Source organism: Patiria miniata, unplaced genomic scaffold, assembly GCF_015706575.1.
Source record: "Patiria miniata isolate m_02_andy unplaced genomic scaffold, ASM1570657v1 HiC_scaffold_6, whole genome shotgun sequence".
Classification (NCBI taxonomy): domain Eukaryota; kingdom Metazoa; phylum Echinodermata; class Asteroidea; order Valvatida; family Asterinidae; genus Patiria; species Patiria miniata.
In genome coordinates, this window is record NW_024037073.1 from 16,941,009 (window position 1) to 17,067,956 (window position 126,948).

Sequence of the window (126,948 nt, forward strand, 5' to 3'; positions counted from 1 at the left end):
TCCACCACAAGTCCACCACAAATCCATCACAAGTCCACCACAAGTCCACCACAAGTCCACCACAAGTCCACCACAAGTCTACCACAAATCCATCACAAGTCCACCACAGTTGAATGTACAATGAACAGTTGTTTTCAAAACCAGCAACTCTGTTATAACAAGGTTAAAGCAAAGCCTGTACTTTACCAGTTTCTTTTCTTGGGGAGTGGAATTTTCAAAATTACAAGATGATTTGAAAACATTCACTTCACGAATTAAAAAAAAAATCCCCAGGTTCAATCTAATATTGGATGATGTGATGAAATTGTGAATATATTTTAAGTTTAATGCACTACAATTTGTACAATCATGTGATTGCCAGAATAAATTGTAACTCACAAATTGCATTACCGTGGTCATTGCTCCCAAATGCATTCCAATTTGTGTCCCCAGCTCTCAATGATGATTTGATTCGCGCACATTTACATCATAACTTAGGAAGATATGATTGTATGCCTGCTTCCATCCCTAGCCGAAGTAAAAGGAAGTTAGATACCGGTAACAGTCACTGGAAAATTAGTTTGTGTTGCAATTATACATGACGCATAATGTGGTATTTGCATGTTGGATGATGTATGTTGATCTGAATTGCAACAGGGGTCAGAATTTGAAGGTGTTATTGTGCATGTGATGTAGACGAATATACGAATGAGAAAACACGCGGTGTTCCAATCTTTCTCGGATGATTTTAGGAGTGGTGTGGGGGAGGTCTTGTTGGACATCCTCTTTGATTTTGTGAAATGGAGATTTCAAACATCTTGAAGATGAATCAAATTAGGTTTTGCACTTCACCGACGTATAAACACTGTATACCCAGTGTGTTACCTCCCGAGTGAAAGTTGGAAAAAATCACTCGATTGGGACTCGAACCCACGACCTCCTGCTTTCTAGTGCAGACGTCTTACCACTCGACCGATCGGTTGGCTGGTTTGAATCTTGAAAATGTAAATTGTTCAAACTTTTAGCTCTAGCCATTATTTGCATGAAATGAACAGAGTCAGATCTAGCATTAAGTAATGCATGGAGATGTAAGGGGGGTTGATTGATATTTTAGTGAAAGTGTGGCCCTGCTGTAGTGGGTCTGGGCATCCACCTTCCCCCATTCGAAGGCAATTTGAGAAAAAAATAGGATCTTTGAGTCAAATTGATTATTTTTGGCCCCATTTTCCTAGTACACATTTTTTAAAGCGCTAAACAGGGTTGGGGGTTGCAGCCCCCCCCCCCCTCCCAATCTGCTTCTGATGAGAAACTCATTTTTGTACTTAAAATATTTTGGTTTACTTTAAAACAACCGTGGCAAGGTAGCCAACTATGCATGCGTCCATAGAATACACATTTGTTTAGGCTCATTTTCTTTTTCCTATTTTTAGTGGTTTGGCTATTTAATTAAGGGAAAACAACTCTCATGTTTTCAACCCCCTGATTTTCCCCTGTCATTACATAAACTTACATGTATTCTGATATTCAGCTTAGCAAGTTGTACATGTGTTTGGATATGCAAAGTGCAAATCAAGTGCAGCAAATAGAAATGGTTGGCACATAGGATCCAAGGCTTATCTCTGATCGTATTACGTGCCTTATAATTGAATCATCCCAGACGAATATTTGGACACGATGCTTTGCAGTCGACCCAAAAATCCGGTAGCGGGGCGAGTTTGTCAAGGAGGTCTGATTGATTTTTCTGCAAACATCAGCCAGGCAATATAATAGAGACGCCAGAATAAATGTGATTGACTTTTTTTTTCCAGCAGCTAGTTTAAAGGTAGAGGGCAGACCATTTGCAGCTATCCGAAAAGTAACCGACTAAATTATTGCGGAAAAAAGTTTACTTGGTCTGAAGATTGTAGTGACACTAAGCTTCCTGTGAAATTTTTCTTTCTGACATGCTGTCATTTTGAAGAAAACAACAAAAGAAGGTCAATTCTAAAGATGTGTCAAGTGACACATTTTTGGAAATTTCCGTCAAAAAAGTTTACTTGGTTTAAAGATGGTAATGACACGAAACTCCCTGTGATATTATTCCTTCTGACATGCTGTCATTTTGAAAAAAAAAAACCATTTCCAATAGAAATCATTTCCAAAGATGTGTCAAGTGACACATTTTGGATATTTCCGTGAATCCGTCCCAATGCGTTCTAAATTGTTGTTGGTTTGCAATTGGGCGATTCCGTGAATGGGTGACAATCAGCTGAATGAGAATCATGTCCCGAATGCTGATTTGGGGATTGTTATGTGTCAGGAGAGGGCGCACTTCAAAATATGACTCGGCAACTTTGGAATTGAAATCCAGATCCAGAATATTGTGTTTATGTTTGTTCTGTTTTCTCGAAATATACAGCGTTCACAGAACGAAAACTTTTAGTTACATGTATTAAGCATCCGTCTTTTATAATTTTGAGCACTTTTGTTGTCTCAAACGAAAAAAAATGAACAAATCACAAGTGGCCTAGCTACTCTACCTTTAAAGCATGTCTGTGTTTGAGAAATAGCAAATGTTGTAAGGGGAATTAGATGGGGAGTATAAGTAAGTGAAATATTGATTACCAAAGTTCAGGGCACTGATCAACAAACATGTATATTCAACCATAAGAAGAATACAATACTGGAAACAAACAAACATTAATACACAGATATTTGTTAAGCAAAACAAATATGAATATGAATGAGGAATTAAACTTAACAAAATGAGTTTCCAGATGACAAATCAAATGTTTTACATAACAATTTCTCTAAAAAGCTGGTGCTAAAAGTTCATATCAAAAAAGGAAACGTGATTCCACTTTCTCAAATATACAGGTCCTTTTGGCTCTACTAAAGAGCCTGTAACTGCAGATTCTTCCTCTCTTTTTTTAGAAGAAGATTTTTTTAGGAAGAGGAAGAAGAAGAAATTGAAGGAATCATCCTTTAAAAGTTATTGATGTGGGAAAGCAGAATACATTCCGTAGTGTTTACTGTACACCTTATTACAGTGAAGAAGATGTCATTGACTCTGTTGTGATCCACCAGGACTAGTTGCGTGCATGCACCGGAGGCGCATCACTCAAAGTTAAAAGCAATTTGGCAATAAACAGAAAGAAAATTGGCTCCTCTTGTTTCAGCAAAGTGGAAAGATTGTCTCAACTTCTCCTTCAGGCCCTAAAGGCTTAGAGAAAGTATAAGTGAAGGGCTCACACGAGGAGAACTTAAAAAGTCTCGTGTCTTGACAGGTGTGATCAAAACGGACTCTTGGAAAGGCGAGGGTGTGGAGGGAGAGGGCAAAGGGAAAGCGGAGACGAGCACCTAAAATCATGGGCGTCACTAGTAATTTTTTGAGAGGGGGCAAAGCCCCCACAGGCTGTGGAAAAATTGAATGAGTTGGTGGTTGGGGGGGGGGGGAGGAATTTGACATCATTTAAGCTCGGGGGCAGTGTTAACAAAAAAGTGCACACATAGGCCTACTGAAATTTGTTTTTTTGTGGAGACATTTCTTTGTTCTCGTGTAATAAAGTTTTCGAGTTTGAAAGCGAAGTTTCAAAATGCTCTTATTTTAACCAGAATTAATTTCCTTGGCTGAAATTCGGACTTAATAATAATATCCCTTCTCTAAAACTCTTCCATTTGCTGCAGATCAACCCACCTTGGAAATTCCTAGTTTTTTGAGTAAAATCCATATATCTATTTCGTGAAAATCTTGTGAAGACATATTCATCTATAGAAATTGCCCTTTGGAGACGTATACAATCTATTGTTCCCTATTGTGTGCACGTCTCCATAGGGCACGGTGTATCCGATCACACACATGTATGTGTTTGTACTATATAGCAGCAGTACACATATGAAAATACAAAAAAAATTCGGGGTTTTGTTTTTCCTTATTTCCTTTTGTTGTTTCCCTTTCTCTCTCTCTTTTTTTTTTTCGAGGGGGGGGGGGGGAGTGGGCAGTGCCTCTTTCATTTGTTCCATATAGCTATTCTCTACAAAAGAGAAAATGTACATCCATCTATGGGCCTTGGTTGAAAGGGAAGGCTACTTGCAAGCTTCAGTTGCAGACTTGACATGTTTCTTGAATTCGCATTTTCATTTGAATGAAGGGAATATTCTCAGTTCTATAAAACTGTGTTCAAATGTACCTCCTTCAACATGACAGTCATGTGTTAAGAGCAACTACTACATTGTGTTACTGGTGGACTTGCATAATATACATCACTAGCCTACAACAAAACCAGCACCATTTAGAAATTCTGGGTATTCCTTTGTCACATTGTCTCTTTTACCACAAAAGTGGTGGATAGCTGCTGCACCACTTCAATTCAATTCAGTATCATCCCAAAAAGCCGGAGCTTGTGGTGGATGTGCCCAACAATACAAAACAAGACAAACAACACTTATTATAGAATTTACAAATAATAACAATAGTTAAATATGTAACAGTTAAACAAAGCAGACACAACAATAAACAACATTTCAATAACGGCTGAATCAAGTTAACGTAGTAATGAATCAGGCACTCTGAGAATTAAGTAGGAAAGTTTTTAGTTTATATTTGAATGTATTACTTGAAGGGCAATTAGTTATAGACGGTGAAAGACAGTTCCAGTTTTTTGGTCCAGAGAAAGAAATGGTATGTCGAGAAAGAGTTGTTCTGACTAAGGGTATATGCAATTTGGATAAGGAACTTTAGTATTATAATCATGTATGGATCTATTAAATTGGTTGTGTAACGGTTCAAGCAGTGATGATCCATCACTTCGTGGTGCAGCAAAAGTATCATTTTTAGGGCACTTCATTGGTGCATCCAGTTGTCATAAGTATTTCATCACACCATCCGTTTCGTGTATTACCTGTTTAAATTGATATCACATCATCCCTATATCATTGTTTATGGTCTGCATGAAGCCCTGTTGCCAATTGCTTAAACTCTGACATTTTTAAACTGCCTATTATCAAGGGTTTGCATTTTTAGCTGTGGGATAGCAGCTCATCAAACCATCATGTCTCTCCGTTAGTTCGTTAGTTAGTTAGTAACAAACGTTGACATTGTTATTGCTCCTAAATATTTTGACCGATTTCAACCAAACTTTGTCAAAAGTATCAGTAGCCCAGCCCCAACATGTCACACGACCAAACTGGGGTCAAAGGTCATCTTGGGGTCACTGGGTCAAAAAGTTGATTTTGTTTTACTCAAAACACTATACTCCTTCCAGAAATTACATGGCACAATCACGTGACTCAAGCATGAACACGAATTCGTTGGCCTGCAGCTTCCAAGATATTTCCGATTGAGCTTGTTTTTATAGTAATTTGCAGCAATTATCACTTGTGTCTATTTGCCTTGTTGGGCAAAAAGGCACATTAGGAATTGAGCCTAAAAAAAAACCTATGAGGGTGTGGTCTTAGCACAGCGTGTATGCTTTTTGATTGCGGGTAAAGAAATCTGAGTACTTGGCCAAAATGGTATGCTGAAAGTATCGAAGTATTTGCATAAAAAAAATTGGATCACAGGAAATATTGGTTCTTATCCAAATCATTCTGTCAACATTTCCATGGTAGGCTTATTCCTACAAAATATAAAAACACAGAAACGGAAAAGAGCTCGGCTACATTAGAATAGCCAACCGATCCCGTTAGCTCGGTGGTCGAGTGGTAAGACATCTGCACTAGAAAGCAGGAGGTCGTGGGTTCGAGTCCACCCGAGTGATTTTTCCAACTTTCACTCGGGAGGTAACACACTGAGTATACAGTGTTTAAAAAACGTCGGTGAAGGGCAAAACCTAATTTTATTTAGAATATTTTACGACAGAAATAACAAGCGTGAGTAGCCTGCGTATAGGAGACATCAAATTTGACTTTAACCCTAAATCCCCAGGCACTTTTGCCAGGATGCAACCTCAATCCTGTAAACTCCTCCAACTGCCTCCATGTGAAAAATTGCATACAGCCTGGTCACTCCTCCAACACCATCCGTTATTTCTTGAATGTGGTCTTTGCAGTGGAGGGGCGACCACTGCCTCGATCCTGCAAAATCCTCCATTTTGCAAAGAGGATTTTGGAGGATTTGGGAAGGCAAGTGTAAAAATAACTTTTGATAAAAGGACTCCATTACGACTCTGAGCAACACAATGGCCAAGCGAAATGTAAAGTCTCTGGGATGTCCCAGACGGATGCAGACACAATCTTTTCTGAATGCCCCCAAGGGGATGAAGGGAGATAGAAGAGGAGGTACATAGTATGTAAAATGCATGTGCACAAAAGCTATTAACCATTGATAAGCAGTCAGTGAAAAAAAAAACTCTTTTCTCGGTGCTCGTGCGCTCGGCGGGAATCGCTTCAGCCACATCGTCCCTCCTGACAGCTGATCGGTCCTTTTGATGTATTTTTTTTTTCAGGAAGCCTTCTATGTGAGAGGCGAAAATCCCCCTGAGTAAACCGGGACTATTTAGAGGATGTTTGACTCTCGTCCTGCGGTTCACTAACCGATGGTGAGCCAAGCGCATCGTCGGTGAGGGTGAGGGGAACGCTTTCAAGAAAGTCTAAGAGAGGTACGGATACGAATTTTTTTTTTGCCATTTGAGGTGTTTGAATGATTGATTAGTCGAAGTCCGTGGATAATGTCTTTATAAGCTCCCTGATATGTTCCAAGGGGGCCGTTGAGATGACTTGGGGAAATGTCATGAGTTTAGCAAGAGGGGGGAAACCCCTGGAGAGCCCTCGGTGTAAATCAGCTGAGCTCTGAGTGGAAATAGCCTATGAATTTGGATTTAAATGGCTGAAAATGATATTGGTGAACAGTCAGTTTTAGATTGAAAAAGCTTGTAAAGTAATAACTTGTTTTTGTAAAGATTGTGTTATTTCTCAAGTGCATGCCAAACAAGAGAATGATGCGTTGAGGTTTTTTTAATAATTTTTTTTAGTTTTTAATATTGTTTGTTTGGGTTGATCTGAGGGAAGCCCCCGTCGTCTTCCCCCACTCCCGAATAAAAAACATCCTAAGAAAATGTATTTGCACTAGGAACTTTTCATACATTTTCAACTTCCATGTTCTATTCTAACCCCCAAAATTCTTCCGGAACAATTCCATACATGGACATCACTAATTTTTCCCTGCAGTGGCCTATCAGCCATCCGAATTGATAATATCAAATTTAGTCAAAAGGGAAAATATTGAAGCAATTACTGAGAAAACACTTGGAATTTTTCAGACCAGTCTCATAGGGTTTGTGGCTTTGTGCACAGGGTGTCAAGTGATGTCCAGGTATGGATCTCTTTCCAATTCTTCGTTTTTGGGCACTGAAACCCTCTGCAAAAAAAGATGATTTTTTGGTACATGTACAAGCACCTTATGGAGGGGGGGGGGGGGCTCATGTATGTTTGTTTTTTCAAAACTTTTAGAAGTTTAATATTTTTCAAAAAATGTTGCCCAAAAGTTTCGGCCGCATATCTTTTTTTGGGGGGGTGGGGTGGACTATTTTGACGTTGGTGGCACCACTTACACTCCTTTTATACTACTCGAAAATAGGCCATTTACATATGGTCAAATCCATGGTCAAATCGTGGGAGTAAAAAAAAAAAAGGAACAACCTCGGGGGGGGGGGGGGGGGGAACAAGCCCCCCGAGGCACTCTCAGGGCCCCCCCCCCCCTTTGGTGCGCCACTGTCAGGCCGTGAGACCAGTTATTGCAGCAGTTCGAGATTCTCTACCTTCTGGTCTCTACCTGCACAAGTACTCATTTATACCCCTGGGTGGGGAGAGGCAATTGTAGTAAAGTGTCTTGCCCAAGAACACAAGCATCATAGATGAAAACACTGACTTGCCTGGACTGGCCCCTGATTAGACACTGTCATGGTCTGATTAACGGCACTGTTATGCTGTTTAACACTAACTTGTAACTTGTAGAGCATTCATTTATGGGACACAGTAGGTAAACATTAGTCATGCATTCATGGGAATTGATGACACTGGCAGCAAACCGTACCGGACCGCAGCCCCTTGGGCTTCGAAGATGCAAATGTTGCAGCTGTGACAAGAGGCTCAGGATACATCATTCATGCAAAGTTATCCATTTTCCAATGTATAGTTATTCATTAAAATATTGAATTTGAAATAAGTAGGCCTACTTAACTTCCAAAATGTATCGCCAATTAAGCTTTTGGAGTTATTGTTTCTAAGTTCATCTTTTCGTGACTCCCAGGACTCCGCGGTACTATACAGCATCAACAATCTTTGGCCGAGTAAACATCTAAACTAGTTTCTCGTCTCGGCTTTTTGTAACAATGAAGGAGGCGCTTTTTCCCTCCTTTGTTCCCTCCTCCCCCAAATGGCAGATTTTCCAAGATTTTCCATTTTCTCAACTCTTTTGCTGATACCAAATTGAGTCCAAAGGAACCATAGGCCTAACCCTTTCTACATAGCTACAATTTGTTAGAAACAAATAATATGAACAAAATAAAGCAAATGTACCTGTATGAAATAAACTTTTTTTTAATAAATATAAAAAAGGAGGCGGGCAGGAAAAAAGGAAGTGGGTGGGACAAGAAACTGGATTATTTTTGTACTTGGCCTTACTGGAAGATGTTAACACTGGTGTCTCCAGGGTCTAGGTTGGAACAGCATTTTTTTTTCAATGTTATACATTTGTATTACATTATTCATTAGATAGCAGAAACTGGGTTATACGATGCTTGCATATATTTTCAGTCATGCGTAGAATCAGGTCTTGTCATTAGATAGGGTTTGTAGAGAACGCCCGAGTGCTCACTGTGCTGCAGAGCTATCTTGATGATGATGAGGCATATGCAACTTATTATAGGCTGATGGCCGAATGGACAGAAGTTTCTGCGTACAAAAGCTATAAATATATTTATCAATGGGGTAGATTTGGGGTAGATGGTTGGGGCGGCTACCCTCCCCCCCTTCTGCAGAAATGATCCTGATGATGATGAGGCATATGCAACTTGTATCTTAGAAATGTCAGTGATTATAGGCTAATGAGAGAAGCCGAATGGACAGAAGTTTCTGCGTATAAAAAGCTATAGGCCTAAATATATCTATCAATGGGGTAGATGGTTGGGGTCATGGGCGTCGCCACGATTTTTTCCAGGGGGGGGGGGCAAAGCAAACTTTGAAAGTTATCATTTTTCCGAGTGTGAGCAGGGGAGCATTTGCCCTCCCCCCCTCCCCCCCCCCCCCCCCCCCCCCCCCCCCCCCCCCCCCCCATCAAAGAAACAGCAATATGGCTTCGCACCATTTTTTTCTTTTCGTTTTTCCTTTTTTTTTGGTTTTCCGGGGGGGGGGGGGGGGGTGCCTCCCCCCCTCGCGACGCCCATGGTTGGGGTGGCTAACCCCCCCCCCCACCCCTTCTCCCTCTAGTCTTTAGTAACCAGCATCTTGGAACCTGGAAGTAAGAAATGTATCAAACGATAGTACAGTATTTCATTGCTGATGGTAACCGTGTTGATTGGTCTCAGTCTTTCCAACCCACCCAACCCTATAACCCTGACCAACCTCCCCCCCCCCCCCCCCCCCCACTTGAAAAATATCCTGCACTTCTACTCCTAAAAAATCTTGACCTCCTTTGAAAACAATCCTGCATCTACCACTGAAGTGAGTATGAATATTTTCCCAACAGTTCTGTCCACATTGTACATAATGTTGGTGATAGCCACATCCCCTCCCCTCAAAAAAGAACCCCTCCAAAAAAAAACACATACGAACCAATACGTTTGTTTAAATGTGTAAATCGAGGATTTTCTTTTGTTCCTCTTCCCTTTTCCTTTGTTTGTACTTAAACTTTTTTTGCAACAGCTCTCATTGGTTTTGTACATGTTTTCCAACCGAGGAGTCCTCGATTCGGTTTCTGTCCTCGATTTATCGATGCGTTCCACGTGTGTGTGTCCTCGATTACACCATAAACACGCACAAATGAACAAACAAACAAACATCCCCAACCGCCGAGCTCTTTAATTTGAGGACATAGACATTTGGAAGCTAGGCCATTATAGAACAGCTTCTCCAATATCCAATCTGTTTATGCTAACAAACCATACAATGTAGCTTATGGCAATCATAATAGAAAAACAATCATTCTTGCGTTTAAAACAAACAAAAAACCCACATACAAACACCCCAACATCCCAGCTCTTTAATTTGAGGACAGAGACATTTGGAAGGCCAAGATAGAACAGCTTTTCCAATATCCAATCTGTCTATGCTATAAACAAAACCATACACTGTAGCTTTATGGCAATCATAATAGAAAAACAATCATTCTTGCATTCAAGACCAAAACATATAATATTTCACAGTGTGATTGGAAGCGTATATTCAGGGCTTCTGTTTGTTTGAAAACAATCATTTGAGGATTTCTTTTTTCTCTCCAGAAAAGTGGATTTAGTATACAAAAATTGAGTGGCTCAGAGTGAAATGGGAGGAATATTATCGCAAGGTAAAATCTGGACTTTTCTATTTCATGAGGCGAAGCCGAGTGAACTGGAAAAGTCCAGATTTTACCGAGCGATAACATTCTTCCCATTTCACAATTTAAAGCCACTCAATATTTGTTTTATATAACTGACATACAGATCCTTGTCGTTTGATATATATTTGAACTTTTATTTCACTACAAAATTGATGGGAAGTGTATTTCTCTCTTCCAAACCACCCCTTCACGAAAATGTTTGAACCCCACTCTGTATAGCACTGGCTCTTTGGAACAATACGCGCAACGCTGAACGCGCACACCAGCATGCCTTTGCACGCAAGTACCGCGTCTTGGAACAAGAATGATCCTAACTGTTCAATAGTATTTCCAATTCCCCATGGGCGGATAGTACTTTTTGAGACCCGGCGTGAATGGGAGTAATAACGAATGTCACGTGATGTGAGTTCCACCAATCAAATGACAAGGATCTGTATGTCGGTTATAAAATCCTTTTACACTCTCCCTGCCTGACAGCCCTACGTGTAATAGATTATGATGTATTGAAAGCTAGATGTAATTATGACAAAAACATGATTATAAGCTCAAAGACACAACTCCAGCCTTTGCTTGTTCTGTTTGCCAGACAGTACAGTATAAGTGGCTTTTTTTTTTCCTAATGCTGCCGCGCCCCATGTCAGTTCGACTGCGCCACACTTTCGATCAATACATGTTTTTATTAGCCCCGGGGCGTGAGATATTGTGACAAAAGAACCGTGTTAAACATTTATGCGTGTGTCGCGTTGCCAATTGCTTTTCTTTTGTGCCAGCAATATCACATCATGAAATTATTGATGAGTTTTTTTATTTGGTGATTTAAAGGGAAGATACAACATTTGCAAACATAAAAAAAACCGAAATGATCAAATTGTTACGAAATACTTAACTGGATTGTTAGGGAATGACTGTCTAAAGCATCCTGTAAAATTGTGGCTCCTAGTGTGCTGACATTTTAAGAAATATTGTATTTTTCCAAGTCTGGTCGGCTGACCAGTGTTGGAGAAAACTGGCTTTATTTCTAAAAGTGCCCCAAATTCTTCATATTTAGTAATTCCGCAGTTTCTTTGCAACTGATGTACACCCTGTGAAGGGTACTATAGACTGATTCTCTGACCGTACAATTCCCAAAGTCCGTTTCATCTTAAGTGGGGTCAAGGAACCAGCCTAGTACAAGAACATGATTGGTTTTCTTGGATTGTCCAGCATCTATAAGCCCAAAACATGGAACAAGTCAGTTTTACAATAATTTGCTATAACATACTAATCCTCCAAATCCATTTATTTCTGAAAATTGTAATATAAGCAAATGTGGTACATTCCCTTTAAACAGTCTGCCGGTGACTGTCAAAGCAGTCCCAGTAGACAGTTTTGAATGTGAGACCAAATTAGTTTGATTGATAACACCGATGAGGTGTACCATCAAAGTGTGTTATGACAAACATTTGATAATAAATGTAAGTCGTCCACTAATAGAAATGCTAAATATCCTCCCACCCCCCCCCCCAAGAAAAAAATAATAATAATAAATACTGAAAATGGTTTTAACTTTCAACTGAGGCTGACATTTTAAGTGATATTAACCCTCCTTTGCAAACATACGTTATATGTCATGTAGTCCTTCAGTCAAAATCAATTAAGTGACTGTTTTCATTCCCAGCCTACATAAAGCAAGATTGACTGGCCCTGACCAGGCTCGTCCCCAAGGGGGGAGGGGGGCCTGGCACCAGGCCCCCCTTGGCTAGCAATTCCCCCCCCCCCCCCATGGCAGAAGCCATACATGTGTATTTTTGTATTTTTATGGTAGTGGCCCCCCTAGTTGGTACATGCCCCCCCCCCCCACCCCACCCCCTAACGCTCAGGGCTGGCGACAGGCCCGGCCCTGACTATTTATGTAACTCGATGCACCTTTGCTTTGACAGTGGGTAATTGATAAGCCAGCCATGGGCACAGCTTGCCCGCTTTTTCTGTTCATGGTCTGTTGACTGAGTTTGACTAGTCACAGTGCTTGCTTGACATATGATCTGACTGCTGGTGACTAGCCTGTGTTAAGGTATAGGGACACATAAGCCCATTTACATTTTCAGATGACCCTCCTTTAATTGGGACAAAAATATACTTAAACTTCAAACAAAGTCAAACTTAAAATCTGAACTCTGAAACCAAAAAACCTGTAGCTGCAATAAAAGTAGATTTTTTTAATAAATTGGTGATATTGTTTTCTGCCTTGACCGTACAGGTTCAATACCCAATCCCATTTCAGGTTTGCAAAAGTTAATTGATAATTTAGCATGCGAGTAGAGTAATTACTGTAGGAAGTGGGCACGCACTGGAAAGCCCAAAGTGCAGTGAGTCAATTAAATGTACAATTAATTGCCAATTAAGGACATGGTGCATTATTAATGAGCCACTTTAGTGCATGGCGCTGGTGGAGTCGCAAGCACTATTGGCGGAAGTTCGGTCACAAACTATAGTTAACCTAGCCCATAAATGTGGCCAATTTACTGAACTTTGTCAAATTTTGATTTTCACATTTAGGCTTAGTTTGTAGTTATTTTTGATTTAGAGGCATACTCACCTCTTTATAGGCTAATCAGAAAGTGCTGCCTTTTTCAGATGTCTAATTTTTTGTGAAATTTCATGTTGAAATTTTGATACGCAAACGTGTGCAAACGAATCTGGAAATTTCATGAAAAATAGACATCTGAAAAATTGGCCACATTTATGGGGCTATAGTTAACCATATAGTTTGACTAACTTTGCTCAACAAAGGATGGTAGAACTTTCGACTATTTTGAACCCAGACCATCAAACTTGTTAGTCTGAGTATCACCCCTTTTCCACGGAGCCCAGTCTTCGGTCTAACGTCTGATATATCTAAGCATGCAGATTTATGAGATCCCGCGCCTCAGCCAATCGGAGTTGACTTTACTAAATTGTGGCATCATTTCATTCCCAAATCAGGACTAAATGTTTGCTTGGTCATGTCGAAAGCAGTGTTTTGTAATGCAGCAACGGCCGGGCATAGATCTATAAAACCTAGGCAAGCTTGGTGCGTATCGCGTAACATAATACATAGCGCGTGACCACAGCCTTTGTTTACTGTGTCTAGGTTTTTTTTTATTAAAATGAATGTCTATGATGCGATAATGGGTGGATGACCGAAGACCCGATATAAAAAGCGCCCGCTGATTGGTCAAAATCTGGAGGTCAATAGGCGCTTGTCTTGCATCAATCAGCCAATGTGCTAACACATCATTCTATTACATAGACTACAAACTTAAAACATCCAATCACCATTTTGTTTGTGGTCAAAGACCTTTCTTTTTGTATTGATCCCAATCTAATTGACCTATCGCTGTTTGCGAGTTCACCACGCCCCTTAGACAACCCTACAGAGTTTTTGTACACTAAGTTTTGTTTGTCTCAGATTACATGTATGCACGTTCCGCGTCCATTTGTATATCATGTAATTGGACAATATTTCACAAGCTGTGTTGACGCGATTCTAACATGATTCTACCCCGATAGGTCAATAGCTGAAGGGAGCTTTCGACATTCATCATGTACATTTGAAAGCAGCTGTTTTCTTTGTCCTTCATGGTTGTGGAGGACTCCTCTAGGCACATACATATCCCAATCAAATGTTGATTCACATGTTCAGGTGTTGAATGAATGGAATGTAGACTGAATGACACCAGCTATTCAAAGGGTATTGAAAGCCTTACTGATGTGTAAGTGAGATTGCCATATGTTTCATACCATATGGGCTTTTGAAGGTACTCCCAGTCCTACTAGTATCTTTGATTGCGACCCATTGTGCAGGAATAACTAATCCTATATTAAGCGATCCTACGCTGTCTGTCTGATGTCTGTCTGATGTCTGTCTGTCTGTCTGATGTGTACATGTTCATCTTTTCAAACCGTGGACAAAAAATACCAGAGAACAAAAGAGAACAATATCGTCCACGATTCCCAGCAAACGTCCGCGAAAGGGGTCGTGTACAAAACCTATGGGAGTCTTCCTAAAAAGTTAAGGGGGACAATAGGACGTCCACGATCGACGTGAACACACGTTTATGTGTGTGTTTCTGATGTCTGTGTGTCATTTTTTTTGGTAAAATGCAAGGGTTAATGTAGAGGCTTAGCTACATCTCATTGCTCCATGGTTGTATATGCTCCGATTTCACTGTCCTCTGAAGTCACAGTTGGGACGTGAAAAAAACACCAATTATTTGTTTTGTTTTTTGGGCAAATCTGTTTCTGTCAGATTTTGAATAGCTCAATATTACAATATTATCTCTATGAAAACACTCCAAAAAGATATCGCTATTACGCAAAACGTTATGTTGAAGATGAAAAATGTGGCAAAATTGGTTCACCAGGGTTTACCATGCCAACTTGGGGTCAACATGCAACTTGAGGGCAAAGTAAACATTAGTGTATGACTTCTCCTTCGTGCGGCATCCCGCTAGTTATTAAAATATAACATTTATTCAATAGTTTTCTCCTGCCACCTGCTTATAAGCTGCTGCCTACATGACATGTGAACAGTAGTTCGCTTATTCTCTGATTTAATTATGAAAAAGAGTTAAAGAATAATGATAGTTCAGAAATAGCCAGTGCAAATTGCACTTATAAAATAACGTGGTACATACACCAATGTGGCGCTTTATGCAAAAATCTTAATGGGCTTTGCAATTATTACCCCTTTTCATCAGGCAATGAGAGCAGTTTTCTGCAGCGGCTGAAATCAGTGCAATCTGGCCTCTAACCTTACAGGAATCTGTTTAGACTCCTGGGCCCAATTTCATAGCACTGCTTAACAGTAAGCAGAAAAGTTGTGCTCACTATAGCATTCTATTGTTACGTCACTGATTTAAGCAACTTTTTCTTCTGGGGTTAAGCGTGCTTTTGCTGTGCTTACTGCTTAACAGTCTCTATGAAATGATGGAGGCTCGATAAGCACAAAGTCGGCTGTTGAGCAGCGCTATGAAATTGGGCCCTGGGTGGAGAGAGACAATTATGGTAAAGTGTCTTGCCTGAAAACACAAGCACTTAATGCATGTTTACTCATCCGAGTTGGAAGCCGCATACCATCGCATATCGCATTATAATTGAAGGAGTACCTTAACAACTCATTAAGTATTCCTCTGCCCTCTTTAGTCTTATCTAAGCTCTTGATGAGTGATGCAGGATGCGGCTTAAGTGGAAGTTGATGAAGGAATTAAATTTGTCTTGCAAATCCAGAGTCAAGCTTCTTTAATGGCAGTTGAACAAGCAGATCTCCATATTACACCAGAGAGAAATACAAATCTTGAGTTTATGGAATGTTTTACCTTTCTTCCGTTTAAAGTACTGTACGCATGTTCATTTGTTGCACTCTTGCAAAGAAATTTAGGATTATTTCCTCACAAGCATTGCTTCTTTGTGGGCCCCTCTGCAGTATTACCCATGTGGCCTAGTGGTTAGGGTTCGTGAACCATGATAAGAGGGTCCGGGGTTCGAATGCAGCTGCTGGCCATATGTTGTGTCCTTGGGCAAGCCACTTCACCCCCACTTGGCTCTCTCCACCGAGGAGTATAAATGGGTACCAGCATTAGCTGGGGAGTAACCTGCGATGGACTAGCATTCCATCCAGGGGGAATAGAAATATTCTCAGTTGTTTCATGCCACAGAAACCGGAGTTAAATGCCGGCCAGATGGGCCAGATTGGCTCGTGATAGACTTTATGTTACTTAATTAAAGCCACTCCTGACTCTTGGCCAGTGAACATGTACATGTACATAACTCCTTTCAGTATTCATTAGCAGCAAAGATTAAAAAAACACCCCCCCCCCCTCAAAAAGGGAGGGGGGGGTAGGTGTAGATACCAAAATACCTTCCCTAATCCAGACTGCAATTTCGTATTTGTAACAATTAAATACACACACTTAGCCTTAAGTGCTTCGTTTAGCTGTATTCTAAAGGCAAGAGAGGTTTCCTCAGTACCTCTATTCATATTTCATATTCCAAGCTCCTATAAAAGAGGATTAGACACAGTTTGGACACAGACTTTATTCTTCTAAGAATAACAAACAGTGTTCCAGCATGCAGTACCCCACTAAAAACCACATATGCAGGGCAGATGTTTTATGTATGACCTCTTCACACATTTTGCGACCCAGTCACTGAATTATTTTACCTACGGGAGCTTTTATGGATTATGAGACACCTGGTTTAAAAAACAAAGCCTTGTGAAGTTGTAAGTTCCCTTGGTAAAAGACTAACTTATTGCTGTTGGTGTTAACCTCGATGCTTGCAGACCCACTAAAGTATTAATTAAGGAAGGCTTTGCTTTGTGTAAAGGCTAAGCAGGTGCATAACACCCTGTGGAATTTTTATAACTGACCTACCAACCTTGTCCCGGGTGTCCAGCAGTACCCGTCCATCACTACCTGCTCTCTCACCCTGGTATTGGATCATTTGCATGTGCAAGATTTTTGAACACGTATGCAAATGAGGAATAGTCTGGTGCCTGCATGTGCGTTACATTAGCGCTTGTTTTTGTATGCGGTGTCTGGGGTAAAAACAGAGTCAATTCGTCACAGCGCGAGCATGGCGTGAGTTGCAAAAACACGATTTATTTAATTAAACTGTTACGATCTTATCGAAACAACATGCAGTATCACATTTAATATTAATATGAACAAATTGGGAAAGGAAATGAGTATTTTCAAGAAGGCGTGGACGAATGATCGCGAAAACACGTACTGCACGTTCTGAATAACAACACCAAGTACACGATAAAAATCCATTTCTAGCCAATTGCGGTATCGAATCAGGATACAGGAAGAAAGTTTGCTATCCAGGGCTTACTATTGGAAATGCGGTTGGAAATAAAGTAAGCACTGGGGACGAGGTTGCTGACCTACTGGCATTTGAATAGAAGAAGGCTTGAATTTAATTATGAAGTTGGTGGGGTACCATACTTTTTTATTTTTATAGGGGTCACCTCTCTCCCAGGATAACACTTTTGAGTTATTAATAAAAAACCACAAGAGAAAAGAAATTTGATGAAATGCTCAGTCTTCCCATCTTTGACTTTTAAATAAGGAGCGTAGTGTGCACATCCCTCTTACTCTGCATCACCTCGTGGGAAATGGTCACTCTTCAAGTATGAGGACCTGATGTTTACCCTCAGCCCTTGGGGAGCTGAGTCCTGGCATCCAATAACACTTGATGGATTGGCGATCGGACAGGTGAATTAAGTTGAAACAGTGTCTGGGTTCTGGGAAGGGGAAAGGTTTGGGGGGGGGGGGAAGTGGATGTGTTTTGAGAGGACACACGGGGAGGTCGTATTAGCAACTTGACCGTGAGAATTAGGTCTTGCCGAAGGGAATGCTTGATGGGCGTGAGGTCTGTACAGCACATTTAAGGCAAAGGTGTGGGAATTAAATTATGTACTGGTATGTCCTTTTGTCGGTTGTAACACTTTGACCATGAGCTCACGCCATCTTTGACAGATTTCTATCCCTTTCCAGGAGTTTACCAATTAATTTGTTTTAAATAACTATATTTTCAAAAGAGAGATGACTAACCATTCTTCATTTGTTGAGATTGTTGTCTCATATCATAGAGCAACACAAAAGATTTTCAAGAATTTAATTTCTCCTTGATAGGTGTTTTGATCTATCATTTGTCTACATATATGTATCTAGCATTTTTGGTCAGACCCTGCTGTTAGGTTTTTCCCTGAAAACAGCACATATTCTGATGAGTTGGTTAGTTTAGATATTTGTTTCCCACGGTCACTGTTTGACTAATTACCGCTGGAGATTACCGGACCAATATTGCCTAATTGCTTAATCACAAAAAAATGCCCATCACATGCAGAGATATGGGCCTGGCTTGGTGTATATTTAAAGAGCACTGCATATTTTACTTATGCATGTAATTATCATAACAATGATAATGAATGCATTAAGTATTCTAACCACAAAGAAATTGTAACAGTTTCATGGGGTAACTTTCCATAAATTGACATACATTTTCAAAAAAGGTACAACTTCCAACCATAATTTTTAGAATTAGATATTAAGCTGTTTACTTGTGGTTTTCTCCTATGAAATTGCTTAATTACAAAGTAAAAAATAATAGTTCTCTTCGACTCTTCCCCCTCCAAATCATTGGATGCAATTTAGGGAGTTGCAACTTTTCACCAAAATTAATCGTTGAGTTTATAAAAGGGAGAGTTTGGCCTAGTGGTTAGGGTTTGTGGCTCAAGATACAAATCCAGCTGCTGGCCATATGTTGTGTCCTTGGGCAGGCCTCTTTACCCCCACTTGCCTCTCTCCAACCAGGAGTATAAATGGGTACTGGCATTAGCTGGGGAGTAACCTGCGATGGGCTGGCATCCCATCCAGCAGGGATAGGAAATATCCTAGGTCGGTTCATGGTAAAAGGAAACCGGAGATAAACGCTGGCCTGATGAGCTGTATTGGCTCGTGACAGACTTTACTTTTATAAAAAAAAAAATTAAAAAATAAAAGTATGCTTAAAAAAGGCTTTTTTGTTTCGATTTTTTCCTTTTGTCTTTGTTATAAATTAATTATTCAGTGCCAGGTGGGGGGGGGGGTATTAGTTAAGATTGAAACAAATCCTTGTCTCTTTCAACCACTTTATTCTGTCCCACATCCGACCTATAACTTGCAGGGTTTTCTCCCTAACTGCGCATGCATGGATTCTGAACCCATGCACCAATGCTTAAAACTATAACAGAGCCCTAAGTTGTTATGTGTACACAAACTCCAAGTAAGATTTACACACGGAAATTGGTACTGAAGAATCTAACAATATTAGATTAATTTAGAGATCTAAACAGCTAATGATGTTTCGATCAGTCTACAGAGCCCAAACCTGTTCCATCAGATCTGAGGTCTAAAAGTCAACTCCAATTTCATCAAATCTCGATGTATAACAATCCTGCGGTCCTGGGTTTAATTTCGGAGCTTGTATCGCCCAACCCATCTGATCATGGATGCTGATTGCAGCAAGAACGTTAATATAGACCGCATCCTGTCTGAAGTGCCTTCGTTAAAAAAAAAAATAGATAACATCAACGACCTTGGTCGTATCCCCCCCCCCCCCCTCTCCTCTTTTCTCTCAGACTGTGGGGTTAATGATGCGTGTCATAATGGTCTCCTTGAACCTGGGGGTAGGTAATTTACTGGCTCCTGCCTGGCTGTCGATGATGCCGCAGCAAAATGTAATGCCGTCCGTCGAAACGTGGAGACTTGGAAACCAAAACGTTTCTTATTTGATGTACCCAAAACTTCTACTCATGGCCTGATGTGCCTTGAACAGTACTGAAGCACACTGCTTGAAGATTTTTTTTTGGGGGGGGGGTGGTTTTTTTGGGGGGGGGAGGGGAGTTGTTGGCCAGAATGAAATTTGTTGAAATTGTAAGATCATGTTTGTCAAGTCAGCCAAAAAAATATATCACCTTGACGGAAGCGAGAAAATGCAACATTTATATGTATGTAGTGTAAAGAATGCATACCGGTAGGCATTCAACGTAGAAACATGCCAATTGCGGAGGCTCAACACAACAGAGCCCAATTTCTTGGCTCTGCTTACAGTTAAGCATAAAATCCCTGCTTACTGTCGCAGAAAATTCTGTGGTTATGCTAAGTGTATTTCACCTGTTAGCAAGGAATTTTGGCTATGGATTCTGTGCTTACATGGTTAGCACAAAAGTTTTCTGCTAGCGCGGTTAAAAAATGCAACATTCATATAGTGTAAAGAATGCATACCAGTAGGCATTCAACATAGGAACATGTCAATTGGGAAGGCTCAACACAACAGGGCCCAATTTCTTGGCTCTGCTTACAGTTATCGAAAATTCCCTGCTTACTATAGCAGTAAATTCTGTGGTTATGCTAAGTGTATTTCACCTGTTAGCAAGGAATTTTGGCTATGGATTCTGTGCTTACATGGTTAGCACAAAAGTTTTCTGCTAGCGCGGTTAGCACAAAATGGTGATCGTAAGTGCGGAATTCTGTGGTTAGCAGAGCCATAAAATGGGCCTTATTCACGAGTTGGCCATTTTTGTCGAGTTCCCTGAATGTATTTCATTAATTGTTAACTGTTGAATGGGATGGCGCCAGACTAATAATGCAGGCACAATGTGGCCTTATTTTACTGTAATTTTTTTTTAAATATGGCTTTAAACATTAGGGAATGTCCAATTACAAATGTTAAATTATTCATCGAAGCAGACTGGAATTTATTCCAAATTAACTTTCATTCATTTCTCTTTGCAAGTTCCAAAAATTAAGATTTTACCTTAGAACTTTCAATTTAATATGGCCGACTCGTGAATAAAGCCCATTGGGCTGTGTTTGAGAGCTCCTCTGTATGGAAAATAGTCTACGGTGTCATCCAAGCACAAGTATTTTCTTTGTGAATCAAGATGCGTTACGGGTGGGGGGGGGGGGGAAGAGCGAAAGGTTCCCAGCCGGGTGAACCTATTGAATATTTTATACATATGTACATAAATAATATTGTGAATCATCCCTCCAATTGACCCTCAAAGCATAGGCCTTAGTTCAATGACTAGACGTGGAATAAAATTGGGTAGAAGAGACACAATGTTTTATTCAGCATATTGGGTGTCAAAACTAATGAATCTTAATGGAGAATAACTGCATCTGGAGCCTTGACTTCTCTGAATTAGCTATGCTGTGCTTTTGACATTTGAATTAATACAGAAATAGACTCATCCGTTGTCAATGGAGCCCGTTCCGTAGCAACATCTGATTGATGTGAGCGTGCAAGTTTTATGTGACCACGCGCGCCAGCCAGCCAATCGGAGTCAACTTTAGAAATGTGACTTCATTTCAGTCAGAAATGTGACTTCATTTCAGTCAGAAATGTGATTTCATTTCAGTCAGAAATGTGACTTCATTTCAGTCAGAAATGTGACTTCATTTCAGTCTGAAATGTGACTTCATTTCAGTCAGAAATGTGACTTCATTTCAGTCAGAAATGTGACTTCATTTCAGTCAGAAATGTGACTTCATTTCAGTCAGAAATGTGACTTCATTTCAGTCAGAAATGTGACTTCATTTCAGTCAGAAATGTGACTTCATTTCAGTCAGAAATGTGACTTCATTTCAGTCAGAAATGTGACTTCATTTCAGTCAGAAATGTGACTTCATTTCAGTCAGAAATGTGACTTCATTTCAGTCAGAAATGTGACTTCATTTCAGTCAGAAATGTGACTTCATTTCAGTCAAAAATGTGGATTAATAAGCTGTTGATTGGTCAGTTTGGCTGCCAATTTTTTGTTATACAATGGATTGCTAAAGACCCGATAGAAGGCGCCCGCTGAGTGGTCAGAATCTGGAGATCAAGATGCAGTCCTGTTTTGCATAATTTATTGTCCAATCTGCTTGCATATCATAGACCAATGGCTGTGCAAGGGGATATTCCATCGACTAGAAATATAGACATGGTCAACTGCGAATCGTGAGGATTTGTCTAATCTTGGATTGTTTTTTCTGTCTTACTTCTTGGTCACTTTTTTTTTCCTGGGGGAAAAAAATGTTCTTGCATGCACAGTTGGTTTACGTAGTTTCAGTTAACCAGTTCACGTCGGATGATGAAAGGTTTTTGGAATTCGGAATTGTGGTATTCGGAATGGATAACGGATAAACACACAACGAGCAAGGCCGGATTATCTGTCTGCGACCCACTCGCAGCAAGCGAGGACGGAAATATCATCAGGGTGTGCTACCCACAGATGACGGCTTGAACCCGTCGAGGTTCGTGAAATAATCCGGCACCTGGGTCCAGTCAATGTCAAAATAATCCCAGCGTGCACTGGTTAAAGTTAGATTACTTCCGGCATTTTGATTGATCATTCAAGTTTTGACTTGCTGCAAAATTAATGGTAGATTACATCAGTTCTCAATTTCTGACTGGATGCTTATTCTAACAACCTCATATATTATGTAGAATTGAAGAACTCTTTTTTTAACCTCGCGGCTCCCGCAATCAATTTTCTCCAAACTTCAAGATTCTGAGAGGGCTGTTATGCGAGGAGTTGTGGAAGATTTGGGATGGCTGGAGCTTCGAATTCAAGCTCCTAATTCAAACAACGTTGCATCTGCAAGATGTTGCCAACACGTACACCCCCATGAGCCTGCGAAAATCGGCAGACTCTATGGGTGCGTTTGAGCGTGCTACTCGTGTGAGCGCGAGTATACTCCTGAGCGCACGAACGGCAGGAGTACGACCCGTGGGTAAGCAAGAGTATGCCCTCCCTCATACCGGGAGTATACTCCTGCACCGAGAGTAATGCGCACGTAACATTTTCCTGCACTCGGGAGTAGCAAGAGTAACACGCTCGAATGCACCCTGTCATTCCTTTTCGTTCTCATTCCAGATCCTGAGACCATGGAGCCTGCTTCCTTGACCCGGCAGATCCGCTTGGATTCCTCAGACTCTTCCTGCTCCAACTACACCCGCTCCATCGCCTCCCTGGGTGGGTCAGAAGACTCCATCTTGGAGGAGCGGACTGCCAGCTACCGCTCCGGCCGGCAAGGATCGAACCCTCGACAGCTCTCCGACGGCTTTTCCCCGGACGAGCAGGACAGTGGCTTCAACTCCAACCCCCAGCTGGAGTCCTGCCCAAACAATGGCAACCTGCGCTGCCGGACGCCGGACATCAAGTCCCCTCGCAGAGGCGGTTCCGAAGACTCCGACGACGTCTGGCTTCCCCGGTTTCCACGACCCAGGAAGCTGGGTATGGACAGGACGCTTGGTACCAGTGGTTCCCTTGGAAGCACGGATAGCTGGATTGAGAACAGTGTTAGCGAAGAAGATGAGGACATGGATGATGGAGATATCGCAAGTGAGTGCCTTTTATTTACCACATGTACCATTGTTTTGTCCTAACTTTATTTTCACTGCAAAAGTTAAGGCAATCACATCTTGGCAGATGTCACAAAAATACCTGTATATTTGTGACACTACATTCATCTTTTCATGAAACAGTGACTTCATACCAGTAGATGCAGGCCTTTGAACATGTACATTAAGCACGACTGTTAATGTAGAGATACATCTACATGTAAGTGAGAAAACCTGATTTAATGATATATTACGTTCAAAAGGTATTTTGTCTAGAGTGTTCCTTTCCAGTACTGTTCCTTTATTTCAATCCTGCGATGGTTAAAACCACTGCGACCATCCAGTGACCTTGCAAATGTATGCACAAGGTGGATCTGCAAATATTAGGTCTGTTCCACTTTTACAGCTCGCACAAGGTCTGTTCCACTTTTACAGCTCGCGCACGTGCACGCTTGTCAACACAGCACATGGTTGACCTCACAAGTTATTTCAGCGCGCCCTTTGGAGGTTGTGGCGTCAAAACGGCCAGGGGCAGTGCGACAGATTTGACACATTTTCTAGGTCCTTCCTCATTTGGTCTCCCACTCATGGGAGATTCTGACCAGTGGACAGTGAAATAAACAGGCCGGGCCGTAATCATTGGATGTTCTGCTGTCCTTTGCTTGGACACCTGTTTATGAGAGCTCAGAGGGGGGGGGGGGGGGGGGGGGTCTGTGAGCTGAGTGCCAATGATGGTCTGTGTGCAATGCCTCTCTTGAAAAAGGTGCAAAACTGTCACCATGGAGCTATGCTGTCACTAAAGAAACATCCTTTTTAAAATAAACTTTTTAACACTGTCTTGTTTCTATAAACGTTATTTAAACATGTACCGGTATGTTAGTCCGGTATTGAAAGACAATTCTAGAAAAGAATCTGCCTTCACTTTGTTCTATCATACAAATCGCTAACAGTCCTTAATCCTCCAATTTTAATACGATTTTGCACACCCCCTAGGGAGTTAGGGTTAATCCTGCACGCGACCATGTGCTTCACACCATGTAGCATCTTCAATGACACCCATATAATTCACGCACAAAACCTTTTTTTACATTTTCATTTTCATCCCCCCCCCCCACCTTAGCTCCACTTTATTTCAGTGCCACACTGACAATAGTCTAGGGTACCATCCGTCAGAAGTTTGTAAACGTGCAAACTTTAACTGACCCTGTGACCCAGAATCTCTTCGCTTGTGAACATTTTGATTTCGTTTGAAGAAATAAAAGTTGGCAGACACAAAGATGTTTAGACTCTGAAGTATTAACTTGATCTTTCATTATTTTAAACAAAGTTAATTCAGCGGTTAAATAAGCAGATCTCCCCTCCCCTTTCACAAGAAAATGTAATTTCTGAACATATCAAATTAGGCCTTTGAATTTAGCTATTATGACAAATTCACATATAGTAACCAAATTCCTGTGAGAAACAGACATGACCAGTTTCGGCATAACATATTGTGCATGTCTTTATGTTAAAATAATGTACTGTTTTCAGTGGTCCACAGTCAGTCACTTAACTAGTGACTCAGGTTTGTCCTTGGCGTCCAGCAAAAACAATCTGTCACATTACCATACACATGGATAGGCCTATACATGTATGTGCCAAGCTATGTACATGTAATGTCAAAATGACTGAACAGATCTTAATTCCACACACTGTGAGATAATTTGTAAATTACCCCCACTAAACTAGTATTCCTACTGTTTTGGTCTGGTTGGTGTAGCGTGATAAAGGGTAACTTTATATTTTATTGAACAGTTGCATGGTCTCTAACAAAATCTGATGACCAAATGGGACGTCTGGACAAAATGGTGATTAGGTCGTTGTACAGTATTAAAACTGGTTTTCAAGTCAAGGTGACGATTCCCTGACATAAAAATGGATGACATTCTTGTGGTTGGTGTCATTGCATCTGATCACATGCACTTTCCATCACTCAGTTCTGAGAAGTGGATTCTCTGCATATTTTGTCATCGATCCGAAAGACAGGCTTTAGTACATCAGGTAATCACGGTAATTCTCTGAATATTTGGTTTTGGAATTATAGCCCCATTTACATGCCAGTACCAGTACTTATTAAGGAATAAATATGTGCTTGGCTGGTTTTAAACAGGGCCATTGTCTGTGACCTAGCCAGTTTTTTTTAATGTACTTGTTTGATACTTGCCAGGCACATAGGTTGTATTTATTTCCATTGGTATGCCTTTCGGTCAAATACTCAAAAATTACAACTTTCCAAAGATTTTGTTCTACAATTTTACTGTACATGTATGCTTTTCTGAGACACCCCTCTAGCTATGTTTATAGTATATGCCTCCTGCGAGTAGTTTTAAAAACTCTCCCTATGTTGGAGAATTGCGCGCGCATGGCGCGTACTGCGCAGAACTCAGTGGTGCCAGGATTGAAGTGTTTAAAACCAGTGTTTTATCAACCGTTTAATTACCAGCCACATGATGGGCTCTCAACAAATTGGAATGGGTTAACTGTCTCAGGTATTTATGAATGGTGTTTCAGTCATATCCCTTGTCAGAATCTATATGTCTGGAATAACGTGAGAGATCATGTGAAAAAAAATGCGCTGAATGCTACATCCAATTAAAATCATTGTACTGAGCTGCATGTTTACCAAACAAAATTGCACCAAACTCAGGAATCAAACAGTTTGTGACACAGTGGTGTAACCAGGGGAAGGGCAGGGTGGCTTGCTGTCAACCCCCCCCCCCTCCCTCCCCCACCTCTAGGCCTGCCCTGTGCCCCCCTTGTGCCCTAGTCTACCTCAGATTTTACCCCCTGCAGAAAATAAAGCTCCTCCCCCAGTGCCTTCTGCAAATTGGTTTGCAGTTCATAGTCTATGCCATTGGTCTAATGGCTTTGCGAAACAGACTTTTCCAGTTTGCAAAAGCTAATTTTGTCCATGTAGGCCAATTTGTGAGTTCAGACTGCAGAGAGAAGTTCATGGGCACTCCCGCAGCCCAGACAGAGCTGCATGTCCCCTTGCCTAATAGAACCGTTTGCAGTTGGCAAATTGGTCTTGGCAGTGAGGTCAGCATTAGGCTTAATTCGTCCCAGAGATCATGTCCTGAGTTGTCACATCAAGTTAGATGCCTCGTTGCTCAGTGTCGGACATTGGGGAATAGTTTCTTGGGAGCTTTTTTCATACTTTGAAGGGATTTCTTTGCCTTATTTTTATAAAGCAAACTGAAAGGATCGTCAAGGTTATATTTGAAGAATTTCCTTGCAATTTGCAATTTCTGGGATCTGAGGGAGAGATGAGAACCTGATGAGGCCGTGGGGAAGGAGAGAGGCATGAAAGAGACAGATCGGGGAAGCCACGCAAGGCCTGAGGTCTGGACCAGATGCCTTGGTGCACTGAGGAAAATGCTGATGTCATCAGGTGACCTGGCCTGGTTAGGAGAGTCCTGATTCTGTTGCCTTGACCTTTTTTTATGGAAACAGAGAGGTGAAGAATTTCGACAAGTGGCCTTGGAAGGTCAGAAAAGCAGGACTAAGATTTGTACACGTCTCATGTCTTACTTCATCGTCACTTTTATGTCCTTGTTATGGAGACCTGTCATGTAGCAGGGGTGTGAAATCTCAGCTTTAAAGCTGATTTTAGCTTCTTTTTTTTTTGTGGATTTGAGCTTTTTTTCAGCTTTTTTCCTCACTTGCTGTGTACAAAAGTATAGGAGATTTCCAAAGTTCAGCTTTTTTATACCTTTTTCCAGCTGTTTTCAGCTATTTTTAACAGTGGTCACTCACACCCCTGATGTAGCTATCAATAGTGAAGCGAACATATTAACCTGTACAAATCATAGTGAACAGGGTCAGAACGGAGTGTAACGGCGGAATAATGTAGTGTGTCTGAGTCTAGTATACCACGATGCCAAATATGTGGGACACAGACACACTACATTTTCCATGTGCTACAAGCGATAACGCATTTTTCTTCAAGCAAACTTGATCGATGCACATTTGGAACTAGCACACTTTACTTGAACCTATTAGCGGTTTAGCGCATGCAGCTGGAATGTCGCTCGCATCTTGGGATATCTTGCGATATATGGTATAACAATAATATCACACTGTAGTTGCCATGGATCAACCAATCAGAATTGAAGATTCAAGTATGCTTGAAGATAAAACTGTTTATCAGGGTTTTATTCGGAAGTTGAAAAGCCGCAGAACAGTTTCAAATGTTTGGGGGGGGGGCCAAAGCACTGTCAGGCCGTAGCAAATTTGAAAAGTTGAGGGGGCAGGACCTCATTTGTCGATAGCGGGTGCACTTTTTCTATATTCTTCCTTTCGCCCCCAATACCACCACTCAGCCAAAGCAAGTGCAGTGTATGTAAGCCTTTCCAATGATCAGATCATAAGTGATCATGGTATCCTGTTATTTCCAGAGACGGTAGACTACCTAGAGAACTTATTATTTATGATTAGGCTAACCAGATATGAGCTCCATGCGCCGACGAAAGAGGGCGCCCTTTACCTAGCAACGACGTCCCATGGGTGGGACATTTCACTGGTTGACGCACACCGTTCCTTGTGTGTGACGCACGTAGACCAGGGGATTTGTACTATGTACACGCAGTGGCCGCGCTTCGCGGCAAAATATTGCAGTCAGGCAAGATGGCATCGGTCGGTCACCCCCAACTGTACTCTCTTTGCCGGTGAGGGGGTACTTGTGAACGGAGTGGATAGAGCCCAGAGTACACTACTTTGGGACCTGACAATAGTGGGGGGATGCGCCCCCCCCCCCTCCCCAAAAAAATTGTCCAAGTTTTCCTTAAACTGTAAAACAGGCCCGCAGGTTTTATGCCTGTAAAAACAAAAAAGAAGTTACACTAGCTACACCTTTTTCCTGCTAAAAAAAAGCTCCACTTAACCCCGATTGCCCCACTTTTTGTATAGTCCTACTTCTCAGCCAGAGAATTGTACAGTGTATCCGATATGTACAGACATACATTTGTTTGCCTTGGAGTCATGATGCCTCTTACTGTTGAATTTTGATTCAGAAGCTCTTTGCCAATTCACGATTTAGGCTTCAGGAATTATTCTGATACCTCTGTCTTCGTCGTCGCTATCTTTGAGAGATTTCCTCTCTTGATGAGGGTGGGCTGGGGAGCACTTAACGTTAGAGCTTTAGGGCCTCATGGGATTGAAGTTGATCAAAGAAAGCTCCCCGAGCCATGTATAATTGCAATCTTACATTACACTGCATTATGTTTTCAGAAATAGACAAGTTGAATAGGGACAATTTGAGTTGATGCATTTATACAGACTCATAAAGGGCGGTAAATTTCAGTACTGAAGAGACATTAATCTGGTTGTTGATGTACAATGTACCATGTATTCTAGTTTTTTGTTGGGGAGGGGGGGGGGCTTTACATGTAAGGAGGTCAAATATTAAAATTATCTCCACCAATAGGCCTTAGGAAAAAGTAAACTTGTTAACAAAGCATCAGAATTTTGTTTTTAAAAGGTAAGTTTGGGGTAAACAAATACATGTACGATCACGAGTCACGAGTCATAGAAGTTAAAAGTTACCTTACAGAGTCTGTTGATTAACCAGGACGTAGCTTGCGAGGTCGTCACGACCTCTTCATTCAGTGTTGTTACTACATCCCTCTGCTCACATGACCACCTTTGGGGTGGTCACGTGAGTTACGAGTCATCAGCATCAAGTCTTAGCCATGATGGTTGAGTTCGAGTCCGAGTCTTTTGCCAATGTGACTCGAATCTGAGTCACAGATTTTTGTCGACTCGAGACGGACTCGGGTCCGAGTGCTGGACTCGAGTCCTACAGCAATGACAGGGATTTTTTAAACATTACATGTATTAGAGCCTACCGGTATTGGGGCTCTGAAAATCATTTTTGCAAACAAAAGCATGAATACCTTAGATAAGTCAGAAAAAGGTTGCAGGGATAACTTTGAAATCTGTCAATCACAGATGTCCTAAATCCTAATTAAATTTGCTACACGGTTTAAGTCCTGGTACATGTACTGCTATATTGATTACAACAATAATGCCCTAAAAATGATGCACGTAGATATATGCAATCATTAATACTTTTTTCTTTTATGAAGAAGTGTGTAATTTACGTTTTTAAATGTCAGAAGTGCCTGGATCATTGATTCAAGTTGATCTGTATTGATTATGTCTGCACTATTGATTGATATCCCTGCACATACTGATGGACAACAGTCACAGTAATAATTAGCAGCTGGTGCCATTAACAGTGATCATCATCCATAAGTTTCATGTACTAGTATAAGTGGCGAGACATATTAGTTATGGAACAAACAGGTATGTTAAAGGTAACATTTACTGTTGCTGTAATTTTCAGAAATGGACGGATTTGGGGATTAGTATTTTATAGCAAATATTGTTATACTGATCTGTTTTAAAGTTTTGTGTCCATAGATGTTGGAAAAACCAAGAAAAAAAATGCTGTTCTTGTAGTCTGGTTCCGTGACCCTATACTTCGGATGAAATGGAGCAATTTATAAACGTTGGGGATTTGTCAGGTCAGGGAACCAGACTAGCTAACTTGCACCCATTCACAGATGTGTAACCAACTGCAAACAAAATGTGGATTTGAAACTAAATTTGGTTAATTGGGGGCAGTATTTGAAAAAAAAGTCAGGTTTTTTTTCTCCAATGATGGTTGGCCGACCATCGTGGGAAATTGATACAAAGTTGTTGGGCACACTTGTTGATCCATTGTGCACACATGTCAATCACTAATCAGCACTGCGATTGGTCGAAACATGTGGGGCTGAACGTTTCGGTCTATTACGTGTTGTTTCATGTGTAATTCTAATTTGCATACGATTCTTTCCCAGGGGGTTTATTTGATAGATCTGAACAGTTGGTTTTTTTTTTTGGTTTTCTACCAGGATGTTTGACCTCCATGTCCTTGGGTTCAGGGGTCGTCAAGGTCACGGGGTCAGGTCGCTGCACAGTGAAGACCCTTTATCTGGACGGAAACAAGAGCTGTGTGCGATGGAGACCATCCAAGAAAGGAAACAAAGCAAAAAGTAGGTACCAGTCACTCATTCATCAAAACAATTAACTGCGAAGCGCAGGGGCAAATTTCATAGAGCTGCTTAAGCACAAAATTTGCTTAAGCACAAAAACGTCTTGCTTAATAAAATCAGGTTACCGGCCAAAACTCCATGCGATTGTTATGCTAAATAAACAACAGCTAAATACCAGTCACAAGCAATGTACATCACATGGAGTTTTGGCCGGTAACCTAATATTACTAAGCAATGTTTTTTCGTGCTTAAGCAAATTTTCTGCTTAAGCAGCTCTATGAAATTGGGCCCAGGTGTTTGTCTCTACCGAGTTTCAATGTTTTGAAAAGCCAAGCATTGTTTTTGGGAGGTACACTTTTGAAAATTGAAAGAACACATTTGAAGTTAACCAAATTGATTTTAAGAGAATCAAGTCAAGTCGGTGTAAAAACCAAATTGACCCAGATAATGAGCAAGTCCACTCTGAAGAAAACTGAAGGGAAAAAAAATCAACTTTACAAAGTAACTATTTCTTGGGAGTGAACCATTCTGAAGCAGACCTTTATTGGAAAGAGTTGCGCTGATACTTTTTACTACATTTTGTAATGGAGGAATCCCTTCTATATTTAAACAAAGACTAGGTGCCAGACTGTTGAATAGAGCCTTTAAAAAAAAATCTAGCCTCGGCTTTTTACCTTGGGATGTACATAAAACAAATCTGTTTACACAACTTGCATGGATGGCTAAATTAGAAAGTTATGAATAGCCTTCCTTCTTTGTACTGAACAATATTCTTCAGATGTCGAACTCCTACATGTACATGATGTAGGGACATTTCGAGGGTGGGGAAAATTTTGGCCCCTGATAGGCCAGTTTGCCTCCAGACACGAATTAACGCCCACATGGTTTGAACATAACTGCATTATGTGTTGGAAGTCCTCAGGTGTATATTGAGCATCTCACGTTTTCATGGCCAATTTCAGCATTTTTTTAGCTTTGGCCCTTTGGGGCTCCCAGAGTTTACATGCGTGATTACAGTTTTTGTTGTGGCCAGAGCTACAAATGTAGGTTTCACTTTTGCAGAAGGCAAAAATTGACAAGTGCTCTGAAATGGCTTACAGCATGTTTTTTGTTTTTTTGTCCTCGTCAAAGAGAGAGTTGAAGTGTTTGCTTCACGTTTCTGGTTCCAGTTGGGCAAAATCAGTTCTCAACGGCAAATCACGTGTTGTTGAAAGCACCACTGTAAAACTTGGGCCCATTGTCCCTTTAGGCTCCTGAAATCTTTGTAATATCGTAAGATCGAGTGCACAGCCAAAGAGATCATAATAATAATAATAATAACTGTATTTATATAGCGCCTTTTGCCAGAGAATACAAAGCGCTGGGGAAGAATGCAACCAAAGACAGGTAAATGAAGTATATGAACATATGAGACCCACTATGTAGCACCTTTTTGCTAGGTGCTACGGCGCATAATTGCTGCCACTGCCAGAAACACCAGGGCAAACCCCTTCTCTTAGCGATAAGTGTTAATGGATTCACAAGAAACCATTAAATGAGCAATAATGAGAAGTTAATTGACTGTAGGTTCACTGTTGATCAGTTTAAATAGAGAAATTTACTGGAGTGGATATTGAACTTGCAATTCACATACATGTGGGGAGTGTGGCCTAGTGGTTCCTGACTCATTATCAGAATGTCGGGGTTCTAATCCAGTTGCTGGTCATACATTTATGTTGTGTCCTTGGGCAAGCCACTTCACCCCACTTTCCTCTCTCCACCCAGGAGTATAGAAATGGGTACCGGCATTAGCTGGGATTAACCTGCTATACTAGCATCCCATCCAGAGTGGAAATGGAATGTTCTGAGTCGTTTTATGCCAGAGTTGTAATGACTCGAGTCCGACTCGAGTCACAATTTTTGGTGACTCGATTCAACTCGAGCCCCTAAGGGCAAATGACTCGACTCAACTCGAGTCCCTCATCAGAATGACATACAGAATGTATACATATACATACATGGTTTGATCAGTGTCCCCATTAGTTGAATGGCGATCAGCTGATGGCACCCCCTTTTTATTTTCATTAAGAGGCAAATGTGGTGTCACCATGCACATGTAGTAGCCCGAATGTAACATTTAAAAAGCCAAACATGACTTTCTCTCTTGTATTTATTTATTTATTGTATAGTGCTCAAATATTTGTGACTCGAATTGACTCGAGCTAAATACTTGACTCGACTCGACTCGACTACACACTGTGACTCGACTCGACTCGACTCGACCGTCTTGACCTAATGACTCGACTCGAGTCACTTCTTTAAAATGACTTGACTCGAGTCGAGTCACAACTCTGACTTGTTACAACTCTGTTTCATGCTTCTGAAACTGGGTGGGCCGCATGGCTTGTGACAGATTTACTACCACATAATTCACATACATGTACATGTACATACTATGTCAGGCTTGTAATTGTGCACTGTAGAGGGTTATGGGTGGGACGGGGGTTTCGAACCCCCACCCTTGACTTTTCCCATGTATTAAATTTTATTGAACTTGTCTACATTTGCCCAATGCACACTAGGCTTCATTTTAATAGAAGGAAAGCATGCAACATGCGTGACTTTCGGAGACTTTGAAAGAGTTTCCCCAACCTCGTCCTTTCAGGTCAGGGTACTGCCTGCTTGTAGTTGAACATGACAGCAGCACTCACCAACTGAGCTATATCGATCTATCCCTGGAGTTGGTGTAATGGCAAAAAATGGCTCACTAAAGAAAATCCTGGTTCAAATGATTAGGTCGCGATTTAGTTTTTAAACTGGGACAAAGAAGGAAAGGAATCAAGGAAACAAAATAATGTACTTCTTAGAAAATTAATTTAGTCTCATAAAAAAGATCTTCAAACAAACGAAACAACCATTTCTATCCTTAAATAAAAAAAATACTTAAAAAAAAAAACAGTCTAAATCTGAGTCAAACAACGAATAAAAAACTCAAAAGAATTTGCCAAGGATAACAAATGAACAATTTGATAAAATTTTGGGAGAATTACAGAACAAAAGTATTAAAGGTAAAAGAATAAAAACCAAGGCAAAAAAGGGTAAACCCACACAGCACTAGTGGAAATGACTTTAAAAGATACAGAAATGAACTAACAACCAATGACTCCAACGTACAGCAGACAAACCCAAGCAGGAAAACACTCTTCAGGTAGGACTAGGAGGAATTAACATACATGTATAGAACTTGTCTCTGCTGGTCTGCTGGCTAAAGAGGCTAGAACATGTTGCAACTTATATAGAGGGAACATTTGGGTCAAAGTAAACAAACAGGGCCCTGCAGGAAGACACAAGGAAGAGGGGGGGGGGGGGACATCTAAACTAAAACTAAAATGATTTCTTTTTCTAAGGGGAGCTACTCCTATTCAGTACACTATAAATACTAGAAAACAAGAAAAACTTGGCCCTGCTACATTGGCACTAGTTTTTCCTGCTGAAACCATTTTAGTTTCCTACATTTAATTGTAGTTTCTTCTAGCCATGCTGTGTGTCTGTAGTGTGTGTGTGTCCCCAAGGTTCAGCTGACCATGGACCTATAGCTCCATGAGCTGACAGATCACATAACACCAAGACTGCTGGCATTCCACCGCCCTAATCAGATTAGTGCCAACTGCAGGCTCCCAGACCAAAACACAAACCCAGCTCAATAAATTGGCCCTGTAAATGTGGCAGGAAAAACAGACCTCCCAGCCAGATCCAACAACACGCATACTCACTAACGTCTGACCTCATCAGGTCACCTCAAGAGATCTACCTGTACATACATGTACCAAAGCCTGGTTGCTAAGAGGGAGGTTAGGTTGCCATGGTTATGGGGGACTGGGAATTCTTGTACTCTGTAGGGATGTACTGATTTGTTTTGCTAATTAGCACCTGCTTATAAAGTAGGCATTTGGTTTGGAAGGATGAAATTGTAAATGAAAGTTGTTTGATTCTGATTTTTTTTTTTGATTTTTTTAGTTTTTACCTTTTTACTCTAAAGTCATTCATTTAAATAGTATGACCAAAATATCATCCAAAAGTCTTGCTAGTAAAAGATAGAAATATATGTATCACCATATTCAGTGCAAAAGTGAATGGGAATAAGAGCTTATCGGAACTGGGTACCCAAGTATCCGACTGCTATTGTTAAGAATCGGCTGCAGATTATGGAATCAAGTACCAAGAGCAGATGGGGGGGGGGCAACAATAAAGGCAGGCACTGTGAACACTACATCTTTTTTTCCAAAAGATTTGGTTAAAGTGGTCAGAAATAGCCTCTGATCCCACCCCAGAGCATCTAGAATCGAAATCCCACGCCGTCATTTCTAAGACCCAATTTTTTGGGAACCAAATTTTTTGTTTTGCTCCCCCAAAAAAATTGGACAGAACTATAAAACGGTGGTTGTGTTTAAAATTCTGTAACTTCAAAAGTCCACAAGTGATTTGAATGATTCTTGTACTAAACGAAAGAGTATGAATTGGGCTTTCATATCCTAGATTTTGGAAGTGCTACATGCAGAACTTCACTAAAACAATGGTCTCGACATTTGGGTTTCCTTTTTTTTACTCGCCCTGTGTAAGCCAATAGACACAATATCCTTCAGCTAGTTTTAACTGTTGACACAGTCTTTAACCAACTAGCAATCAACCCTGAGTTTGCATCTTTTCATGGTCCGTGACTGTCAGAGCCTTTATTAGCCTACGTGACAAGGTTGGCATGGTTGACTGCTTTAGTGTGACTGACCAGTCAACTGTCCAATGAGGAAGCAAGGTGTTGGACCTTGGAGAATGCCAATCTGTGGTTACGTGGTATCGAAAATCCAATATCTGATAACCATGAAGTGGTAAATGGTCACAGGTGAGGCCTTTTCAAGTAATATGAAACAAATCATCCATTGCGACCAAACCTCCCTTTTCCAACCCACAAATTTATCTGCATACTTGCAATTGAGTACCGAAGTGAATACATCACGCGCACAGTTAGTCTATGCGTGCAGAAGACAGTAGCGCGCGATTCAGCCCGTGAACCAACACTCGCACGTGCTCTATTTGTTTGCACTACACTTACTGGTTCTAAATGACGTCACACTTCGGTACTCTATTGAGTCTGGGGGGACAAATCCGGCACCCGATTTCATGCAATTCATCGTAACTTCCAATGCATCGCAGCGGTGCGACATGCGATTCCCTTCACAAAACACGTCATAAGTGTGGCGCTTCGTAGGTGTAATTATAGCACAATTAGGTGATTTATTCAACACATGGCAAATAGTCCTTAACTATTCAGCAAAGAGTCGTTGGATCTGCTCTCGAAAAGTTTTTAAAACATAAAACAAAATAGCGGATTTATGATGCAGTTTTAAAGGAAAACAAGCTTGCGGTGGACCGTTAGGCCAAAAAAAAAAAGTCTCCGGTTTCTGGTATGCGCGCGCGTCGCCGTAGCCATGCGCGTCGGCAAAATGAAAAAGTTTTTTTTTCAATACAAGATGATGTTTCAAAACCGCCAAACTCACTGGTTTGACTGGAATTCTGCTGCTGCACAATTTTAACGTGTTTTTAGATGGGGTTATGATCGAGAATAAGATTTATGTGGCCTCTCTGGACTCCCATATATTTGCACTAAGTTTAGTCGGGCACCATTTGCAGTCATCAGCCGACATTTGAAGCCAAAAAAAAAAAAAAAAAACAGGTAAAAAAAAAAAAAAAGCCGCGTCGCCGCACCACTTTTGGGGCAAGCTCCATACCAGAAACCGGAGACTTTTTTTTTTTTGGCCTTAGCTACCTCAAAATTTCAACCGCAATATTCCAGGTTAATTCGTATTCACTTTGCTGAATATTTCATTTACAACTTCAAAAACATTGTCTCGGTATTACGTCCGCATGCGTATGAAGTGTGCATGACTTATTTTATTTTGAATCTGCGCAGACCTGTGGCATCCTCACGTGATGAGTGCCAAGCTTTTGTACTTTGTTTCTCCAATTTTCAGTGCTATGGAATACATTTTGGTTGTTGGGATGTTCGAAAAATACCTCGAAATCCACATTTTTTTTTCTCATCAGGAAAAAGTTGGGGCGATGATTCAATAACCATCCCCCCTGGTCAAAAAGTGGGAGGGATATATACCCCCCCCCAGTCAAAAAGTGGGAGGGATATATACCCCCCCCCCCCAGTCAAAATGTGGGAAGGATATATATACCCCCCCCCCCCCCCCCCCGGGATTTACACCCCTGGCTTGGAGTGACTCTGTACATGTTTTTCAAATTCTGCAAGAGACTACATGCTGCAAGTGCAAGAACATTGTCTTGGTTACCTGAAAAGAAAATTCTGAGAGAAAGGAGTCCTTGAGAAGAAATTACATTTAAGATAGATAAAGACAAAATTGACCTTTAAATATTTAAGCAATTTCAATTTTTATTCCCGGGCTACGATATGTACTGCCCAACCCTAAGTCTCTCAAGCACTTCCTCCCCCCCCCCCACTTCCTTTCCCACCTCCGTGATACATTCCTCTTGATGTCTGCGTCCCTTGCTACATGATACAGACTTCCTTTAACAAAACAACCTCTGGGGCTGTTTATTCATGCACCCATCTTCCCATTAATGATCGGACCCCCAGCAGGGTCTTGATGTTCACATTTCCTGGGGAGCGAGCTCCCCCTCGGCAATGTGATGAGGCCGGCATTGATGGATGGGATCTGAGGGTCCCCCTGACACCACCTCATTCCACGCTCTCCCTGTTCACAAGACTAGCCATCAATTTGATACCCGATACACACTACAGTATATTGCTCCTTGGAGGTGGGGGATGACAGTTATGACACAGTCCTTGTGATGCACTCAACATGGGAGTAGTTCTCAGGCTAGCATTATAAGAATCATCCTGCCGGAAAGTGATTTACAGTCCTGCATTGCCTGCAAGTAATTTGTATTATTATCAGTGATGCTGGACGGTTGGGTTATATCATATGGACAGTCAACATCAATGATTCAAACAGTATGAATATTTTAGACCATCAGGGAATTTGAATGGGCTTCCTGGGGCAGATAAATTAGCATTGAACAGATCAATACTTTTTTAGGTGGATATTTTTAGAATTGAACTCGTACTGTGCGTGTACAGTACATGATTTATGTTGTTTGTTGTTGTATGTCTATGAACCATTGATTGCCATAAAGTACATTGCTTATGGACACATGATCCTTCGACTATGATTGAAATATTATCCAATGTATGTTTACCCCTCATGCACCAAACTCCTTTTTAATTTTCAACTTGCCAAGTAAAAGCCAGTTTATTCTTCAGACGAATGCGAATACGAAACAAATTTGACTTCATGACACATTCGCTGCAAAATTTGCTGGAGTTGAAATGTATACTCAACTTTTGCGAAATTGCGCAGCGCGAAAAATCTTCCGTGTCGTCACAAATATGCGTTCGCATTCACTTTAGTGCTGAGTATGAACCGACCTTAACGACAAACATGAGGCAATACATGTATATACAGGATGGTTGCATGTACATGTATCATTACTCAGGGAATATGTGCTAGGCCTGTTTTAAACAAGTCCATTTAAGACGGGTTTGAGGAATGGACGTTGATAATGGCCCGAGACAAAGGCGAGGGACATTATTGGTGACCAGGTCCAAAACTGGTCTTACACGGACTTGTTTAATACCAGCCAAGCACATATTTATTCCCATTCCTAAATACGTTTTGGGTCAAAAAGTCAAAACAAGACCAAAATTATAAATTTCCAATGATTTTGTCCAACAAGTTCACCTCATGTTTTTTTAATCACCCCTATAGCTGTACATGTGCCTCGCGCGAATAGTCGTAAACAACTCCTTATCTGGAGATTGGACGTGCATGGCGTGTATTGAGGAATGTGGCACAGAACGCAGCGGTGCCAGTGTACAGTGTGAATTTAGGACTATAAAATACAAACTCATTGGTAGTATTAAACATACCTAAGTGAAGATTGTGAACGTTTCACCAATAAAAGGGTGAAAGAAACCAGATTTCGTAGAAGTCCCACCCCCAATTCATGTGACACCGGAAAAAAGTGTTTAAAACCAGACGGCATTTTATCAAACGTTTAAAACCACACATGTGATGGGCTCTCGACCAATTGGAATGGATAAACAGAAACTGTCTCAAGTATTTATGAATGTTGTGTACTCATTGAAAACAATTACCAACTCATTCTTTTCTTAACAGTCAGCATAGACTCCATCAAGGAGATACGCCAAGGCCCCAACACAGACAGCTTCAAGAAGTACCTGGCCGCTGGCAACAGGTGCCATGCCAAGATCTGCTTCTCCATCATCCACGGCAGCTCCTGGGACACCCTTGATCTCATCCTGGAGACGGAGGAAGAAACCGCCATCTGGATCCGGGGGCTGAAACACCTGCTGAAGGGGGTCAAGTCAGAGGTCCGACGGCACAACAGCAGCAAGCTTAGGGATTGATATCCTTTTGTTTAACTGTTTTCCCGATTAAAACCAATCAAGATTTTTTTTAAAAGGGTAGGTGACTAAGGCTGGGTGAAGTTGAAAGCCTAATGTTACTGGAAGGGAGTGAGTGAACTGCTCATTAGTGATATCATATTATCTGCAAAAGTCAACTTGGCTTTCCTTTCTAAGTACTAGTTGCACTGTCATTGTTTGACCACATACCTGCACACTGAGTGATATAAAGTTCTCGGATGAATGTTGTGTACTAACATGGCTGCATGGGTGTCAATAGGTGAGGGCCGGGGGGGGGGGAACCAAGTCCACCCCACTTTTTAAAGTGGGGGGATATCATATCATTTGTCCCCCCCCCCCACTTTTTTTCATCCCCAAATAAAAATTGTAGCCTACATATGATTCTATAGCTCAGAATAGCTGATTCAATGACTCCAAATTTGAAAATGATGTTTAAATGATTTTGGTAAGTGATCTTTTGCTAAGAAAAAATGGTTAAAGTGTTCAGAAATTGTCCCCGATCACACCACAGAGCATCTAGATTCCAAAATTTTTCGGGGCCCTTAGGCGGGCCCCAAACCCCACGCCATTAAGGCTTGGCACTTCGCACTTGCATTGGTTCTCATCAAGGTATGCCCCCTCCCCCCCCCCTTTGAGAAGCGATTGATGCCCTTGATTATGGCCCATTCAGTAATTGTTGACTCATGTTGTAAACATACCGTGGTAAATAATGGAATGCAAAGCTTTACTTCTGAAACTCGTATATGGATATGTAGGTTAACTTTGCATAACGTGTGTGATAACAAACAGTTTGTGAGTAAAGCGGATCATGTTTCTAGGCTATAAGCTTGTACTATCAGTCGAGTCTTGATGTACATTGTATATGCACACAGACCATGCACTATGATTAAGGCACACCGTACCCAGGATGCTTTTAAAAGAGCATATTTTCCTTAATTCCCTCCTTTCTTCACTTGGCTGAAGGCTACCTTCGAGGCCGCAGATAAGAGCGGAGATGGCCTACTGAGCATGGACGAGGTCCTCAAACTTCTCCACAAACTCAATGTCAACCTGAGCAAGAGGAAGGTCAAACAGCTGTTCAAGGTGAGTGGCTAGCTGCAGGGGATAGATGGACTCCAATAGAGTACTGAAGTGTGATGTCATTTAGAACCAGAAATGTAGTGCAAACGAATGTAGTGCAAACGAATGGAGTACGCGCGCGTGTTGGTTCATGGGCTGAATCATGCGCTAATGTCTTTTACACGCTCTATTACTGACCCATCTGGCCTGGTTTACATGTATATCCAGGTACCTGAAAGTCAGCGTCGGCATTCTAGTTGGCAAAAATATAGCAACGCGCACAGTAGGTAGTAGGCAAGCCTTCACACTTGTGAAGGATGAAAAAAAAACTGTGAGAAAAATGCAGAGCTAACACCCAGTGCTGGGTCGGCAGAAGGGCTCTCTCAAGTGAATTATGGCCTTATTTGAGAAAATTTTGGTCACTGCCAAGGGGAGGGGGAGGGGGGGGGGGCGCCGCCCCCTGCATACCCCCTGGTTCTGCCACTGTATCCACAGTTTGTAAAAAAAGGAGGCTACAGGCTGAGACATTTGGAAAAGATCATCTTGCCAATTTCTAAAATGTTTGTGGTTTTAAGTTCTCTGAAAGGGTGTCGCAAGCGTGCACCTCTCTCCACTTAACCTGTTTGTCGTGGAAATTCACATATTGACAGCTGAGGCTCATCTCCATCATCCAAGGATTAGTCCCGCAATTATGTTACTAAATATGATACAAGTCATCAGGGATGCGCCCATTCCTTTTGAACATCTGACTATGCTTGCTCTCCTGTTTTTATTATTTTTTTTTAGTTCAGTTCATCGTCCGTGTCTGACCATGACATACATACCAGGGGATGTCGTGACTCTGTGGCACTGATGCCAGATTTTCTTGCTATGTGCAGACATCTGGTGTCACAGAAATCTGTGCCTCTAAGCTTGTAGGTCTCATGATGAAATCTTGCAAACCAAGGAATAAAAGATGAACAAAACTGAAGTTCTTTGAATCCATCTAAAGAGTTCATTATGGCATTTTAAAGTTACAACTTGAGTTTCAAGGTTGCAATGGAAGCCATAAAAAAAGAAATGTACTCGATTTGTACTCCTGAGTACAGGGGCGGAGTACCGAGTCCAAACCAACGAGTCTGTGCTAAAATTCGAGTAAAAAGAATCGAGTACGGGCCGAGTCCAAATAATTTTCGAGTACTGATAGTCGAGTACGGGCCGAGTACTTGTGTGTACTCGAGTTCTACTCGGTTACGAGTACGAGTACTCCAACACTGCAGAGCACAGTTGCAGCTGGCACATACTTTTGAATATCTGAATATTTGGTCAAATGTAGTTTGAGTAATTGAATACTAAATTATTCCAAAATAGACAGCCCTAGCTGATATATGGTTGAAATCAAAGAAATGAAGTTGGCCAGTTTTTCTGTAAATCAAAAAAAAAAAAACATAATTAAATAAATCTGGAGACTAAGGAGACTTTATAATTTTGACAGTTACATAATTCCCCAGGACAGAGCACAAGTTTTTCTCATATTACTGAATAAGCCATCTCTTGGTGCAATCTCTTGGTGCGATAGTTGTTGGGATAACTTTGCACGGTTGACAGATCGAACATATTTTGACATGGGTTTGGAACTCTTTTATATGCATCAAAGATCCACTGTCATCAGTCGATATCCCATGGCGGGTGATGAAAATTAAAGGCCTCGCTATCTATGGGGGCTTCATTAAGTGAGCAATGCTCAAGCGATTTCACAATTTTCTCGTGGAATTTGCACTGAGGGCTGCTGGTGATGGAGTACTATTTATAGCGGATTGATTTTTGTTTGCGGCTCGGAAGGAATCACTTTGCCGGAAGTGGAGGCATTTCCTTTGGGAATATGTCTTGAAGTTGCGGCCATTTTTGACAACATTCCACAGTGGTCTGTCTGCACACACAATATCTCCTGAAGCAGTGAAGAACTCATCTTTTGATTGTTTGTAAAATGCCGCGGAAAATCTCCCCATGTCTAGTAATTTTGAAAAATAATTGCTGCTATTTATAACTTCAGGAGTCATAACTTTTATGTTAGCTTCAGTGTATGCGGTCCCAAATTTGTCATTGACTGACATGGGCCCAATTTCATAGCGCTGCTTAACAGCCGACTTTGTGCTTACCGAGCCTCCATCTATTTCATAGGGACCGTTAAGCAGTAAGCACAGCAAAAGCACGCTTTAATAACCGCAGAAGAAAACTTTGCTTAAATCAGTGACGTAATAATAGAAATCTCCATGTGCGCAACCGTTAGCATGAATTAGTGCTTAAGCAGCAGCATGATTTTCTGCTATAGTAAGCACAGCTTTTCTGCTTACTGTTAAGCAGCGTTATGAAATTGGGCCCAGATTTTGCCTTCCCCCACATCACACGCTGCCAACCACACATGCGTCTCAAGCACAAGACCGCGGTGATGTCAATTATACAGTTTGCTGATATGATTGGTCAAACATCCCTTGCTACAGAGATGTATGCACTCTCCCCACCTCCCCATTGTCTGAAATGTTGAGCCACCTTTGCAGTGACATAATGAGGATCACAGGGGGTCATGTTTCACCCCCCCCCTCCCCCAGCAGATATTGGTGCCCCCCCCCCCCCATGTGAAATGTCGAATTGAAAAATTAAAACATGCTGTTCTGATGAAGTGATACGTTTCATTTATCTTTAATAGTGTCCCCTTAAAAAAATGATGGCACCCCCCACCTGCGGCGCCCAAAAATTTCACCCTTCTTACTGCACCTCTGCAAGGAATTCCCTCTAAGCACCAGACAAATCCATCAAGAAATTAACAATAGTGCACTCTCTGAACACAGCCCGATTAGTGCCTAAATGTTCTGTTCTATTCCCGTAAGACCTATTTCTATTTCTGTCTGAAGTGTTGAGCCACCTCGGCAGTGGCATAATTATTGGGGTCACATGGGGTCATGTGTCACCCCCCCCCCAGCGGATATCAGTGCCCTCCCCCCCCCCCCCCCCACATTTGAAATGTTGAATTGAAAAAAGTAAAGCATTTCTGTTGAAATGGTACGTTTCATTTGTCTTTATAGTGTCCCCCGTAATAAATTGATGCACCCCCCCCCCCACCTGCCGCACCCAAACATTTCACCCTACTCTTCTGCACCTCTGCAAGGAATTCCCTCTAAGCACCAGACAATCCACCAAGAAATTAACAAGAGTGCACCCTCTGAACACAGCCCGATTAGTGCCTAAATGTTCTGTTCTACTCCCGTTAGACCTATTTCTATTTGATTAATGTGATACTTAAATAGATAGTAAACCTTTAATACCATCTGACTATTGCCAACTTCCCATTCATCAATCATCCGAATTAATGTCCTAGTTTTTCTAGTTATTTAATAGTAAGCTTGCCTGAGCCGTTACCCTAGCAACAGTCTAGTCAGCACTTAAATATTTCAACAGTCGGTACTGTTTATTGTATTTGTCGCTGATGCGCACGTAAGCCGACTGTCACAAATGTACACCGGACAAAACTGATCGTTCGGTCTTATTGTAATATACTGATGATGCAAATGAAAGAACAGATCCGAATATTGATAATTATTATTTATATCAGGCTTCCGGCGGTAAAAATAAATCAGCATATTGTATGCTTTCATAAAAAGTTGACTGCAATAACATTGTTATTGTAGTCAATCCGGGCATTTTCGCAGGTTCCCGCTTGATCAAGGGCATAGAAAGTCACAGTTGTTAACCACTCAACAGAGCGTAGCGCACGCGTACCGTCGAACACGGAACACGCCGCGCACAGAAGGCCAGGTATACGCGCACTGTTGTTAACAATTACAGTGGCAGCTTCAAAACGTTTGATGTAAACAAAAAAGATGTAATGAAGACAGTGTCTTGAATTGTGCTTCTTGCGGATCAAGTCAGCCTGATATAAATAATAATAATAATATTGGACGGCTTGTTTTCGGTGGATACAAGAATATATTGCACTCGCTATGACAATATTGCACTCGCCTTCGACCTGTGCAATATTGTCATAGCTCGTGCAATATATTCTTGTATCCACCTCAAAGCCATCCAATATTATATTATTATTAATTATATCAGGCTTCCAGTGGTAAAAATAAATCAGAGTATCATATGCTTTTGTAAAAAGTACCCGGATGACTGCAAAAATGATGAGAACAATAATTTTTTTGATATTGTCCTCATGCGGGCATCTAAAAACATTTCGCTGGTTGCCGCACAGTCCAGAGTGTAGAAACTCACAGTTGTCAACCAGTCAGCAGAGCGTGGCGCACGGTACTGTCACATGCAACACAGCGCGCAGCAGGGTATACGCTCACTGTTGTCAACAACCACAACAGCAGCTTCGAGCAGCGCGAATTTTGTGTCAAAGTAAAGAAAATTTGACGAACTTTGAGAAATAAAGACAGTGTCTTGAACTTTATTTCTTGCGGATCAAGTTAGCCTGATATAAATAATAATAATATTTGATAGTTTTTTTCAGGGGATACCAGAATATGCACTTGCTATAACAATATTGGACTTGTCTTCAACTTGTGCAGTATTGTTATAGCTTGTGCAATATATTCTTTTATACAACACCTGAATAAATCCCCGTCATCTGATTGGTGGATCGTTGATCACATGTCATTGAATTATTCGTACCAGCGCGCGCATGGCGCGCAGCGCGCAGTGCAATGGAAGTTCTATTGCACTGTGAATAGAACTTCCATTGCACTGTGTCACTGCTGCTGGTGGTGGCGCTGTTTAAATCAAGATAAATTGAATACGATTGTTCTCAACCTGTTGAACAGTTTGCATTAATATAAATATGATGAGCTTGTCAAACTTTTAAAAAGTTTTTAACCTGAATAAATTGGCTATTAAAAGTCAACCAATCAGATGACAAGGATTTATTCAGGTGTTATATAAAACAAATAATGAATGTTTCACGTTCGTGCAATGGAAAGAATAACTTCATTCGGTGACAGATGAAATGTTCCATTCCACTCGGCGTCGCCTCTTGGAATGGAACATTTCATCTGTCACCTCATGAAATTATTCTTACCATTGCACTCACAAACATTCATTATTTGTATAGTACCCCCCCCCCCCCCAGCCATACAATATTTTATCAATATCAGATGGCTATAGGAGTCGCAGTTGTAATTTCAAGCAAAAAAAAATATTCTAAATGGTGATAAAAGGTTTTATCAGCTCAACCTGTAGCGTGGGTATGCGCTCATATCTGAGGACTTCACATGTGTAATGTGTACACGAACTTGGTTTATTGGACAAATCAGTTACAAATGAAAGGATCGTAGCCAGCCTTGGAACGAATTGTCTCCATATCTCAGCCATACCCAGACATGAGGCAAAGATGTTTGTACAAGCCACGGCAGCCAACAATAATGTGTTTTTTTATTGATGGAGTCTAGACATCTGAGGCAAATGTCGTGGAAATGAACATTGATTGTAACTGGTTCTGATGTTGCTCAGTGCATAAATTTAGCAGACACATATATTTTCTGAATCCCAGCTGTAAGTAATGGCCAGTGGGACTGTAACTAGCTCGCGGGGGTGGAGGGAGTGTTAAAGGGTGTCTTTTCCCACCACTTTCAAAAAATTCAAAACTGTTCCACCGCCACTGGAAAACTTTCCATGACATCACAAAACAGAATGTGCATTTAGTGTTATACAGATTTAGAACCGCTACTTCCAGATTTTGTCTTTTTCCTCCAAAAGGAAGCTTAGTTGCCAATTACAAGGCTAAAAGCCACTCGAGGAAAAAGGGTAACAATATAAGGAACATGTGGATGGCTAGGGTGGCACAGTGTGTAAAGCGCTTACCTCTCACTGCTGTGGCCCAGGTTCGATTCCTGGCTCAGGTCATATGTGACTAGATAGTTCACTGATTCTTTCTTGTGCCACGATGGTTTTTCTCCGGGTTCTCCGGTTTTTCTCCGGGTTCTCCGGTTTTCCTCCAGTTTTCCTCCCTGGTAAACATCAACAACGTCGATCTAGCTTTGCACCGTGGTAAGATATGGTTGGTGTGGTGGTTGCCGTAGGTGAATTTACATGTGCATGCCTTCGGCTTGACCACAATGTAGCTACGTCCTGTGCAATTCAGCTTCTGCTGCGAGTAAGGACGATTAGCCTCCCAAATTTATTTCTCTATTTATTCTATGTACCTCAAAAGCACACTCGAGTGGTGTTGAAAGGCATGTGTGGTGTATGAGCTTTTCTGAAACAGCGGCATCCACCTCATTACTTGATGAACCACTTCATCAAATAGCTTCAAACTGACTGTTACAGTCAGCAGCACAGATGTTGTAACAATTATACCTCTACTACCTAAACATAGTTCTTGGATTGTTGTATTTACTAAACCTGTTCTTTCTGTTTGTCATGTAACAGGAGGCAGATAATCAGGATGACAACATCGGCAAGCTGGACTTTGACGAGTTCATCCACTTCTACCGCACCATCAGCACCAGGCAGGAGGTGGACCTCTTGCTGAAGGACTACGGCCACGGCAAGGGCTACATGACCCTGCAGGAGTTTGCCAGGTACCTGAGGGAAGAGCAAGGCATGGGGGACGTGGAGCTGGAGCTGTGCCAGGAGCTGGTGCAGACGTACGAGCCGATACCGGAGAATGCCAAGAACGGCTGGATTGGGATTGACGGTCAGTTTTTGTCGCCTTTTTTTATTTATTGAGAAGACCTCTTGCCAGTTGCAAGTACTTCACAAGTCTAGTCACAAGTAAATCACAAGTCCATTCACAAGTTCATTCAGAAGTAACAGGGGATGAACATTAACACTGAAATGCCTTTGAGAAGCGGGGAGTCGCCTGCGAAGTGTGCGACATGCTCACAAAACTGGCAAAACCTGCAAAGCAGGCGTCATGCCCGCAATGCGGGCAACATGCTCGCGAAGCTAGCAGAAGACTCACCCACAAATTGGGCAACAGGTGGCGGGGGCCGCCTCCCCGAAATAGCAGGTGAGGCAAAGCCTCGATCATATTTGGGAATTATTTTCACCCTGGGTATCTGTGGAGACACCAAATTCATAAGCATTTCAACCCCGTGTACATTCTCCGCAGGCTTCACTCGCTTCCTGCTCAGCCACGAGGGCGACATCTTCAACCCCGCCCATCGAGAGGTCAACCAGGACATGACCCGACCTTTGACCCATTACTACATAGCTTCCTCCCACAACACCTATCTGGTGGGAGATCAGCTGATGTCGCAGTCCAGCGTGGACGTCTATGCTCTGGTCTTGCAGGCCGGATGCCGCTGTGTCGAAAGTGAGTTTCCAATGAGACAAAGACTTATGAGTCAAGTAGAACACTTCGTAACTTTTGATAGAGAGGCATCTTTGTTATTACACTGAGTGCTGATGGGAAACAAGTTATAAACATGGATTGACTCTTCTCCAGTGCAGTATTCTAAGCTGCGTTCGTATGGGTCCTTATACAGTGGAACGCCACTATAACAAACATCGCGGGATCCACAGAAAATTTTCGTAATAGCGATCGTTCGGTATAGCGATTTTAAGCTGCCGGTGCTCCGGTACTCACTTTTCAATAAATGGTACCCTTCAGAACTTCCCCCTGCACGCCCTGGTAGTTACTGAAAGACGACTTCGAACACGTGCCGACTGTAATGAATAATGTAACTACACAGTTTTGAGCTTACTACCTACAGCAATGGGTGGCTTTCCCCTTCTATGCCTTGGGGAAATAATAGCCACTTGTCGCTCTTCTGTTCACGGTTGTCAACAACAATGTTCGGTTGGTTTTGTACGGGAGCCAAGGACGATGTTCGGTATATCCAAATGTTCGGTATAGCAGTGTTCAGTATAGCGACGTTCCACTGAACTATTGAGAGTAAGGAAACGTTCCCTACACATTGCATCCATTTCATATGGCTCAAACGTTTAATGTGTTATAAATCCTGCACAATTATGGCTGCTGCAGTAGCAGAAGGTAATTTTGTGTAAAAGAACAAAGTTTTAAAGTGGAAATAAGTGCATCAGATTTTGATTTCTCTGTGTTTATCATATTAAACAGTAATTTATAAGAAAAGACATTAAACTTTGGAAACATTTGGAAATGGTTACCTAATTCCCCATCTTGCAAGAGTATACTCCCGCACTGATTGAGGGTACACTCTCCTACACCTGTGGCTCGTCTTCTTGCCGTTTCTGCACTCGGGAGTAAACTCACGGTAACACAAGTGCAGCCCTAGAAATTGTGTGTCTGGTGTTTTCTCTTAAACTCAAAGAATAAACACCAGTAACGATTAATAAAATTGTACTAAGTTGCCTTTTTAAGGATCGTTTTCTGCTAAAGCATTTCCCCAAGATTAGACCACAGTTATAGTGGAATGTCGCTATACCGAACACCACTGTACCGAACATTCGGCTAAACCAAACATCGTGCCTGGCTCACGATTTGTGTGTACAAAACGTACCGAACATTTGTTGAAAATTGTAAACAGAACAGCGACAAGTGGCTATTATTTCCCCGAGGAATAGTAGGGGAAAGCCACCCATTGCTGTAGGTAGTAAGCTCAAAATCTGTGTAATTACATAATTCAGTAGTCGGCACTGTTCAAAGTCATCTTTCAGTAACTACCAGGGTGTGCAGGGTGAAGTTATGAAGGGCGCTATTTATTGAAAAGTGAGTACCGGAGCACCAGCAGCTTAAAATCGCTATACCGAACAATCGCTATTACGAAAAATTTCTGTGGATCCCACGATGTTCGTTATATCGGTGTTCCATAGTATTATAATCAGTGTAGTTGGAATCCTTGTAAGTTTTCTGTTGGTCAAACGTTTGTGGCCTTTGTGCGTCATTCCCACAGTGGATTGTTGGGACGGCAAAGACGGTGAGCCCATCATCTACCACGGCTACACCCTGACCTCCAAGATCAAATTCCGTGACGTCATCTCCATCATCAGTAAGTACGCCTTCGTGACCAGCCCCTACCCAGTCATCCTGTCTATCGAGAACCACTGCAGCCTGGAGCAGCAGAAGAAGATGGCCCAGTACCTGGTAGAAATACTGGGAGGTATCCTTTAACTGTAAAATTGTAACAGACTGTGACAGCCCGTGCCAAAATCAGGCACTTCCCTGGGCTACAAAAAAAATTTCACTCTTAAAGTTTTGCAATGAGTTTGATTAAAGGTAATATACAACATTTGCGAACGTCAAAAAACAAAACTACCAAATTATTATGAAATACCTTACTTGATTGTAAGTGAATAACAGTCTCAAGCATACCGTGAAATCATGGCACCTGGTGTGCTGTCATTTTCAAGAACAGTGGCATTTTTGTATCAATTTCCAACGACGGTCGGCCAACCATCATTGGGAAAAAAAATACTGACTTTTTTCAAATACTGCCCCCAATTTACCAAATTTAGTTAGTCCAGATTCTGTTGGCAATCAGTTTGCACATCCTTAAATGGGTGCAAGCCAGCTAGTCTGGTTCCCTGACCTGACAATTGCCCTGAAGTAGTGTCAGGGAACCAGACTACAAGAACAGCAATTTTTTTTTCTTGGTTTTTCCAGCATAGTTTTTCCAACACAAATTTTATACAGGTCAGTGTAACAATAGGCCTATTTGCTATAAGTTTGCATCGGAGGACGTGATAACATGCGCTGGCTGTCGTTGTACACAGGCATGGCTGAAGACAAGTTGAAACGTCAAGACTGCCGTCATGCTAATCCCTCGTGTCTTTTGTACACACGCATTAAGTCCATGAAGTCTGTTGGGGCAGAACGTGTGTTGATCTTGAATTGGCCGTTGTGCACGGCATTGTTGTACAATTTACGCTCCAGTGCACACCCCAGAGTATTGAAACATATGAGGTTTCGGCAAGAAATATCGTACAAATACTGTTGCAAATCGGTATTTTTGGCGTTTGGTTGTATATCAGAAGTTGGCTGGAAGATTTTGCCTTTTGTGAAAATCAAAACTTTCAACAAAAATCATCCCGGTGTGAAGTGGTTAGAAAACCATGGAAAGAAGATTTAAAATAAATCTCTTTCAAATATGGGAGGACACCTATGGAATCAGGTATGGAATATGGCAGATGAATCCCTACGACAGTTTGGGTTGGGATTTGAAACCTGCTCACAGAGGTGGAAGGCGAATTATGCACCTCTGAGCTAAGCTGGCCAGTGCTTTCAGCGAAGTATTCCAGATATTCTGCAAGGAGAACAAAAATCTAGATAACAAATTTTGTGTGAGAGAATGCACCCTTGCCCTCCCCCATTTGGAGTTGGTAAGGGGTGTTCGCCATCCCTTGTAAAGTTCTAGATATAGATTCATTATCAGGGTGGGGGGGGGTGTCTTTGGGAAGATTTAATTGAGCCATGCACTCTACAGACCACATACATTGGAGCTGATTTAATAATCAGACCTGGGCACTCAGATTAATCCAGTTTTACCACACCCAGTAATGAAGCGTTGTAGAGTATAGTACGTGTCCCCAAGGAGATCTTGAAGATTTGTGATACCTCTTGTCTGCATCCTTCACGTGTGGTGAGAAAGTCATTTGTATAAAAAAAATCAGTGCAGTGGTCTACATTTGCCAAGGTTTACTTGATGGAGGTCACTCCAGCGGTCGATGGAGCCGGGGCAATAATTAGGTTTCTTACAGGCCGTAAAGTCATTGGATTCAATTGTCAGGCAATCGGGGCGTCCGTAATTCGATAAGACTCACGGGCGTTAGACCATTTAACCTGGTCGCGTAAAACTTTGCAGGTCTGTTTCAGGAGCACAAGATTCAATGGTGGCACGGCTTCAATATAATCGTGGCCCAATTTCATGACTATGCTTACCGTTAACAAAAAAATCCCCGCTTACTGTAGCAGAAAATTCTGTGCTTCAGGTCATTGGCAGATCCGAGGTGGAGGGGGGGGGGGGGGGGTGCAATGTGGGCCATGGCCCAGCCCCCCCCCCCCCCAAAAAGATATATACCTTTTTTTTCCTGGAAATAAATTAAAACTCCCTCACAAGCCATCAGCTAAACATAGCTTTTAGTACTTGTTACAATGTGGAAATAGCGCAGGATACTATATACTTTAATTCTACTAGCAATATATATCACCACTATATCACCACTATATCATCACCATATCACCACCATATCATCACTATATCATCACTATATCACCACTATATCATCACCATATCACCACTATATCATCACTATATCACCACTATATCATCACTATATCACCACTATATCACCACTATATCACCACTATATCACCACTATATCTACTAGCACCAATCACCATTCACTGCCTTAAAGGCATTCAAGGCAGTGAATGGTGATTGTAAGCGCGGAATTGTGTGGTTAGCGGAGCTATCAAATTGGCCCTATCAGGTCTGGAGAAAACCCCTCCTGCCCCCAAAGTTAAAAAAGGTGTTTTTAATTAATGACATTTTTTTCTGTGTAGCAATTAAGTCATGCGCTCATTTTCTGAAAATTGTCTCTAAAGTCTCAAAGTTTCTACCGAATATCAGTTTGCCCCCTTCCCTAAAAATAGTCTTGTGTTTCGTTGTGAAGCATGATTTTGCAAGTCAATGCTTCATAAGTCTGTGGACTTCTAACATTTTCCTCATAACTTCTTTGCTTTCCATGTATCTTTTTTCTTTACTTTTATGTTTTGTTTATCTACTATTAGGCCAAAAAAAAAAATAAGTCGGTCTCTGGTCAGCGCGCGCGTCGATTTTAATCATGCGCGTCAATCTTTTTTTTCTCCAAAATGTTCCGCGGTAGCTCCAACAGCGCCCTCTATTTCCGCACCTCCTCAATTTTTTTTTACCAAAGAGCACCAAGGAATGGGAAATTGCACCAAGGCAAATGATCGAAAGCACCAAGGCAAATTATGGAGGACACCAATGTACATGAGGACACCAAAAAAGCAAAATAGTACCCACCTTGTCTGTACAATCCAAGCTTGAAGAAAAAAAGAAAGAAAACCCCCCCCCCAAAAAACTTGTGGCCGCGTCAATTCCGGAACTTCGGTTTGACCAGAGACCAATTTTTTTGGGGGGGGGGGCCTTAAGTTACATATTTTATTTGGAAATTTTGAAATAAAACTGAATGAATTGAATTGAATTGAAGAGCAAATGGTGTGCATAAAAAGCCTACCATACAAATCAGTAGACTGACGTGTATGGTACATATCTCACAGGAGCATCATCACTTGCCTCCATCAAAGGGGGAAGTTTGAATCATTTATTCATGTCTCATTAAGCCTTATACTAACACGCAAGATGACCATGTGCAAAGGATTGAACATTCTCATCCAACATTCATGTGAGAAATATGCCTTTTAGATGTCACAAACCATGGTAAATTCTCACAACGTACCGGCACATGTACATGTAGGATGGGTTCTGGACTTCAGTCCCTTTTGGAAAGAGCATTGACTATTTTGTGAAGTGAAAAACATGAGTGAGATAAAAAATTATTATACAATTTTATGAGAGATTTGGAGCAAAAAGTGAAATTTGGAGGTTTTACAAATGTTCATTGTTCACAAAATTTGACAAGCTGTTCACTGGAAAAAAAAGGAAATTAGTTTATTAATGTGATAGTCAATTAAACACAAGAAAGATCCAGATTAGAGTTAAAATACTGGGATGTTCCTTAATTTTGGAGTATGTTATATGTGTAACTCAGGTTTAGAATTGAGAACAGTTTAATTAGAACCAATTATGTGAAATGCCAAACAAATGTGATTTTTTTTTGTGTTGGCTGTAATGTATATTTTAAGTATACAGGGTGGATAAAAAAAAAACGAAACAGAGATATTATTGCTAATTGGAACAGAAGTAGGGCACATGTGAATCAAAGGAAGATATCTTCCGTTAGGGTTGAATCTCGGTTGACTGAGCAGGGATCAACTTTATGAAAGGGTCTATTTAGAGAATTGCGCCACTTTTCAATTGTGCTTTTTGTTGTGTCAATTGTCACAGAGTGAAAGGCTATGGTTGCCAATCAAGGCAGGTGGGGGAAAAAAAGAGATTTCACCATGAAATGTGGCGCAAGTCTCTAAATATACACTTTCATGAAATTGGTCACTGCTCAGTCAACCGTGAATGTAAGGACATGATCAGGGTGTCATTTTAAAGAGGAGATACAACCCTAATGGAGGATATCTCCCTTTGATTCACATGTGCACTACTTCTGTTCCAATTAGCAATAATATCTCGGTTTCGTTTTTTTTATCCACCCTGTATAAAAGAGTAGATATCGTCAATACGATGATTCCATGTCTCATACATACATGTATCTTCTTCTTCACAGTTCTCCCCGGTACTCTGTATACATGGAAGCAATCACCACCCACACATTAAGCCCTTGTGTGCCTTAATATTTGATGCGGGACACCAACACCCCCGTGCTTTCGCACCTTAACTGCTTTATGACATTTTCCCAGAATATATTGCCACACAAGGGGGCATACAAATATGTAGGCGTTCTTTTTTAATGAAAAGTTGAAAATCAGAGATGTTGTGAAATTTAAAGCTACAGTCCATCATTTGCAGCAATCCAAAAAGTAACTGACGTAATTATTGTTGAAACACATACTTGGTTGAAATATAGAAAGGGGACTAAACTCCCTGTCGAATTATTCTTTCTGGCAAGCTGTCATTCTGAATATATCAACGAAAGAAGGTCTAAAGACGCACCGTTGGAAATTTCCATTAGTTTTTTTTTTTTTTATTCAGTGGCGCGGTTGCCTTAATTCGTTGGATCAGTGCGCGACATCGTGTAGCTGCAATCAGCTCAGTGAGAACATGTCTCGAACGCTGAATTCAGGCCCAATTCAAAACACGATTCAGCAACTTTAGATTTGAAATCTAGATCCTTGAATGTTGTTTTTCTCAAAATATACAGCTGAAGCTGAGCTGAAAGTTCATCAGGTTAGTTGTTCAGCACCTTTCTTTAGATTTTGAGCACTTTGGTTGCTTCTAACGAAATGCACAAATTACAAATGATGGACTGTACCTTTAACTGTCATGTCTGAAAGTAGCAGACAATAACAGCATCTGCAGAATCAAGCATGTGGGTATCAAGTTTCTAATTAGCTCAGCGTTATAAATTGACCAGCCTTTTAAAGGGGCGAGAACTTTCAGGGGACTGTATTAATGAGACTTTCTTCACTTTTTTTTAATCTTCCTGGATTTTCTGGATACAGATAGGCCACCGGAAATGTGGGTCATTTTTTTTCAGAACAAATAAAAACATTTCTACAATGATGCATTAATAATTCCCCGACATCTATAAATTGCTCCGTTTCGTCTGAATTAGGGTCAGGGAACCAGACTACAAGAATAGCATTTTTTTTCCCCCATGGTTTTTCCAGCATTTATGAACATAAATTTTTGAACAGGTCAGTGTGAAAATTTTTGCTATGAAATACTTACCCCGAAATCCACTCAGAAACCCTCATTTTGATCTCTGCCCAGTTCTGTTTCATTTTGCTAGAACGCCTCACATATGTGCCCTTCCCATAATTGGACTGTTAAAAATATATGTTTTCTTTAGTTTGATATTGATGATTTTTGAATGTCATAAATGATAATGGCTGTTTATTCAGTTTTCTGTGTAATTGTTAAGAAGGAAGGGGGGCGGTGTGCTTTTGATATTACTGTGCCTTTCTGTTTTTCTTGGTCTGTCTTTGCCATTTTGCCCTTAACCTTTCAACATCAGAAATGCTGCATGTCCCCACAATTGACCCAAGCCGAACAACTTTACCATCCCCAGAGGAATTGAAAGGAAAGATTCTCATCAAGGTACGTAAGGAGGAAAAAAAATCTCCAGTTTCATTTTAAATGCCAAAAAAAAAAAAACCCAACAGATTAGCAAGATCAGCCTGCATTTTTGTTATGTTTTTTAAAGTAAGCTCAGTTTGGCATATTACAATAATCGGCCTGATTTAAGTTGAATAAAGAAATTGACTGGAGCGGGGTTTGAACCTGCGACCTCCAGATTACCGTTCCGGTGCTCTACCAACTGAGCCATCCAGCCCTATGTTGGCTGTTCCCGTCAATGTTTTTGTTCAAGGGGCGCAAGTCTGAAGCCATAAACCCGTATATGCCATGCAGCCAGGGATCACGCCCAAAGTCACGATGCAGACCTGGGAAGTATTATAATGAACGAAATTATAACACTCAAAATAATTTTCTCATGATCATTTAGTTTTTGGAATGGAGACAACTTTGCTTTACATAGTTCACTTTGTCATGAGGCCGAGACATGCAGTGGACCCAAATGACAGTGCATAATGGTAGTTGATGATTCATTGGCAATTCATTTATGGGGAATAGCTACATTGAGTTGGGTTGTCAAGTCATAGTAGATGAGACTGAGCATTATGCATAAGGAAATAAACATGCGCTTGGCCTGTATTAAAGGGAAAATACAACATTTGCAAACATCAAAAAATAAAACTACCAAATCATTTTGAATTACCTTGCTGGACTGTTAGTGGATGACAGTGTAAAGCATCCTGTAAAATCGTGTCACCAGGTAAAATGTCATTTTCAAGAAAAGTGGTATTTTGTATCTGGTTTTATCCTTCAAATACTGGCCCCAATTGACCATCGCACTTGTTTGCAATCGATTACACACCTATGAACGGGTACAAGCCAGCTAGACTGGTTCCCTGACCTTACAATTCCCCAATGTATGTAAACTGATCTGTTTCTTCTTATATGGAGTCAGGGAACCAGACTACAGGAAAATGATTGTTTTTCTTGGTTTTTATAGCATTTTCGAACCCAAAACCTCAAAAAAGTCGGTGTAACTATATTTGCTATATATTTCCAACCCCCCAATTCCATCCATTTCTGAAAATTACAGCAAAAGCAAATGATGTATATTCCCTTTAATACCGGCCAAGCACATGTTTATTCCCGTTTATAAATGCCTTTCGGTCAAAAATTCACAAATTTCCAACGATTCTGTTCAACAATTTCAATAAAAAAAAGTGTGCTCGTGAGGACACTTTTGTAAAACCACGATTGTTTTCCTTTGAATGGTACCCTTTCGGGGGGAGTAATTTCACAGGGTATTTGGTACTATCCCCATCTTCACTTTGAGCGAGGTTTTTCTCGTTAAATCTGTAGGTCCGTTTCAAGGTAATTACCAATTTTTACGTCCCTTTAACCCACAAGTCATAATTTTCTAAATTGCAAAATTTACTTGCTTAGTTGGTAGAAGTCCTATTAGACTCCCCATTTATTTGACCCACAGGCCAAGAAATTACCACAGGATCACAATGAGAACCTGGAGGCGGGAGAAGTGAGTGAGGAGGACAGCGCCGACGAATTAGACGATGAACTCAAGGTGAGATGTAACGAGATGTTTTGCGGTGATGGGGAGAAAAGTGAAAGTTTTTGGGCAGGTTCATAAAAAAAAAAATAGTGATCAGAGGTGTAGCGCTCAGCTAGAAGTATTGTGTGTATGCCAATTCCATAAATGGCAAAGAGTACAAAAGTTTGGAAACACTTCTTCTTGAGAAAAATCAGACCTTTCAAACATTGTACAGGGTTTTTGTGTGTGTAGTGTTTTTTAAGGGGGGGTCTTTGAAGGGGAAAAACCAAGAGGCTAAGTTAATATTTTGTACAGCTTTAATTCAGTCTCTGTTTCCTGTGTTTGTGATGAAATATATTGATCTTTTTAAATTACAGACTGAAAATCATTGGTAATGCATTGGTTTTTACTGTCCTTTATTATTAGCAGTCACACACAGGTATTGTGAAGAAAATGGACCATTGTTTTAAAGAGAATATACAACATTTGCAAACATCGAAAAATAAAACAACCATGTTTTTACGAAATACCTTACTAGGATGTTGGTAAATGACAGTCTAAAGCATCCTGTAAAATTATGGCACCTGGTGTGAAGTCATTTTCAAGAAAATTATATTTTTGTATACATTTCCAACGGTGGTCGGCCGACCACCGTTGGAAAAACCTGACTATTTTTCAACTACTGCTCCAAATTTACCATTTTTGTTCAGTCAAAATTTGTGGTTCCCTTACCTTACAATTTTCCGGCATCTATAAATTGATCCATTTTATATTTAGTGGAGTCAGGGAACCAGACTACTTGAACATTTTTGTTTTTCTTGCCTTTTCCAGCATTTTCGAACACAAAACTTCCAACATGTTAGTGTAACAATATCTGATCTATTATACTAATCCCTCAAATAGTGCATTTCTGAAAATTACAGCAAAAACCAATGATGTACATTCCCTTTAATTGTGCTATTAGGTTTTCTGTAACGTCTTCAAAACTGTGATATATTACATACAAGTTGGGCTATCAATTGCTGAATCCATTTTTTTTTTTGCAGATTGTGATCTCTAATTCAATTAAGGAATGTTTTTGAATTAAACTTAAATAATGCTGGTCAATTATTATTACTTCTTCTCATTCTAACAATTTGCCAAACTCATACACAGCCAACAATGTATGGCAGTCTTGACAGACATTTAAGCAAGGTTTGTCTGGATATGATTTTTTTTTGTATTCGAGTTGGACACCCCGTCAAGATGTTTTGATGTATATTAACAAAAAAACAGTCAGTGGTAAACCCCATTCATACAACCTGCATCAAAAGTTATACTAATCCAAATGTATAGAAAATAATTGGTAAACCGTTGTAAATCTGTAAATTACTGTACTCATTAACACTGTTTTAACATATTACTCTTGTTTGTCTCCCAATCTTTCTCACCTCAAGTCGACTTTCTCTGTCAGTGCCTAGAAAGTTGTTCTTCTGTTTTGTGTGATCTTGTTATCCTTTACGACTGAGGACTTGGGACAATGGGGTGTGTGCGATATTAATAACCCTGAGGACCTGAGCCAAGTCCTCGGGAGGTTTTTGTGTACAAACCTTATGGGAGATCTTGAGAAAAATTACAAACAATAGAAACAAAAGTAAGGGAACTTTCTTATTGAACCTGTTACCCTATACGACTGAGGACTTGAGACAATGGGGGATTTTCGACACCAATTACCCCGATGGCCTGAGCCAAGTCCTCAGGAGGTTTTCGTGTACAAACCTTATGGGAGATGTTGAGAAAAAGTACAAATAATAGGAACAAAAAAGGAAACTGTCTTTAATATTGAACCTGTAATCCTATACGACTGAGGACTTGGGACAATGGGGGATTTTTGACAACAAAAACCCTGAGGACCTGAGCCAAGTCCTCGGGAGGTTTTTTGTGTACAAACCTTATGGGAGATATTGAGAAAAAGTTAAAGCAAGAGTACAAACAATAGGAACAAAAGAGGGAAACAATAGGAGGTCCTCATAACTAAAGGATAACACGAGTGAGTGTTTGTCTTTTTTTTTATATATTTTTAAAATGCTGTAACTGACAAGTTCAGTTGAGGATTTCTATTTTGAAGATACACAACGTCTATAAGTGCATGAGTCCCACGTAAGCCATGAATATTGACTTTTTGTGTGTGCCCATTTTCAGGCCTGTTTTTGTTGTTGTTGTTGTGTTTGTTTTTGTTTTGTTTTTTTGTTGGTTCTCATTTTGTGTTATACAGATTGCAACTTTGAAAGTTACTTACGTTAAGTTATAAATATAATTGTCCCCTCATAATGCTGTTTGTTGTTTTCAGGAGTGTCCTTTTGGTAACAGGGATATTTCTTTTGGACGAAAATCTTCAGTTCATGTGTTTTATGAAAACGTTTATTTATCTTTAACCGCTTTAATTGCTTATTGGTGAATTTTGTTCCATGATTTATAATTTAAAGTAGGCCTATGCTCATAATTTTAAAAGAAAAAACAATCATAGTTCTGGATTTGTTTTTGAGTGACTGGGACCTGAACAACTAAAAAAGTTTTATGATTTTTTATACCAACTTTTAAATTTTATTTCCATTCGAAGTGTGATTATTGAGTTTCTAGTGAGGGATACTTCAGCAGTTGCCCATGAGAATAACAGTAAAACTTGAAAAACCTTTTGATTTTTGATACATTAACAAATTTCCTCCAGTTGGCCATTCCCCATCTCTAATCACATTTGAGGGTTTTGTAGTGTCTTGTCTCGTACTCTAAGGTTGTGTTGTCTTCTGTCTCCTTATTAACATGAAAATGTCACTTTTTGGTACCCCCTTTTTTGGCATATCTGTGTCTCCGCCCCCTCCTACACCTGTTCCTGTTCCCCGCTACCAGCTTGAGCGAAGCAGCATCTCCAAAAAGTTTGAATCGGTCGCTATGGCCCAGCTTATGCTTATGAGGAAGAAACCCATAACGCCAACGCGGTCGGCATGGCAACGCATCGTCTCCAAGGTATTTCCCACAAGCCTATACCTACCAGTCTTTTGATATCTCTCCCAGTAGGCCAGTTCATGCTTCATGCAAATTTATGCAAATGCAACAGTTACAAAAGCATTCACAATGAAATTAAATTCACTCGTTGAAATACATTAAAGGTAGAGTACATCATTTGCAGCTAACCAAAAGGTAACAGACCAAATTATTGTTGAAAAACATACTTGGTTTAAAGGTAGTAATGTCACTAAACTCCCTGTGAAATTCTTCTTTCTGGCATGCTGTTATTTTGAAGAAAACAATAATGCAAAGATGCGTCTAATGATGCATTTTTGGAAATTTTCGTCAGAAGTTCGTTTTTAATTCGGCGAGGCTGTCAGTGAGTGTGTGCAAGCATTGACACGGCGCGGTTGCTATAAGCATAGCTGCAATCAGCTGAATTAAAATGTGTCCCGGACGCTGATTTCGGGTGCAATTCAAAACATGACTCGCCCTTCTTTAGATTTTAAGTACTTTCATTGCTTCAAACGAAAAAAAAATCACAAATTACAAATGATGTACTCTACCCGGTACCTTCAAGCCTTTGATCAATGTACTGTACCACCCCAAACCTCCCTACCTATTTCTCACTGTGCACCCAAAACCGCCCAAGCATTCTGTTGTTTTATATAGATTCTTCAGTGAATAAATACAATGTAATACAATGTGGTACAGGTGCTAATTCGTTAAAATTATACTGTATTGAGAAAACAAATTTGCATCCATTTACCATTAATTTGCATAAAGTATGAAAAGGCCATTACTTTGCATGTTTACATAAATGTATATACTGTGTCTGTGTTAACACATGTATAATTTGTTCACCTTGTGGATTTTCTTACCAAGTGTTTACTCATGTGAAATTTTACCCCTACAATTGTTCTTTAGTGGGAGAAAAATTGGGAAGAAGGCGAACAATTTTCATAGAAATATCTTTTGTTGAGGACTCAGTTTAGGGGAAATTTGCTTCAAATTCAACTTTTTGCTTTAATTCAACATGAATTTTCAAGAACTATCTGTAAATCAAAAAATTATGATGATTGAAGTTTTATATTGGTGGAAACATTCCCGGTACATTGCATGTTGTTTTGGTGTACATGTAGATGATTGTGTGTATAGCTGCTAATGTTTTTCTGTCATTTAGATATTTGCTCTGAAATAGTTGTCCGAGCTCCCTGCATGATGTAGTGTTACAAAAATGTCAGCTGTAAATATTGTAAAAACTGTGGACAAGATTTATAATGCTTTCATCAGGTTAAAATCCTTAGCAATTTATCATCTGGTATCTTTACCATCTGGTATCTTTACCATCTACCGGATGGCATCTTTACTACGTAGTATCTTTACCATCTTGTAATGAACATGAAGTTACACTTTTGGTGACAATGAAAACAATTGCAAATTTCCAATTGTGTTTAGGTCGAAAATTTGAACTAAAGGAATAAATGGTAACACAGATGGTTGAGAACTGAACAAAGTGTTTGGAAAACTGGGGCTTATTATTCAAATTCATTAATTGTCTTAATTAGTATTAAACATAGTATGCCCAAGACGTCAGTGATCAATAGCAATGGTTGCATTGTTAAGTTGTAGAGTGCCCTTGCACAATTTTTGTTTAATTTTCTCGCACTAAGGTCTTGGGAAATTTGCAGCAATGGGGGGTGGCCATTTTATATAACTTAGACCATTGGTGTAAATATAAATACCTTCGAACATAACGGTGGCTGCCCATTTGATACTGGTAGTCGCTCGCATGAGGTTATAACTGCGTTGCATATCTAATTATCAATGCTTGATCACAGCATGTAGCACGTATATGTAGAAGCGCGCCATTTCGCAATTGCTAATTGGTTCCCTGGGAAAGCCTAGGGAGAAAATAAAGAAAAACTTAAACGGCTACTACAGAATTCCCAAGATGTTAGTCTGAGCAGGCGCACTATTTTATTTCTGATGTGAGTAGTCATTCTTTATTATGATTTGTGCGTTGGTGAATTTTAGGTCCGAGAAGATTCAAGGAAGAAGGATTCCAACTCCAAAAACCATGCTCGGTCCAGCTCTTTGACGGGTACCCTTCGACGCCTCAAGCTTTCAAAGGTCAGTTTTTGGTAGTACCTTGTAAAACCTGGAGGTAAGCCTCGAGTTTACTGCCTGTTTAATTTTGCCAAAGCAGATCTGAGGGACAATCAGTGTTTTAAAATTTTCCAAAAGTAACATCCTATTTTCCTCTTTTCATTTGTTAGAAGAAACCGAAGTCCCAGTCATCATCCGAGTCATCCGAGGGGGGCAGTCTGGATCTCTTGGAGAAATCAGCCACAGATGAGGAAACGACCGGGGACCAGTCTAGCACCGTTAACCCCAAGTTGCCAAGTCCACTGCACACTGGCCGGAGCCATAAGGGCAAATCCATGGTGCTGTGCCGGCAGCTGTCCGAGCTGGTGCAGCTCACCCGATCCGTGGGTTTCCGAGGCTTCAAATCAACAAGTAGGTGATCCAAATTTTATTTGTTAAATAAATTTGATAAATACAAAGTTGGACCAAATTGCCAAAAGCTTTGATGGTTTTAACAACCATTCATAAATCCCTTAGACAGTGTATCTACTCCTGTTGGATGTGAGCTTGGAAGTTTTTAAAACAGGTCATGAGATCCATGCTCCGCGCCACATATGCGAAGTACGCACTGCGCTCACCTGCTACATCTGAATGCTTGAGTTGCACTGATATGATCTCCGGATAGAAGTTCAGTGTTGGGTAAACCACTTGCGCTAGGAACCGTGCACCACAACAAAAGTGTTCACAATTCTAATGCCAAGGAGGTTTGTACACAGATTCCTTCAAAGTTATGCAAGCGCATGTGTAAGCTGTTAAATTCACTTGTACCCCATTGTTGTACTTTCAAACGTAGACAGAAATCATCGAGTGGGCTAGACAGTTGTCAAGTTTTTAATAGCACCATTTACGTTTTGTGCATTTTGTTTGTCTCCAGATTTTTGACAATAATTCGGAAGGTTACTTTTGGGATGAATGCAAACAATCATATAATGCCATTAAATCAAACTTTTGTTGTAATCAATAACTTGAAAACCACCTAATTTTACCCTCTTACATAACTTCAATTTCTTTGTGTCGCTTGAAACAGTGGCATCGTGGGAGCTGCCGTCGCTGGGAGAGATGCGAGCCAGTAATTTGGTGGCCACCAAGGCACCGGACTTCGCTCAGTTTACCGCCAGCCACCTGTGCCGCGTCTACCCCTCGGCATATCGGATAGACTCCAGTAACTACAACCCACAGCCCATGTGGAACTGCGGTTGCCAACTGGGTGAGTGCTGGGTGGGCTAGGAGGTCCTGTATCTCAACCTCCTGAGGAAGGACAGAGCACACTGTCCAAAACGTCGAGTTCTACACTCAACCAACCGGGTCTTTTCAGAACCACAACAAGAGATATCTTTACACATGGTGTCACCCGCAAATTTTATAATTTAGGTCCTTAATGGTTATCCTCTAGAATTTCTTTGTGGTGCGATCAAGCTACAAGTCGTTTGTCGATCCTAGTCAAAAAAAAAAATTATTACAGATTTAAAAATAGCACAATCTCAGCATTACTGCTGTGAAAACCGCATGCTGGTACCATCTTTAGTTCAAAAATTATGGAAGTTGGAATACCAGGAGATGTGATGAAGTGGCCCTATTTTGGCCTTATAGTAAATAAAAATTCCCCGACAAACGACTCATTTAGCTTGATCGCATCACATTTGTGAAGCACTGGTCAGAGCAGTAGAACTCTCCTTGTCTTCCAGCTCTATGTCCCAAGTTTGATTGCCGCTCAGGTCCATATATAGATTTGGCTTTCAGTCCCTACCTGATTCCATGGGTTTTCCCCAAAAAGTTTTCCTTTCATGCCGTTCCTAACAAATTATTACTGTTTTTTTAATCAGTATTTACACTATCCTTGAACTCTACTTGTTATGAGCTTTAAAAATGTCTTATTACTTCAAACTTTTTTCCCATAGTTGCGCTGAACTACCAAACGGAGGGACGACCAATGCAACTCAGCAGGGCAAAGTTTAGTCTGAACGGAAATTGTGGATACGCACTGAAACATTCTCTATTATGTGATGGTAAGAAACTTACATTAATTACATTATTTACCAGTTGTGCATCCCCCCCCTCCCTTGGCACACCCTCTGCCCCACCGGTAGTAACCTCTCTGGACCCGCCCTTGCTTACGTGTACATTATATAGCTACTTTCTTCAAGAAACTTATTTTTGTACTGATCAAGTTTTCTTGATTAAGACTTCACTTAGATTTGAAAAATAGTGATCAAGTCGGTCACAAGTCGATCTGGAATCAAATTAGAAGACACGCCACAATAAACAGGAGATGAGGACGCGTTTGTTACACTTAACTAAATTCAGAGCATGCATGTTACTTGATTTGTGACAAGACGCTTGTGATAGACTTGTGATGGAAAATTATTGCATAAGATAGCTTTTAAAATTATTTTCAATTCTCCCTAATGTCACAACTCCTATTTAGATGCAAAGCTTTAGTGTTGCAAATAGGCTAGATCGGTTGCTCGTGGTCTTAAACAAAAATATACCAACATTTGTGGGGGTAGGACAAGACAAAATTGGGGTTCGGGGTCATTAAAGTTGGAAAAATATTGTGCACAACCATATGGGAATGTCTCCTTAATGTACCATTTCCCGTAACAATAACTTTCCTTATATTCATTAACATGTTCAGATTGTTATTTCTGGTACACTGTATATGTTCCAGAAAGGATGCCATCCTTTCTCTCTTTATCAAAGTTGGCCTAGTGCTGTTTTTGCCTAATTTGAGCCAAGATTTCTATGTACTGTTTCTCAGAGCACAAGCCGTTTGACCCCAACAGTGGTGACCCAGTTCCCCATCTTCCAAAGAAACAACTCACTTTGCACATTATCAGTGGGCAGCAACTTCCAAAACCTCCACAGAGCTTGCTCGGAGAAAGAGGAGAAGTATGTTAAGTTAGATTTTTGTTTATATTGTCCACTTTTTGTGTTTCATACCGAAGCCTAGAGACACTAGAAAGGCCACATACAGGCAATAAGAACATTTCCAAATTGGTATCTTGCTGCAGCAAGTTACTATCCTGCCAAGGAAAGTTAGTATCTTGCTGCAGCAGGTTACTATCACGCCAAGGAAAGTTACTATCTTGCCGCAGCAATCTACTGTCTTGCCAAGGAAAGTTAGTGTCTTGCTGCAGCAAGTTATTATCACTCCAAGGAAAGTTACTATCTTGCCGCAGCAAGTTACTATCTCGCCAAGGAAAGTTACCATCTTGCTGCAGCAAGTTACTATCTCGCCAAGGAAAGTTACTATCTTGCTGCAGCAAGTTACTATCTAGCTAAGGAAAGTTACTATCTCACCAAGGGAAGTTACTATCTTGCCGCAGCAAGTTACCATCTCGCTAAGGAAAGTTACTATCTTGCTGCGTCAAGTTAGCGGAGAGTTACAATCTTGTCCTAGCAGTCGCTTTCTCTCAAGATAGTAACTTGCCATGGCGAGACAGTAAGCGGCTGTGGTCGGCTCGGGTAAATATCAGCATCCAGACTCCAACCGGTCTTAAACAGAGTGTTTAAAACTGACCAAGCTTACATTTATTCCCTTATTACAAAGGGCAGTTTATTGGGCGGTACAGGGACTATACTTTAATGGACTAATTGTCACAGCATCATCTGGAAACTGAAAAATTCAAAATTGCAAACAAGCATTCTCTACGGTTGGTTGTCACAATTTGCATAGTGACTATGTTACTTAATCACAATTTTATACTTTTTTTTTTATTTCAGATAATTGATCCATACGTGGAAGCAGAGGTCATTGGCTTGCCAGTGGACTGTGCCAAGTCACAAACCAAAACTATTCAGGATAATGGTAAGGAGTAAAGCAAAATTTATATCTGGCTCTGGTTCGGGTTTATTCCATACTATTATAGAACTTTTATTATAATAATTTTAATTACCATTCTTATGCAAATCGCAACACTTGCGCAAATGTTGCCATTATTGTTTAACTTTAACATTGTCCGCATAATAAGAATGCCGCCAAAGTGTTTGGAAATACAACTGCACCATTTTGTTTCCAAAATGTTCCATTTGCACAGGTTTTAATCCCTTTTGGGACTGCACCATGACGTTCACGATACACCTGCTGGAGACGGCGTTGATCCGATTCGCTGTCTGGGACGAGGATCCCATCGGCAGGGACTTCATTGGTCAGGCAACCTTCCCTGTCGCCAGCCTTATGCCAGGTGGGTCGCAGGGTTCAGCAAAATGCTATCATTGTCAATAATTGGCAAGCAAGAATCAAGGGCGGATCCAGAACACAATTTTTTTTTTTGGGGGGGGGGAGGCCAACAAAATTTGGTCCCCAAAAAGTGTGTCAAAAAAAAAAAAGGCATGGGGTTCGGGCCCCGAAAAATTGTTGGATTCTAGATGCTCTGTGGTGCGATCTGACGCAATTTCTGACCACTTTAACCCATGTTTTTTTAGTAAAAGATGGTGGTTTACTCATTGCCTGCCTTTATTGCGAAGTCACTTAAAAAAGACAAATTGGATTCGTTTGGGGGGGGGGGGGGCCCATGGCCCCCTTTGGTCCCCCTTGATCTGCCCTTGGCAAGAATGTGATGGAATGTCTTTGCCAAACATGCTCCACATTTTGCTAACAGAACATGATTGAAAAGTTCAGCTTTGTGCGATGCATCAACTTAGATTATAGCATGTAACATACTAAGCATATTGTCCAACAGTTGTTTTTCCTTGATAAAGTATTTTAATGGGTTATTCTTACCTATGAAGCTTAACCTGTTCGAAGTTGGAACCCCATTTTAATGGGTCTTGTACATTCCCGTTGGGAGCAGTTCATCAATTAAACTGTGCATGTTAATATTCCCCTATAGCCAATCTAGATCTATTTTTGCAACATTTTGATCTATTTTAGGTTACCGTCACGTTCATCTGGAGGGCTTGGACCAGGCGACACTCTTTGTGCATGTAACTGTGGAAGACTACAACTCATGGGTACGAGCAAACTTTGAAATTCATCTAACCAATTTCTGCCTTTTTATTGCAAACAAAGTACAAATAAGGTACAAAAATTAAAAACTCCCCCTCCTCCCCCAAAAAACATTCAAACCAATCGAAAATGTCATTTTCTCACTTTCACAATCAAAACTAAACACTTGCATCAATGGGTTTTAAAAAAGTCAAAAATATCAAAACCTGATGACTTCCTAGCATGAATTATCCTAAAACAGGTTTGGATGTTTTTTCCCCCACGAAAATGAATTAAACAATTACTGCCCTAAATATGTTGTTTCTATGGCTTTCTGTCAGCATAACAATTACAGAAGAATCTTTTGGCCCAAATGGGCCGGAAATATGGTGATGTTCAATAGTAAGCAGAAACAAAATCTATGGCAGAAAAGTTATGCTATCAAGAAACATGGTAGCACTTGCATACACAAGGAGATTTCTATTGTTGCATTACCAGTTTAAAGCTACAGTCCATCATTTGTAATTTGTGCATTTTGTTCGTTTGAAGCAACAAAAGAGTTCAAAATCTAATGAAGGATACTGAGCAACTAACCTGATGAAGTTTCAGCTAAGCTTCAGCTGTACATTCCGAGAAAAACAGCATTCTAAGATCTCAATTTCAAATCAAAAGTTACTGAATCATGTTTTGAATTGTTTTGAATTGCAGCTATACGCGACGTAGCGCACTGATCCGACGAATTATAACAACTGCGCGCGCGTGTGCGTCGTTCCAATATTTGTGCGCGCTGCGCTGAATAACAAAACGAACTACTAATTTAAATTTTCCTACGGTGCTTCTTAAGAATCACCGTTGGAAATGCCTTCTTTCGTTGATTACTTCAAAATGACAGCTTCCCAGAAAGAATAATTTTACAGGGAGTTTAGTTCCCTTGCTATCTTTCAACCAAGTATGTTTTTCAACAATAATTACGCCAGTTACTTTTCGGATGGCTGCAAATGATGGACTATAGCTTTAAGCAAATTCAAATTCTACCATTAATATTAATAGCATTCTCTTTGGAATTCATTCTGCCTGTGGCCTCCTTGAAATACAAATGTACGCAGAGGTGCTTTTAGCAGAAAATCGTGTATGTAGCAGCATCATGAAATAACTCAAGGCTTTTGTGTTTTCAGGTGAACAACACGGCCCGGTTCAAACCTCGGGGCTCCCAGTGCCGCACTAAATCCGTGGAGCTGGATTACTCCCCCCTCTCCTCCCCCACCCACCACCGCCAGTCCCCCCGCCGCAAGTCTTCCCTGGGCCTGGTCCAGAAGCTGAACATGCGGCGCCGGCACAGCATGGCCGCCCTGCCACCACGGGAGCTGTCCCCGCTGCCCGCGCCGGGTACCAGGATGAAGCGGCGGAGCTACGAGGAGGGTCACGTGATGACTGGAAGCGCGGGCGAGTTGAGACCCGGGGGAGGTCAGTTAAATTTCTGCACTCTTGCTTTTTCGCTTTCTGCTTATTTATTTATGATTATTCAGCAGTTGGCCAGGACGCGAATTGTTTTTTCACAAATGACATCCGTTTCCCATCTTCTGATTGGTCCATTACATGCATATCCAATGCCTTGCTCTCCGCAACACAAACCCAAGAAAGGCTTTACAAAGTCTTGTAAGAAAAGGTCCTTCGTTACATTAGTTATTTAAAAGGTAAAATGAGAAGAAGTGAAAACGCTCACTGGGATTCAAACTCGGATCACCTGATAAGAAGTCAGGACTACTTCTAAATTAACAGTCTATGAATCAGCTGCCATTCGTCGGTGATTTAAACACCAGTATTCCTTGTTATATAACTTATTCTCTTAAGCCCTGGACATAATGAATGTGCAAAACGCAGAGAGAGAGAGTGCCTTCTTTTGACACTGTCGGATCTCATTTGGGAAGAAAATAATTCACGGCCAGGACAGCCCACAAAAGTCAAGATTTCGAAAGTCTTTGGTCTTTGGAAAGACTTATTTCCAGTGGGGTCCCTTAATTAGTAGAAGACGTGGAAGGATATTACAGTTTTAGTGGTGGGAGGAAAACCCCAGAATGATATTCTAGGGAAACCCACAGAATCATCAGGCAGGGACTGAAAACCCAATCCATAAATTCGCCCAGGCAGGATTCGAACCCGGGTCACAGCAATGGAAGGCAAGGAAAGTACCGCTACGCCAACCTGACTCCCCCATTGTTAATCCTGTGAGTTTGCACAAGTTCCCCACCAGGTTGGAGAAGAGAGACAGATTATAGGACACCATTGCAGCCATAAACAGTTATCACTGTGTTCCGAAGTAAAGACGCTATAGACTTGTACACATTCAGATGAAAATTGGCCACGTTTATATTCTGTGCCATGTGTTCGAAACATTGCACATGCATTTTGTCCTTCAAACACTGGCTTACATGATTAGGATACAGGCCCGAAAGGGATATTCAGCCATTTTTTATGTGACAAAGCAGCCTGTGTCTTCAGAGCTGTACCAAATTGTTTTCTGGTCAGCCAAGGAACTAGATAGACCATTTGTTCCTTACAGGGGACGACTGCTTTTGCGGCGTCTGAAGATGAACTATTAGCCAAAGCTCTATAATTAACAAAATTTCTATTCGGAACATTGTACTTGAGGTCGATTCGTACTAAATGTGGAAGCAAAAGCAAAACTAATTTCAGGACGTAAACAATTGAATTAAGTTTTTTGAAAGTCAGAGCAGGCCTTTAAGACTTCAGATAGTTTTGCAGAGTCAGATTTTTGATTTCCTTCCATCGTATTTAATTTCCTGCTTTTTTTGGTCAAGGAGAAGATAATAAATGTATTCCTCATCATCTCTGCATGTGGTATTTTCCCTCAAAGTCTCAACATTTTTCAAATCCATTATTAGTTCCCCCCCCCCCAAAAAAAAAATCACATATTGGTTTGTGACATTTGGTGTAACAATAAAAAAATCTATTTATGAAAGTAGAAACAATTACCAGACTTTTTAGTTCATTAAATATTCACTTTCCTTCTTTCCTTGTATCTTGTCTAATCCTTAACCCACATGTAGGACAACAGTAAAGGTAAACACTACACAACTCTCTGTGTTTTTTTTTCCTTAACTTTAAGATTGGAATGAGTCTTGAGTGTGCAAACAATTTCCTAGGGCTGTCCATTTCCGAATACGTTATTATTCGTTTATTCGAAACTGCATTTGACCGAATATTTGAATATTCGTTGATCAAGTTTTACATTTGCTAGCTGCAGCAGAGTGCCGCGCCGGTCAAAAGTTGTACGCTGCGTTGATATTGTGGGCCACTAGAGTGTTTTGCAGCAGGCCTGAAGCCCGGTTCATACTTCACACGAAAGTGAAGTGAAATTTGTGACGTCAATAATACGTTCGAAGCGCGTCCACCATTGTTGAAGCTTGAACTTCGCTTCATTGCTTTTGCGTGTTGGCTTAAGTATGTTATAACTGTCAAGGGTTTTAACCTGCTAAGTTACTGTCGACAAAAAAGTGGCGTCTGACAATAAAGCGCAGCAACTTTACGACTAAAATAACATCACAGTTGTGTGTGTATGTGCACAGTTCTTATTTTGTTTCTAACATTCGAACTGGCAAAAAGCTATTCGAATATTCTTTTGATGATCAAGTATTCAAATATTCGGGACAGCCCTACAATTTCCCTGTCTTGCCTCACATGTACAATGGTAACTACACAAGTTTACTCGTGACTTGGCGTGTGTGTGATAGTTGTTTGAAAAGCAAGGTGGGGTGGGGCAAACTGCAGCTGTACTTCAGGGTGTGGCATGGATAGTGTTGTAACTGCACATTTGTTGGACATACACACGTATTGTTTGAAAATGGCTGAGATACACGTATTGAAATATGGGCCCAATTTCAGGAACTTGCTTAAATAACGATGGTCATGCACTTATTTTAATACCCACAAATTCAAAGTCTTATGTACAGTATTTGTTTTGCCGGTGATGTTTAAAGTTGTTATGAGCAACATGAAATTGGACCTTCTACCTCATTTTATTCACACTATTGTACAATTTTTTTTCCTGTCTTTTCCGTTGTTGTTGGCTTAGATACATGTAAGTGTTATATTGTGTTATGTAGTTTTGTCTCCCAATTTGTGCATTGGTGGTTCTTCCAATTGGTTGGTTTTCCCAACGGGCTTGTGACGGTGTGTATGTGTCACCTGTCCTAAAAATCGCATGTTAAAGTTTTGGCTGAAGTATGTGTGCTGTTTTGTAACCATCAATTGTAAGTTTATATTAAATGAGCATGAAATATTGAGTCCTTGGTTGATGCAAGTTTTTGTGGTAAAAAGAATTACATTTGGCAAATTTATATGACTTCATTTTGTTTAAAAAATACAACAGTGGTCCTGTCAGATGAAAATAATCTTGTTTTCTCTCTCTTTGTCTTTTTTCTTTTTCTTTAATTTTACAGAAGAGTTTTCGGAACCTTATTTAGAGCTTGCCCTTACTTGCACCGACACCGCTCTTGATAAGATCTTAGATTCTCCAATCCAATCCCGGCTGGAGGCTGATGGGACTTTCTCCATCTCAGTTGATGACCTTCCAGCTGTCTTGGATCTGGGCATCCCATCCTCTACAATCTTTGAGGCTGTCAGAGAGCAGAAGGTGAGTCTGTGGTCAGAGGAGAGCTACACCTCTGTGGAACAATCCTTCATGGTGGATTTGTTGACAGAGGAGGAATTGGAACGCAATGCGGAGAGCGGAGAGACGGAGTCAATAGCCAGCACTTTGAGCTATGAGCAGTTTGTCCAGGATGTCTTTGAGGACTGTTTGAGTCCTGAGCTGAGCTATGATCCCTGTCCTGATCTGCTGAAAGAAGCCTCTCCCAGCTGTGGCACTGAGAGTGTGTCTGCAGACACTACATCCAACGCGAAGGAAACTGCAAATGCCAAATTACCATGTGAGACATCAAAGCACTCAGATTCAACAGATTGTGCTGATAGTGGTACCAGTGGTTTAGAAACCCCAACAGACAAGAGAGATTCCTCAGATGAAGACAATGACGATGTTTTCCTCCCTAATTCTAGCAAAGTAGATGATGCTCTTTCCCAGCAAGCTATCAAAGAGCCCAACTTTCAAAAGGAAGTCCTCTCAAGACTTAAAAAACCTCCTCCCCTTTCCATCCTAAACCTTACTCCCGATCTGAACCCATCAAGAAGTCCTTCCAGTTCCCTTGGCAGCCCCCTTCTTACACCAAATTCCCCACAGCTTGGCACATTCACACGAGGCACAGTGGAGAGACGATCCAGGATCATTTATGATGACACTGCCGAGTTCTTGCAACCTTGCGTTGATTCGCAGGTCGCTTCCAAGACAAGTGAAGAAGTATCTGTCTGCGTAGGTCAAAGGTGTACAAGTTCTGTGTCAATCACTGCGTCATTGGTTTGTAAGTCTGACGCCATGCTTGACAAGCATGAGAATGAATCTCAAAGTGGTTTCACTGATGATGATACGGATAGTATCACATGTTGTAATGCTGAATCAGGATTAACAAATGACAAATATTTTAATCCCACTTCTGACACCACTGTGTGCAGCCCAGATCTGATCAGTGCAACTCAGAGTGATACCAATCACTCTCATGCCACAGATGAGAAAGGCAGAATAAGCAGTGATAATAGAAGTGACAGTGATTTGCCGTCAGTGTCGCACGATGATGTCACCAGCAACATAGGTATCACAAATGAGAGTTGTACATCCTCCGACGTGCACAGACATACCTCTCAGGATATGAAAACAACAGATCCAACATCGTCAGCAATAGTTAGCACAGCCAACTTGAATACAAATGAGAAAATTCCAGCAAAAGGCAGCCCCCAAAGTTTGAACAGATTACAAAATAACCATATGCCCTCAAATACAGAACAAGACCAAATACCCAATGGGAGCCAGACCTCTCAGGCAGACCACGGAGATCCTGAAAATATCAACAGCAATCAAAATCTTGCACAAACAAATGCCAGATCAGCCATCAGTGATAGGAACAACAACGAGAAGCTCTTGTCAAAGTTAATGGAGCTTAACAAACAACAGCAAATACAGAGGGCTTCCCTCAAGACAAGCCTACAGCACAGAGAGAAATCTGGTAGCGCTTTCAAGACAGCTGTTGTCAAGCAACCACAGTGGCTCGTTGATGATGATGGAACAGACAGTGATGACAGCAGTGATGGCGATATTGAAGACTCATCCAGTTCCACATCTTCATCCTCGATCACCTCCTCTACATCATCCAGTGATACAGTCGTGGAAGTTCCGTCCTTCACATCCATACCCAACAACACACCGTCACCATCATCCAAGGACACCACCAGCCTCTCCCCTCTTAAACTAGAGGATATCTTTGATCCCAGCGAGTGTCAGCAATTCCGCTCTGAACTTGTCCAACGTTGGCAGAAGAGCATTCACCAAGATGATCCAGTTTGTCATCCCAGCAGCCCAGAAACCAACCATCTACCTCTTGTTGTCTCAAGGGAAGCGCAGAGATCTCCTGTGGGTTTTTCAGGGAGGGCGGATGGACCCAAGCCATACTCACAGCCCGTCTCCGATGGCATTTCACACAGGTTGAAAGTGTCATCCCAGCTGTCTTGTAACAGAAATGAGAAACGACTTTCATGGCCGCCCCGTTCCACAAGAAAAACCACATTCACAGAGAGGGTGTCAAACTGGGGGCGAGGAGGTAATGCTTACCCTGGAAACGGATCTGATGGCAATGGCCTCGGGTCCAGAGGGAATAACTCCAACCTACGATCTATCATGGATCAGAGATTTATGCTAAAGCCGGCTGCAAGACACACACATCTCAGTGAAATGCAGGAGTTTGCTGAAAACCCTGAACAACTCGGCGGCCAGATAGTCAGTGATTGCCAGCATCATCCAAGCCATCGGGAGGTAGTCTACAAAAGCCACTTGTCCAAAGTCAGGTTGTCAAGACCACCCAAAGGGTGCATATCTGACTTTAACTCGACCAACAGCTCAACTGACACTTACTCAAAACACAGCAGTGCACTGAGGTTGCTCAATTTTCCTTATCATTCCACAGCCTACATGAAATCTAATTCTTTACCCCCAAGCTTGACAAGGACCCCACTCGCTGAAAAGCTCCCTAAGAGACCACCTAGCTATGAAGATCACATATCAAGGTATGGCCTGCCTCCAAAATTCAAACCAGCCCAAGCGACCGACGGGGACAAGCATGGCCCAGCATTAAAGCTGTGGCGGGCAGAGCCTGTGACAATTTCGGAGGTCAGGACAATCCGTCTTCATTCAGCCGAAGACATCTTCAAGATGAAGCAGGATCAGGTGTCTTTGGAGAGCAGCAACTCAAATAGCCAAACAGCAAGTCTGTCGGAATCTGAGTATGAAACTCTGTCAGAGGCCAGTGAGACCGAATCGGAAATTGGCGTAGCAGATGCACGGTTGGCACGGAAACAGCACTCCAGCACAGGATCCTCTTTACCCTCCGCCAGAACACTGCAGTGCCACCCAACTCCTCCCCGACGACGTAAGAAACTGCAACGCAGCTGCTCCGACGAGGGAACGGCACTCCTCGGTGACAATCTGATGAAAGGTGGCAGGAAATGGGCCCTGGATTCCCCCAAAAATCACAATATTTACTTGATGCTAACTCTGTAAATTTTGAAAACCCGATTGAAATTTTGTACGCAACAACAATATCACATTGGAGTAATTAGTTTCATAGCTGCCACTTTAAAATTGTTTCAAGAAATGAGGGCTTTCTGTCAAAGATTTCACATATTAGTGGATGACGCTAAACCAAGATTTGCCTCTTCTTCTGTGAATACTTCTATTTTCTCCATGTACATGTTCTGTACATTGTAAATTGTACAGAAATTTAAACAAAAATTAAGCCTTGATCAATTGAAATTTTAGATTTGTTTTTGTATTCATATCATAGACTAGGAGTTACGATAATCACAATATTATCCTTTAAGGATGAAACTTTTATATTAAAATAGATCTTCTTTGCATGGTTGGGAAAAACTTGCACTTTTGTGGGATCCATGTGGGAAAATCCATGTGCACCGAGCGTTTTACCTCGAAGAGGCCACTTTTTAAAAGCACAAAAAAGTGAGGGCACTTTGTAAATGACACTCATGTCATAGAAACAAATTGCAGTGACCGCCACCAGTTTTTTATTTAAATGTCAGGAAAACTGCAGAGCACTGTGAAATTTAAATGCAATGGCTCTGAAAATGAATGCCCTAGCTCCTAACATTGGTTTCTATACATTTTCACCGGTAAGGGCAAAGTTGTTTGAGCAGCCAATATTCATTTGTGTCTGGCACTTGGAAGATCAACCTCAAAGCAAACAAAGTGTCTTAGTAATAGGTAGACGTGATATTAGAGTAAACTCTATAGCATAGAGGAATTGCAGAGCAATAATAACATTTCAGTCGTCGTTTTTTGCGCGCTATACTCAAGTTGAGGTATCTTTGGAATTCCTAGGTAGCCTTGCCGAAGTTCCCAAAATTGGATTTGATTGATCTTTTTGATAGCAACATTTACTGCCACGGTGACTTTGTCACACGTGGCAGAGACCAGCTGCATTAAAGATATAGTCCATCATTTGTAATTTGTGCATATTGTTCGTTTGAAGCAACAAAAGTGTTCAAAATCTAAAGAAGGGTACTGAACAACTAACCTGATGAAGTTTCAGCTCAGCTTCAGCTGTATATTCAGAGAAAAACAGCATTCTAGGATCTCAATTTCAAATCAAAAGTTGCTGAATCATGTTTTGAATTGCTTGAATTCAGCGTCCGAGACGCGTTCTCACTGAGCCGATTGCAGCTATACGCGATGTCGCGCATTGATCTGACGAATTATAGCAACCGCGCGCGCCTGTGTATCGTGCCAATGCTTGCGCGCGCTTCGCCGAATAACAAAACGAACTATTAATTTAAATTTTCCTACGGTGCGTCTTAAGACGCACCGTTGGAAAGGCCTTCTTTCGTTGATTACTTCAAAATGACAGCTTGCCAGAAAGAATAATTTCACAGGGAGTTTAATCCCATTACTATCTTTCAACCAAGTATGTTTTTCAACAATAATTACGCCAGTTACTTTTCGGATGGCTGCAAATGATGGACTATAGCTTTAAGGGAAATCCAAATCCAGTCTTGAGCCAAGACTATGGAGAGATTTGTGATGTACGCAATTTGTTTATCCATAAAGACCATATTGTACACTGTGCCCATAATGTACACAACATTTTTATACATGTTGAACAAATTTTGAATTATTATATGAGCTATATTTGAGTACAATGGCACAGGTTTCTACTGTGTATGTAAATAGATCCTATTAGCTGTAGGCCTACAAACTGACATTAAGAATTAAGATAAAAGTTTACATGCAAATCACGTTTAATACTGGGTTTCTCTCTTCAACAATGTCATTTTGTAAGCAGCGTTTACTCGGTATCTGAGGATCAGACATTTACCAGCGCAGAGCCACTGTACGAACGTCTGATATATATATATATATCGTAGAATGCAAAATTTATGTAACCCTGCGTGCCAGCCAATGGGAGTCGACTTTAGAAACCATGACATCATTTCTATAAATTTGGGGTCCACTTTTTGTTCCTGTCCCTGTTACATCTGACATCTATGATTGTATAATTCTGATGCACTCCTTAATGCAGCCGTCCTCCAAGAGTGATTGTGAATAGCAAACTACCTACACAACAAACTAAAGTCATTCTTAATGATACTTGAATGGCCAATTAAAACGTAACAGGGACAGAGAAAATGTCACACCTCGGAACACGCATATTTCTAGAATGACCCACATACAAACTCTTTAAATAATTTTTTTTTTTTTTTTATTTAAACCAAGCAATTTCTATCTTCCTAACTGTTCTCTGTTTTTAATGCTTCCAGTGGTTGTTTGAGGGACAAATCTTTGGAGGATGTTGTTTTATTGTTCCATGTACAGTTGGGAGTTTAACTCTGATGACCACAGGGTCGGCTTATAAACATATTTATCTGTATTAAATTGTCTTTTTGTAAAAAATATTTTGTCCAGGCCTCCTGTATTGTTGCTTGAAAATTGGTTGCTTACTGAAGTTGTTTCTTGGCAATATTGAAAAATATACGGCAGAATGCAGCGTGCATTATTAAAGGCAGAACTGGATCATTTAATGTTCATTCATAAAACGATTGTTTGGGTGTTCCGAATAGTAACACCTCTCAAAATCCAAGGAAGAATGTTCAAAACCTAACCTGTTGAAGTTTCAGCTCAGTTGATCTTACACTTACAAAGAAACATGCACAACCTTTTGATCACAAATTTCATCCATGGCAATCTCTATTTCCAAAAATCAGTCGATTTGACTGATCGTTGGAAGCCACCTACATTTCTTTATTTCTTCTAAAGGACAGCAAGCCAGACGGAATAATTTCATGGGGTTTTTAGTACCAGTACGATCTTTAATCCAAGTAAGCTTTTGTGATAAAACATTAGTCAACTTTTGGGATAAATGCCAATGATCCTACGTATATGCCTTTAAAATTTGTGTGCTTGGGAAGGAGAAAATGTGTCCTGTTTAACTGTTCATGTGATCCACAAAACCGTACAAGGGTTTGCATATTATGGACTGAATTTTAGCACATTTACTATTAATGTTCAGTTTCATAAGACAGCCTTTAACTTCTCAGCTGGGTGAAAAATTATTCTGGGTTTTTTTGAAACATTTTGATGCACAAGACAGTAAAATAATGCTTTATGCAGTCGACATGCAACTGATACAAAACCAACAAATCTAAAAACATGTCTCCGTTGGGAACGTCAACCATTAGCAACTAATTTTCAAGCACAGGACTAGTCCAATTTTTTAGAGACTGGCTCTTGGAATTTTGTAAAGATTTGAATATATAACAGAGGCTGTAATTCATGTAACTTTTCCCACTGAATTTGCTTCTGACGGAGAAAATATGTAACACTTCTTTTCTCCGTCCACTTATTTTCTGACAAACTGTATATTATCTTGAATTAAACACCTGGGCCCAATTTCACGGCGCTGCTTAACAGTTAGCAGAAAAGGTGTGTTTAGCATAGCAGAAAGATGTGCTAACCCTTAGCACGTCCACGCCGTGAAATAGTGCTAACGGTCGCGCGTGCATGGAGATTTCTATTGTTACGTCACTAAGTTTAATAAGCAAATTTATCCTCTGGAGTAAGTGTGCCTTTTGCTGTGCTTATGCTTACTGTCTCCATGAAATAGACAGAGGCTCTGTTAGCAGATAATCGTGTGCTTAGCGGCGCTGTGAAATTGGGCCCAGTTGGTGTATTTAAAAGTTTTAAAAAGTATCGTGTATGATGAATTGTAAGATAATGTACAAAGAGCAATGCTTATTATAAACTTACCAACTGAAATTCTGAGTGCATTTGTAAATAGTAAAAACAAAACATTAATTTTATCAAACCTGGTGAATAATGCTACTTAAATTGTAGAATAAAAAATATATATAATTCATCTACTTGAGATAATGGTGAAGTGGACAGGGATATTATGGTACTTAAAAATATAATTGGAAATAAAATGTCTTCACTGAATACTTTTTGTTTGTAGAATTTGTTTGCGAGTCAGATATTTTGTTTAAAAATAGTACAGCAAACTATATAAACATGTACATTGTAGTAGGGAAAACACAGACACAAGACACAGAACGGACACAAAATATCAAAATAGTAAACTTAATATATTGCCTGTTCAGTTCTAATTTAATAGCCAATCAGCAATTATATCAGGCTTTCGTACTTTTTCTGTTTTCTTCTACCTTGCTCATTTTTTTTCTTGCAATTCAAATCTCGCAAAATTCCTACTTATATCCCCACTCATCGACGACCAACTATCTCAAAAATTAAGTAATGCATTAAATTGAACGGTGGCCATGTGATTTAACATGAAAAAAAGACAAACTAGTCAGAAGATTTAGACAAAATATTGAAAAACTTGGCGAGAGTGCAGTCCCTGCCTCAACAGACCATTTTCCACACTTTTTGCTCGGAAACGATAGTCATGGTCGACAAACTATCTCAACAATTAAGTAATGCAGTAAAATTGAACGGTGGCCAGGTGATTTATCATGAAAAAAAGTCAAACTAGACGAAACGATAGTCATGGTCGACAAACTATCTCAAAAATTAGGTAATGCATTAAATTGAACGGTGGCCAGGTGATTAATCATAAAAAATATACAAACTAGACAGAAGATTTAGGCAAAATATTGTTTTTCTCTCCCTCAACAGTGTCTTGTGAAATCGCGGAGAAAAACTTGGCGAGAGTGCAGTACCAGTCGAAACAGACCAATTTCCACATTTTTTGCTCGGAAACGATAGTCATGGTCGACAAACTATCTCAAAAATTAGGTAATGCATTAAATTGAACGGTGGCCAGGTGATTAATCATAAAAAATATACAAACTAGACAGAAGATTTAGGCAAAATATTGTTTTTCTCTTCCTCAACAGTGTCTTGTGAAATCGCGGAGAAAAACTTGGCGAGAGTGCAGTACCAGTCGAAACAGACCAATTTCCACATTTTTTGCTCGGAAACGATAGTCATGGTCGACAAACTATCTCAAAAATTAAGTAATGCATTAAATTGAACGGTGGCCATGTTATTTATCATGAAAAATAGACAAACTAGACAGAAGATTTAGACAAAATATTGTTTTTCTCTCCCTCAACAGTGCCTTGTCTAAACGCGGAGAAAAAGTTGGCGAGAGTGCAGTCCCAGGCCAAACAGACCATTTTCCACACTTTTTGCTCGGAAACGATGGTCATGGACGACAAACTATCTCAAAAATTAAGTAATGCATTAAATTGAACTGTGGCCAGGTGATTTATCATGAAAAAAAAAAAAACTAGACAGAAGATTTAGATAAAATATTGTTTTTCTCTCTCTCAACAGTGTCTTGTGTAATCGCGGAGAAAAACTTGGCGAGAGTGCAGTCCCATTCCAAACAGACCATTTTCCAAACTTTTTGCTCGGAAACGGTAGTCATGGTCGACAAACTATCTCAAAAATTAAGTAATGCATTAAATTTAACGATGGCCAGGTGATTTATCATGAAAAATAGACAAACTAGACAGAAGATTTAGACAAAATATTGTTTTTCTATCCCTCAACAGTGTTTTGTATACACGCGGAGAAAAACTTGGCGAGAGTGCTCGGAAAAAAACTTGGCAAGAGTGCAGTCCCAGCCCAAACAGACCATTTTCCACACTTTTTGCTCGGAAACGATAGTCATGGACGACAAACTATCTCAAAAATTAAGTAATGCATTAAATTGAACGGTGGCCAGGTGATTTATCATGAAAAAAAAAAACTAGACAGAAGATTTAGATAAAATATTGTTTTTCTCTCTCTCAACAGTGTCTTGTGTAATCGCGGAGAAAAACTTGGCGAGAGTGCAGTCCCATTCCAAACAGACCATTTTCCAAACTTTTTGCTCGGAAACGGTAGTCATGGTCGACAAACTATCTCAAAAATTAAGTAATGCATTAAATTTAACGATGGCCAGGTGATTTATCATGAAAAATAGACAAACTAGACAGAAGATTTAAACAAAATATTGTTTTTCTATCCCTCAACAGTGTTTTGTATACACGCGGAGAAAAACTTGGCGAGAGTGCTCGGAAAAAAACTTGGCAAGAGTGCAGTCCCAGCCCAAACAGACCATTTTCCACACTTTTTGCTCGGAAACGATAGTCATGGTCGACAAACTATCTCAAAATTAAGTAATGCATTAAATTGAACGGTGGCCATGTTATTTATCATGAAAAATAGACAAACTCGACAGAAGATTTAGACAAAATATTGTTTTTCTCTCCCTCAACAGTGTCTTGTGTAAACGCGGAGAAAAAGTTGGCGAGAGTGCAGTCCCATTCCAAACAGACAATTTCCCACACTTTTTGCTCGGAAACGGTAGTCATGGACGACAAACTATCTCAAAAATTAAGTAATGCATTAAATTGAACGATGTCCAGGTGATTTATCATGAAATATAGACAAACTAGACAGAAGATTTAGACAAAATATTGTTTTTCTATCCCTCAGCAGTGTTTTGTATACACGCGGAGAAAAAGTTGGCGAGAGTGCAGTCCCATTCCAAACAGACCAATTCCCACACTTTTTGCTCGGAAACGATAGTCATGGTCGACAAACTATCTCAAAAATTAAGTAATGCATTAAATTGAACGGTGGCCATGTTATTTATCATGAAAAATAGACAAACTAGACAGAAGATTAAGACAAAATATTGTTTTTCTCTCCCTCAACAGTGTGTTGTGTAAACGCGGAGAAAAAGTTGGCGAGAGTGCAGTCCCATTCCAAACAGACCATTTTCCACACTTTTTGCTCGGAAACGATGGTCATGGACGACAAACTATCTCAAAAATTAAGGAATGCATTAAATTGAACGGTGGCCATGTTATTTATCATGAAAAATAGACAAACTAGACAGAAGATTAAGACAAAATATTGTTTTTCTCTCCCTCAACAGTGTCTTGTGTAAACGCGGAGAAAAAGTTGGCGAGAGTGCAGTCCCATTCCAAACAGACCATTTTCCACACTTTTTGCTCGGAAACGATGGTCATGGACGACAAACTATCTCAAAAATTAAGTAATGCATTAAATTGAACGGTGGCCATGTGATTTATCATGAAAAATAGACAAACTACACAGAAGATTCAGACAAAATATTGTTTTTCTCTCTCTCAACAGTGTCTTGTGTGAACGCGGAGAAAAAGTTGGCGAGAGTGCAGTCCCAGTCCAAACAGACCAATTCCCACACTTTTTGCTCGGAAACGATAGTCATGGTCGACAAACTATCTCAAATATTAAGTAATGCATCAAATTGAACTGTGGCCAGGTGATTTATCATGAAAAAAAGTCAAACTAGACAGAAGATTTAGACAAAATATTGTTTTTCTTTCCCTCAACAGTGTCTTGTGTAAACGCGGAGAAAAACTTGGCAAGAGTGCAGTCCCAGCCCAAACAGACCATTTTCCACACTTTTTGCTCGGAAACGATAGTCATGGTCGACAAACTATCTCAACAATTAAGTAATGCATTAAATTGAACGGTGGCCATGTTATTTATCATGAAAAATAGACAAACTAGACAGAAGATTAAGATGAAATATTGTTTTTCTCTCCCTCAACAGTGTGTTGTGTAAACGCGGAGAAAAAGTTGGCGAGAGTGCAGTCCCATTCCAAACAGACCATTTTCCACACTTTTTGCTCGGAAACGATGGTCATGGACGACAAACTATCTCAAAAATTAAGTAATGCATTAAATTGAACGGTGGCCATGTGATTTATCATGAAAATTAGACAAACTAGACAGAAGATTTAGACCAAATATTGTTTTTCTCTCCCTCAACGGTGTCTTGTCTAAACGCGGAGAAAAAGTTGGCGAGAGTGCAGTCCCAGTCCAAACAGACCATTTTCCACACTTTTTGCTCGGAAACGATGGTCATGGTCGACAAACTATCTCAAAAATTAAGTAATGCATTAAATTGAACGGTGGCCATGTTATTTATCATGAAAAATAGACAAACTAGACAGAAGATTAAGACAAAATATTGTTTTTCTCTCCCTCAACAGTGTCTTGTGTAAACGCGGAGAAAAAGTTGGCGAGAGTGCAGTCCCATTCCAAACAGACCATTTTCCACAATTTTTGCTCGGAAACGATGGTCATGGACGACAAACTATCTCAAAAATTAAGCAATGCATTAAATTGAACGGTGGCCATGTGATTTATCATGAAAAATAGACAAACTACACAGAAGATTCAGACAAAATATTGTTTTTCTCTCTCTCAACAGTGTCTTGTGTGAACGCGGAGAAAAAGTTGGCGACAGTGCAGTCCCAGTCCAAACAGACCAATTCCCACACTTTTTGCTCGGAAACGATAGTCATGGTCGACAAACTATCTCAAATATTAAGTAATGCATTAAATTGAACTGTGGCCAGGTGATTTATCATGAAAAAAAGTCAAACTAGACAGAAGATTTAGACAAAATATTGTTTTTCTCTCCCTCAACAGTGTCTTGTGTAAACGCGGAGAAAAACTTGGCGAGAGTGCAGTCCCAGCCCAAACAGACCATTTTCCAAATTTTTTTCTCGGAAACGATAGTCATGGTCGACAAACCATCTCAAAAATTAAGTAATGCATTAAATTGAACTGTGGCCAGGTGATTTATCATGAAAAAAAAAAACTAGACAGAAGATTTAGACAAAATATTGTTTTTCTCTCTCTCAATAGTGTCTTGTGTAATCGCGGAGAAAAACTTGGCGAGAGTGCAGTCCCATTCCAAACAGACCATTTTCCAAACTTTTTGCTCGGAAACGGTAGTCATGGTCGACAAACTATCTCAAAAATTAAGTAATGCATTAAATTGAACGATGGCCAGGTGATTTATCATGAAAAATAGACAAACTAGACAGAAGATTTAGACAAAATATTGTTTTTCTATCCCTCAACAGTGTTTTGTATACACGCGGAGAAAAACTTGGCGAGAGTGCACGGGAAAAAACTTGGCAAGAGTGCAGTCCCAGCCCAAACAGACCATTTTCCACACTTTTTGCTCGGAAACGATAGTCATGGTCGACAAACTATCTCAAAAATTAAGTAATGCATTAAATTGAACGGTGGCCATGTTATTTATCATGAAAAATATACAAACTAGACAGAAGTTTTAGACAAAATATTGTTTTTCTCTCCCTCAACAGTGTCTTGTGTAAACGCGGAGAAAAAGTTGGCGAGAGTGCAGTCCCATTCCAAACAGACAATTTCCCACACTTTTTGCTCGGAAACGGTAGTCATGGACGACAAACTATCTCAAAAATTAAGTAATGCATTAAATTGAACGGTGGCCATGTGATTTATCATGAAATATAGACAATCTAGACGAAACGATAGTCATGGTCGACAAACTATCTCAAAAATTAGGTAATGCATTAAATTGAACGGTGGCCAGGTGTTTTTCATCAAAAATATACAAACTAGACAGAAGATTTAGGCAAAATATTGTTTTTCTCTACCTCAACAATGTCTTGTGAAATCGCGGAGAAAAACTTGGCGAGAGTGCAGTGCCAGTCGAAACAGACCAATTTCCATATTTTTTGCTCGGAAACGATAGTCATGACCGACAAACTATCTCAAAAATTAAGTAATGCATTAAATTGAACGGTGGCCATGTGATTTATCATGAAAAACAGACAAACTAGACAGAAGTTTTAGACAAAATATTGTTTTTCTCTCCCTCAACAGTGTCTTGTCTAAACGCGGAGAAAAAGTTGGCGAGAGTGCAGTCCCAGTCCAAACAGACCATTTTCCACACTTTTTGCTCGGAAACGATGGTCATGGACGACAAACTATCTCAAAAATTAAGTAATGCATTAAATTGAAAGGTGGCCATGTTATTTATCATGAAAAATAGACAAACCAGACAGAAGATTAAGACCAAATATTGTTGTTCTCTCTCTCAACAGTGTCTTGTGTAAACGCGGAGAAAAACTCGGCGAGAGTGCAGTCCCATTCCAAACAGACCATTTTCCACACTTTTTGCTCGGAAACGATGGTCATGGACGACAAACTATCTCAAAAATTAAGCAATGCATTAAATTGAACTGTGGCCATGTGCTTTATTATGAAAAAAAGAAAAACTAGACAGAAGATTTGGACAAAATTTCGTTTTTCTCTCCCTCAACAGTGTCTTGTGTAAACGCGGAGAAAAAGTTGGCGAGAGTGCAGTCCCAGTCCAAACAGACCATTTTCCACACTTTTTGCTCGGAAACGATATTCATGGTCGAAAAACTATCTCGAAAATTAAGTAATGCATTAAATTGAACGGTGGCCAGGTGATTTATCATGAAGAATAGACAAACTATACGGAAGATATAGACAAAATATTGTTTTTCTCTCCCTCAACAGTGTCTTGTGTAAACGCGGAGAAAAACTTGGCGAGTGTGCAGTCCCATCACAAACATACCATTTTCCACACTTTTTGCTCGGAAACGGTAGTCATGGTCAGAGTTTGTCCTCCAAAGTTCTACTTTTCATCCAACTGTACTACTTTTTCACCTGGGTCTGCTTGAAAGCTTACAATTTCATTTTGTTTGGCCAAAATTGACAAAAGTGCAAGTTAACCTAACATTTTTAGTCAAATTTGGCCAAAATTGGACTTTTCTCCAAACAAGGCAGAAATTCATCTGGATGCAAGACGGACATCAATCAAAACTCTAACACGCACAGTTTTGAAGATTTGGGCAAAAATATTCCATTGATGGAGAAAAAAATTAATTTTTTGAGTGATTTTAATATCAATTTTCGAAAGAGTTTCCCTTTTTAATAGCACATCTGTCCAGCAACCAATTTGGAATGTGTCCTAGGGCCATTAAGGCATCTTTCCAGCACATTTTAAGCTATTTCATTATTGGGCCAAAATTGACAAAAGTGCAAGGGGTTAACCATACATTTTTAGTCAAATTTGGCCAAAAAGAGTTTCCCTTTTTAATAGCACATCTGTCGAGAAACCGATTTGGAATGTGTCCTAGTGCCCTTAAGGATGCAAGATGAACATCAATCAATACTCTAACACACATAATTTTGAAGATTTGGGCAAAAATCGTGATTTTGAGCGATTTTACCTTAATTTTTCGACAGAATTTCCCCTTTAATAGCACAAAAGTCCAGCAATCGATTGGAATGCGTTCTAGGGCCCTTGAGGCATCTTTCTAGCAACTTTCAGGAAATTTCATTTTTTGGCCAAAATTGAAAAAGATGCAAGGGGTTAGCCTTACATTTTTAGTCAAAATTGGCCCAAAATTGTCTTTTTCTCAAAACAAGGTAGAAATTCATCTGGATGCTAGAGGAACTTCAATCAATACTCTAACACACATAATTTTGAAGATTAAGGCAAAAATCGTAAGTTTTTGGGAAAAAAGGTAGTTTTTATGAGAGATTTTACCTTAATTTTTCGACAGACACACATAATTTTGAAGATTTGGGCAAAAATCGTAAATTTTTGGAGAATACAAAAGGTGATTTTTTGAGCGATTTTACCTCAATTTTTCGACAGAATTTCCCCTTTAATAGCACAACTGTCCAGCAATCGATTTGGAATGCGTTCTAGGGCCCTTGAGGCATCTTTCTAGAAACTTCAGGAAATTTCATTTTTTAGCCAAAATTGGAAAAAATGCAAGGGGTTAGTCTTGCATTTTTAGTCAAAATCGGCCAAAAATTGACTTTTCTCAAAACAAGGCAGACATTCATCTGGATGCAAGAGGAACATCAATCAATACTCTGACACACATAATTTTGAAGATTTGGGTAAAAATCGTAAATTTTTGGAGAAAAAAAAATAATTTTTTGAGCGATTTTACCTTAATTTTTCGACAGAATTTCCCCTTTAATAGCACAACTGTCCAGCAATCGATTTGGAATGCGTTCTAGGGCCCTTGAGTCATCTTTCTTGCAACTTTCAGGAAATTTCATTTTTGGGCCAAAATTGAAAAAAATGCAAGGGGTTAGCCTTACATTTTTAGTCAAAATCGGCCAAAAATTGACTTTTCTCAAAACAAGGCAGAAATTCATCTGGATGCAAGAGGAACACCAATCAATACTCTGACACACATAATTTTGAAGATTTGGGCAAAAATCGTAAATTTTTGGAGAAAACAAAAGGTAATTTTTTGAGCGAGTTTATCTCCATTTTTCGACAGAATTTCCCCTTTAATAGCACAACTATCCAGCAATCGATTGGGAATGCATTCTAGGACCCTTAAGGCATCTTTCTAGCATCTTTCAGGAAATTTCATTTTTTGGTCAAAATTGAAAAAAATGCAAGGGGTTAGCCTTACATTTTTAGTCAAAATTGGCCAAAAATTGTCTTTTCTCAAAACAAGGCAGAAATTCATCTGGATGCAAGAGGAACATCAATCAATACTCTGACACACATCATTTTGAAGATTTGGGCAAAAATCGTAAATTTTTGGAGAAAACAAAAGGTAATTTTTTGAGCGATTTTACCTCAATTTTTCGATAGAATTTCCCCTTTAATAGCACAACTATCCAGCAAACGATTGGGAATGCGTTCTATGACCCTTAAGGCATCTTTCTAGCATCTTTCAGGAAATTTCATTTTTTGGTCAAAATTGAAAAAAAATGCAAGGGGTTAGCCTTACATTTTTAGTCAAAATCGGCCAAAAATTGACTTTTTTCAAAACAAGGCAGAAATTCATCTTGATGCAAGAGGAACATCAATCAATACTCTGACACACATAATTTTGAAGATTTGGGTAAAAATCGTAATTTTTTGGAGAAAAAAAAGGTAATTTTTTGAGCGATTTCACCTTAATTTTTCGACAGAATTTCCCCTTTAATAGCACAACTGTCCAGCAATCGATTTGGAATGCGTTCCAGGGCCCTTGAGTCATCTTTCTAGCAACTTTCAGGAAATTTCATTTTTTGGCCAAAATTGAAAAAAATGCAAGGGGTTAGCCTTACATTTTTAGTCAAAATCGGCCAAAAATTGACTTTTCTCAAAACAAGGCAGAAATTCATCTGGATGCAAGAGGAACATCAATCAATACTCTGACACACATAATTTTGAAGATTTGGGCAAAAATCGTAATTTTTCGGGGAAAAAAAGGTAATTTTTTGAGCGATTTCACCTTAATTTTTGGACAGAATTTCCCCTTTAATAGCACAACTATCCAGCAATCGATTGGGAATGCGTTCTAGGGCCCTTGAGTCATCTTTCTAGCAACTTTCAGGAAATTTCATTTTTTGGCCAAAATTGAAAAAAATGCAAGGGGTTAGCCTTACATTTTTAGTCAAAATCGGCCAAAAATTGACTTTTTTCAAAACAAGGTAGAAATTCATATGGATGCTAAAGGAACTTCAATCAATACTGTAACACACATAAGTTTGAAGATTTCGGCAAAAATCGTAAATATTGGAGAAAAAAAAGGTAATTTTTTGAGCGATTTTACCTTAATTTTTCGACAGAATTTCCCCTTTAATAGCACAACTATCCAGCAATCGATTTGGAATGCGTTCTAGGGCCCTTGAGTCATCTTTCTAGCAACTTTCAGGAAATTTCATTTTTTGGCCAAAATTGGAAAAAATGCAAGGGATTAGCCTTACATTTTTAGTCAAAATCGGCCAAAAATTGACTTTTTTCAAAACAAGGTAGAAATTCATATGGATGCTAGAGGAACTTCAATCAATACTGTAACACACATAAGTTTGAAGGTTTCGGCAAAAATCGTAAATATTGGAGAAAAAAAAGGTAATTTTTTGAGCGATTTTACCTTAATTTTTCGACAGAATTTCCCCTTTAATAGCACAACTGTCCAGCAATCGATTTGGAATGCGTTCTAGGGCCCTTGAGTCATCTTTCTAGCAACTTTCAGGAAATTTCATTTTTTGGCCAAAATTGAAAAAAATGCAAGGGGTTAGCCTTACATTTTTAGTCAAAATCGGCCAAAAATTGACTTTTCTCAAAACAAGGCAGAAATTCATCTGGATGCAAGAGGAACATCAAACAATACTCTGACACACATAATTTTGAAAATTTGGGCAAAATCGTAAATTTTTGGAAAAAACAAAAGGTAATTTTTTGAGCGATTTTACCTCAATTTTTCGACAGAATTTCCCCTTTAATAGCACAACTATCCAGCAATCGATTTGGAATGCGTTCTAGGACCCTTAAGGCATCTTTCTAGCATCTTTCAGGAAATTTCATTTTTTGGTCAAAATTGAACAAAATGCAAGGGGTTAGCCTTACATTTTTAGTCAAAATTGGCCCAAACTGGCTTTTCTCAAAACAAGGCAGAAATTCATCTGGATGCAAGAGGAACATCAATCAATACTCTGACACACATCATTTTGAAGATTTGGGCAAAAATCGTAAATTTTGGAGAAAAAGAAGGTAATTTTTTGAGCGGTTTCACCTTAATTTTTCCACAGAATTTCCCCTTTAATAGCACAACTATCCAGCAATCGATTTGGAATGCGTTCTAGGGCCCTTGAGTCATCTTTCTAGCAACTTTCCGGAAATTTCATTTTTTGGCCAAAATTGAAAAAAATGCAAGGGGTTAGCCTTACATTTTTAGTCAAAATCGGCCCAAAATTGTCTTTTCTCAAAACAAGGTAAAAATTCATCTGGATGCTAGAGGAACTTCAATCAATACTGTAACACACATAAGTTTGAAGATTTAGGCAAGAATCGTCAGTTTTTGGAAAAAAAGTAGTTTTTATGAGAGATTTTACCTTAATTTTTCTACAGAATTTCCCCTTCAATAGCACATCTGTCCAGCAATCGATTTGGAATGCGTTCTAGGGCCCTTGAGTCATCTTTCTAGCAACTTTCAGGAAATTTCATTTTTTGGCCAAAATTGAAAAAAATGCAAGGGGTTAGCCTTACATTTTTAGTCAAAATTGGCCCAAAATGGTCTTTTCTCAAAACAAGGCAGAAATTCATCTGGATGCAAGAGGAACATCAATCAATACTCTGACACACATAATTTTGAAGATTTGGGCAAAAATCGTAAATTTTTGGAGAATACAAAAGGTGATTTTTTGAGCGATTTTACCTCAATTTTTCGACAGAATTTCCCCTTTAATAGCACAACTATCCAGCAAACGATTGGGAATGCATTCTAGGACCCTTAAGGCATCTTTCTAGCATCTTTCAGGAAATTTCATTTTTTGGTCAAAATTGAAAAAAATGCAAGGGGTTAGCCTTACATTTTTAGTCAAAATCGGCCAAAAATTGACTTTTTTCAAAACAAGGCAGAAATTCATCTTGATGCAAGAGGAACATCAATCAATACTCTGACACACATAATTTTGAAGATTTGGGTAAAAATCGTAAATTTTTGGAGAAAAAAAAAGGTAATTTTTTGAGCGATTTTACCTTAATTTTTCGACAGAATTTCCCCTTTAATAGCACAACTGTCCAGCAATCGATTTGGAATGCGTTCTAGGGCCCTTGAGTCATCTTTCTAGCAACTTTCAGGAAATTTCATTTTTTGGCCAAAATTGGAAAAAATGCAAGGGATTAGCCTTACATTTTTAGTCAAAATCGGCCAAAAATTGACTTTTTTCAAAACAAGGTAGAAATTCATATGGATGCTAGAGGAACTTCAATCAATACTGTAACACACATAAGTTTGAAGATTTCGGCAAAAATCGTAAATATTGGAGAAAAAAAAGGTAATTTTTTGAGCGATTTTACCTTAATTTTTCGACAGAATTTCCCCTTTAATAGCACAACTGTCCAGCAATCGATTTGGAATGCGTTCTAGGGCCCTTGAGTCATCTTTCTAGCAACTTTCAGGAAATTTCATTTTTTGGCCAAAATTGAAAAAAATGCAAGGGGTTAGCCTTACATTTTTAGTCAAAATCGGCCCAAAATTGACTTTTCTCAAAACAAGGCAGAAATTCATCTTGATGCAAGAGGAACATCAATCAATACTCTGACACACATAATTTTGAAGATTTGGGTAAAAATCGTAAATTTTTGGAGAAAAAAAAGGTAATTTTTTGAGCGATTTTACCTCCATTTTTCGACAGAATTTCCCCGTTAATAGCACAACTATCCAGCAATCGATTTGGAATGCGTTCTAGGACCCTTAAGGCATCTTTCTAGCATCTTTCAGGAAATTTCATTTTTTGGTCAAAATTGAACAAAATGCAAGGGATTAGCCTTACATTTTTAGTCAAAATCGGCCAAAAATTGACTTTTCTCAAAACAAGGCAGAAATTCATCTGGATGCAAGAGGAACATCAATCAATACTCTGACACACATAATTTTGAAGATTTGGGCAAAAATCGTAAATTTTTGGAGAAAACAAAAGGTAATTTTTTGAGCGATTTTATCTCCATTTTTCGACAGAATTTCCCCTTTAATAGCACAACTATCCAGCAATCGATTGGGAATGCGTTCTAGGACCCTTAAGGCATCTTTCTAGCATCTTTCAGGAAATTTCATTTTTTGGTCAAAATTGAAAAAAATGCAAGGGGTTAGCCTTACATTTTTAGTCAAAATCGGCCCAAAATGGTCTTTTCTCAAAACAAGGCAGAAATTCATCTGGATGCAAGAGGAACATCAATCAATACTCTGACACACATAATTTTGAAAATTTGGGCAAAAATCGTTAATTTTTGGAAAAAACAAAAGGTAATTTTTTGAGCGATTTTACCTCCATTTTTCGACAGAATTTCCCCGTTAATAGCACAACTATCCAGCAATCGATTTGGAATGCGTTCTAGGACCCTTAAGGCATCTTTCTAGCATCTTTCAGGAAATTTCATTTTTTGGTCAAAATTGAACAAAATGCAAGGGGTTAGCCTTACATTTTTAGTCAAAATTGGCCCAAACTGGCTTTTCTCAAAACAAGGCAGAAATTCATCTGGATGCAAGAGGAACATCAATCAATACTCTGACACACATAATTTTGAAGATTTGGGCAAAAATCGTAAATTTTGGAGAAAAAAAAGGTAATTTTTTGAGCGGTTTCACCTTAATTTTTCGACAGAATTTCCCCTTTAATAGCACAACTATCCAGCAATCGATTTGGAATGCGTTCTAGGGCGCTTGAGTCATCTTTCTAGCAACTTTCCGGAAATTTCATTTTTTGGCCAAAATTGAAAAAAATGCAAGGGGTTAGCCTTAAATTTTTAGTCAAAATCGGCCCAAAATTGACTTTTCTCAAAACAAGGCAGAAATTCATCTTGATGCAAGAGGAACATCAATCAATACTCTGACACACATAATTTTGAAGATTTGGGTAAAAATCGTAAATTTTTGGAGAAAAAAAAGGTAATTTTTTGAGCGATTTTACCTCCATTTTTCGACAGAATTTCCCCTTTAATAGCACAACTGTCCAGCAATCGATTGGGAATGCGTTCTAGGACCCTTAAGGCATCTTTCTAGCATCTTTCAGGAAATTTCATTTTTTGGTCAAAATTGAACAAAATGCAAGGGGTTAGCCTTACATTTTTAGTCAAAATTGGCCCAAACTGGCTTTTCTCAAAACAAGGCAGAAATTCATCTGGATGCAAGAGGAACATCAATCAATACTCTGACACACATAATTTTGAAGATTTGGGCAAAAATCGTAAATTTTGGAGAAAAAAAAGGTAATTTTTTGAGCGATTTCACCTTAATTTTTCGAAAGAATTTCCCCTTTAATAGCACAACTATCCAGCAATCGATTGGCAATGCGTTCTACGACCATTGAGTCATCTTTCTAGCAACTTTCCGGAAATTTCATTTTTTGGCCAAAATTGAAAAAAATGCAGGGGGTTAGCCTTAAATTTTTAGTCAAAATCGGCCCAAAATTGTCTTTTCTCAAAACAAGGTAGAAATTCATCTGGATGCTAGAGGAACTTCAATCAATACTGTAACACACATAAGTTTGAAGATTTCGACAAAAATCGTAAATTTTTGGAAAAAAAGTAGTTTTTATGAGAGATTTTACCTTAATTTTTCGACAGAATTTCCCCTTCAATAGCACATCTGTCCAGCAATCGATTTGGAATGCGTTCTAGGGCCCTTGAGTCATCTTTCTAGCAACTTTCAGGAAATTTCATTTTTTGGCCAAAATTGAAAAAAATGCAAGGGGTTAGCCTTACATTTTTAGTCAAAATCGGCCAAATATTAACTTTTCTCAAAACAAGGCAGAAATTCATCTGGATGCAAGAGGAACATCAATCAATACTCTGACAAACATAATTTTGAAGATTTGGGCAAAAATCGTAAATTTTTGGAGGAAAAAAAAGGTAATTTTTTGAGCGATTTTACCTCAATTTTTCGACAGAATTTCCCCTTTAATAGCACAACTGTCCAGCAATCGATTGGGAATGCGTTCTAGGACCCTTGAGTCATCTTTCTAGCATCTTTCAGGAAATTTCATTTTTTGGCCAAAATTGAAAAAGATGCAAGGGGTTAGCCTAACATTTATAGTCAAAACCGGCCAAAAATGGACTTTTCTCAAAACGAAGCAGAAATTCATCAGGATGCAAGAGGAACATCAATCAATACTTTAACACACATAATTTTGGAGATTTGGGCAAAAATCGCCAATTTTTGGAGAGAAAAAAGATAATTTTTTGAGCGATTTAAACTTAATTTTTCGACAGAATTTCCCCTTCAATAGAACAATTGTCCAGTAATCGATTTGGAATGCGTTCTATGACCCTTAAAGCATCTTTCTAGCATCTTTCAGGAAATTTCATTTTTTGGCCAAAATTGAAAAAAAAAGCAAGGGGTTAGCCTTACATTTTTAGTCAAAATTGGTCCAAAATGGTCTTTTCTCAAAACAAGGCAGAAATTCATCTAGATGCTAGAGGAACACCAATCAATACTCTGACACACACAATTTTTAAGATTTGGGCAAAAATCGTAAATTTTTTGAGAAAAAAAAGAGGTAATTTTTTGAGCGATTTTACCTTAATTTTTCGACAGAATTTCCCCTTTAATAGCACAACTGTCCAGCAATCGATTTGGAATGCGTTCTAGGGCCCTTGAGTCATCTTTCTAGAAACTTCAGGACATTTCATTTTTTGGCCAAAATTGAAAAAAATGCAAGGGGTTAGCCTTACATTTTTAGTCAAATTTGGCCCAAAATTGTCTTTTCTCAAAACAAGGTAGAAATTCATTTGGATGCTAGAGGAACTTCAATCAATACTCTAACACACATCAGTTGGAAGATTTAGGCAAAAATCGTCAGTTTTTGGAAAAAAAGGTAGTTGTTATGAGAGATTTTACCTTAATTTTTCGACAGAATTTCCCTTTCAATAGCACATCTGTCCAGCAATCGATTTGGAATGCGTTCTAGGGCCCTTGAGGCATCTTTCTAGCATCTTTCAGGAAATTTCATTTTTTGGCCAAAATTGAAAAAGATGCAAGGGGTTAGCCTAACATTTATAGTCAAAACCGGCCAAAAATGGACTTTTCTCAAAACGAAGCAGAAATTCATCAGGATGCAAGAGGAACATCAATCAATACTTTAACACACATAATTTTGGAGATTTGGGCAAAAATCGCCAATTTTTGGAGAGAAAAAAGATAATTTTTTGAGCGATTTAAACTTAATTTTTCGACAGAATTTCCCCTTCAATAGAACAATTGTCCAGTAATCGATTTGGAATGCGTTCTATGACCCTTAAAGCATCTTTCTAGCATCTTTCAGGAAATTTCATTTTTTGGCCAAAATTGAAAAAAAAAGCAAGGGGTTAGCCTTACATTTTTAGTCAAAATTGGTCCAAAATGGTCTTTTCTCAAAACAAGGCAGAAATTCATCTAGATGCTAGAGGAACACCAATCAATACTCTGACACACACAATTTTTAAGATTTGGGCAAAAATCGTAAATTTTTTGAGAAAAAAAAGAGGTAATTTTTTGAGCGATTTTACCTTAATTTTTCGACAGAATTTCCCCTTTAATAGCACAACTGTCCAGCAATCGATTTGGAATGCGTTCTAGGGCCCTTGAGTCATCTTTCTAGAAACTTCAGGACATTTCATTTTTTGGCCAAAATTGAAAAAAATGCAAGGGTTAGCCTTACATTTTTAGTCAAATTTGGCCCAAAATTGTCTTTTCTCAAAACAAGGTAGAAATTCATTTGGATGCTAGAGGAACTTCAATCAATACTCTAACACACATCAGTTGGAAGATTTAGGCAAAAATCGTCAGTTTTTGGAAAAAAAGGTAGTTGTTATGAGAGATTTTACCTTAATTTTTCGACAGAATTTCCCTTTCAATAGCACATCTGTCCAGCAATCGATTTGGAATGCGTTCTAGGGCCCTTGAGGCATCTTTCTAGCAACTTTCAGGAAATTTCATTTTTTGGCCAAAATTGAAAATAATGCAAGGGGTTAGCCTTACATTTGTAGTCAAAATCGGCCAAAATTGACTTTTCTCAGAACAAGGCAGAAATTCATCTGGATGCAAGAGGAACATCAATCAATACTCTGACACACATAATTTTGAAGATTTGGGCAAAAATCGTCAATTTTTGGAGGGAAAAAAGGTAAGTTTTTGAGCGATTTTACCTTTGTTTTTCGACAGAATTTCCCCTTTAATAGCACAACTGTCCAGCAATCGATTGGGAATGCGTTCTAGGACCCTTAAGGCATCTTTCTAGCATCTTTCAGGAAATTTCATTTTTTGGCCAAAATTGAAAAAGATGCAAGGGGTTAGCCTTACATTTTTAGTCAAAATCGGCCCAAAATGGTCTTTTCTCAAAACAAGGTAGAAATTCATCTGGATGCTAGAGGAACTTCAATCAATACTCTAACACACATAATTTTGAAGATTTGGGCAGAAATCATCCATTGGAGAAAAAGATTAATTTTTTGAATGATTTAAATATTAATTTTCGACGGAGTTTCCCTTTTTAATAGCACATCTGTCCAGAAACCGATTTGGAATGTGTCCTTGTGCCCTTTAGGCATCTTTCCAGGAAATTTTGAGCAACATCATTTTTTTGGCCAAAATTGAAAGAAGTGCAATAGGTTCCCCTTACATTTTTAGTGAAATTTGGCCAAAAATAGACTTTAATCCAAACAAGGCAGAAATTCATCTGGATGCAAGACGAACATCAATCGAAAGTCTAAAAAGCACATTTTTAGAGATTTGGGCAAAAATCATCCATTGATGGAGAAAAACATTAATTTTTTGAGTGTTTTTCATTTCAATTTTCGACGGAGTTTCCCTTTTTAATAGCACATCTGTCCAGAAACCGATTTGGAATGTGTCCTAGGGCCATTAAGGCATCTTTCCAGCACATTTTAAGCAATTTCATTTTTTGGCCAAAATTGACAAAAGTGCAAGGGGTTAACCTTACATACATGTATTCAGTTGGGAAAAAAGGTTAAAATATTTTTCCTCTTAATTTCAAGGAAATTTAACACATAAAAACCCACTAAATAGTTAGAGAGTGACTACCACATGGGCCTTTTTTTCACGAGTCGGCCATATTGAATTGAAAGTTAGGTAAAATGATTATTTTTTTGGAACTTGCGAAGAGAAGTGAAAGCAAGTAAATTCATAATAAATTCTAGTTTGCTTCAATGAATAATTTAAAATTTGTAATTAAACATTCCCTAATGTTTAAAGCCATATTTAAAAAAAAAAGACAGTAAAATAAGGCTGCATTGTGCCTGCATAAATAGTCTGGCGCCATACTATTCAACAGTTAACAGTTAATGAAATACATTCCGGGAACTCGACAAAAATGGCCAACTCGTGAATAAGGCCCATTGGAATTCAGATCACAGCAAGAAAAGAAGTGCAAGAACATTTATTCTCTTTTACAATATCCATTGATTTATTCACGTATCAATGTACATCATCGAATGCCTTTCTTATTGCCCTATCAAAACTAAAAATGCATAATGGTCTTCACAAAAACAAAACGGTTTTCAGGAACGATGATTGTTGCGATAATTGAAACAAACTGAAATTTCATGATCAGGAATTGTTAACAAAAATTTGTTTACATGAATCAACAGTACAAGTATGTGGGGCTCTTATTTCTTAAAGTTTGACACTGTATTATAAGTTATACTGCGAGCGCGAGTGGAACACGGAATACTGTAGTGCGTCTGTGTCCTACATACCACGAGGCCGAATGTGGGACACAGACGCACTACATTTTCCGTGTTCCACGAGCGCGAGCGTGATAACGAATTTATCTTCAAGCAAACTTGACGCACAGTAAGGTTGGACCTAGCACGCTTTACACGAACCTTTTAGCAGTTTAGAGCATGCAGCTGGAATGTCGCTCGCATCTTGGAATAGCGCAATACGCAGGGTGCGATATGGACCGTGCAATACAGCCTCATATCACACTGTTGTTGCCATGGATCGACCAATCAGAATCGAGGATACAAGTTTGCTTGAAGATAAAATACATTCTGATATTTACTGACAATTAAACTGTAAATGAAGGCTCAATACCTAACTTTTGATAAAAGGTTTTATTGAACTATGCCTGGCCTAGAGTAAAATTTAAATTTGGTTTAATATTTGAAGTCATCAAAGCTACAAAGCCACTTGATCTACTGAATTTCCAATGAACTGGAATTTTCGACATTTTTCATTCTAAAATGTCCTCAGTTGCCAAAATATTGACTCGGTCATGAGCAAAAGCTGGGAATAATCCCTCTTTTGTGAACCATACACCTGTTCGTACTTTAACACAACTGGGAAATCAAATCCCATCGATGGTGACATAGTGGTACAGTCCTGGTTCCATTAAAACCAAACAAACCAGAGATATTGGGTTATGGCAGATTTTGGTGGTTCAGGTTTTAAAGCTATAGTCCATCATTTGCAGCCATCCGAAAAGTAACTTGCGTAATTATTGTTGAAAAACAAACTTGGTTGAAAGATAGTAAGGGAACTAAACTCCCTGTGAAATTATTCTTTCTCGGAAGCTGTCATTTTGAAGTAATCAACGAAAGAAGGCCTTTCCAACGGTGCGTCTTAAGACGCACCGTAGGAAAATTTAAATTAGTAGTTCGTTTTGTTATTCGGCGAAGCACGCGCAAGCATTTGCACGACGCACACGCGCGCGCGGTTGTTATAATTCGTTGGATCAGTGCGCGACATCGCATATAGCTGCAGTTCAAAACAATTCAAAACATGATTCAGTAACTTTTGATTAGAAATTGAGATCCTATGCTGTTTTTCTCGGAATATACAGCTGAAGCTTAGCTGAAACTTCATCACGTTAGTTGTTCAGTATCCTTCATTAGATTTTGAACATTTTTGTTGCTTCAAACGAACAAAATGCACAAATTACAAATGATGGACTTTATCTTTAAACACAGTCTAATGTCTCACAGTAGCTAGCAACCATCCAAATCAAAAAAAGAACACAACATGAAGGGAATGGTTTACCATGTAAGTGTTATACGCACGTGACTTCTTAAAAAAAGAAGAAGTAATCTTTAAAACAGACGTGCAACTGGGAACAAACAAAAACAGAGGCAATTCCAATTTTACAAGAATCAATACCTTTTTTTTCAAATGTTGATGGCATATAAGTGTGAAGTGAAAAACGAGGAAATCAGCTGATCCGGGGAAAACTTGCATACCTTTTAATATGATCATTTAAACTTCCAATCAAATTTTTGTTTGACCTTTCATTTGACGTGAACGTGATGAAATATGAAAACCTGGCTAGTAGATCGCTTCATCCTACAAAATAAAGATCTCAGATGTGAATACTCTCCAGAGCTACTTCTTCACTGAGGCTTTGCCCAGTCTCTCGGAGTCTTCGTAGAATTCCTTGTCCCCTAGGTTGAGCATCAGGCTGCTGGCGTTCAGGTAGACGCGGTTCTGAGACGAAGCCACCTGCATCAGACACGGACACCAAAACAACATTCACTTTAGTAAGGGAATAAATGTGTGTTCGGGAGGTATTATAACACTCTGTTTAAGACCGGTGGGAGTCTGGATGGGTGATAATTACCCGAGTCTAACCCATTCATAAATACCTTTTCGGTAAAAAAAAACAAATCTTTTCGGTCCAAAAATCAAAACAAGTCAAAAAGTAGACATTGCCAACCATTTTGTTCAACAATTTTACTTTGTTTTACGAAACACCCCTCTGACTATAATATGGAATGCCCCTCCACAGCTCGTTACCTTAAAAGGTGGGCTGGTGTAGTGTGAATTTCGGACCATGAAATACTGATTCACTGGTAGAATTGCGCATGCATACGTGAGGAATGTGAACGTTCAACCAATGAAACGTTAAAAGGCACCGGATTTCATGGAGTCCAAATTTCATGTGACACTGGAAAAGTGTTTAAGACCAGCTAGCCATGTCTTTATCATCCGTTTAAGACCGGCTGTGTGACGGGCTCTCGACCAATAGGAATGTGTAAACTGTCTTAATAGGTATTTATGAATACCCATTTAATAAAAATAACACTACATGTACATTTCTATAGTGCAGTGTGAATCAAAGATTCCTCAAAGCGCGTAATAAAAGAACGCGAAAATAATAGTAATAATCCCCACTGAAAACCCAACTTGAATGAAAATTAGGCTGGACCAGCTGTTGTCTCAATGAATAATTGTTGTAAAATACTGTAAACTTTTTTTTTTTGAGTAAGTTCATCTGGATTGTTTGTCAGAATATTTCTGAAGGTTCGTTTTGAGAAATCCAATAAAAAAATTTGCGAAGATGTTACTCATAAACTAGTGACGTTTCACTGCTACGCTATGGCTCCGTCTATGGCTCAAAGAACGCCACCAGATGGCTCACAGAAGCCATTTTGATGCGCAGGAGGGGAGACAACAACATTCTCAACAAGGACGAGGGGGCCTACAAACTGAACAATATCTTTGATCAACTCATCCGCACCACGCCCTCTATGGCAGCTTCAAGCAGCTATGAGCTCCGTGCGCCAACAAAAGAGGGCGCCCTTTCACCTAGCAACGACGTCCCATGGGCGGGACATTTAGCTGGTTGACGCGCACCGTTCCTTGTGTGTGACGCACGTACACCAGGGGACTTGTACTATGTTCACGCAGTGGTACGGCCGTGCGTCGCGGCAAAATATTGCAGTCAGGTGTTTGCCGGTGTGGGGGTACTTGTGAACGGAGCGGATAAAGGGACAGTGTTGAGTCAAATGGGTTGCCAGTCTGAAGAGGCTGCTAGCGTAGCAGTGAAACATCACTAATTTGTGAGTAACATCTTCACGAATTTCTTATTGGATTTGTCAAAAAGAACCCTCAGAAAAATACTGTAGAACTGTTTAAGACTGATTAAGATATCATCTAGTGCTAGTGTGAAGTCAAGTGAAGCTGAGACACTTTTGAATCCCTCACCGCCTCAGCGTTAGACTTTTTAGCTGCCTTTTTGTTTCGCATTGCATTGTGGGGCACTAACCGCAGTAACCGGCTCAGCGGGTCGGTTACTTGGGCCAGGCTCGATTAAAGCGCGAGAAGTCACATGAGAGTTAAATCGAAAGCAGTCGCGCTTACATGAGTGAAGCGTGGGGGAAAGTGGGGCACTAACCCGAGTAACCGGCTCGGCGAGTCGGTTACTTGGGCCAGGCGCGATTAAGCGCGAGAAGTCACATGAGAGTTAAATCAAAAGCAGTCGCGCCTACATGAGCGACGCATGGGGGAAAGTGGGGCACTAACCTGAGTAACCGGCTCGGCGAGTCGGTTACTTGGGCCAGGCGCGATTAAGCGCGAGAAGTTACACGAGAGTTAAATCGAAAGCAGTCGCACTTACATGAGTGAAGCATGGGGGAAAGTGGGGCACTAACCTGAGAAACCGGCTCAGCGAGTCGGTTACTTGGGCCAGGCGCGATTAAGCGCGAGAAGTCACTTGAGAGTTAAATCGAAAGCAGTCCCGCCTACATGAGTGAAGTGGGGCACTAACCTAAGTAACCGGCTCAGCGAGTCGGTTACTTGGGCCAGGCGCGATTAAGCGCGAGAAGTCAAATGAGAGTTCAATCGAAAGCAGTCGCGCCTACATGAGTGACGCATGGGGGAAAGTGGGGCACTAACCTAAGTAACTGGCTCAGCGAGTCGGTAACTTGGGCCAGGCGCGATTAAGCGCGAGAAGTCAAATGAGAGTTCAATCGAAAGCAGTTGCGCTTACATGAGTGAAGCGGGGCACTAACCTGAGTAACTGGCTCAGCTGGTCGGTTACTTGGGCCAGGCTCGATTATAGCGCGAGAAGTCACATGAGAGTTCAATCTAAAGCAGTCGCGCTTACATGAGTGAAGCGGGGCACTAACCTAAGTAACCGGCTCAGCGAGTCGGTTACTTGGGCCAGGCGCGATTAAGCGCGAGAAGTCACATGAAAGTTAAATCGAAAGCAGTCGCGCTTACATGAGTGAAGCATGGGGGAAAGTGGGGCACTAACCTAAGTAACCGGCTCGGCGAGTCGGTTACTTGGGCCAGGCGCGATTAAGCGCGAGAAGTCACATGAGAGTTAAATCGAAAGCAGTCGCGCCTACATGAGTGAAGCGTGGGGGAAAGTGGGGCACTAACCTGAGTAACCGGCTCGGCGAGTCGGTTACTTAGGCCAGGCGCGATTAAGCGCGAGAAGTCACATGAGAGTTAAATCGAAAGCAGTCGCGCCTACATGAGTGACGCATGGGGGAAAGTGGGGCACTAACCTAAGTAACTGGCTCAGCGAGTCGGTAACTTGGGCCAGGCGCGATTAAGCGCGAGAAGTCAAATGAGAGTTCAATCGAAAGCAGTTGCGCTTACATGAGTGAAGCGGGGCACTAACCTGAGTAACTGGCTCAGCTGGTCGGTTACTTGGGCCAGGCTCGATTATAGCGCGAGAAGTCACATGAGAGTTCAATCTAAAGCAGTCGCGCTTACATGAGTGAAGCGGGGCACTAACCTAAGTAACCGGCTCAGCGAGTCGGTTACTTGGGCCAGGCGCGATTAAGCGCGAGAAGTCACATGAAAGTTAAATCGAAAGCAGTCGCGCTTACATGAGTGAAGCATGGGGGAAAGTGGGGCACTAACCTAAGTAACCGGCTCGGCGAGTCGGTTACTTGGGCCAGGCGCGATTAAGCGCGAGAAGTCACATGAGAGTTAAATCGAAAGCAGTCGCGCCTACATGAGTGAAGCGTGGGGGAAAGTGGGGCACTAACCTGAGTAACCGGCTCGGCGAGTCGGTTACTTAGGCCAGGCGCGATTAAGCGCGAGAAGTCACATGAGAGTTAAATCGAAAGCAGTCGCGCTTACATGAGTGAAGCGGGGCACTAACCTAAGTAACCGGCTCAGCTGGTCGGTTACTTGGGCCAGGCTCGATTAAAGCGCGAGAAGTCACATGAGAGTTAAATCGAAAGCAGTCGCGCCTACACGAGTGACGCATGGGGGAAAGTGGGGCACTAACCTGAGTAACTGGCTCAGCGGGGCGGTTACTTGGGCCAGGCTCGATTAAAGCACGAGAAGTCACGTGAGAGGTAAATTGAATGCAGTCATGCTTGAACGAGTAAGCATGGGGGAAAGTAATCAAATGCACTCTTCAAGAGGAAAGAGGTGGTTGTACTGACCGTTCTGGCAATGTTCTGTGCAGCTCGGATCTTCCTCAGCTTCAGATAGCCTGGATTGTTGGCGATGGCCATTCCCAAGTGAGATCAGAGTTAAGGTAGGTTGATAAAAACAATTTTTTTTTCCACGCAAAACAAGCAATTTTGTCGTTCTTTTTTAATAGCTCGTGACTTGACCCAAGACGAAATGACTTGTGACTGAATTGATATCGACTTGAATGGACATCATGGCCACTCTGTCTCTAAGATCACTCAAACTTACCTAATTTGAAATCAGGCTGACTTGATTTGCACAATCGTTTCAAATCAGTTTCTTTTATAGAATTTCAAAGTGGTACTAAAAAATTATACAAATGGAAAGATATGAGATGGCTGCCTGATCTGACATTCAGCACATGGATTGATTTCAAATGGTTTAGACATAAGTGGTACCATTTACATACTTTTAATTAAATTTGCTCACTTAAAGGTGTATCTTTAGAAAGCATGATACATTTACTGTCATCAGATTACTAAAGTAAAAATCACGACGGTCCGTCCACCAACAATCCAGCACCCTATCCCACTGTCCCACCCCTAGAAAAATCCCCTAAGCCCCTCCCACCCCATTTACCACAGGTCTTCTCCTGGCAGTCAAATCTCCAACAGCTAGGGAGTCTTGTTTAGACACAAGTGGCCCCTGAACAGGGATATGTCAGTCTGAGGTTACAATGTGCAGCCACGGCAGCACCAAGCGATGTTGGTTGGCCACCCATCAAGATTAACAGACTGTTCCCATGAGACATCCGGCGTTTCATGATGAAATTATGGGAAGGGTATTGCTGTCGGCGAATGAGGTGGACAGGACTCCTCAGTGAAGTAGTGAATCATCATGTGACAGTACAAGAGAAATCACATCATTATGAAAACTGGGATACATTGACGTGTAGTTAGCATTCTTGCAGAGCTTTGTACTCAAAACACCAACAAAATATGGCAGCGGTACTTAACAATGAGAAGGCGTAAAGGGCATGCCACCATTTATATAATCTATATAGCATCGGTTACATCAGTGGATAGCAGATGCACCATGGAGTGACATGTCGTGTGAAAAAGGTCATAGACAATGCATCACTTAGTGTTGCGCACAGCAAATCCATCATATTCGTCAATTGGTGGTATCAAACAAGTGCGCACATATGGTCCACTGTCAGGCAAATCTTGCCATTCCTGGTACATGCGCAATTTTTATTCGCAGAAAATAACACAATTTGTCCAATGGGATGCAAGTGCCCTTAACTTTGCCAATATTTCTCAGGCGCGTCACTTAGTGTTGCGCACAGCAAATCTATCATATTCATCATTTGGTGGTATCGTACCAGTGCGCAAATATGGTCCACTGTCAGGCAGACCTTGCCCTTCCTGGGCCTTACGCATTTTTTATTCGCAGAAAATAACACAATTTGTCCAATGGGATGCAAGTGCCCTTCACTTTGCCCTCATTTCTAAGCTACGCTGCCCTCTATTGTTCACGCACAAGCCCACTGGAGGACTGCATCAAAAGGATATCATTTCTGCAGCCGCTGCTTCACCCTCGGCCTGTACCACCTTCTGTGCTCTCTCCTGCTTGGCCTTCTCCACCAGGAACATGGCCCTCTGGGCTTCCTGCTGGGCTACTTGCTTGGCTTCCACGGCCGCTGTGTACTCCTTACCTGCGGACAAGAAGAAAACTCATTTCAGTTATTAATTTCATCTGGATTGTTGGTAAAACAAGAGCTAGACGATTCTCAATAAAGACGATGAGGCCTACAAGCTCCATAACATCTATGATCAACTAGTCCAAGCCACGCCCACGACGACCAAGAAAGGGTAATAAAAGGCAGTTGAGCATTGGACATTATGCTAGTCTGACGAAGCTCCTAGTTTAGGAGTGAAACATAACTACTAAAAAATCGTGAGTAACATCTTCATGTTTTTGGATTGGAAAAAAAATGAATCGTCTAACTCTCAATTCAGATATCTTGTTAACAGGTGAGACAGGGAATCTCTCCCAGCTGCCTACTTAGGGCCCCATTTCAATTCATATCCAGGGACAAGTTCCAGACAATTTGCAGACATTGTATCAGGTATAAGTTGCAGGATTTTGAACACTTTCCCCACAATCTTCCCACAATGTTATTAATATTGGTGAGTCAAGCAGTTGCTCATGAAAATTTCCCAGAAAATGTCTCGGACAAATTCAGAGGTTCTTCCGGACAAAATGAACGATTCTACCCACAACTTGTCTGGGACTTGTCCTGAATACGAATTGAGGCAGGCCCTTACCTGAATGACCTCAACTTCTCGACTGGTTCTTCTGAGAACCACACAACTCGCTAAGAAATATATCTCATTCATATGATGTTACTGCAAACCTCCAATTCATTGACCTCATCTTCATTTCGTAATTCTCTCCTTATCAACTAATGATAAAAACACAAAATCATGTTTTTGTGTCTTTGATCTTTGAGATGAGAAGATGGTTCTTGATGAGCAGTGATGTTTCTGAGAATCACAGTGGTTGCCTTTGGTGGTGAACAATGAATTTGTATATATTTAGTGACTAATAGGACAATGAGAACATGGGTTGATTATGTTCATTACATCCAATGAAAGAATAATTTATTAGATGGGGTTGGGGAAAATTTCTCACCAAAACTGAGTTCTGTGATGGAGACGTCGTCCAGGATGAGGCCAAAGTCGTTGGCTCTCTCCGTCAGCTGCCTACGAATCAGCAAACTCACCTACGGACATGCCAAGTGAGAAAACATAAAGAACATCTCATTGGCCTTTTTTTTGGACAAATGGTGGACACAATTAACACCCTCACTATTATGTCTGCTTTTGCTGTGGGGGAGTGTGGCCCAGTGGTCAGGGTTCATGACTCATGATCAGAGGGTCAGGGGTTCGAATCCAGCTGCTGGCTATAGTTGTGTCCTTGGGCAAGCCACTTCACCCCACTTGCCTCTCTCCACCCAGGAGTATAAATGGGTACCGGCATTAGCTGGGGAGTAACCTGCAATGGACTAGCATCCCATCCAGGGGGGATAAAACTATTGTGTCATTTCATGCTACTGAAACCGGAGATAAACACCGGCCTGATGGGCCACATTAGCAGACTTCAACATTTTGTCCGCTTTTTTTGAAAAATTAGAACATTTTTTTCCCCAACGATGGTTGGCTTACCATCGTTGGAAATGGATTTTTTTATAAAAAATTCCACTCTTCTTAAAAATGACAGCGCACCAGGTGCCATGATTTCACAGGATGCTTGAGACTTTTGACCTATAGCGGTAGAATCACGTCAACGCGGCAGAATCGCAGTCAAGTGAGGTATTTCATAATAATAGCTGCATGTGTTTAATGTCGATGGTGTTCCATCTTACCTGCTGTCTCTGAGTAATGAGCTGTGAAGCATTAAACTTTGCTACGACACCCTTCAGAACCTGAAAAAGAAAACGACAGGTCAAAATGTTACTGGTGGCATCAAACATGATCCGCATGGCAATAACCTACATAACCCTTAGCCTTGGTCAATGCTCTCGTCGTTATTCGTCCCGTACGCGGTCAATCGTCGGCATACATATGTATATCCTCATGCGCTATGCACATGCATGTAAAAATACAGCACGAACAGCGACCTCACGCGGCCACTATTTTTATATGCAAATCAGTTGGGGACGATCGAGAGCCTTGGTTCAATCGTCCATGTGAGGTTTTGGGGGTGGTGCTCATTATGTTAATAGCCTTAGCTGACCTTAAATGTCGTTTTCTTATTGGTCGATCGTTGCGTGGAAACTTGCATAGTGAAACGTGGTACCCTACATAATCCATACACGTACACGTTGTGTCTCTGCACACGGCACCAATGCACAAAAACTGTGGTTCCTGTCACGTCCGCAAAAGGCGAATAGCTGCGAATAATTTGATGACGTCCGGATTTACCAAGGTGTGATTGGATACTCCACATATTAGCCCCGCCTACACTTATCTGTATTCGCATACGAGGTCGTGCGCTAGAAATCCAGCGCAAAATAAAGAAAAACATAAGCTTTGGCCGACGATTGAACCAAGGCTCGAGATCGTCCCCAACTGATTTGCATAAAAAAACAGTGGCCGCATGAGGTCGCTGTTCGCGCTGTATTTTTACATGCATGTGCATAGCGCGTGAGGATATATGCCGACGATTGACCGCGTACGGGACGAATAACGACGAGAGCATTGACCAAGGCTACATAACCCTCTGCACTTCACAGCCCTGCAAGTTCTACAAACCCATTAACCCTCCTATGCAAACATGCATTCTGAGCCATGCTGTTACTTGGGTCAAAAGTGGTCAAGTGACCCATTGGTGTGTTAAAAATATACCAGGGGAAGTGGAAGGAAATTTTGACCGTTTGTGACCTTTTAAACAGCAGGGGGCTAATGCAACTAAAATCTCTGGTCAATGTTATGAACCTTTTGTTAAAAAAAAAAAAAGGTGTACACCTTCATTGTTGCATGATTATCATCGGGACGTATGACATCTCTAGTCAATGACCATAACCAGCAGCACTCAAAATAGCTTGACCTTTGACATTACCTCATTGCATATGGACGGCAGGACCCTCTCGTCGTAGTCTGTGCCCAGCTGGCGCAGGATGGTAGGAAGGTTGGCCTCCATGGGTCTGGACAGGACACGCAGACTGATGTTGACCATCTGAAGATCTGCATAAAGTATATCCACAACATAAATATCCACATTTTTAAACACTGTACAACGTAAATTAACATGTACATGTAAGGTTAAGCAATTTATTAAGGGAATAAATGTGTGCTCCGGAGGTTTTTATCACTCTGTTTAAGACCACTTAGAGTCTGGGTGCTGACAATTACTCGAGCCGGAGGTGAGGGTAATTATCAGCACCCAGACTCTAAGTGGTCTTAAACAGAGTGATAAATACCGACGGAGCACATATTTATTCCCATTCATAAATACCTTTTCGGTGAAAAAAAATCATATAATTCGTTCAAAACATCCCGATTTTGTTCAACAAATTCACTTTATGCTTTTTGAAACATCCCTCTTACAAAATAATGGAGTGTTCAGCTGGCGAGTAAGATGTAAACAACCCTTTAATGGAGATTGACGCGCGCGTATCATGTTCTACGCGATGTCGCGCAGAACGCACCTGGCGCGTTGCGTTTTGAATTTAGAACTATAAAAGTCTAACTCCCTGGTAGTGTTGCGCATGCCTACGTGAGGATTGTGAACGTTCAACCAATGAAACGATAAGAGGCACTGGATTTTTAGGAGTCCACATTTTATTGTGACACTGGAAAGTGTTTAAGACCAGCTAGCCATGTCTTTATTATCCGTTTAAGACCGGCCACGTGATGGGCTCTCAACCAATAGGAATGCGTAAACTGTCTTAGGTATTTATGAATCTCGATTCAAACAACCAGTCCATTCCAGTACTGCACAACTAAAGTGGGTCAGAAGATACAACTGGTACCAGTCTCCACTTATACACTTCTTTCTACAGTCACATCCCCAGACTACTGAATGGTCCATTTGGACACTTGCCAGTCTTTATGTGCCTCAACTTAAAATCACTTAGAATCCCTCTCCGCCTGATCGGGCAAATTTAGTAAAACTGGTCCTTGCACAAGATTGTATTGAACTGATTAAGAATATGTTAAAACGATTGTAGAATAAGTTGCAGTGGTAACGTGGACTTCATAGTTTTAGATAAACTTTTAGGTTCCCCAAACTCCCCATTTTCTTGGCTAGAAACTTTCCCCGAGGCACATTCTTCCTAAATATGAATTACGGCAAGTATCTGGTGCCACACACAGAAATAATGAATGGACTCAACTTTCCTCACTTTATAGCTTTCAGGATTAGGACAACAAAAAAAATAAGTCGGTCTCTGGTCAGCGCGCGCGTCGATTTTAATCATGCGCGTCGATCTTTTTTTTCCCCAAAATGTTCCGCGGTAGCTCCAACAGCGCCCTCTATTTCCGCACCTCCTCAATTTTTTTTTACCAAAGAGCACCAAGGAATGGGAAATTGCACCAAGGCAAATGATCGAAAGCACCAAGGCAAATTATGGAGGACACCAATGTACATGACGACACCAAAAAAGCAAAGTAGTACCCACCTTGTCTGTACAATCCAAGCTTGAAGAAGAAAAAAAAAAAAAAAAAAAAAAAAAAAAAAAAGGCGCCCCGTGACCGCGTCAATTCCAGAACTTTGGTCTGACCAGAGACCGAATATTTTTTTTTTTGGCCTTACTTATAATCCTCTGGCCTACCTTTGCTTCCGGTGGGTGAAGAGATCCTTCTTGGCTTGGAGCGGATGTTGTATATGACGGGGTACTGGAACCACGGTATCCTAAAATGCAGTCCCTCAGCATAAATCCCGTCTTGAACGCCCCCGAGACGACTGAAGATTACCGCTCGATGACCACCATCCACTTACATTTATAATAAGAAAGAATTTAAAAATTAAGATTTGAAGGAAAAAAAATGAAGCTAGGGTAAAAGGGGGAGTATTCGACCGGATAAGGGAAACTTGGTCCATTTTATTTTAAAATAAGGTGAAGAAACTCAAACTCCAAATGGATAACATAAGCACTCTTTTATCTTTATTCAGAACTTACCTGGTCAGCGTTGATGGTCACGATGTATGACCTTTGACCTTTTGAACGAGCGGTCACTGTGCAAAAACAAGTCGCGCTTAATCAATGACTGTTTCATGTACTGATATGTGTCCCGTGCCAAAAACCCACACTGTCAGACGGCATGGGGCACATATGACTACATGAAACAGTCGTTGAGTAAGCGCAACTTGTTTTTCTTCAAAAGTGACGTCACACACGCGCGCGATGAATTATGCATCAGTCATGTCAGTGAAATGGACTGTGCAACTCAGCAGACACATTTAATTGTGAGTGGCAAGTTCAGACTATTTTGTTCTTTTTTCAAAATTACCGGTTGTTTGGAACAATTTAAGGGGTCTTATGGAATGTCATTAATGTGTGGATCTGTCCAGGGTTACTGTCTTTCTCATTTGTATTCTTTTTACCATTTTTTGGGGGCCTTTTGTCCTCACGAGGGCATGCACAAAAATGCATACCGTGTACATGTCACCAAAGTACATGTATGCCAAATCGGTGGAGCGTTTGTACGGAGGGTACCGTAGTTCAACGCTCCACTCAGTAGAGCTAGGTACGGGTAGTGATGTCACGTCATGCGCACCGTGCACTACATAAATCAACAACCAACATGACCAATGCTAGCCCCATAAATGTGGCCTATTTACTGGACTACCTCCGTAAACATAGGCCACACATCCACATGTACAAAAACGTGTCGCACTTTGCCAAATTTTGATTTTCGCATTTAGGCTTAGTTTGTAGGTTTGTTTTGCTTTAGAAGCATACTCACCCTCTTTATAGGCTAATCAGAAAGTGCTGCCTTTTTCAGATGTCTATTTTTTGGAAATTTCCAGATTCATTTTTACACATTTGCGTATCAAAATTTCAACATGAAATTTCACAAAAATTAGACATCTGAAAAAGGCAGCACTTTCTGACTAGCCTATAAAGAGGGTGAGTATGCTTCTTAAGCAAAAAAATCCTACAAACTAAGCCTAAATGTGAAAATCAAAATTTGGCAAAGTGCGACACATTTTTGTACATGTGGATGTGTGGCCTTTGTTTACGGAGGTAGTTCAGTAAATAGGCCACATTTATGGGGCTAGACCAATGCCACAATTTGTCGCCAAGACTATCTGCTGCAGAGCTGATGTGGGCCTCCATAGTCTGCCCTAAAAACACATTTTTCCGAAAATGTCTTCACATTTCCTTCCCTTTCTGGATTCGTCTTAGGTGAAATCACAAGGTGAGGTGAACATTGAAGTTTTAACTGGCAGATAGCTGACGTACTAGTATGGTATTCATTCCCAGTTCTCACATGGGGAAAATGTCCACACTGGCTCACCACTTTAACTGCCGCCAAACACATCAATTTTCATCTCACCTTGTGATTTCACCCAAAAGGAATCCAGGAAGCTGTGTAAATGCGAAACAAAATTAGGCAAAATGTGTTTTTAGAGCACATTTTGGATGCACACATCGTGCAAAACTAAGTTGAAGCAGTTGGTCAAAACTGATTGAGTGGCTAAAAGACAGCGGTACGCTATACGCATGACATCGACAACCATGACATCGCATGAGCCAGCCAATGATAGTGCAATACGTCATTATGAACATTTATTTTCTCATGAATATTTAGTTTATTTCAATGGCTATTTCAAATACTTCCAAAGTTTGATTATTGCAACAGCGATCGTGCGCGGCCTAGCGGTTAAGAGTCTCGTGTTTCAAGCAAGAGTCCGAGGTTCGAATCTCGATGAAATAAGTGACTGATTAATAAATAGAAATAAAGGAAACATGGGAAAGGAGAGGGTGAGAGTAGAGGAGGGAAGTGGAGGGAAGTGGAGGGAATAACCATAAAGGTTGCAACTTTTGGCGCTTGAAAAAGGTGGTGATCCAGTATGGAATTTTTTCCCTCACATGAAAGCATATTCTCTGGTGTACAACTACAATAGTACAAGCATGACAAGATAAGCAAAAAAAGATGATTTTTTTTTTCTGTTTCAATTTTCAAAAGTGGTGTCAGGATGCAACATTTTTTCCAAAAAACTTGCTGACCTTTATTGAGATGATATATATGAAGAAAAAAGTCGCTTCAAGTTGCAATATTCTTTTCAGGCAATTTATACGGTTAAAAAGTACACATATAAAATCCTGTCCGAAAACTGGACTGGCATTGAACCCATGCAGACTGCCATGACTGCAGTGCTGTGCCAGTGGTTATGCAAATTTAGCTGATGTAATCCAGCCCTTAACTTACCTGTGTATATGGATTCTTTGACCCCATAAGCAAGCGCCCCAGCCGCCAAAACCAACTTCACACCAGTACCGAGGCCAGCGGGGCCTTTCCCCATCCTCCCCATCATATCTTTCACTTGCTGAGCCATGTTTTTATCGGTCAAATTGGCTTCAGTCCTTCACGTTTTCACTCTTTTCCAATCTACACGCGTGAGACGGTCTGCGTATTTCCCACTTCCACGTGTTGAAAATTGCTTAGTGAGGTAGAGACCTTTTGGGGGAACAGACTAAAACAGTTCGGACATGCGCAATTTGTGAGGTAATTCAACCGTGACGATGAGGGCGCACTGGACGGCAGACGACGCCGAAGTGTCGACCATCGAAGAACAGAGGCACTAGTGCGCCTATCAAAATGTTTCCCACATCCCTCCCCCCCCCCCCTCCGCTGCCCCAGGTCCGATGTCAGGATTTGGTCACGTTTTTCATGCCCCAGGGTGGGGATTTTGGTCACTCATGGCGTACTGCATGGAAAGGCAATCACAAGTGCGCCCCACGTATGTATGTCGCGGCATGGTTGGGGATTGTCACTTAAATTTTGCCCGAGGGCTGGGGATTTTGTCACTTCAAAAGTGACAATCCCCACGTCTTGGGTGGGGCAGCCCGCGGGGAGGGGGGGGGAACAATTGATAGGCGCATAAGGGTTCGCAAACTGTCGCATCGGCAATCAAGGGCGGATCCGGGGGAGGGGGGGGGCCCAACGGGGGCCATGGACCCCCCCCCCCCCAAAAAAAACCACAAAAAACCAGCCAATTTTTTTTAAAGTGACGTCGCAAGAAAGGCAGCCACTGCGTACCGGTAGGCTACACGGGGGCGTGGGGGGGGGACAGCCCCCCCCCATGAAACCTTGTCGCCCCCCCCCAGTCGCCCCCCCCCCCTGAGATTTTGAGTTTCTTAAAAAGTTATCATTGATCTACATGATGGCACCCCCCCCCCCCCCGAAAAATTCCTGGCTACGCCACTGGGCTACACCACCATCTTTTGCTCGTAAATTGGTTAAAGTTGTCAGAAATTGCCTCAGATCGCACCACGTACAGAGCATCTAAATTCCATTTTTATTTCGGGGCCCGAACCCCATGCACTTAATTTTTGGAACCGCATTTTTGGGGGGAATTTCTTTTTCTTTTTTTTTGGTCCCCCATTTTTTTTTTTTGGAACCGCCCTTGTCGCCTAGATAAAACATTGTATAGAAACTACTTGCAAGGAAATTGATTTTGTTTATTTTGTTTATTACTACTTTACCACTCTCACAGTGTTTACATTGTACATTGTTTTATACATACATTCTTGTCTTGAAGTTAATGGAACATCTTAGGTTGGGGTGTGGTAGTTGGGCGTAAAGGGAACACTTGGGATTTTCTCTCGGGGGGGGGGGGTTAAAAGGGAGTGTTTCATAAGTCCTTGGACTTCTTACAACTTCCTCATAGATTCTCTGCTTTTCATTTATCTTTGTTACTTATCTTTGTCATTTACTTTTATGTTTTGTTTATCTATTAAGTTACGTACTTTATATGTTTTCATTATGAAGTTATGAAATAAAACTAGATTGATTGATGTGAGTTGATTGATACTGACACAACTAAATATTTAATACAGCAAGTTTTCACTCAAGTTTAATCTGCAAAATTGCCACTACATCTGTAATTAAAAATATACATTATATAAATTATGGTATTACGAAGAAAATAAAATTAAATGTCGAGTGTGTAAATGTACGAAGAGGAATAATTTGAAAGCCACTAAAAATAAAAATGGACTTTGGACGGACGGAAAATGAATTATCGTTTTCCCCACTTGTGGATTTATTTTAATAAAACCAACAAATTGGAAATATCATGATTCCCTTTCTAATCCTCTATTTATTTATTAAATTTCGTTGCCCGGGGCCTGCCCAAACGTTTAACTAGTTTACATTGGGACCCGGCCCTGCATGCAGTAGAAATTATAAAGTTAAGCAAAGTAAAATTTACGAGAAAAAAATGTACATAGGAATCATTTGAATACTACCTAATACAAACTTATACAAACACTTATACAAACACAAGTGCTATACGAATATTTACACAATATAAAGTTCACTTTAAACATTTTAGTAAAAGGCACTGATTTGCTGATTACGAGATGGGCGAAAACCCCGCGAAAACCCTTTTGGGGAAAAAAACACGGGGAAATTCCCGATCCGGCTCCAAATTTCCATGGCAACCAAGTTTATAACTTCGTAGATTAGCGCATTTTTTAACTAGTGTGTTAGTGGCAGAAATATCACTGGCTAATGGCTTTACGGCAGGAAATCCATGATTCTTAGTTGGTCATGTAAATTATTCCATACAAATTTCTCCACACAGCGAAGCTTATGGCCGCTAGCACTCCTTTTAATAGACTATTACCATGTTGCGGCCATCTTGATTTTTCCCATTCAAATCAACGCAACGAAAGCGAGGCTGGAAGGAAAATTAGTCTGGTTCCTAGATATTGGCACAAAACATTATCTTTTTAGTACTGTTATTGGATACAGGGAAAAAGACTAAAATGGTAGCAGCATGTTAAAGGTCTATTGGGCGAAAGAGGCTTCCAATGCCATGTTACTTGATTGTCTTGTTTCACGAATTTAACAGATTCGTCGTGCACAAAGGAGTCATTTTGTTCAGACTTTTGAAAACAAGAATAGCCTTTTTTAGACTTAAGAACATTGAAACCAGTTTAGCTTAGCAAACATATCCGCTAGTGAGGGAGGTATACATTTAAGGAAACTCTGTAAGGCTATTTTCAGAGATTTTGTTGAGAATATTGTCGTGGGATATGTACCTCCCTCCCCCACTTTAAAAAGTTGTGGGACTAATTGCCCTCCCCCCCCCCCCCATGCCCACCGATTGAAGCCCATGACTTAAACTAATTGAGTTAAGAAGTTGACATGTTCAGCAGTTTTACATGATCGACACAATCAAATGCTTTACCGAGATCTATAAGCACACATTTAAACTTCTCCATGACCCATGGCCTAAAACACTTGTTTGTTAAATCGTGCTTTCGGTTGAGTGAAATGGTCTAAATCCTACTTGGGAGCGATGGATCAGAAGGAAACTATATAATAAGCATTGTAAAACTTATAGTGGAGTGGTGAAAGACTGTACTCCGTGTGTATATTGTCACCATTTCTCCTGCTTACTCAAAGCCAGATGAATCTGCAAAGATAAAAAAAAAACCAATCCAATTATTTTTTTACAGTCGGAGCACAAACCAACTATTGGAATGATGTGTGTAGAGTAGATATGTCATTAAAAAAAATGGATGTGCCACTGCCCGCAGACGAAGACAAAAATTGAAAAAGAAAACAAAATACATCTGAATCTTTTTTTTTTTTAATTACCTCAAGAATTGGTGAAGACTTGGCTCTGCAAGCAGGTCATCAGTCCTTCCGTCGGTCTTCCTCCCTGCTTCCGGTTCCTTGGGATTCGGAACGTCCAGAATGACAACTCATCCTGTAGCTAGACCCTCATCTCTGCCAAAAGATTGGAAGGAACACATGTAAGAAAATGTGTGTGGGATATGCAGCTGTTGCTCTTTTTTTTGGGGGGGGGGGAGATTTGTGAAAGTGTTGAGGATGGTTCTTTTTATTTTCTTGAAAATTAATTGAAAAAGAAAAATACGATCTGAATCTCTTTTTTAAATTACCTCAAGAATTGGTAAAGACTTGCCCAGCAAGCAGGTCTTCAGTCCTTCCGTCGGTCCTCCTCCCTGCTTCCGGCTCCTTGGGATTCGAAACCGATTGTAACTTGGTCCAGAATGACTTCTTATCTTGTAGACCTTCATCTCTGCAAGAAGATTAGAAGGAACACATGTAAGAAAATGTGTGTGGGATATGCAGCTGTTGCTCTTTTTTTGGGGGGGGGGGATTTGTGAAAGTGGTGAGGATTGTTCTTTTTAAAACAATTTAATTTAATTTTCTTGAAAATTTATTGAAAAAGAAAAAATACGATCTGAATCTCTTTTTCTAAATTACCTCAAGAAATGGTGAAGACTTGCCCAGCAAGCAGGTCATCAGTCCTTCCGTCGGTCCTCCTCCCTGCTTCCGGCTCCTCGAGATTCGGAATCGAGTGTAACTTCGTCCAGAATGACAACTCATCTTGTAGACCTTCATTTCTGCAAGAAGATTAGAAGGAGCACATGTAAGAATATGTGTATGGGGTATAATGTGCCTGTTGCTCCTTTTTTGGATTTGTGAGTGTTGAGTGATTATTCCTTTTTAAAACAATTTAAATTAATTTTCTTGAAAATTAATTGAAAAAGAAAAAATACGATCTGAATCTCTTTTTCTAACTTTACCTCAAGAAATGGTGAAGACTTGCCCAGCAAGCAGGTCATCAGTCCTTCCGTCGGTCCTCCTCCCTGCTTCCGGTTCCTTGAGATTCGGAATCGATTGTAACTTCGTCCAGAGTAATTACATCTCATCTTGTAGACCATCATCTCTCTGCCAGAAGATTAGAAGGAACACATGAATGTGTAAGGAAATGTGTTCAGGATAATAATTGCGCACATTGCTCTTCTTCTATATTTGTTGATTTGTGAAAGTGCTTTAAGTGATTAATCTTTTATAAGTAATTTTAAAAAAAAATGGGGGGGGCCCGAGGGAAATATTCTTCTTCTTTTTTGCTATTAGGTTTCAGTAATCGTGGACACAACAAGGAGAACCACTTTAAGACAGCCTGTGACATATTCGAAAGGAAAGTATATCATTAATATTCTTACCCAAGGAAGCAAGAATGGAATGCTCAGCAAGCAGGGCCGTCAGTCATCTGTTGGTCCTCCTCCCTGCTTCCGTTTCCTCCGCATCTGACAAGAACACTTGGGCTTGCACGAACTCACAATCTATCTGCAAGTGGCTGAAAAGAAACTTACGAAAAGAAAACAACAAGTCTACCTAGCGCAGCTAGGTTAAGTCAGTATGAGCAATACAGTGATTTCTTGGTCAAATAAGTGACTGTTATTACGGTGAAACGAGGGAAAATGGTCCTTACCTGACCACTATAAAAGATAGAACCATAGAAAATGGGAAACTTTGTTTAGGCCTTCACTATACCTAGATTGCTAGGCCTAACTCGGTAATGTCCCATTTAGTGGCCCTTACCCGACCACTGTAATGGGTACAACCATGGAAAAAGGTAAACCAAGTTTAGGTCTACCCTACCTAGATTACTAGACCTAACTGGCTGCGCAGCCTCATACATACAGACAGTGAAGGTAATGCAATTAGTGGCCCTTACCTGACCACAGTAATACCATAATGGGTACAACCAGAGAGAAAGACGAAAACTTAGTTGAGGACTATTCCAAATAGATAACTTGGCCAAATTGGCTCGAAATCTCTAACAAAGATAGTGAAGCTTAATACAAGTTTGCCCGAAAGCAACGCGAACCTGCTCAAAGGGAAACAATACGATGCCGACCTGCGCTGATCGGACTTACCGGACTTGAAAAGTTACTGTCGATCAAAACCTCCACTGGTTTTGTGGGTCTTTAAAAAAAAAATCAACGAATCGGTTTTTTTTTTTTTTTTTTAACTCTGTACGGATTCAGACGACGTCACTTCACAAAGTGATTATGGGGTGTGTCCGACGTTTAAGGTGTCATCACCTGATAGCAACATTGTCACCATGGCCCTATTACCGATCTTTGCGGATCGGACTTATCATAGAAAAACAAATCACAAACAATAATCTACGTCGATAGCACATATTTCGACTAGGATCCGAGCCTGGTCTTGTGGGTCTTAAAAAAATTGAATCAATTTTGTTTTACTCTGTATACTCAGACGACATTACTACACAAAGTGATTATTGGGTGTATCCGACGTTACAGGTGTCATCACCTGATTACATAGCAATGTTGTCACCATGGCCCTATTACCGATCTTTGCGGATCGGACTTATTATAGAAGAACAAATCAAGAACATTAATAATCTATGTCAATAGCACATATTTTGACAAGGATCCGAGACTATTTCATGTCGCGAAATAATTGTGGATAAACCGTTACTGCGATTACATGTTTTACGACTCTTACATGTTTCCAGTAATTTGTAATAATTATCGACAAACACGGGCCCTTTAAATATAGCATTTTCTTATACAATAAATCGATGTTTTAAGAGGGATGGGCGTGGCGTAGCAGTTGAAGAAATTGCTGCTATATACACATTCAAATAAGGTGCATTTGTAAACATGTCCCCGGTATTTCATTCAGTGAATCCTACAAATACAGGTGAGGGATACACAGAGTTTACGAGGAAACGTAGATCCATCATTTTAGCTTTTTTAAGCTTCAAAGTATAGCTTTGGAAAATTAACACATTTAATACTCTTGAGTATTTTACACAATGATACTCAAGGCGGGATGAAGGGACAAGTATTTTTCAAGAAAAATACACGTCCGGCAATTGGAAACAATTTCTACAAAACGGAGGAAAATAAGATCCGTAGGCCTATACATGACATGGCCCTACAAAAAATACGTAATATATTTGAAATATGAAAGGTTTTGTAACACATGGCCCTAGAACATTCTTTTTTTTTCAAATGAGTATATGTAGAACGACAAGAAAACGCTTAGACACCATTAACATTTTGAAGTTTGATTTGTACACATGGCCCTAAATATGTAACACATTGTCACAAACAAAAAAAGCACAACAAGTGTCAACTTAGTCAACAACCATCAAGCAGAAGGTATTGTACATTTTCAGGGTTCCTTATGGGGTATAGAACAATAGACCAATAGGAAGTCTTTAGAAATCAATCTATCCCATAACTTGGGAAACACTATGGTTTTGAGATTTCAATAGGAACAAAGGAAAACAAAAGCAGGGAAACAAAGGTCTTCCCCATAATATTATTATGTGTGAGGCTGTATAAGTGCGTGGGCAAGATTAAACACAAATTCAAGTGCGGATTTTGCAATTTGTATTGATAACCAATACGCAAAAACGGCGAAATAAGATTACTATTACACGTGGCCCCATATCCACAATTCCTTAAAAATAGCTGGTGGTGGCATAGCAGTTTAAGTGCTCGTTCTCCTTGTACATTTTTGTACCCAACTCCAACTTGTACTCGTGTAACTTTATTCGCATTCGAGCTCAAACACGAACTTTGTTCGCATTCGAACTCAAACACGAACACGATCGTATTTCGTACCAACACGAATCGTAATCGTAAACCTTCTTTCGTACTCCAATCCAAACCCGACTCGCGTACTTTTGTTCGAACTCGAGATCAAACACGAACTTTGTTTGCACTGGGACTCAAACACGAACTCGAACCCATGAAAATTTGTTCGCACTCGTACTGAACCCCGAACACGAACTCGTGTATTCGTCTGACCTTTTTTTTTTTTACTTGTATAAGATCTGTACATCACATGGCCCTACACAAATCTTACATAATAAATTTGAAATGATTTCAAAGACAAAGAAGTTTGTTAACATGGCCCTAGAATCCTGAAACATATAATCAGTCGGCAGAAATTTCTACAAAACGGCGATGAAAAGTTTTGTAAACACATGGCCCTAGAAAATTTGTTTCACAATGAGTACCAATGTAAAGAACTACAATAGATACGACTGAAATTTCAAAGTTTGATTTGTACACATGGCCCTAAATTATATAACACATTGTCACAAACGGAAAATCGCAACAAGTGTCAAAAAGTCAATAACAGTATAGATGGCATTGTACATTTTTAGGGTTCCTTATGGGGTAGGTAACACAGTAGGACAATAGGAAGTCTTTAGAAATTAATCTATACCCCATAATTAGGAAAACACTATAATGGAGTTTGCAGTTCCAATAGCAGTTTAAGTGCTCGTTCTCCGTGTACATAGTTTTGTACTCAAACTCCAACTTGAACTCGTGTAACTTAAGTCGCACTTGAGCTCAAACACGAACTTTGTTCGCATTCGAACTCGAGCACGAACTTGATCGTAGTTCTTACTTCGTATTCGACCTCCAAGACGACTTCAAAATCGTAAACTTTTTTCATATTCGAATCCGAACTCTAACGTCCGTATTTTTTTCGCATTCGAGCTCAAACACGAACTTGGTTCGCATTCGAACTCGAGCACGAACTCGATCGTAGTTCTTACTTCGTATTCGACCTCCAAGACGACTTCAAAATCGTAAATTTTTTTCGTATTCGAATCCGAACTCTAACGTCCGTATTTTTTTCGCATTCGAGCTCAAACACGAACTTGGTTCGCATTCGAACTCGAGCACGAACTCGATCGTAGTTCTTACTTCGTATTCGACCTCCAAGACGACTTCAAAATCGTAAACTTTTTTCGTATTCGAATCCGAACTCTAACGTCCGTATTTTTTTCGCATTCGAGCTCAAACACGAACTTGGTTCGCATTCGAACTCGAGCACGAACTCGATCGTAGTTCTTACTTGGTATTCGACCTCCAAGACGACTTCAAAACCGTAAACTTTTTTCGTATTCGAATCCGAACTCTAACGTCCGTATTTTTTACGCATTCGAGCTCAAACACGAACTTGGTTCGCATTCGAACTCCAACAAGAACTCGATCTTAGTTCGTTCTCGACCTCCAAGACGACTTCAAAATCGTAAAAAACTTTCGTACTAGAGTCTAACTCTAACGTTCGTATTTTTGTTCGCATTCGAGCTCAAACACGAACTTGGTTCGCACTCGCACTCGAACACGAACGTGATCATATGTAGTACATACTCGACCTCAAACTCTTCTCAAAATCGTAAACTTTTTCCGCACTCGAATCCAAACTCAAACTTGCGTAGTTTTGTTCGCACTCGAGCTCAAACACGAACTTGGTTCGCACTCGAACTCAAACACGAACTCGTCCGTATTTTTTCGTATTCGTCCATATTTTTTTCGTACTCGTACTGGGGGGAAGAGGGGTATTAAAGAAGCAATTACCACACAATAATGGGTTCCCGAACAATCATTTTGTTTTTTCAACTCTGATTTTGATTCCGTTCCCACCTAATGCTGGGTAAAATCGTGTCTTAAGAATCGTGCGGAAAGGTTCCTTGGAAATGCTGTAATTATTATCTCTAATCCTCATTGTCTTCTTTATATACAAAGCACAATCTCTTACTGGGTTTTACAACTTTATACATTAATAATTCTGTTGAATAAATTTTGTTGGCAATGTAGCACCCATCAAGGGTGTCGTGTTTCTCAATTGTAGCATTCATCAAGAGTGGCGTCTTACTGGCATAGCACCCATCAAGGGTGTCGTCTTTCTCAAAGGTAGCACCTATCAGGGTTGTCAAAAATATCTAGCTGGTTTTACAACTTTATAGTTATACATTAATAATTCTGTTGGCGAAGTAGCACCCATCAAGGGTGGCGTCTTTCTCAATAGTATAGCACCCATCAAGGGCGTCGTGCTTCTAGATAGTAGCACCCATCAAGGGTGTCATGTTTCTTAAAACAATCTCTTGCTGGTTATACAACTTTATACATTAATTATTCGGTGGAATTATTTTGTTGGCGGTTTAGTACCCATCAAGGGTGTCGTGTTGATCAATAGTAGCACCCATCAAGGGTGGCGTCTTTCTCAATAGTAGCACCCATCAAAGGTGTCGTGCTTCTCAATAGTAGCACCCATCAAGGGTGTCGTGCTTCTCGATAGTAGCACCCATCAAGGGTGTCATGTTTCTTAAAACAATATCTAGCTGGTTTTACAAGTTTATACATTAATAATTGTGTTGAATTGTTGGCGACGTAGCATCCATTAAGGGTGTCGTGTTTCTCAATAATAGCACCCATCAAGAGTGTCATGTTTCTCGCTAGTATATAGCACCCATCAAGGGTGTCGTCTTTCTCAATAGTAGCACCCATCAAGGGTGTCGTGCTTCTCGATAATAGCACCCATCAAGAGTGTCATGTTTCTCGCTGGTATATAGCCCCATCAAGGGTGTCGTCTTTTTCAACAGTGCATTGACCTCTAGATGGCGGTATTCCAATGGACACTACCAAGCACATATCAATTTACAGAATATAGTTCGGAAAGAGTTTTAAAGGAATGCGTAATAGACAACTTTACACCATTAATTCTTTAAGGCAATACTTTGTCTTTGTACATAAATAATCAGCAAACCTATTGGTTATAGTGCGGCAAAGCTCCAGGCAATGCCATTGAACCCTGGATTTGTTACTAATGTCGATTTATGAACCGATTTCTAAAAATCTCCGAGGTGCCGTCTTCTTCGTTGGTTCTTCAATTTGTATTATTCAAATAAAATGCCTAACTTTAAAACTTAAGTCTTTTCAATAGTAGCACCCATCAAGGGTGTATTACTCAACGTCCATCAAGGGTGTTTTTTTGCTGGTTTTACAACTTTATACATTAATAATTTTGTTGAATTGTTGGCGATGTGTCACCCATCAAGAGTGCCGTATTATTCAATAGTAGCACCCGTCAAGGGTGGCGTCTTATGAGCATAGCACCCATCAAGGGTGTCGTGTTTCTCAATAGTAGCACCCATTAAGGGTGTTACAAATTGCTGGTTTTACAACTTTATACATAAATAATTTTGTTGCATTGCTGGCGATGTAGCACCCATCAAGGGTGTCGTCTTTCTCAATAGAAGCACCCATCAAGGGTGTTAACAATATCTAGCTGGTTTTACAACTTTATACATAAATAATTTTGTTGTCTTGCTGGCGATGTAGCAACCCATCAAGGGCGTCGTCTTTCTCAATAGAAGCACCCATCAAGGTGCGTTAACAATATCTAGCTGGTTTTACAACTTCATACATAAATAATTTTGTTGTCTTGCTGGCGATGTAGCACCCATTAAGGGTGTCGTCCTTCTCAATAGAAGCACCCATCAAGGGTGTTAACAATATTTAGCTGGTTTTACAACTTTATACATAAATAATTGTGTTGCATTGCTGGCGATGTAGCACCCATCAAGGGTGTCGTCTGTCTCAATAGAAGCACCCATCAAGGGTGTTAACAATATCTAGCTGGTTTTACAACTTTATACATAAATAATTTTGTTGCATTGCTGGCGATGTAGCACCCATCAAGGGTGTCGTCTGTCTCAATAGAAGCACCCATCAAGGGCGTAAACAATATCTAGCTGGTTTTACAACTTCATACATAAATAATTTTGTTGCATTGCTGGCGATGTAGCACCCATCAAGGGTGTCGTCTTTCTCAATAGAAGCACCCATCAAGGGTGTTAACAATATTTAGCTGGTTTTACAACTTTATACATAAATAATGTTGTTGCATTGCTGGCGATGTAGCACCCATCAAGGGTGTCGTCTTTCTCATTTGAAGCACCCATCAAGGGTGTCGTCTTTCTCAATAGAAGCACCCATCAAGTGTGTTAACAATATCTAGCTGGTTTTACAACTTTATACATAAATAATTGTGTTGCATTGCTGGCGATGTAGCACCCATCAAGGGTGTCGTCTGTCTCAATAGAAGCACCCATCAAGGGTGTTAACAATATTTAGCTGGTTTTACAACTTTATACATAAATAATGTTGTTGCATTGCTGGCGATGTAGCACCCATCAAGGGTGTCGTCTGTCTCAATAGAAGCACCCATCAAAGGCGTTAACAATATTTAGCTGGTTTTACAACTTTATACATAAATAATGTTGTTGCATTGCTGGCGATGTAGCACCCATCAATAGTGTCGTCTTTCTCAATAGAAGCACCCATCAAGGGTGTTAACAATATTTAGCTGGTTTTACAACTTTATACATAAATAATTTTGTTGTCTTGCTGGCGATGTAGCAACCCATCAAGGGCGTCGTCTTTCTCAATAGAAGCACCCATCAAGGTGCGTTAACAATATCTAGCTGGTTTTACAACTTCATACATAAATAATTTTGTTGTCTTGCTGGCGATGTAGCACCCATTAAGGGTGTCGTCTTTCTCATTTGAAGCACCCATCAAGGGTGTCGTCTTTCTCAATAGAAGCACCCATCAAGGGTGTCGTCTTTCTCAATAGAAGCACCCATCAAGGGTGTTAACAATATCTAGCTGGTTTTACAACTTTATACATAAATAATTTTGTTGCATTGCTGGCGATGTAGCACCCATCAAGGGTGTCGTCTTTCTCAATAGAAGCACCCATCAAGGGTGTTAACAATATTTAGCTGGTTTTACAACTTTATACATAAATAATTTTGTTGCATTGCTGGCGATGTAGCACCCATCAAGGGTGTCGTCTTTCTCATTTGAAGCACCCATCAAGGGTGTCGTCTTTCTCAATAGAAGCACCCATCAAGGGTGTTAACAATATTTAGCTGGTTTTACAACTTTATACATAAATAATTTTGTTGCATTGCTGGCGATGTAGCACCCATCAAGGTCGTCGTCTTTCTCATTTGAAGCACCCATCAAGGGTGTCGTCTTTCTCATTTGAAGCACCCATCAAGGGTGTCGTCTTTCTCAATAGAAGCACCCATCAAGGGTGTTAACAATATCTAGCTGGTTTTACAACTTTATACATAAATAATGTTGTTGCATTGCTGGCGATGTAGCACCCATCAAGGGTGTCGTCTTTCTCAATAGAAGCACCCATCAAGGGTGTTAACAATATCTAGCTGGTTTTACAACTTTATACATAAATAATTGTGTTGCATTGCTGGCGATGTAGCACCCATCAAGGGTGTCGTGTTTCTCAATAGTAGCACCCATCAAGAGTGTCATATTATTAACACAGCACCAATCAAGGATGCCTTTCTCAAACGTAGCACCCATCAATATTAAATGTCAACCTTTAAAATTAATCTATTTTTATTCTCCAACTGGTGTTTAGTGTCAATGTACAAGGCATTGTCGGGATTCAAAAGCTGAAAAGAATTTATAAGTGTTTTTCTTTCCCTCCCTCCCTCCCTCACACAAATATTCCTCATGGTCTAACCAACTGCTTTTCCTCGCTTTTTTCAGTACGCTTAAGCTCCTTAAACTTTCAAATCTATAATATCCATACTGTTCTCTAGTCACGTTCAAGATTTTAATTTCCTATTGCTATACACTTGCCTTAATCTTTTCATCGATTCCTCCTTAAAAAAAAAAGCAACACCGTATCGGATTATTCCTCATTCAATATTTAACCTGTGATTTATATTTTCCTTCTTTTTAAGTTAATGTGTTATTGTAAAATGTGAGTTTATGATTTTTACCCGGTAAAAAAACTTGTTAATTTTCGTTTTTACAATAATATTAATTTTGCAGACCTTAGTAATAGTCATCGAGTTATAAAAAAAATATCCCGGAATGTAGCCATGTATCATCTGCTTTTAATTAAATAATTAACTGATTGGGGAATATATCGTCAACCCGTGAACAATTATCTCGAGAAGACGATATCATGCCTACAAGATATCGTCAACCCGAGAAATATTTTACTTTCTCGAGAAGGCGACATCTCAGCTACAAGATATCATCAACCCGAGAAATATTTACTTTCTCGGAAAGACGACATCTCCGAAGATATCACCAACCGTGATGAAACGTTATCTCGGGAAGACGATATCTATTGACCTACGAAATATCATAAACCCGAGAAATATTTTTATCTCGGGAAGACGATATCTCCCCTGTACAAGATATCATCAACCCGAAAAAAAATTATCTCGGGAAGACGATATCTCACCTACAAGTATCATCATTCCGAAAAATATCTTCATCTCGGAAAGACGATATTTATTAACCTACAAGATATCATCGACCCGAGATATATTTGCTTTCTCGGGAAGACGACATCTCACCTAAAAGATATCACCAACCCGTGATTAAACATTATCTCGGGAAGACGATATCTCACCTACAAGATATCATCATCCCGAAATATTCTTATCTCGGAAAGACGATATCTAACCTACAAGATATCATCAACCCGAACAATATTTTTTATCTCGGAAAGACGATATCTAACCAACAAGATATCACCAACCCGTGATTAAACATTATCTCGGGATGACGATATCATAATACCTACAAGATAACACGGCCACAATCTAAGATATCCTCCCGTGATACATGTATAAAGATATTAACCAATGTGCCCTTCAAGAGCTCTGGTATATCCATGCCCACTGATTTCAAAACTATATTCCATAGAAAAACCCGAATTTGCTTATTGAGAATTGTAATTTTCAACCCCTGGAATGCAATCTCTCGAAGCAAATAGTTACTTCACTTACTCCTATTATTATCGTTCAGGTATAAAAAAAAAAAAAATGCTTATTAAACCGCTATTTTGTTTTTCTTTTTGCCTGATTTGGAAAGTTTATTTTCAGGAAAAATTAGTTTCCATAATATTTTAATACTTTGATTTGTACACCATGGCCATGCCAGGCAATGATTAATAACTTAGAATATTATGTACGCGCTGCTCCTAGTGTTCTAAGCTGTCTGTGCGAGCAGTGTGCCTATACTCCCACCCTATCCCCACCCCGCCTAAATCCTATACCTTAACCTTACAAAGCCGTAATCATTCATTTAATACAATCATAATCTTTGGGTTATTTCTTTCTTCCAACCGCCGATTTATCGCTGGTCTTTGTTGTCCTCTACGGCAAGTCTTCTCCAATTATTCATCCGGATATGAGCTTCAAAACTTCTCCGTCGGCAATCTTTTAAAATCTAAATTTATACAATCATAATCCCAGCAAATTCTGCCCCAAATAAATTGTTTTCTTTTCTTCGGCTGTCAAGTTCTTGAACTTATAGTAGCATTTATAATTACATACAAATTACCCTGAATTTAATGGTGTAAAGGTCAATATTTTGAGCAATTTGAAAAAAATAACTTTGAAATCCGCGCATGGATACATTGTCCATGGTATTTTGGTCCATTGGAATGCCGCTCTACATTATCCAAATGAAATACATGTACTTGCATTTATAATTCTGTTCAGTGATAAATCCGTTGGCTCCGTTGTTAGCTCCTCGATTTCATGGTGTTCGGGTTTTTCGTTTCATCTTTAAACAATTAAATTGAACTATTGGTTCTCATCAATAAGTCTTTAAACCAGCCACTTTTAATACAACTATAACGGCACAGGCAAATTCCAAGGAACCCTCCATTTTTAATGAAAATCTAAACATGTTTACTCCAACCGGCGAGTAAATCCCTTTAACTTAGCCCCTCGTTGGAATGTCTTTGAAAGTCTAACAAGAACAGTGCACCTGGCCGGATACAACGCGCGCGCGGCCTTTCAACTTTTCGACCAATAAGAATCAACAGTACCACCGGGGTCTATGACCACGCCCACTGCGACGGCCACGTGCGGCCCACGTGTACGCGATACGACTCGAAACACTCGCTCTCGTTGTGATATGTAAAATGCGCAATGCACCAAAAAGGCATGTCAGTTATAAAAGACAAACATGCATGCACGTACATATGTTTGACAAACAAGTTGGCAGGTATTCATATGCAAATTACTCTAAATCAAAACGGCTTTTGCCAAGAGACTAGGAATGGTATTTCAACGTACAATATATCCAGCAATGCAAAAAAGACAAATGCATGCAGGAGAAACAAAATGGAGATTTTGTTGGCAAAATGTACACATGCATAGTACCTTGCTAACATTTTAGCATACTAAAAAAAGTGCATTTGAAAGGGGAAAATGGCAGGGTGTTTTTTTTACAATAATCCACAATGCAAAACGCAACCTCATGTACAAAAAACCACATGGAAGTTTTGTTGGCAATAACTACACCATGATTATGTTGACAACATTATTAAGAGGTATTTTAAATTTACGGTATAAGGAAGAGGGGGGTTTTCTGGTTCGAGTTTATGGCAAACAGAGGTTCAAAATGAAGGGAAAAAATAATTTCATGTCTGAAAATAATGACGCAACCTGACGCCACTTGTATTGTGTACAACAGAACAAAATTTTAGGAAGAAAAAAGTGGCGTAATGTTGCAACATTCTTTCCAAATTTTATTAGGTACCATTGGCTCAGAAGATTAAGACACAAGGATATTTTCCTCTTTTTTGTTCTGTATGGCCGGAGAAGATAAATGTTCACTCACCTCTATAGTTCTATAATACAGTATTGTGGGACTTACCCCCGACGAACTCCAAAAGCTTGACTTGAGTATTTTCCAAAACCATCATTCAGATCATTCGACAAATTATGAGTTCACAAAAATGTAATATGTCCCTTCAGTTCAGTTAAGCACAAAATGAACGTTCAAAGGAATGCACTTGCGAAGTCCAGTTCAGTTTAGTTCAGTTCAAGTTCTTATAACAAGTTCTGTAGGCCTACAGCAAAGTTCAAGTCAGTTTCAGTATAAGTGACGACGACGCCGCAACCGTGAGCGTGCGCCGTCGAAATGTTGCAGTGGCCCCGCACACGAGGCCGGATCTTGGTCGACTAGCCAGACTCCAAGCGTCCA

The 126,948-nt window shown here is 40.2% G+C and overlaps 2 protein-coding genes, 1 long non-coding RNA gene and 1 other non-coding gene across 5 annotated transcripts; 1 reads left to right on the top strand and 3 right to left on the bottom strand.

Moving 5' to 3' along the window:
- The first annotated feature begins 6,405 nt into the window (after positions 1-6,405).
- On the top strand, positions 6,406-74,599 carry LOC119742638 (1-phosphatidylinositol 4,5-bisphosphate phosphodiesterase eta-2-like). Of its 2 annotated transcripts, XM_038218772.1 has the most exons (22): positions 6,406-6,557; positions 22,920-23,387; positions 30,325-30,465; positions 38,703-38,952; positions 39,925-40,054; positions 46,436-46,703; positions 47,121-47,324; positions 48,886-49,092; positions 54,764-54,846; positions 56,309-56,401; positions 59,255-59,371; positions 61,391-61,486; positions 61,633-61,873; positions 62,529-62,708; positions 63,400-63,507; positions 64,260-64,390; positions 65,225-65,309; positions 65,539-65,685; positions 66,375-66,454; positions 67,604-67,892; positions 69,497-69,509; positions 70,889-70,966. In XM_038218772.1, the coding sequence occupies exons 2-21, from the start codon at positions 22,931-22,933 to the stop codon at positions 69,505-69,507; spliced, it is 3,318 nt and encodes a 1,105-aa protein (XP_038074700.1). In that variant the 5' UTR covers positions 6,406-6,557; positions 22,920-22,930; the 3' UTR covers positions 69,508-69,509; positions 70,889-70,966. The 2 variants fall into 2 exon arrangements, with proteins under 2 accessions (XP_038074700.1, XP_038074699.1); XM_038218771.1 differs by lacking the exon at positions 69,497-69,509 and having other exon boundaries at positions 70,889-74,599.
- On the bottom strand, positions 55,009-55,081 carry Trnat-ggu. Its single transcript has one exon. It is a non-coding gene; the product is annotated as a tRNA-Thr (tRNA).
- Positions 74,600-97,765: 23,166 nt separating the features above from the next.
- Positions 97,766-110,747, bottom strand: LOC119742962 (prohibitin-2-like). The gene is made up of 8 exons (XM_038219254.1): positions 110,492-110,747; positions 107,887-108,048; positions 106,173-106,297; positions 104,977-105,036; positions 104,244-104,334; positions 103,121-103,263; positions 101,576-101,653; positions 97,766-97,889 (listed from the first exon to the last, which is right to left on the bottom strand). Exons 1-8 carry the CDS (start codon positions 110,616-110,618, stop codon positions 97,773-97,775), a joined length of 903 nt encoding a protein of 300 aa, XP_038075182.1. The 5' UTR covers positions 110,619-110,747; the 3' UTR covers positions 97,766-97,772.
- Positions 110,748-111,738: 991 nt separating this feature from the next.
- Positions 111,739-114,984, bottom strand: LOC119742412. The gene is made up of 5 exons (XR_005272845.1): positions 114,850-114,984; positions 114,527-114,666; positions 114,199-114,338; positions 113,894-114,025; positions 111,739-113,708 (listed from the first exon to the last, which is right to left on the bottom strand). It is a non-coding gene; the product is annotated as an uncharacterized LOC119742412 (long non-coding RNA).
- Positions 114,985-126,948: the final 11,964 nt, after the last annotated feature.

Excerpts from the sequence above, each read along its gene's own strand:
- LOC119742638 (XM_038218771.1), top strand. The coding sequence starts at position 22,931 with ATGGAGCCTGCTTCCTTGACCCGGCAGATCCGCTTGGATTCCTCAGAC. Across the intron at positions 46,704-47,120 it reads CGGCTGGATTGGGATTGACG|GCTTCACTCGCTTCCTGCTC; the intron begins GTCAGTTTTTGT and ends CATTCTCCGCAG. Across the intron at positions 64,391-65,224 it reads TGCTCGGAGAAAGAGGAGAA|ATAATTGATCCATACGTGGA; the intron begins GTATGTTAAGTT and ends TTTTTATTTCAG.
- LOC119742962 (XM_038219254.1), bottom strand. The coding sequence starts at position 110,618 with ATGGCTCAGCAAGTGAAAGATATGATGGGGAGGATGGGGAAAGGCCCC. Across the intron at positions 108,049-110,491 it reads CAAAGAATCCATATACACAG|TGGATGGTGGTCATCGAGCG; the intron begins GTAAGTTAAGGG and ends TATAAATGTAAG. Across the intron at positions 97,890-101,575 it reads CACAGAACATTGCCAGAACG|GTGGCTTCGTCTCAGAACCG; the intron begins GTCAGTACAACC and ends TGTCTGATGCAG.